At 37.7% G+C, this 125,783-nt stretch overlaps 2 protein-coding genes across 3 annotated transcripts; both read left to right on the top strand.

Moving 5' to 3' along the window:
* Positions 1-8,165: 8,165 nt before the first annotated feature.
* LOC309877876 (uncharacterized protein) lies at positions 8,166-65,789 on the top strand. 2 transcript variants are annotated; one of them, XM_082759702.1, is made up of 20 exons: positions 8,166-8,356; positions 8,468-8,568; positions 8,857-8,926; positions 9,682-9,812; positions 10,930-11,018; positions 13,673-13,772; positions 15,059-15,102; positions 16,272-16,349; positions 25,028-25,224; positions 28,177-28,241; positions 29,884-29,990; positions 32,033-32,144; positions 36,390-36,489; positions 48,047-48,086; positions 48,324-48,375; positions 51,370-51,481; positions 55,988-56,071; positions 57,586-57,709; positions 62,467-62,557; positions 63,698-65,789. In XM_082759702.1, exons 1-20 carry the CDS (start codon positions 8,194-8,196, stop codon positions 63,770-63,772), a joined length of 1,935 nt encoding a protein of 644 aa, XP_082615828.1. In that variant the 5' UTR covers positions 8,166-8,193; the 3' UTR covers positions 63,773-65,789. The 2 variants fall into 2 exon arrangements, with proteins under 2 accessions (XP_082615828.1, XP_082615827.1); XM_082759701.1 differs by having other exon boundaries at positions 36,387-36,489.
* A 3,227-nt stretch (positions 65,790-69,016) lies between these two features.
* On the top strand, positions 69,017-94,524 carry LOC309877360 (putative RNA-binding protein 46; the record flags this gene model as incomplete). Its single annotated transcript, XM_082758632.1, has 6 exons — positions 69,017-69,600; positions 69,715-69,802; positions 87,791-87,952; positions 91,032-91,499; positions 92,133-92,915; positions 94,508-94,524. Exons 1-6 carry the CDS (start codon positions 69,025-69,027, stop codon positions 94,522-94,524), a joined length of 2,094 nt encoding a protein of 697 aa, XP_082614758.1. The 5' UTR covers positions 69,017-69,024.
* Between the last annotated feature and the right edge of the window lie 31,259 nt (positions 94,525-125,783).

Raw genomic sequence — 125,783 nt, 5'->3', positions numbered from 1 at the left:
GAAGCTACTTCTAGTAACACAAGTGTAAGCAGACCCACACGTGGCTGTGGGATGGGGACTGGCAGAAATGTCACTCAGCATAGGGAAAAGCCACAGTAACTACCTGAATTGTGTGCAACACCTATCCATAGCCTAATGTGAGATAATGCTAAGAACATTTTGCGCATATGTAGTACTTTCTCTATGCAGAGTTGAACATGCTTTGCAAAAAGGGCTCAACATCATTCCCCCCACTTGGCAGATGATAAAACTGAGGCACGTATAAAGCCACATTGAGCAGTGCCATAGCTGAAAAACATGCCTGTGACATTCTGTGATTTCTCACAAGCAATGGAAGCATGAATATTCTCTATCCTTCAATTCAGGGAGTCTGTTTGAATGACTGATAAAAGCTGCCTTGCTGGGGTATTAGTGCTATCAGTATCCTGGGATAAGAAATGTTTTCTTTCCTATTGCAACAAGTCTGCAACAAGCGTTTGTGGAAACATGCTGCTTCTAGATAAAAGTGCTATCTATCTCTCCAGGGACAGAGACCAGCTCTGAGATTGTGTTTGTACTCTGCCTCATTCAATACATTTTCAGGACAAGACTCCACCTTTTACACGGCTAGTTCTGTTTCCTAAATAGTGAAAATGGAGTAAATAAAAATGTATACAAGTCAACTGCTCTCATGTTTTCTATTATCTCTTTATTAGTGCTGTTAACATGGGCTCAGGAAACTACAAGTGACTCTCCTTGCTATTACAGCTTGCACATTGCTCAAGCCTGCTTTGCTGCATTTGCTGGTGTGAGAATGACACGGGATTCAGAGGATCCTGGAAGTTCAATTTCAGTGGCTGTGCATAACCAGGACTCCTTTCCTATGTGTGTATAGCACGAGTATGTTCCTGGAATGAACTTCCTCCAATAACTGGGTCAGGTTCAATCACAGATGTACTCTCGAGGGCACATGGGCACATAATGTTTGTGACACAGTACGTGAACTGCATAACTAAATCCAGGTAGCCCTTGTCCTTTAACAGAGTAAAGAACATGCCCTTCCCTTTTGTTACTAATAGTAGTACATATACATTGGAAACTCTTTCAGAAGAATATTTGATAACAGAACATGCAAAAATTTGTCTTGCATTTCTAGGCAAAAGTTTCAGGACTAAGAAAAGATGACAACAGTCAACATCGGCACTGAACTGTATTTGTTCATTCTGAGAAAAAAAAAAAAAAGCTAACATTTTAGAATTAATACATTACAATAGCTGTAATGAAATAATTTCAATTTATAATGCAATAATTTTTGCTAAAGTCACCAATATCTCGGATAACAACAACAACAAAACAGTTTCACTGCTCCAGATAACTGGCTATTTGAATTTAGGAAAAAAAAAAAAAAAAAGGAAAAAAAAAGAAAAAAAGGATTATTGTGACTACAAATGGGCTAGGAATGGGAAAACTGAATTTTCAGTGAATTTCCACCACATTGTGTGTAACATATATGTAAACCTATTTGAAACATTTCTTTAATGATTACCAAATATCTCTATATTGCATTTATAAGAGCTGCCTAGTTGTATTTCTGGTTCTAAACTCTTTTGCTTCTTAGTAGAAGATATAACTATTTAAACCTGACAATGTCTTTGTTTTACTGATTACATGGTCATGGTGTAGCCTTGAATAATTAGTCCTTTCATCTCTTTGCTTCCTTCCCTTTAGTTCTATGGTTTCACACTGCGTTGTTTTGAAGTAACTTATTCCCACTTTTCATTAGGTCAAAACCAGCATGTGTTCTTAGCGAAATGGCAATGTAATAGTTTTCCTCCTTTTCATGTCATTTTCTCTTGGTTGGTCCTGGCTGCAAAATAGCTGACCCTTTTACAAAACAAACGTGTTAGAGACCTTGTTTTACCCAGCGACGTGCCCAACATAAGTTTGCTGTGTTGGCCAGTTTTTTTTCCTTCCAGTAAACTTATTTGCTGATTTGCTAACAAATGAGGAATGATTAATGTTAGCATGGTCAGAAAGAGGACTTCTCAAATTCAGTTTACTTTTTTTTTTTTCCAATTTATTTTTTTAAGCAGATAGTAAAAGTGAATCATTATTTATTTAGAAGAGTCTTGTTCAGTTCAATTAGTTGATTAGTATTTTTGTCAAACAACCACATGGAGAGTATCCAACACCTTCCTGTTATTCACAGTACATTTTCACTCAGAAATACCAGTCAGAATATTCTCGTATTTGTAAATTATTCCTTGAATATCAGATTATTTTTATGACCGTCTTGGAAAAACAACAGTTTTCCAAATTTATGACTCCTACTAATGTACTTTAAGAGTCTAACTTGTAATATCAATCTATACAATTTCAGAAATGCTACAGTGATTTATTTTAGCATTTCATTTTTTTTTGTTGTTGTTTTAATGGAAACTTAAATGTAGAAATAATTTTTAAAAAGCATTGAAAACCCCCAAAAGTAAATATGGAAAAAAAAAGAAAGTTTACTGCCAATACGCACTACCTTGCTTGTACTATTAATAATCTCCAAAGATTAGTGGGCACACTTGCTAGAAGTGATAATTAGGCTGAGAAATTGAGGTGATAAAAAAGCTACCTACTAATGAAGCTATGCTTCTCATATACTATAAAACTAACTGGTTTACAAATAGAAAAGTGAAAATGAAAAAAAGTTGTGTAAGTCATCTTTCACTTTTTCTTTCAATGTTTACATCTTGGGCAAAATGCAAATGGCAACATTTTTGCCAATTCAACAGTCCACTCTGTGCAGCAGAGGTTCTTCCTCGCACTTCCTGAAGTACCTGGAGTCAGTAAATATTAGCTACCAGTTGCTCTGTATAGGAAGGGCTTTTATTTCTTTTCACTTATGAAACCAGCACAGATCCAGGCTGTTTCTGTTCCAACATGTGCTGGAAAGGATTCTGATTCTTTGAAAGCTGCATGAGGTCGAATATGATATCCATGTGTTTCATGTCAGCTGTGGTTGCGTTTAGAGTGTTTTGGAAAGAATTAAGAAGATATTTTGCTGCATGCACACCATGGATACAGAAAAGATAATTTTCCTCACTTTAGAATATATTCTTAAATAATGATGGATTTATTTTTTTTTTATTCTAAGCAGGGAAACTGCTATGATGTTTGCTAAAAGTCATTTGGCATGTGACTTACGCTATTGTGGTCATCTTTTTCCATCACTTTTTATACATAACGTAGCAACATAAAACGTAGTTCAGATTACATGATTTCTTGCTTTATCACTCTTGAGGTTTTTCTGCATCCCAGAACACAACATTATACTTCAACATACTGAAAATCCACCAAACATATTAAAAAAACCCAAACCATCAGTTGAGACAAGTTAAACATTGTTATTTAGCTTTGGGCAGCTTGTGCCTCAAATGGGGGTATTAGGTGCAACATTGCAAATTCTCTCCCTTTACTGATTTACAGAGATCATTTTCAACCATTGCTTTGCTTTGAAAATGTTGGCTTTTAGACTAACTGAAAAAGAGAGATTACAATGTATGCTTTACCTTGAGGGCAAGAGCAGTGAACTCTATTTGTTAAACAAAGACATCCACTAATTTGTGGGAAAAAGATAAGTAATAAATTCAAATATTTGCTGAATATTTTGTAATTAGTTGAGAGGACAGAACTTCAATATATTAAATAGACCCTCCTCTATACACTGAAATATTTATTGGTATCTGCTGATAGTATTGTTTTGGAAAGGAACTTATTTACAATGGTGTTAACAGAAAATAGAAAAAAATGTAATATGTTTCACAATAAGAAATTGGCATGTGAAATACCTTGCTTGTACTTTTTAAGTCATTTTTTAGGACGTCTGTCTGCCAAAAAAAAATCCTAGAAAAAGCTAGTTTGCTTTGGAACAATGTAGTCTGCATTGTCTGCACTGACTTCCAGGATTACGATTACTTCAGGATGATGGTACAACTAATTTCACGTTTCCTTTACACATCCTCTGTGCTCCATGCTGATGCACAAATCTGTTTACAAGGAGGGAAACACAGGCCTGAAATTGAAATATTAATGGAACTAACATAATAGAATTTAATGAAAGCATTTAGGGCCACTGAATGAAACTGTGAATCAGAGACTGACCTACATTTGTCAATACAGTCAAATACATTTCCTGATCAGGAAAATAATGATATTCCTTTATTATTAATATTTTTATTTTTTGTTTTAACTCTGTGATCTTTATCTTTCTCCAGAACAAACAAACAAATAAATAAATAAATACAGCCAGGCTATTTTCCCTCTCTTCCCACAATTTATGAGAGGAATTCAAAACATGTATTATGCTTAAAAGCTGTACATTAAGCAGCAGAGCCAATGGACATGGTTTTTTACCATGCAACAGAGCTATGGCATCTATCAGTGTTAGCCTGCAACACCTATCCAGGCTATAAGTAGAGACATTTAACTAATACCTCCACATATGTATTTTGCATAGGCTCATTACTACTGACTAGCAGCTCCACTACAAACCCCACAGTGCCATCTGATGTCCTCAAAGAGCAATAAACTTTTTCCAAAATCTGTTTAATCACATGAAGGCCAAAATCTCAACATGACAAGATATTGTTTCCCAAGTCTATATGGAAAGGGTCCTCTAAATAACTTTTATCTGTTTTCATCAAATTGATCCTAAACTCATGTTCAAAGCAATGGGCTCTGAACTGATCATTAGTGCTCATGATAGAGACCATTGCGATGTGGTAGGTGACTCCATGGAAACAGTGCTTCAGTGCTTATTAGTATCAAAACCCAAATAAACCACTGGAATTGTGAGAAAAAAAAAAAAAAAAACAAACAGAAATTCTTATTGCACCCCAGTGTGTACCTGGTTCACTGGTGCCTTGAAAACTGTGCTAGTGGTTGTCCCTACAGAAAAATTATATATATATATATATATTGTTACACACATATATTTTAAATATACATATATATATGTATATTTACATATAAATACATATTCATATATATATACTGATGAAGGCTCAATGAAGGGCAGTGAGGATGGCCACAGGTGTTCAGCATGGGGAACAGTGAGTTAGCTCTGATTTAGATGGGCTAAGACTGGGGTCCCCAGAATGATAAGTGGCACAGGGTGATTTTTCAGACTGTTTTATCTTGAGAGAAACAGAGGGTAGTGAAATAAACTAGTAGGAGTCAATTTCAAAATAAAACCAAGAGGTTCTGTTGCAACAAATGGCAGACCAGTAGAACTTAAGCTTGTTCTTCGGGATACAAATTGTTTGCAGGAGCACAATTGAGGATTAATAAACAGATAAACAACAGCCCAGCTGAAACTAGAGAGTGCCAGTTACTCCATAGAATCATCAGCTGCCCACAGTCACCTGCAGTAAACCTCAAGAAAATGCAGTTTTGTTCATCTGTGTTAAATATACAGAAGAAGAGAGTCTCCAGGACTATGCATGCCACCACAGCTGGATACAACTGTGTTCCCAATGTGAGGAACATGCCACCATATAACTGCTTCTGGATGACAAAACTAAGACACCCCATGTGATGGTAACATGGGATGAAGTAGTTTCATACTACCCTACATAACATGCACCCGCATGGACTTTATCTTGATTTTAAGAAAACCATCTGTCTAATCAAATGAAGAGAATCCAGGGAGTGTATAAATTACTCTCATCAAGAAAATGGTTGATTTTGTTGGAGCCTTAAGAACTCTTTTAAACAGCTAGTGAGTCTAAGCTGAGTAAAAAAAAATCTTTAACTGGGGAAAGGAACAGAACAGGGGCCTTTGTTCTTTCATCTCTCCAGTGAGCCATTTCAAATAATGGAAACAATCCTAAATCTTTTCCTCATATTTTTGACAGATCAGTTGACAGGTGGGTTTTAGTATCTTATATATGCTGTATATTAATTCTCTCAAGCACATGTGCAAGTATTCATATGTAAATTTGATGAAATGGTAATCTTCTTGTATTCATTTGCGAGGGCGTTAAAATGTTTTTTGGCAAAGCACAATCCAGCCCATCACTGAGCCAGTTGCTGTCAAAATCCATGACAGAAAAAATATCTGAAACATAATTGAAAGAATAGATACCAAGAGTGTTATACCAATGTATATACGTGTATGTGCGTGTGGATATTTATTTGTTAACACAGGTAAAATGTGCGAACAAAAAAAACAGTGTGAACAGAGGTTTATCTGGGAAGAAATGCTCCCCTTTGCCTCCCAGCACGGGTGATGCTGGCTGGACAGGACAGCTCTCACTGAGGCCTCGGGGCAGGGACCGGCTCTGCTTGCGGGCAGACACGGCCATCTACTGGCCGCAGGGCGCTCGGTGCCTTTCGGTCAGTAGGGTCAGCCTGTCCCTGTCCAGAAATCCGATTCTGTAGCATGAAAGCTTGGCCCAACCGATTTTGGCATGAGTTTTACTGACATTCTTGGGCTATAAATTATTATGTTTGTCAGTGACTGGCATTCCTTTTTGCATATCTTTAAGGACAGAAGTGAATTAGGACTGCAGCACGTTCACTCCTGGTTGATTATGGAGTCTCAACCAAGGTAAATTTCATTTAAATTTCACTGCAGGGTCTGAGCTGTTGCAACCTAGGGTGACCTTACCAAGGTTTTTGCCTCACTCCTTGCTACATTAAAATTGTGTGGGAATTTTACTGAATGTATTCCGTACTGAAATGCACATGGATGACACTTTAAAATTTAGCTACAGGGAGTGCTCGGCTTTATGGCTGTACTGATGACTGTGAATTTTGTGCCAGGGTGGTCTTTCTGGTTCTTGCTGCAAAGCTGGTGTTTTTATTTATTTATTTAGAGCTACAATAAATATACATTGGCATATTGACGTCAACTGTGTGAAAATATTTGTCACCTATATTAAGGATTCTTGAAATATTTAGGAGAAAGCTCTATGGAGTTAGTTATGTATACATAACAAGGGATTACTTTTTTTCCTGTTGTGATTACTTGGATATTTACTAGTTCAAGTTTTCAATGTAATAGTTAAATACTTTAATAATTTAATACTCAAGAACTGGTTCCTCTCTATGTGTAGTTCATCTCTGTGTGTCTCTCTGTGGCCTCTCCTTGTTTCTGTCTGTTTAATAATTGTTCACTTTTTTTTTTTTTTTTTTAGGCACTGAGAAAATTGAAAATTAGAAGGTGGTGCTTCCTAATAACTAAGGTAATGAATTACAAAAATGAAGGAGTCTTTGGAGATCTCCTAGACTAACTCCTCACCCCTGTACTGTACTCCAGTTGGTTTGTTTTTCAACATCTTGTCTTTTTTTAAAATGTATCTGTGTAGATTTGTGCTAGATAGTATGTGGCTTTTCTGCCTTTTTGCAACAGGAAAACACAGCACCTCCCTAAATAAAGAACAAAATCCTAAGATCACAGCATGATTATTTTCTATCTCAATTGTATCATCTCTCATTGCAATTAGAAATTAGCCTAACTGAATGCTTTATGGACAGTTTTCAAAAGTACTTATTTAAATACTTTTAACGTGGCTTTTTCCATCAGCAAAATCTACCTCCTCAGTCATTATATACTTGGAATCGTTAATGTCTCACCGCATGACACATTTTTTGGTGTTCCTCCAAAGACCCCAGATTTTCTTAGTGTTTCATTTGCGGGAGATGACTCACCACCACCCCGAACCAAAGCGTTATGTGTCGGGGCAGGCCTAGCAGTTATTACACCGGATTTGCACGCAAAACTGCTGGATTTGGGCACAGTCCTTGCTGTATCGGAGAAATGACGTGGGCTCTCCCCGAGCAGGGAGCCTCTGAGGGTCCTGTGCCTTGAGATTTACCCACAGCCACTGGCTAGAAACTCAGCCCAAGGAACCTTTCCTATCAGGACTCACACAGAAAGCCTTATTTTTTAACCAACAGATGGGAACTAGGAACTTTGAGGCCGTGACAGCCCTAATGTGTGTGGGGAGAGGGCTCCATAACCCCCCTGCAGGGGCCGCCTGGCGCTCCCACAACCCTGCCCCAGCTCTCCCCAGGGCTGCCCCCCACGGCCGCCCGGTCCCGCCCGGTGCCGGCTTCTCTCAGCCCGGCCCCTCGGGCCGGGGCGGGCCTCGGGGCGGGCCGGGGCCTGGCGGCCGGGCGGTGCCCGGAGCCCTCCCCGGAGCCGCCGCCGCCACCACCATGAGCTGCGCCGCGCTGCTGGCGCTCCGCGGGCCGCGGCTGCTGCGGGCCGCCCGGCCGCCACGATGGAGCAGGCGGCGCAGCGGCGGCTGCGAGCCCCCGGCGGGGGCCGCGGTGCGCATCGGCTGCGCCTCGGGCTTCTGGGGGGACACGGCGGCCGCAGGTAGGCGGCGGGGGGAGCCGGGGGGAACCGGGGGGGAAGGAGCCGGGGCAAAGGAGCCGGGCCGGGGGGCTCCGCGCGGAGCTAACGGCGCCTTCCTCCCTGCCCCGGCAGTGCCGCAGCTGCTGTACGGCGGCAAGCTGGATTTCCTCGTCTTCGATTACCTCTCCGAGATCACCATGTCGCTGCTGACGGCCGCCAGAGCACGGTCCCCGGTGAGTAGCCGCCCTGAGTTGTTTGCCCAGCCTAAAACACCGCAATCTGCGGCTTGAGACAGACCAGGCGCCCGCTTCCCTGCTCCCCGTGCCTGCGAGCTGCTGTTGCTGCCCGGGGGACGCGTGTTGTCAGTGTCCTGCAGCATAAAAGGCTTTTAGGGCTCCCTTCCTGTAGCACTGACTAAATGCTGTGAAAGCTTGTTCTTCCCTGTTTTGTCCCTTGACCAATAAAAGGGGTTCGGGTTTGACTCACTCGTGACAAACAGCTACGGCTTTTAACTCTTTCAGGATTTGGGTTACACTCCGGATTTCGTCTCCACTGCCATAGCTCCGTATATAAAAGATATTCACAGGAAAGGTACGCTGCCCTTCACCTGAGTGTGTGTGTTAATGACCTTCAGCTCTTTGGATAGGTGTTTTTCACCCCGGTGTTTTGCTGTCTTCTGTGTGTAATGTTTGAAATGTTAGCAAAAATCCCAAATTTTAGGTCACGACTTCAATTTAAATGTTTGCCTGTAATTATATACATACATCATCTATATGTCTCTGCATAATTCTTAATGTATCTTTGATTTGTGAATGGAAGATCACTTCACAAATCTTGGTTTAAAAAAAAATAAATCTAAATCTCACTTTTAATGCAATATAAAAATTTGCATTCCTAAACAGCTTTGCAGTCTTGTTTATTTTCCTAAAACTTGCATTGTTTCTGTTTACATGCGTATATGTTCACAAGTTGCTGAGCTTGAGAGGAAGATGGGAATTACTTCTATGAAGCACCCAATACCTTGCTAACAGTCTGGAATTTATAGAGATAAATGAATATTTCTGATAAAATGGAGTTGTTTGGAAAGCACAGGTGCCTGGAGTGATTGGTCTCAAATGGCCTATCTATAGGAACTGTTGTAATGCTGTCAGTTTCTGTTATGTTTATGGTCAATTTCTCTCCCCTTACTTGAAGGGGAGAATATAGATGAGATGTATCCATAACAATTATTTTTCCATAGACAATCCTTCCTTGGCATAGCCTGATCCTCTCATTTCACAGACTTGATAGGGTTCGTAGTTTAATGTAATTCTAGTATTTTGCTTGATTACATCTCTTTTGTTTAGGTGTTCGTATCATCAGTAATGCTGGTGGAGTTAATCCCCTCGCTTGTGCAGCTGCCCTTCAGGAGGTGGCGAAGAAAGCGGATGTTGATATGAAAATAGCTGTTGTTGCTGGAGATGACCTAATGAGTGAGGTATTTTACTTTGTTAATCTATATGGAGTGAAAACTGTCCTATAGGTGCTTACTTCTTGCACATGTATACAGTATCTTTATACTGTTAAAAGCATTTAAAACTATTTCTTCACTTTGTTTATTTTTTAATGCATGAAAACAATTCTTGATACTTTTCAAATGTTTCATATGTGAAGGGGGTGAATTGTATAAGACTGCGGATCTGCTGTTATTTAGCTTCTTTAAGCAAACTAAATATGATTTAAGGTCTGCTCTCCCTTCAGGAAAAGATGGGATGTGCTAAGTTAAGTTATTGCTAAGTTAAATAACCCTGAATGCTAAATCTCTTGCATCCTAATGAAGTGTGGTTACACCTCAAATGTTTATTCCTTTTAGCTTTTTTTAGTAGTTCACAGGCATTTCAAGTTGTTACTCTATTTACAGGTAGTTGTTCTTACCTTCATGGTCTGTAAGGTATCTTTAACTAGGAGGATGGAAGATTGACTTTTTTGTTGGTGAGATCTAGGATGAACTATGTCTTTTCTGGTCTGTCTTTATGCATTACAAGAAAGCTTTTTATTTATTTATTTATTTATTAAAAAAAAAAAAACTCTGTTTCTGAAAAAAAAAATTGTCAAACATGCAAAGATACTGTGAAAACAGTTTATATGTTGGTGATAGTTAAAAGGGGTTAGGTTTGCATTATAATTTAATCTATACCTGCAATGTGAAATTTATTAATTTGTGCAGGCCTTGCATGCTACTGAATGATGAAGGTTGAGTAAATTTATTTGCAAATTATACCCACACGTCCTTGGTAACTTGACATACTGAGTTTAATCACCTTGAGCTGTAGGATTAACCTTGTTTTTTGGCTGTGCCACCATTGCTGTTATGGCAGACGTTTCTGTTGGCAGGGTTTCACTTGCTCAGTCCTACAGGAATTAAAGATGATTTGAAAGCCTGAACTACGAATTCATTGTAGTTAATCATCTGTGAATGGAACAGCATTGAAGACCGACTTAGTTTTCTGTGTGCTGGAAAAGGAAGATTATGAAATAGATCTATTGTCTGATATCAATAAAAGGTTTACAGTAGGTACTCTAAAATGTTTGTTTGTTTGTGTGTTTTCTAACAGAAAGAAAACCTGAAAGGAGCTGGTATCACAGATCTAGAGAGTGGCAAACAATTTCCAGAGAGCATTCATAGCATGAATGCGTATCTTGGGTGAGTTGTTTTTAACAAGTTGTTTTTAGTATGGAACAAGTTTCATGTAGTCAACATGTTAAAATTCTGTTTTGATTTGCAAGTAGTACTTAGGTACTTAAGGTTCACTGTTGTAGGATTCAAGCAATAAGGAAAACAAAAAATGCCTCTGTTGTAACCTGTAAATACATCTTTATTTTAAAAATTTGCCAGTTGTAACTAGCATTACATCACTTGTGAATTCTCAGGTTTTGATTCAAGCCAAAATAGTTTAATTATGACAATTTTTAAAATCCTTTTTTGAAAGTGGAGTCTGTAAATATTTTAATAGTACCAGTGCGTGGAGCTGTTGTTAACAATTGTCATCACTAGAGTAGTGTAGAGAGGTATTAAGGTGTTGTGATGACATGCTTTAAACGCTGTGGGAGGTCTGATTAGGCTGTGTTGAACTACATGTCTGAGTTCATACCACTGAAATTTCAAAAGCTGGCTTTCTGGGACAGATTACCGTTCTGAAAGATCTCCCTTGCTTCTTTTATGAAACTAAGTGCGTCTTAATGAATCTCTAAACACAGTTGTTGTAGCTCCCTATTTGAAAGCAGTTACATTTTCATTGTCACCATCAAATTCCTCAGGGAAACCAAGTATTTACAAAAGCCAAGCATATCTTCCAATTAATGATCCTGTGATCATGGTTTTGCTTGTCCATCTTCTGTGTTGTATATATTATCTGCCTGTATATTTCTGAAATCTGTGTGCACAGCCCTCCTATTTTACATTAAACATCACCAAAACAATGCTGTGTTCTTTCTAGTAGCATTACACTTCCAAAAAATGCATCAGTGCAAAACAGCAGGGTATGGCTGTACTTAACATTTTTTCTCTGTAAAATGATTTTTTTTTTTTAATAGATGTATCATTAAATTTATATTTAGTGTTTTCTGTTGTAGTTGTTTCTAAATTTTCTTTTAAACTCTCTCTTAACCTTTGATTTGCAAGATTTGTAGATCATGAGTAATTAACTGTACGTTAAGACTAAGAAATAATGGTTAAGATTTATAATTACAAGAGGGTGTTTCATGATTTATTCACAATTTTAAGGAAGTGTAACTCGAAGCAGAGGGAATGAAAGCAGACTAATATGAGAAGGGTGCCTTTTAAAAATGTTTTATGTCTAGCTGTGCTTCACTGCTGGAAGCTGGAACAGCAGAGTTTTGAGCTTGCTTTTCTAATAAAAGTGATATTTCTGCATGGGCTCATTAGTCTTGGATGCCTTCAAATGTAAAGCTACTAACCAGCCTCTTAATATGCAAGTTATGAAACTGTTAATTTTCTGTTGATGGCATCTGCAGTGGATGCTTTGTCACAAACCGAGTGAGAAATTTACGGAAATCTGTAAAAGGAGTAAAATCACAAAGTTCTTTAGATAGTTGTTTTTTTTTTTTTCTTTAATTCCATAAATCTAGTGATTTATGGAATTACAGTTTTATCAAATTGCAGTTTGATTCTAGGTTCAGTGCATAATCTGCCTCTGAAAGCTTAACACTGAAGTATAGACCCTGAAGTATTTCTTTTGTCCCTTCTGAATTGAGATGAGTTCTGTGGATTGAATTTATTGTAAGAAGATGCAAACTGCTTAATTTCCTGCTTTTTAAAGGTAGCTACACAGCTCTAACAGCATCCTATGTATTTCTAAGCAGAAACCCCATTTGTGCTTCTTAGGTGTAACTTTTAGTTAACAGTATGCCCACAGGTGTGCATTCTTTCTGCATGCTCTGTATATGATTCTTTCTCTAGCTAGCATCCTTTAATTTATGTAGTATTGAGATATATGTGCTATATATATATGCTGTATATATTAACTGATATGTAATTTCTTTAAATTGTTAAGAACCTCTGTGCACTTTTTTTCTTGGCAAAAGCAGGACTAAGTTTATTGAAACTATAGAAAAATGCTGTTCTTAGTTTTGTTTTTAAAGGCATACAGTTTATGCAGTTTGAGTTTTGAAGCTGTCTAATTCGCAAAAAATAGAGGAATTATTTGACCAGAGTGTGTGGATCCTTTTGCTTGAAGCTAGCCTGGTTAATTTTGTCTGGGCCAACTTCTACCTGGCCAGTCTGGAAAACCTGTTGCCTGAGTTTCTTCAGAAATAATGATTGCACAATGTTTTACTTGAAGTAAACTGATTTTGGCTGATACTGCAAATATAAACACTTAATAGAGGTTGACATGAAAGGTTTAAGTTTGGAGGGCAGAGTCACCAACCTTTGTTTGTGAATAACACATAATCACAGAATGGTTTAGGTTGTAAAGGACCTCGTAGAGCAGGTGGCCCTGCTATTGGTCATTATATACTCATCCACAAATGAAATATGATTATTTATTTCTCTGTAAAACACTTGGTATTTTCAATTTTTGATAATAAGTGACCCTCTATTGCACTACATTCAAGACATTTTCTATGAACATCAAGACAAGTCTTTCAATCATGTAATGAATTTGATTGGGTATTCTGATGCTTGCTTTTCAAAATTCTCATTTATGCAACGACTGAATAGTTAAAGTCGATTTCATTGATTTTTAAAGTGATTTTTATACTGTTTATGGCAGGGAACTGACTTTTAAATGATACATTAAAAAGTTAGAATAGTTATTGTTTTGTTTTTTTTTTTAGAGCAAGACCAATAAGCAGGGCTCTTGACCTTGGAGCTGATATTGTTGTTACTGGCAGATGCGTTGACAGTGGGATTGTGTTAGGACCACTCATTCATTCTGTAAGTACAGGTTAAATATTCACTCGTGTTCATCATATTATAATTAGGTATCACTGTGAGCCTTTTTTTTAGTGTTTCAGAAATTGTCAATACTAAGCTAAAAAAGATGAACTCTTTAATTTTTGTTTCTTTTTTTTGTCTATATGAATGAACTTTGCCACCTTTCACTTCTATTAAATTTGTAGCAGCGATATTTATGACCTTAAGTGTCATTTAAATATAATGAAAATGGAAATAATTTCAGTCAATGAGGTTAAGGGAATTTTGCCATGTTTCATCACTATTTCACTTTTTTTTTCCTTCCCAACTTTAAAATTTGGTGCAAGGTTAAGAAACAAGTACTGTCTTTTCATTGCCACAAGGTGGCGGTAGTAGATCTTGCTTTGTGCTGTGTTGGTGGTTGGGTGGTCTAATGTGCTTGTCTTTTTCAATGGGCAAGCAATTTTATTTTAAGAAGTTGAGTTTCAGTGCAACATGTTTCAAATTCCAGGAGTTTCAACAAATAATATAAGCAGGATATGTGGTTTGAATAGGTTGTACATTTTGTGAATGACCACACACTGTGGAACATGAAAGCTATTTTTGGTGCATATTTCAAAAATACGTGAGAGTATGCATTACTGTCTAGTTAAAAATGTGCTTTCTAAAACTTAACACTCTTCTGACTTCATGTCTATAAAATATTCTGGTGTGTAATTAAACTAAATGAATTAAATGCTGTTATGTTATTTAGCATGTGTTCTTTACACCAGAGATTCCTTGTCAAATCTATTTAAAAGTTTAAGGCAGGTTTCTCTTACAGGCATTGTTTATTTATTTATTTATTGCTATATGTTGAACTTGGTAAAAATAACCTGTAGTTAAACAGAAAACAACACAAGGATGACTGGTAATAGTCCAGGAACTGATAATCCCCCAAAGTTGGAAAATCACAGTGCTTTGTTTACATGATTAAATAATAGCACGACTTTTAAACCTCCAGCATATGGAAGTTTTGAGTAAGACATATATTACACTTTGAAACTTTTTTGAAGGGGGTGTGACTGTGAGAATTTATGTTTGTTTGCGTGTATTTAAAAAGAAGGAAAGTTGAAACATGTCAGAACTATTTTACTTATACACTGTTTAGCAGCTCAAATCCACCTACAGCTTTTGGTGATTAATTAGATTGTTCTTTAGATTTCTGCAGTTAAGTATGACCAATGTATTGTTACTCAAAGCAGTCTTCTGTTCTGTAAAAGTGTAAGACTTTTATATAAGTAATATATTTGTATTTTTTCTTCTAGTTTGGCTGGAATAGGGATGAATTTGATTTGCTAGCAGCAGGAAGGTAAATAATAGAAGAAATGGGTAAATAAATATTTCATCTCGTATGATGACAGGATGATAACTTTTTAATAATTTAGGGATTTGCATATTGTTACTGAACTAATTTATTTGGAAGTTATTTCACTAGAGCTTTTGGGTGCTGTTTTTGATGCTCACTTAATATTCTCTTCTTTGGAACTGAAAGAAAGTTCATTTTGGAATCAACCTAAAACGAGAGGAGACAGTGAATTATTTAACACTTTCTGTCCATTTTGTGTCAAGAAGTGAAATCTTAAGGTACAGACCAGTGATACCCAGCTTTTTTTGTTTGGCCATCAAAATGGATAGTTGAGCAACTCCTGTCTTCAAAGATGTACAGAAGGAGATTGGGTCATATGTCAGCATTCTTGTCTGGTTTTGCAGAAGCTGAGTATGAATAGCCCCATTTGCAAGCCCTAGTTGAAAATCAAAAGGTTGAAAAGTTGTTACTGAAAGCACTAGGTTAAATTTTGGCACCTAATTTAATTTTCTGCATCATATTACTGCACTGAAGTCCATAAAAATGAGTGACTACTTAAGTAAGCCAAGTACACTTAGTAGTAGTGTTTTTGGACCTTGTAATGCTTGAGGGGAAAAAATGTGGAAAGAAACTTGGGCTCCACTGAGCTGCACTAGAAATGTGTAACCAATTTAGAGGGATCAGGATTTTGCCCATAATTCTATTGCACATTTATGGAATATTTCAATAAAAGACTTGAAAATCATAATACCTTCTGTTCAATGATGTCCTTCGCATTGGAAGGAAGACACAACTCTTGATTGAAAACGGGCTTTGCATATTTAGTTAGATACAATGCAGACAGTACTGTATTGAATTTAGATCAAAACTTCTTGAAATGACTAATGAAACTTGATTTTTGATGTTATGTACCAAACTCCTATTTTTTTCATGTAAAAGTCCACTCCTTCAAATTCTTACTCATTTCAGAATCCCTACTTACATTTAATTCAAAGGTTTTTTTTGTTTGTTTGTTTGTTTTTTTTACTCCATAGACATCTGTTTATAAATTAGAAAGTTCTTTTATTTAGCTTTATTTCCATTGTACTATTACTTTTACTGTTTTTAGGCTGGGTTTGTTATACTTGGTTTTACAGAATATTTGGTTGTTTGAATGCCTGCTGTTTTTCCAGCCTTGCAGGTCATCTTATTGAATGTGGTGCTCAATGTACTGGCGGAATATTCACTGACTGGCACACGGTACCAGACTGGTGGGTATCTGTGACATCAGCATGTATGTTTGTAATAGATCAAGTATAAGGTTTCCTACTGTTTTTGCATTTGTAAAATGGGTTTCTACTTTGTTCTTTATGGGGAGGCAATATGTACCCATTGTTGTTCTTCAAGTTTTATTCTCCCTATTTCAGTTTTCCTTTCTGGTCAGCTGGGGACTTCCTGTGTTACTTAAGCAGCTGATGATTTGAAACAATTTTTATCCCTTCGATATTTCTTTTATGTATTTTTTTTTCTGTTTCCTTCTTTATCTTCTGCTTTTGTTTTTTTTTCTTTTGAAAGACTTGTTACTGTTCTAACATACAATTGCGTATAAGACAATACAGATATTTTAGGTCATGTTTTCTCAGATCAGAGTTGACTACTGCTGAGTTAAAAACTTTACACAGCTTGCTTTGGCAGGGATAATTGTATTATATAATACTCTCTTTCTGTATGACCCTGTCTTCATAAACGTGTTGAGCTGTCAGTGTCTGCATATACATTACTGTCCTTTCAAAAAGTGTTGCATATGTCTCATTCAGACATACTGAATTAGACCTTCATGTAGGTGGGTCTTTCTGCCTGCTGAGAATTGCCATGAGAAAGGACTAACGTAGTCTGCTTTGGACCAGATTGTTTTTTAACAGTAGTTTAATAGTAGTCAGTGAGCCTGTTCGGCACATCATGACCGAGTCTGGTACCAATTTATTCTCATTTTCCGTGGGATAAGAGGGAAAAATCTTGACCTGTGCTTTGTCAGAGAAAGGCAATACTTGCTTGATTTGATCCAGAAAAAAGCTGAAGAACGGTAGGAGAGATGGAGGAGTGAAGGGTGTCTTTCATTTGTCCCTGTTCCTGCTCCCAAGTTCTCCGTAAGAAGGAGGCAACGTGTAGTCTAGGTGCATGAAGTAGCCACCACTCTATTGGGTCAGTTCCCTAGGGCTGCCAAGCTTTTTCTCCTCCTTCTATTGTCAGTTTCTGATTCAGATTGTGATACTGGAAGAGGCATTCTTAGTTCCTCAGTGCCAGTGAAATGCAGGGAAGGCACATGCCTGTGGAAGGAAACGGGTTCAGGCACTTCTCAGGCCACTGCCCCTGAACAAATTGCACTCACTCTTCACTAGGGAGTTCAACAGGAAATCAAATGAGAGGGTCTGTAATGATGAGGTGTTGTGTTCAGTTTGGAAAGTAAGTGCTAACTTTATTCTTATTCTGATATATTCATTAATGGTTTTATTATGCAGTATCATTAAACTTCTTAGTCTCCTGCAACTGTGACTCCAACTTGCTGTATAAAAGAATGAAAGAAAAATAACTTTTCTCATATTAAAATACTTGGTAGCTCTGTGTTTTTAAGATTTTTTTCCATGAAAAATGTCACTGGTTAAAAAAAGAGGATGTTTGAGTGTATTAAGCTATAAGCAACTAGAGTGGGAGTAGTTAATTTTACAGGCAAATATGCATATGCTGTATATGGATAGCTAATGTACACCCCCCCATATATATGTGTATATATATGTACACACATATGCCAAAAAAAAAAAAGAAAGCTGCATCTAAATAGTAATCATGTAGCTTAGAGATTTAGAACTGACTAGTGCTAACTTGAATTGCTGCTAGCAAATATAGGAGGGTAGCACCTAATGCTGCACTGTCACCTTATCCCCATCTATGCATACTTGTAAATCATGCATAATTGTGTCTGTGGTAGTATAACAATTTCTTTGCCTTTGGTTTAAGTCTACTGAAGCATTAATTACAGCACCTTAAAACTAGTGACTGTTTTGGTCTGCAGCTTCAAAAGGTCTTAGGAATTTAATCGATGAAATTCTTAAAATACCGGCAGAGATGTAACATGTTTTTTATGATAAAACAGAAACTAGTTAAAATAAAAATAACCTGTAAGCTCTAAAATTATATATTTGGAGAGGCAGAGTAAAAGATTGACTAAAATGGACTTCTAGCATGTCTATTTTGGGAGGAGAGAAGGAAGACTTGTTACACAGCTTTTTCAGTAGTTGTTTGCTATAATTGGGTCCGAATACATGAAGAGGAAATACTATGAAAGCTGGCTTGCAGATGATTGGATTTTCCATTTGATAGTGTAGTTAGTAGTAGTCTGACTCTGTTAAAGAAACTTGATGGTATGGATATTTCTGTTTATTTGGACAATCTGAATGAGTTCTCAGTGTGTGCAAATCCATGTGATCATATGATAATTCATAGTTTCAATAATGATCAAAACCCGTAGTACCTGCTATCTCCAGCATTATTTACATAGCCACTAGGTCAACAGAGATCTGAAAGTTTGCAGAAGTTACTTTACTATGTTATATTAATAACTTCTGCTTAGTTTCAAGAGACTTAAAGATGTAGGTCTTCTAAAAGTAAAAGCTATATAATTTGAATTTCAGTAAATCATAAAATATGTTTGATTAGGTCCATACTAACCCAATGAAGTCATTAAATGAGGGAGGAGAAAGCCAGGTCAAACCTCTGTTGTCATTAATGTGCCTTTCACATACAAATTTCTTACCACCATGAATGCATTTATGCAGCCAAGAACACTTATCACTCAGCTCAGCAAACATTTACTGGACCTTTACACTAACTAGAATTTGAGAATACCCTCCACAGTATTTATACTGTTCTTTGGTGACTGAACACTAGAGGGCATCTCGGTCTTGTTTCCTCGTATTTTATTGCAGAAGGTAGGTTGGGTTATGATGAGACGTAGGTCATTTTTTTGATCTTCTTTGTTTTTGTGTTACGAAGACCAGTAGTCCATGTTGCTGTTCTTTGGCTGCTGAAAAGGACCTAAGTGTACTGCTAAGAAAGACTGATTAGGAGTTTTTCTAATTTTTAAATAAAAAAGGGAGAAATTATCAAATCTTAGGCCTATAAAACTTGTCTATTGTTTATGTATAAGTAAAAAGAAATAACTGTGTAAACAAGAACACTTTAATTTAGACTTCAGTAAAGCCATGTGTGTCAGAGCTTATGTTCCATATATACATTATCATACCTCTGAGGACTGAGGTACTGGGTTGAACCTTCTTCATTTACCCACTGTAGGCTTTTTAAAGGTTTTTAAGTGTTTGGTGCAGACTGTTTCTGGAAACTTAATCCCACTGCAAAAGGATGCTTTAATTAAGTTAAGGAATGTACATGTGGCTATATTGTGGCAATGGAATGATTAGCTATTAAAACTTAAGTTAATCCTACTTTGTTGTCTTGGTAAAGGAGATTTTTAGTGTAAAACAAGCCAAATGCCTATTCTGACTCATGACTCTCCAAGTTACTTTAGTTAGTAGAAACTAGGCTTGATTTTTTTTTTTTGCTGTCCAAGGCAAAATTTCTCTAGTTGTGCTGGGCTCTTTATTTTTTTGACTTAGAGGCAGGAATTGTGAAACTAAAAATTTTATTCCAGTTTTAATGAAAACAGAGCTAGAGGCGATGGATGCTATTCAGTTTTCCAGTGAGAGAGAGGCTGCTTGAGTGGATTCCTTGTGTGGATTCTCTAATTAGCAGACAATTCTTAAAAACAATTAAGAGTGCTCATTAGCCTTCTGTCAACTGTTAAGTTACTGATTTTAGGTAAATGTTATCCAAAAAAGCACTTAATCCTTTTCTGTTTTTTTTTGTGCAGTAATATACATTAGATGGAGAAAAGAAGTGATTAACACATCACCGCTCCTATTTAATATCCAGTGCACGGCCCCAAGTAGGGGATTCATGCAGAGAGTCAAAATGAACTGTGATGCCAGAAGTATGTTGATAATGCACAGCTCTGTATTTCATTTTCATTAACCCCAGACATTGCTGTCTCTTACTATTATTTAGTGCCAGTGGGTGACTAGTACGTTGTTTTGTTTTGTTTTGAAATGCAGGAGAGAATAAACTAATGCTGATCAGTAGAGTAATCATTTTGAGGAGATGGTAAACACTGACATTTTGCCCTAAGCCAAGAGTGTACAATGGTTGAGACTGCATAATCCTCTGGCCTGGGATGACCAAAAGGGTAAGTCAGTAGTTGTAGTCTCTTAAGGGCTGGATCCAGATTGCTGATTGGGACTTGCATGCTGGATTCTGTTCCAAGTCCCCAGTTAGGCAATGTGGAACGCGTTTTTCTCTGTAGTACCATCTATCTATTCCAGGCAGTTGAAAATGCCAGGCAATCTGTCTGGCCTGAAATTCTCTAGGCATTTGGAGTTCACGTAGTACGTATATTGTGGAATACCCTAGGTAGAGGAGATAGCAAAGTGTATTGATCACATCACCTGAAACTGGAATTGCAGCAGAGCTTGCAGAACGTGTTGGTACCAACAGGTAGAGATGCATGTCTTACCTATCCCTAAGTACATGCTGACCTTGCCTGACACATGTTAACAGTTTTGAATGGGTTATAAAAACATTGCTGGAAATGATAGCATTTCCTACCTTTTGCCCAGTAACATTATGCTCAAATAGGTGCCGGGGGAGTTGAGACATGTGGCTTAGAGCTTTCCTCAGCACGGTGTTGGTCAAATCGCATCCCAGGAAACTACATTAACTGTAAAGCTAAAAGTTCATATCACAGCTTGTTTGGCCCCTAGTCTACTTACGTGTCACGTGCGTAATTGTGGGTTCTTTGTTTTCTTTCTTGCGGTATCTTCCTCTGCAAGTAGAAGTTATACAGTACACTGTCCCATCCTTTGTTCCAGTAATCTGTCCAGTCTACCAGTAGTGACATACTTCAGGGGTTTGGTACCTTATAAAAAAACTACGATGAAAGAAATACCCATCTTATCTCAGACAATCCTATTCCCCCTGAGCCACCCAGGACCTAGTACTAGTCTTTTTAATTTTTAATGCAAGCTGTGTAAGATACTGAGCAAAACAAGAGGGAAGGCTGTCTTCACAGCTGTCCAGAGATTGAACAGTGTATTGTCCACGAGTAGACTGAGAAGAGATCTGTGTAGATGGTTCCTGTTAATCACCTGTGACATGCCCATAAGGTGTAACATTTCTGAGAGCCAGAAATTAAAAAAAGCTGTATTTTTCATGGGAGGGGAAAAACGACCCAAGAATACATGTACATTGATGGCAGGGCAGAAAACTGTCAGGAGACTTAGCTTCAGAGCCCTGATTCCTATTCAGGTTGGACAGCAGCTGGAGATGTAGGTAGATGAGAAGGTGGCTTCTACAGCAAAAACAGTTTGTGTTACTCCTGTAGTCAGCGAGGACCTACCTTAACTGTTAACCCCTCACCTAACACCAGTTTGGAAGGGGTTTCTGAGGATTAATGTTAGCTTGGATTTATTCAGTTCTGTGGTTTACTAGTGCATATAACTTAACTGTATACCAAATCCACAACTCAAAACACATATTTTAGATAAAAAAAAAAAATAAAAATGCTGTCATCTCCTTTTACAAACTGATGTTATTTTACTACTTCTGTGTTTTAACCATTTAAAAGACCTGCTCAAAATATCTTAAGAGTAGTACTTTCATATTTATCTCTGTTACTTTATTCTGTTACTTACATGATCATACAACTTAATTAGAATTAATTTTTGGAGTTTCCTGTCAGAATTATATTCCTTGATATTGCCCCATCCTACTCTGGGACTTTATCCCTTCCAGTACATATAAAGGACGCAGTCGAGAAAGCTGGGGAGGGACTCTTTGTCAGGGAGCATAGTGGTAGGATAAGGGGTAATGATTTTAAAATAAAGAGGGCAGATTTGGTTAGGTATTTGGAAGAAATTCTTTACTCTGAGGGTGGTGAGGCACTGGCACAGGTTGCCCAATAAAGCTGTGGATGCCCCATCCCTGGAGGTGTTCAAGGCGGGGTTGGATGGGGCTTTGGGCAACCTGGTCTAGTGGGAGGTGTCCCTCCCAGTGGTGGGGAGTAAAGAACTAAATGATCTATAAGGTCCCTTCTAACTGAAATGGTTTTATGGTGCTATCACTAAACTGATGCAATCCTTTTGTCATCGAAGGGTGCTGTTTGGCCACTGCCACTTTGGATGTGATGACAATTTGGCTGTGGGTTGTATAGGTTTATGTTTGCATGCTACAGAGCAAGTGTTACATGGTCCATAATTATTCAGCGTAGTGGTAAATCGGTCAGAATTGCTTCTTTTAGTGGAAATAGTGATAAAGGTGATGGTGTGGTGGTAGTACGTGCAGCATGTGCTAGAATACCCCGTGCAGAAATTTGCAGCTAGGGAGCTCAAACTCCCTTTTAGATTAGTTTAGATAGCTGTCACTTGACATAGCCTAGTTTGTTTCCAAGCTAAAAACTAATTTTTAAGTAATGTCTTATGGCAATATACAAAAAATTTTTTTTTATTTTAGGAAGGTACACTTTAATGTAAATTGTTACTGGCATCTGTTATGAAGTAATACAGTATGCACATGTTTTTCCCAGTTGTGTTTTGTTTGCTAATGGGTCAGGTCTTTAGAGAGTAAAGGGTAAATCTGAAATTTAGTCAGTAGTTTAGAACCAATGTTAGAAAATCAAGTGTCTGCAGTTTACCTTGTTTTCCTTCAAAACAAAGTTCACTGGGGAGAAGGTACAGGAACGTGTCCCAGGAGTTGTCCATGCTGATGACTTAAAGTGGGTTGTAACAAGGACATTTGTCTTCAGTGCAGTAGGACTGACTGCAGTGGAAAATCACTTCCATCCAGATAGGTTACACTTCTGGGTAAGTGATACAAATAAGCTGCATTCAGCTTACTGGCAAGGCAGCTGATGCTATTGGTTTAAAAAAGACAAATAGGAAGTAGGATAAAAGCATGCAAGCGTAGCACTAAGCATTTTAAAACTCCTTAATTGTAGTCTTGTTCAGTTGCTGATCTTGCTGTGTAGCAATAGGAAAGTCACTTTGCTTCCCGAATTTCTCACTACCTGTAAAATTGGGATCGTTAAAAATGTTAGGTTATTATCAGTCTTGAAAGTTATTGTAGGGTAATTAAGATGGCTTTTTGGTTATAGTTTTTTCTTGTGTCGCTTTTAAATGACAAGTGTTACATACTTCTTGCTGTCAACGTTCATCCCTTTTCTTTCCCTCCAAAGGAACAAGCAAAAAACCCCAACACTAATTGTTCAGAATAAACAATTTATGCATTCAGTTCTTTCTATTCACAGGATTTGGTTGGTTGTGTTGTCTTTTTTTTATCCCCTCTGTTTTGTTTAAATAGTTTCAAGGACCAGACTAATGAAATACAATCCTTACTGATTCATGGTGGGCTTTTCTAGGTGTCCTCCAGCTACCATAAATTCAAAGTTTTGTATACTAGTGGCATTAAAGTTGCTGATCTGTGGTAACAGAGCTTCTCTCTTAACTCCATTATTTAAATAAAGGATTAAGTTTTAAGCTTCCCAATGATAAGGAATCTGTTCAAACTCCCATGAACTTTTGCTAATGTCGTTTAAGAGTTCACTGGTTTCTTTGCTTACTTCCTCTTAAAACTTTGTGCATGTATGTTATGCAAACTATGTTCATCTAACCTTTGTTAATAACCAATTTGGTTGTATGTTCAGCACATGGTTCCCTTTAGCACCCAGGAGTAATTAATTTCAGGGATGAACTGATTTTAAGTGTGTACGAATGACCTGAAGATCATTGACTTTGGGAATGGTGATGTTGAGTACCTTTTTATTAGCCCCTTTTCAGAACAGTTCTGCTTGTACAAGGGGCTGGATCTATCTCCCATCTATGTTTTTTTTTCTTACTCATTTGCTTCATTTCCACAAATTTCCAGCATCTGAGAGAGGAGTGAGCCAGGTAGCCTTTTTACGAGATCGTACTCTGCTTTAATTTTCTGGTGCTTCTTGATTTTCACTTGTTACTTCTGCTTAAAGAAATTATCTGTGGATAAAAACCTTTTAACTTGGAAAGCAGATACCTAGATAGCTTCCACAAAACCCTGAAAATCCTACCCTACTACTGTAACAACCAGCACGAACATCTTACTCTGAGTTATTTGATCATAGAGAGAATATGATTAGGAGGAGTGTTTTAATTTACAAACAGTTCTGTAATTTTCTGTCTTACTGCTGTTGTCTTTGTTATGCTTCATAATTGCCTTTTAATTCCTGCTCTTACTTTCATGTGTTCTTCTGTTTTCTGATTATAACTCTTGTACGTATAACTTATCATAAATAGGAAATTGTCTTAACATACATGATTTGTTTCCTACTTCTTATCTTAGACCTCCAGCACAGTTTGTTCTTCCCACTTTGATGTCCTTTATACAAATCCAAACTGCAGGATGCGTTTGCATGTCTTCGCTTTCAAAGCTGTATGTACTGCTATAGCAAACTAGGCTAGAATTAGCAATTATGTTTTTCTTCAGGATTTACCTTCTTAATCATAGTTCTCTAATTCTTTCAGACTCTGCTCTATTTTTATTAATTCCATTAGTGTCCTTTTCTGCTCCTGTCTGTTTGCTGTTGGTATCTGATGTTGTGCACTCCTTCTCCAGGCAATAAAATGCATCCTCTCATTATTTTGGTTACCTTATTCAGTGTATTTTCTTGTGCATGTTTCTAAGGAAGGAACCAGATATGTTCTAACTCTTGATCAATTTTATTTAATTATTCATTAACATAAAATTGTTACCTCTTTTATTTCTACCTTCCCTTCATATTTACGGTTTGTTTTCAATGTTTTTAATGTTGCAGGCATAACATAGGCTTTCCCATTGTAGAGTGCTCCTCTGAAGGAGACTTTATTATTTCCAAACCACCGGATACAGGGGGGCTAATCTCATTTGGCACTGTGGCTGAACAGTTGGTGTATGAAGTGGGCAATCCTCAGCGCTATCTTTTACCAGATGTCACATGTGACTTTTCTGAAGTTTCCATCACTGAAATTCCAGGTTAGTCTGCTTACATGCTAAGAAATCTGTGTCAATGAAATAGGCTATCAATCTAAAGCTGTTACTTCAATTTCCATGTTTTTTTTCTGCATATTCCTTGTTGAGTTCTCAAAGCATGATGCTGTAATAAACTGATATTTTTTTCCAAGAAATTTTATTAGAAATTGTTTTAAGAATTTTAATTATAATTTGCCTGGACTTATGTAATGCCTTTGACATGGTCCTACATGACATCCTGATTGCCAAGTTGTAGAGAGATGCATATGAAGGGTGGGCCATTTAGTGGTTAAGGAATTGGCTTGAAGACTGCACCCAGAGTTGTGGTTGATGACTGTATGTCAAGGTGGAGGTTGGGGACAAGTGGTGTCCCTCAGGGGTCTGTCTTGGTGCTGGTACTGTTAAAAATCTTTATCAATGACGTAGATGCTGTGATCGAGTACACTCTCAGCAGGTTTGCAGATGACCCCAACCTGAGTGGTGCAGTCAATACAACGGAAGGAAGTGATGCCATCTGAAGGGACCTGGAAAAGCTTGAGCAGTCAGCCCACGTGAACCTGATGAGGTTCAGGTCCTAGTACAAGATGCTGCACCTGGGTCAGGGCAGTCCCAGACATGAGAACAGACTGGGAGAAGGTCTCATTGAGAGCAGTCCTGCAGAGAAGGACTTGGGGGTTCTGGTGGACAATGATTAGGCAGACAATGATAGGAACTGCTTTACACTAAAAGAAGGGAGATTTAGATTAGAGGTTATGAGGAAATTCTTCACTCAGAGGGTGGTAAGGCACTGGAACAGGTTTCTCAGAGAATCTGTGGATGCCCCATCCCTGGAGGTGTTTAAGGCCAGGCTGGATGGGGCCCTGGACAACCTGATCTAGTGGAAAGTGTCCCTGCCCATGGTAGGGGGTTGGAACTGGGTGATCATTAAGGTCCTTTCCAACCCATGATCTTGCTGGTTGACTCATCAAAATCTTTTATCACTGTTCTTTTTGGTTTACTTTTAAGGAATGACTAATACCTACTAAGTTTTTAAACTGTTTTATGAGTAACATTGAGACAGCTCCACTATGACTTCACTATTTTGTGAACTTCAACAGCAGTTTATTTGCTCAAAAAGGTGTATTTTTAATACATTTTATCTCATATGTCATTTGGAATTTAACACTGGATAGCTGTATCTTTCAGAACATCATTTGATAGTGATGGTTTTCATAGACATATTTAATTGCATCATCTTAAGTGGTAGAAGCTTGCTTAGGTACACGATATCCACTAGAGATCCTCGAAACCTCAAACAGTCATATGAACAGCCAACAAACTAAAGATACATATGATGTCTGTTCTGGGTTTGATCTTGAAAGCATAGCATGAAAACAGAACAGCAAAAGCAACTTGAAAATTTCTAAGTTGGGTAAAAGAGCTTTTATCAAGCTGTTAAAATGTTTAGCTACAGTTACTTGACGTTTGCTTTTTACTCCACCTGTATTATAATATATATTCCTCATTCTCATGGAACTTAAGCTGTGGCAGTATGCTGATCCCCTCTGTAAAACTTTTTTTTAAAAAATAAAATAAAATAAAAAAATGTTTACTAAAAGTCCTGTAAAATAGAACAGTGGACCTTCCGCTCATGCAGCGTAACAGAATGGCTTTCTGATAAGGCCAGCTTGCTCCTCTTAGCCGCTCATCTTTTTTTTTAAAGGGGGGTGGGTGGGAAGAGAACCCTAACCTTCCTGTGAACTTTTAGCTTGCAAATGACCCGATATGACATGTTTGAACTTAAAATGAACTTTCACATGAACTTTCAGTTAGTCCTCCTAGAAATATAACAGATGGAAAATAGACAAATTTCTTAAATATTTGTAGTTTGAAGTGCTTTGACACGTACACCAGTAAAAACAGGGCATGCTATCTGTTTTTGCTGTTTACATTGCCGATTTTATTGTCCTGCTGAGTTAGTTGCAGTGTTTGCACTGAGAGGTGCTTCTGTTTTCTTTTGGTCCGTGGATGTCATGCATTTTGTTGTGTGGGTTTTATGTTTGTATTACTCCTTAATCAGGCATATGAAATTCTTCCAGATTTTCCCTCTGTCTGTAGGGATATTGTTCTGTATTGACAGAGTCGAGCTAACCTTATGTCAACCTCGTGGAGAGAGTGATGATGTTATTTATGAGTGATACATAAAATTTATGTCAGTCTGATTCACTTCTCAAATATGTTCTGGAGGAATTGCTGTTTTAATCTCTTCAGAGTACTTGTGTAAAGCTTTAAAATTGTAAATATTTGCGGTCACAGATTAGCTGCAGGTGAACTATAGAGTAATTCTGTTTGGCTCAGTGTTGATCATGTGCTGCTAATTTTCAAGAGATTGCACCTATTGATTTTTCTCCAGTTCAAGCTTGAACCTGATGACAAGGCAGTGTTTTTTCCACTTTATTCTTGGCATTAATATACCTAATACTGAACAAGATAGTCGCCCTGGAGCAGGCATTCAGTCTGTTCTGTTTCTGTTATCAACAAGAAGGCTAATGTTAAATTATCCCACTGCTTTCTAAGGTATCAGTAAAGAAGCTGTCACAGGTTTCTCATCTTTCTAATTTTGTTTCTTTGCCAAGCAAGATACAGTAAATGTGTGCTGTGTGTGTGCAATAGGTGGTTGGTAAGTGGAAAATAACTATTTTCTACTGTAGTTTTAAGGCTATATTCTGTGTCAAGTATTTTTAAGTACACAAATAAACATTTCAAGCGTTTTGTTAAAAGGCTCACTGAAGTCATAAATTTAGTCACCAGTTTGCTTGTGTTTCTAAGTTGAGGACTGTTATGTAAAAGAATCTCTTCTGTGGCAGTACAGCTATCAATTACTATTTTTAAGTGCATTTTATTAAGACGTATCATAAAATAATGTCTTTGAAGTTATATTGAAGAAGCTTAAGTATTGATTTTTAACCGCTATAGGTTTTGAAGGTGGGGCAGTGAAAGTTCATGGAGCAAAAGGATCACCTCCTTCGACGTTTTATAAGGTATTAACTCTTTCTATGGAGTGTAGAGTGTTTTTTTGTTTGTTTGTTTTTTTACTTAGGAGAAAATACTTGATATTTTTGTGCCCAAAATTGTTGCCACTTTTAAAATCTTCATGCTCAGCTGGAGGTGGGGGTGGGGAGTAACAGAGCTGAAGACCAAACAAATGTTATTTGATTCTTAAAATCATGTGTGTTTGTGTAACAGGTACATGCAAAAACAGCCAGAGAGGGCTGAAATGGTTCTCATACAGTAACAATTAATCTGTTCGCCCACTGTCACTTTCATAATACTTAGTGGTATACCAATCTTACTCCATTTCATTATGAAATTTGAAAACTACCTAGCACATAAAAGTTAAATAATGGGGTTTATGTGAAGAGAGCAAATAATTATGAAAGAGGTAATTGGTTGTATAGTTTCCTGAAATATCTGTTGAAAGAAAGCTGCACTCATAAAACTTTGCACTTTTATTAGATTTGCTACTAGATTCTTTTTTTCCTAGTGGTCTCCATTCCCTGAATTGGATTGTAAGATAGTACACTTCTGGCGATGTACTGGTAGGGGGCTGGATCCTTTTCCTGTCTAATCTGACTTTTCCAGGAGCAAGGCAGAGTTCAGCAATTAACTGTTTATTATAGCCATATCAAAAGTGAGTTAACTTAAGTAGTGAATTGTGCAGATCTACTAATACTTAATTGAATAATATGATGTGTGCCTGGGTATAATTTAAAAAGAAAAAAAGCTTAATGCATTTCAAAATACTTGTGACACTTTAAAAATACATTTTATTTAAAAAATGATACCTTATCTTAAAAAATAGAATATTTCAAAGATAATATCACCAAAAAAGGTTTAGTTTTGACAAATTGTAAAGTCAGCATGAAAGAATTCCTTAAAGGTGCTGTAGCTGGAACATATTGACAAAGGATTTTTAGCATTACAGATAATTAAGCAGGTAATACTTTTCTTCCTTGGTTTAAGCATGCAGTTTGAAGCAAGACTGTTTTGCTTCTGCTAAGCAAACTTCAGCAACTGTCTTGTCCAGCAGCCTCATTCACCTGTACTTTTTGGTTTTGACTATATGTTTGTGTACTTTTGCACAAGTAAAGGAAATAATTGAGACACGATACTTTCAGCTAATGAACCATGAAATGGAATAAAATAAATAAGCAGAAAGTTTTTTTATATATCAATAAAATAAGTCTTTATTATTTTATCATCATCTCTTATGTAGGTAATTTTAAATGTATGTGTTCAGGAATCATTTTGAATATATCTTATTACAATGTTCAATGTATTAAACATAAATATGAAAGATAGACTTGCTGTGAAATGTTTCCATTTTTTGAAACTGCTAATTGGCGTTTAGTGACAAGTGTACATAATGCTTTGCACACCTACTTTTGAAGCCTTCTATTTTTTCTAGTTTTTAGTTTTACAGTTCTGCAAACCTGAATCTTCCTCTAATAATACCATTTTGAATTTTAAATAATAGAATAAGTTTCCTGATAATGATTCTTATTATTCCACTTCTGAGAGTACAAGGAAAATAATTGTCAGAGACCATTTTTATCAATGTATCAATATATCAGTATATCAATATTGAATCCCATATTAATTCTGTAATCCCTCTATCGTTAGGTAAGTGCCACTTACCTTGATGGTTTCAGAGCTACTGCTGTCTGTCCTGTGGGAGGTCCAAAGGCAGTACAAAAAGGAAAACTTACTGCAGAAAGTATTCTCAAAAGGTCAGTATTTGAGGCTTGGAAGGGGTTTTGGCTTTTTAACTTCAGAGATAATGGAAATAGAACAGTGATATGATGCTAATCATTAACATCATAAAAAAAAAAAAAAAAAAAAAAAAAAAAACATAGAAAATTATAATTGTCCTGTTGGGAGGACATTTAAAGGTGTGAACAGTCTGACAACAGGTTTCCTAAACAACCTGTGACTATAACTTAACTATGTTTGATGGAGGGAGGAAAAAGTTGTCAAAAACTGTTCAAAAATAGACAGCTGGATAGCAGAGGGAAACCCGAATTAATATAGGAAAAGCTATGATTTAGACTAAAATTTACTAGATGCCAGAGAGAAACCTACATGAAGGTAAGTTTCATAATTTTTTCATAAGTTTAAGGTGTTTTGGATATAGAGGTCAAACTAATTGGTAGACTAAGGTTTTAATCTGCTTTGGCAACTTGTATTACAAGTTTTCACATCTTTTGTGTGCACCTATTCCCCTTTTTAATTTTGAAAGCAGGAGAAATTTGGCAGTGCATTTGTGCTTGTTAAGAAGTCTGTTAGTCTTCATTTTGTTTTTGAGGCTTCTTTATTACAGTAGCAAGACACATTAAAAGGCTAAAAACTACCCACAATATGTTTTGGACTCTGGGATCTCTAAGGTTTTTAGATAAATTATTCTACTTTATTATAAATATCGTTTTTGCAAATTTAGATACCTTAAATCAAGTATTTTTTCCACATTAATTGAAATAAAATGGCCTCATTTGCAGTACACTGATCACCTTCACCTCTTTAAAATGCATTTCTTTAATTGTTGTGTATTTAAGTCCCATATACTGCTTGAATTTTCAGGTGCCATGTTTAATATTTATATTTGTGATGATATTATCAGGATCTTCAAAATGTTCCATTGATGGAAAATATTTTTCTCATCGTAACAGAATTCCAGCATTTCAACTGATTAGATCTTTGAAACAGCTAGAAGGTTTCCAGATAAAGATTACTGGAAAAGTAGTTTGTGCTTCAAAATTTAACTTATTTTTCCAGTGATCCAACATACTAACACTTGCATACTTTTAACAGTTGGAGTATTTTAACGCTTTTTTTCTATTGTTTTCTACTGTGACTATTTTGGTTTTTGGACTTCATATGACTATTTTAAAAGACCATAATGGTCATTCACAGTTTATTTAGTGCTTACAAATTGGGCTGTCTTTTAAAAGTTGTTGATAATGCTCATATTAGAGCTAATATGAGTATAATATTTGTCAAAAAGTGTTAACTGCTATCTCTCTTAAAACAGTACGTATTTTTGTAGTGTATTAAAAAAGGTAATGGTCATCCCCATTACTAATCATGACCGGACAAACTTGGCATTTTTGACACAATATGCTTTTGGTGGAAGTGAACTCACAGAATGAGTTCTGGGGATTTCACAAGATGGCAGGCATGAATAATGAGGAAAAAATTATTTTAAAAACGTTATCTAATTCTTAGCATGTGAGTTGTATGTTCATTAATCCCAACTAATTACCTTTAAGGTTTGAATACAAATTCCTTCTTCAGTTAGATTTCCCTTTGTTGGTGCCTGTGATGTAATGAGGTAGTTTCATATGTTTATTGGTAGGTCGTAATACTTTATAGTAGGAATTAAGATAAGGGCTGAATTACCAGTGTGAAAACCAGGAAGACTGCATGTGCTGTAATGCCATTTTCAGCTGCTCCTGTTTTAAAGATTTAAAAAAAAAAAAAAAAAAAAAAAAACCTGAAATTGATTTGTCTCTGCCTGTCATTTTAAAAATAATTTGAATAGAAAAATGGCTCAAATTGAAACCTAGGGTTAAATTGAGAGGTGTAACTTTGTAATTATCACTTGATTATACGATTGATGCTGCATGACTTGGTACAGTATTCAGATGCATTTTCTTAGTGAAAAGTGTTCATAGTCCAGTCTACATCAGAGCTAACCTCTGTGGACTGTATGGGGCTACTTCCAGATAATTACTTTGAGGCAGTTTACTAATTAAAAAACAATCATTTGTTGCAGGACTCGTCTTATTTTCAGTCAGCTTGGGTATGAAGATTACAGTGCAGTTAACATACAGGTTTTAGGGTCTGAAGATACATATGGACCTCATGCTAGAAGGAGTATAGATGGTGTAAGTATTCAGTGGAGTGTTCTTAAACTTTTACTGACCTCTTTTAATCTTTCCATATTGTTATCTTTTCCATAACTTTAAAGGAAGTCACTGTCATCTTGGGAATTTCACCCTACCATCTTGCAAAGAATTCAGTGTCATACTTAGTGTACAAAATTATACTGACAAAGACTTTACAGTTTTGGATCTTCCAGAAGCACTGATAAGAAATCTTACAAAAATGTTATTGTAGTCTGTTCTAATGCTATTCATCTAAAGAAATGTCTTATAAAAGTTCTTACAAAGTAGACTTAAAGTTGTGTCTAATGCAATTTAAAAGACTACATAATAAAGGTTGCTGAGTCTAGAAATGGCAGAACTTTTTTTGCCTGTGCAACTTTAAAACTGCCGGTGGGTCCTATCTGTGGAACAATCCTCAACTACATAATTCTGTGTCATGTTTTGTGACTTGTTATATTCATCTGTAAGAACATGAATGATGGCTGTAACTACTGCAGCTGTGATACCCAGTTCGTTTTCCTAATCTAGAATGTGAAAGTCATTTTTAAAGGAAGAAGACTGTAAATCTTGTCCCCACTTACATACACTTAAAATATTTAGACAGCTTTGCTTGTTCTAAAAAAGTAGGATTTAATTCTTTTTTATTAACCGCAGTCTTGCAAAACCATTAAGGTACTGGCATAACTCAGCTCTGAGTTGGATCTTAGGAATGCCAACATGTAAAATAGCTGAAAATTTGTATGTATAGAAAATATTGGAAAAGATAGAGACATTCTTATTATAGAAATTGTTTGTGTAAATGGAGCAAGTTACGTATGCAGCTGCTTATTTTAGTGCTTGGACTTCAGTTTCATTCTGCACAGCAGCAGGAGTTGCTTCCTGATGAGCCATCTGTATGATGTGGTCTCTTTCCTTTTAGGACTATAAACCCTGCTATACAGAATCAAAATTGTGGAACATAGGAACAGATTTTCCAGATATTGAACTTTTATGTGTTCTCTTTGTACTAGCTCCTTATGATTATGAATTCTATTACATTCAGTAATGTTACATTATGTAAAGCCTTCTGTATTACTTGTTGCATAGAGCGAATAATGACTTGGAAAAGAACAGTTTCTCTGTCCTTACTGTTCAGTTTGCCTTTCTTACAGTTCACTGAGCATGTCTGCTCCTAAGTCTTATATCTATTATAAAATTAGAGCAGAGCATTATCTACATTGTATGGAAAGCACATACATGCCAGCAATAGGATGTGAGAGTTAAGGCTGAAATACAGGAAAATGCTCTATTGCTGTACCCCCTTCACCATGGTCCTTCAACAATTAGAAGAAACCAAGAGTTAGAAGAAATTAACCAGAAGAGTTTTCATTTGGAAAGAGTGTGAGAAGAATGGGGGAGGAGTGGGCTTTGCTTTGCCATTTCAAATGAAGTTGTAGGCTCCTAAGGAAAACATCTGCCCTTTGGGGTTTGAGAATCATGTGTTCACTTTCTTATCTTGTATTTCCATACAAAATTAAATGCAGTTATTTGGATTGCAAATAACAGTGCTCAGAACCAGAGCCACATTAGGCTAGGCAATGTATTAACAGCCAAGGAAACAGTCCCTGCTTTGAAGATTCTGCCATCTAAACTTAAGAGAGAGAAATATGTCTGTGAATACCAAGACAGGAATTGGGTACCAAACAGTATTTGGAGCTCAGTGTAAATGTCTGGTATGGCTGAATGAATTCCCACACAGGTATTTCAAGCTGGATGCAAAGGTATTCCTCTGTAACTGTGAAGTTCTGTATATCCCAGACCTAGGTAGACCACTATAGCGTAGTCTGAGCTAGTGTGTACAGCATCAACAATTGCTGACAACAGAAAGTAGCCTTGAGAAATTCAGAAATGCTTGCTGCCTTTCCTTTTTCTATTTCTTCCCCCTGTTTACATAGTTGTTCCTTGACAATCTAATAGCTTGCTTTGTCAGCAGGAGCAAGGGACCTGAATCAGCATGGACTAGCCCTGGTGGTGTATAATTTTTAATACCTCCTGCTCTGGTTTTCTGTTCTTGAGGAGGAAGGGGTCTATGACAATGTCACAGTATCAACAAGTTCATGATTTAGAGAATATTGGATGCGTTTTATGTGAAAGAGGCATATTAACAGTACATCAGATTTTAGTTCGTTATATAAAAACTGCTAAATATGAATATAAGTAAATTGTTTTACTCAACAGTACAACAGGAATGTTTCATTAATTAAAATGTTAGTTTTTAATAACCCTTTTACAACACATCTTTAAACTTGAAATATATCCTTGGTTTGCTATTTGTATGTATTTTTTTTTAAACTTATGATACTGTAAGATAAATGACTATAAAATAGTCTGCATCTTCAGTTCTGATACTGGATTCACCACCTGAGAACGGGACTCAACTTACTATTTTCTTAGACTGTAGTATCATTCACTACCTTGCATCTGTGGACATGGAGGTAAACAGAACTTAGACTACTGAAGACATGGTACAGTTTAGAAGTAGGAAGCAGATGTGAATGTATAAGCATGGTTTCTGCAAGAGTATTTCCTATTACTTGTTAATAGTAATTTAATGAATCTCTTGATAGTATGGGAATGTTTTTAAAAAAAAAAAAAGTTGAATTTGTATCATAGCCATATTTTTCTGTGAAGGCCCTTCATTAACTGGGTTTTAGCTGGTCACCAGTTATGATAAACTGGTAAATTTCCCTACATTGGTATGAGCTGGCATCAGTGAGTTTGTTCATTAAGGGATTTTACCATATGTTTGAATTGGAATACAGAATTTAGTAGTCTGTTAATATAACCCCCCTCTTTGGGATAATCTTACGCTATCCAGAATGCTTGGTGTGGAGTACTCCAGCATTTATTATAAACACCGTTTCAGCAGCTGCCAATAGGAAATGCATCCGTGTTCTTACATTGTTGAAGTTACTTAAATTCCTGAAATTGATTTGATTTTCTAATGCTGACAAGTTCTTTAGTATCATTTTTTGTGAAAATGTAACAGTATACACACAGAAAATGATACTAATGTACAAGATATCAGCATTTCAAAAGCTAAAATTAAGTTTGCTATTTAATTTTATATAACATTTTTAAAGAATGTAGCTTTGCAGAAATGTGGGCAATTCAGGTAAACAGCACTAGAGTTAGAAAATGTGTTAAAAGGCAGTTTTGGAGTTCAGATCCAGCTTGGAGTTTCTGTAGTTATTTTGAAGAGGAAAACATACACACACACACACACATACATACATACACGTGTGTGTGTTTTTGAGTTTAAAATGTTTATTAAGTCTTAAAATATGAAAAGAAAAAGGTTTTCTTATGCTACTGTTAAATTTAAGAGGACTCTAATGAATAAATTCATATTTTTTTTTTTTTTTAGGAATAATGGTTTAGCATTTTTCACAATGCCAAGCTGTGTATATTGGCAATTGCTTTAAGTAATTTTGGAATTGTATATGATGGTATGAGCTATGTTTGTTTTAGGGAAAAAGCAGGAGATGCTTAGGGATAGACTTAGAATTTGAAACCTGCTTAGAATACTAGAGTTAGAAGATCACTCTAAGGCTTTTGCCAGTATATGGTTTCCAGTGGTGAATTTTTTCAGTGGCAAAAAGATTTTTACAGAAGAAAAATCATAAGAGAGAGTGCTTATCTACAGAAGGAATTGTATTGGCTGTAGAGTAGGGACAGTAGTGGTTGGGTTTACCTGGAAGGGCATCCAGTGTTTTTGTTGGGAAACTGCTGGTTTAAAAAAGTTCCGTTCTCCTGTTTAACTCCCAAGGATTAGATTTGACTTCTTTTTCCTGAGTAGATCTGTTTGCTTTTTGATGCTAAGAGAAGTAAACTTGGCAGGCTTACTTGACCCCCAAAGTATTCTCAACGTGCTTAAAAATAAGAGGACAGTTGGTTTGCTCATCCCACTGAGTGAAGCAAAGTATTTATTTTCTTATAAATTACTGTTTGTTATAGTGCTTGATTCTTTGGGATGGAGAAATAAATTACTTCGTGTTGTAGCAGTCTGAAGTTTCCAGTAGTTGATTTCATGGTAGCAAAAGAAAAAGATAATAAAACATTAACCAAAAATTCTAGTGATGTTGGATAAGCACTGAATGTTCCCACTAGATGTAATTTGAATGCTGAGCTAGAGTTACTTTTCAATTTGCCAAATATAATAGATGTTCTTCAAAGCAAATCTTACTTCTACTTTCTTTGAAGCAGGGTCCTCGAGAAGCTGTTATTTGGCTTGCTGTACATCATAAACGAAAAGAAGCTTTAGAAATCTTCTCCAAAGAGATTGCACCAGCTGGAACTGGCATGGGTAAATACTCAAATCTTTCTCTAGGAACTTAAAGTTACCTTTTCTTCTTCCTGAGCCTGACAAGCACCTGAAGACTTAATTCCATTCAGTTTCATTGTACTGATAGTAGTATAACCATAGTTCCTTTTCAGTGTATTTGTTTTTTACAGAAATGAGATGTACAGACATGTAACAAAAAATAAAAACAGTAAAATGGATAGTAAAAGATTGTAAAATAGTAAAAGGAAAACTTTTTTTCTATCATTTAGTTTTATTTTCCTACTCATGGTTGCACTGATACGTGACAATGCTTTTATTCTGTCTTATGTTATTAAAACTCAGTAATCCTATTTAGAACTCACCAAAAATAAATGTTAAGAATGGTAATCAGCTGGCAAAAATCTATCACAATGATTTTTTATAACATTGCAGTACATTAGATGCTGTATAGTTTAAGGGTTTTAAAGGTACTCTTCAGCACAGTTATCTGATGTTACTGTAGTGTTTTTTTATAGATACTACTGTACTTCTAAGCTGTTTAATGTGTAGCTGCTTATGTAGAGACGTCAAACTTCCAGATCTAATTAAAAGTGTTTTAATATGATACTGCAGTGAGAATGCTAATGGGATGCATCTAATTCTTTATTCACACTGTGCATATTAGCTCCCCAGCTTAAATTCTGGTTCTGCACAATTATGTCTAACATCAAATTAATGGCTTTAACATTTGACTTTGAATGAACGTGATGTCAGGCAACCATTGCAAGATGTTTTCCATGGGCTTGAGAGAGAAAGGTAAAATACCAGGATTTAATTATAAGCCAGTCTTAGTTTTAAGTATATGTAGTTCAAGTATTTGCATGAAGTTGTGAATGATGAATGCTTCTTTCGTTTATTAGATGTCTGTTCCAAAAATTTTCACGTTTGTTTTTTGTAAATTTCATTGTGTTCTTGTAGCTTTCAAGAGAGGTTTACTATTTGATCACTTTAAGCAAACTCTTTTTTTTTTTTTAATCTCCTCTCTGTTCTCTTTCCAAGTCGCACCTAAGTGTCACTACTATATCCATCTCAGTTTTAAGTAGCACATTCACATGTTGTGATTTGACTGCTGCTTACACTATAGATACTTAGCCCATTTTTTAAAAATCCATTTTAAATTTGGGCAGCTTAGTTTTGAAAATGAGAGCTCAGATATGTTGCAGTTGCTTCTCTGTAACTTATGGAGAAATGCACTGAGGGTTTACATGAATCTTCAAAATTGAATTACTTCAGCTTAACCTGAATGTCAACTTCTATAGCACGTCGAGGATCCTGATTAATGGGGGCTACTTGTTGCCTTGCAATTAAAAAATTAGTCAATGCTTTATTTTTATTGGATTCAAAATTGTATGGAACAAAGCACATTGTGTTGCAGTTTTTAGAGCGGTATCAGGGCTGTAGATGATGTAGTATTCTTTTAAAAGCTATGTTTATGGAGGCAGGGTTGATGTATGGTCACATTCCTTTTTTTTCCTTCTCCCTTCTAAAGGATTGAATACAATTATGTAGAAGTAATCAGGAATATTTGTGGAGTTGATTTTAAAATATTTTGCATTTTTGAAGGTTGGTTAGCAGGTCAGCATTTACCACGGATACACACTGTTTCCACGCTGTTTTCTAATGAATGAAAAGTAGTATTTTCACAGTTAGACCAAGCTACCATTTCTAAAATTAGTTAAGGATTCATAATTGAAGTAGTTTCTCCTCTGTCGTTATTTATGTAGGCTATGTAACATTCCTGGAAGTAAAGATCTATTCTTTGTTTTATATATGCACAGACAATCCCTAGCAGGTATCTTTGTGAACAAAAGAAAGCTGGCTGGATTTTAAAACAAGTGCCTACTTCTAGGATCTGATGTTAATGCATATGTACTTGTCTCTCCAAATTCTTAATGTGTGCCTCCTCGTTTACAAGCAACTACTGTGCAAATAAGCCTTGTTTGATGTCAGAAGGTGCTAGGTTTGTTAAGGTTTCAGTTTTTCTTTTCTCTACTGTTGTCTAAATTGTCTAAAGAATGAAAAAGTCAAAAATCTGTGCTACCCAACTTGGATAGTATAGCATAGTATTGTAATTGAGTTACCATAGTATGTGAACATCTATTTTTAAGGTGGCTGGCAAGCTTTCAGTTCATGTTTTCAGAGCTCTTGGTGGAACAGATGTTTTTTCTGGTACTGTCAGGTTAGACAGCCTGAATGTGCGACTGTGGTGATGCTGGCTTTGTTTTGTAAATGGACAGCTTAAACTTTATGGAATATCTTGCAGCATTTATTAACTTAAAAGTCTCCTTTACTTCATAGGACTGCTGCTAATGAGCAGTAGTGGGAAGGAGCGTATTCCTGGAATTATCTGGTGCATCCGGCGATAAATAGCACTTTTGCTTGCCAGGTACAAGAATCCAACAAAATTTTTGGCCTCCTTGAAGTAAACTACTAGTATCAGAGGGCATCAGAGCTGTTTACTAGAATGCTTCCAAATCCTTGATCACAAACCCATGAATAGTCAGTTTTCTAGTTTATAAAGATTAAGATGGCTTCATACAGTCAATGCTTTCAGTTGCTGTGATGTAGCAGATTTCCATACTGTTTGCACAGATAAAATATATGTGTAGAGAAGAGCCAGGTTTGGGATTTAAAATGTTTAGTGGGCTGCTTGTTGATGTGGAATACTCCTAAAGCAGTGGTTTTGAAGCATCTCCTTTTGTTTGTTTGTTTTTGCTAAATCTCTCGAAAGAGAATAATAAATGCAACACTGCCAGACATTTACTAGTAGTGTGCTAATCAATTAATTATCTTCTGATGCTTAGTTTCTGACAGTGGTGTAGGCTGCCAGAACATGCTGTGAAGAGCAGAACAAGGAATGCTTGCTGCTTAAGTGTCCTAAACCAGGCGAGTCCATTAACAAGACTTAAATTTGATCTTTTGTTGGAAAGATGTACAAGCGATGCTGAGAACAGAAGCCAGAACTCAGATTGATGTTCCCATAGGTGAATTGTCTAATAGCAGGACCTGATGTTCATAGCTTCCTCCCCCCTTTCTCCAAGCTTCTGTCCTCTGTTTCACTCAAGGGCAGGAGTGTCCATGGACAGAGGAGAACCCAGCATTCAAAACTCCTGTACCTTGAGTAAGGGCTCTGTGCACGAGCACCTGAGGCACTGTGTTACACAGTGTTGTTTCACTTTCTCTTACTGGACATTAAATGAAAATAGCTGTGGATGCTGCCTGTTGTGTGTGTGCAGCATGCCTATCAGATGTGGTTTTGCACATCCCACATGGGTCTGTGTATGTATGTAGAATGAGTGACTTAATTCTACTGAAATGGTGACAGTTGAGGAGCTGCACACCAGTTGGGGCTTTAAACATGTATTTTTCTTATAAAGAAGTACATGCTTGCACTTTAAGCAACAAAGCTCTGGGTTTCAATGATTGCCTTCCAGCTTTTTCATGGGCCCCTGAGCTCTTCTGCCTCTTCAAGGAGGACAGGTAGTGATTTTAAGTGTGATTGACTTGGGGGGTGGGCAGGGACAAACACCTTCTTTTGTAGGCGTTTTCAGTGAAAAATAAAGAAACAGGAACAAATTAACCATCATAGCCAGCAATAAGGGGAAAGGGGGAATTGCTGAATCGCAGGGTGATGTCACTTGAACTAAAACAATTCAATTTTTTTGAACATTTTGAGTGACTTAAGGAAACAACATACATTTGGTCTGTACTAGACAAAAAGTATGGGGGGGGGAAATGAGCAACTAGAAAAGTTTGCCTCCTCTACTTGGACTGTATCTAGTGACTGTGCAGTATGGTTTATAACTTCATTCGTCTTTCACCTCAATAGCAGTTTGGTGTTTGTTACTCCGTGATGTGTGGACAGTTGTAGAGATAATTTTAGTATATACCACCTTTCTTCCAGGAATCTTTAGAAGGCTATGTAACATGACCAAAAAAGCTTTGTAGTGCAGTAACACTGCAAGGTGGTCTGTCTGCTGTACAGATGGTTTCCTGAGATAGTGGAAGGAAGCATGACCACAAAAGAACTTCAGTCAGGATCTTTGATTCTGTTTTCCCTGTAAAAAATGCTAGAGAGGACCTCCACTGGTATTTCAGGGGACCAGATTAGCTGAATACTCTTCATCTAGGAACGAAGAGTAGAGAGAGGAGCTTTAATAGGTCAGAATAAGGATTGGGAGTCCTGAGTTCCTTCTCCAGTCCATGAGATGTTTGGTTTTTTGTTTTGTTTTTTTAATATCTTCAGAGGAAGGCAGTGTCAAACCCAGGCTCTTAAATTCAGTGGTGTTTGTCAGCGATATCTTTTGTGATGGAATCCAGGAACGCTGTCAGTCCAGGTTGTTTCAGCCTGCTAGTCATTTCTTATGGTGCCTTGAGCTAGACCTGGTAGGTAGTTTTAGTTTGGTAATAATGCCATAATATGGGAGTTACAAATTGTAGTTAATAAAGGTATTAATTTCATTAGTGGCCAGTAATGAAAACCTAGTTTTGGTGGCTTTCACTTAGACTAAGTTTAAATTACATTGGTCAAAACTTTTTGAATTCTTTTTGCCCAATAAAATTTTCAAGGAATTTTCAGTTAACTTCTCCGTCCTTGCAGGGAACAAGAGCAAGATGAAAATAAATTCTTGCTGTGATTAAAAGGCATATTGCAACAATGTTGTTGAAGAATGATCTTCATAATGCTTCACAGCAGAGAGTTAAAACTGTGTGCTGTATCTTGTGTCTGACATGCTTTTTAGTTGTTGTAATGAATCTTAAGACTTTAATGTCCGTATTTATTTTATTTTGACTCATTTTTGTGACTTTGATTACTTTAAAATGTTTTTAGATATATTTTTATATAGTTGTATATAGAAAGAGTAATAGAACTTAGTCCTCATAAAAGGAGATCTGTATAATTTTTGATCAGTTTGGGATTGCTGTTTATTATTTTTTCCCCTTTATGGTAGATTTCTATTTCAGAAAATCAGTAGAAAGACAACCGTCCCAAAGCAGTGTGCCGTTTTGAAATTCCCTGTTTCTTATGAACTCTCATTCTCAATGAGAATCAGAAAGGAAAAATAAAGGAATGTTTTTTTTTATGTGTTGGAATGCTTGGAATATGGCTGAAGCATGTGTGGTTTTCTGCTCTGCAATATATACAAGGTGTTAGATCTGCAAGAGAGAAGTTTGGTAAGGTGGCATTAAAAAATAACAAGCTTACATAATAAAGAAAACAAGGATTTTTATAGCAATCTTATAACTTTTTTTTTTTTTACTAATGTGTTTTAAATTTCCATTGTTTTTATTGAAACTACTGAGGCACATGAGCGTACTTGCACCGTGCTTACTGTTCTAAAGTACAAATATCTAGTTCATATTATTCAAATTGCAGATGAGATTCTTAAGCCTAGAGAAGAATCTGAAGTAACTGTATATAGACATGCCATACATTAGAGTGATTTGTTGTTTATTTTCTGTTTGGGATGGAACGCTTTCACTGTAAACTTCTCTTGAGCCTGGTATTTAGTTTGCCGGTTTAAACATTTAATCAGTTCTCATTTGGATTATGCACATTGAAAAGGCTTGAAGTGATATTTACTATTAAAAGAAAACGATCTCGTCTTTTTTACAAGTAGCACCTGAAATTGCTAAACTTCCAATTGGTGAAATAATGCTTTCAGTTTACTAGGTTTTATTTCTCAGTACGTTGAAAATTGATGTTTCTTTAACAATAATAGCAATTTTGTTTGATTTTATAGTCTCCTGAAAAATAAGTTTGTCTTTAATGTTGAGCCTTAATAGCAGGGTTTTAGAGCTGTTTTCTTGTTCTATGTTTTATCCTTTGCAGTGAAGAATCTAAGATGCATAGGCACAGATTTTTAAGTCAGTAGTAGCCTCTGGGAGTTCAGCACGGTCCTGCATAGCCCAGTCTATAGAAATGCATCCTCACTTCATAATAGGCAGTTGGCAGAGACCAGGCTTGTACTGTTCAGTGAAAGTACTGGCAAAAATCACATATGGTCCAATCAGCCTTATGGTTAGCATTTAAACAGTTTCTTTTGTTACAATGTATTTTATATTGTATTTTTTTTATTTGTATAGATCATTGTGAATAAAGCCTGGTGTACAAGAGGCTTAAGAAAAGCCTTGATGAGGGAAACTGTCATTTATAGTTTAATAGTTCAGTAGCTAAGAAATGTTTTATTAATAGCTAAAATCATGTGCTGACCCTTATTTCACATTAAAATGACCGGAGTTTGACACTAAGATGACAGCTGGTTAATACAGCTTGAGATTTTAAAGTGCTTGAGTGTATGTAAATATTATGACTGATCTCATAAGTGTGTTGGAAGATACTTCAAGAAATGTCCTGGTCCTAGCGGTTTATTACAGGCCCTGTTTTTTTTTTTTTGTTTGAGAATAACATTGCAGAAGATAGTGTATCTGCTGTATTCAGTGGACATAGAATAATTAGAATGTATAATTGACCACATTGCAGAAGTACGTATTTTGTACTTAACTATATTGTAGGAACAGTTGAGTTACAAATATATGCCACATACATAATTCCTTAGAATATGGAGTAAATGCATTTAATAAGCTTTCGGTTGAACTAATTGAATCACCAGAAAAATGAGGGACAAACAGTTTAAGGTCAAAAAATGTAAGTTGGTGAACACGAGACAAGATTGCTTTCTTTGAAGCTTCACTGAGTTCCAGAAAAAAGTGTCACCTTCTGCATTTAAACTACTTAAAGCTGTTAAACTTCCACTAGTGAGACCATTTTATTGCTTTTTACTCAAAACATTTTACAAAAAATGTCATGCAGTATAGCATCTTTCTTTCATATACTGTGTAATGTTCTTTTCTGTTGAAAAATACACAGAATTGTGCAGAATTGTATTTTTGACAAGAGTAAAGGATAAAAAGAAATAAGAAACAAAAATAGGTGTGGCCTTTAAGGTAGGATTTGAATAGGACAGAGCTACTAAAGAGGGCTAAATAATAAGGCTGTCCTGCCATCAGAAAATCCAGTGGGGAATTATGAGAGCTGTAATTAATGAAGCTTGTTTTGCTGCAGATTTCTCTCTCTAATTGCAAGTTGCAACATAAATTTTTCCTGCCGTGGGTGTCTTACAGGCGTCATATCTCTGGCATGCATTTAGAATATCTTAGAACGTGGCTGTTATACATGTTGAAATAGGTGTTCCTTTGGGCCTGTGTTAAGCATTCATTATTGCCATGGCTGGTTTTCAGTGGATCCACTCCCTCAAATGCTTGCATGAAAACTAGAGGTGGTGTAGGGGAAGAGAGAAGAACATGTGACAAACAATGAGGAAGGTGGCCACAGATGGTTGTAATTCTCGTAAGTCATGGCATTTGTTTTGTGATACCAGTGTTCATGAAATTAGTTGGAAACTTGCTGCCTTCAAACACATGAGCTTTAAAAGTATTGGTATTTGCAAGGCATTCCTTCTGTAAGTTCTGTTGGGTGAGAAAGTAAACACAGTGGCAGATGAGGAGTGAAAACATGTACAGGGGATCAGAAATGGTGGAATTATTGTATTAGGAAGTATATCTTAAGTGGACTTCACCTCGTGTTCCCTACATGCACATCCGTCAGCATACTGCTGCTGAATCACATAGGGGTGGAGAAGGAGCGTCAGTATACTTTGACATACTCGAGGTTCTTCAGATTTGGAAGAAACTGTCCATTGGGCCCAAAATTTAGCTTGCAGGTATGCTGGAGAATCATGAACACAAAAGAAAAATGTTGATAAATATAAAATATATATGGGTACACAGGGAGGATGACTTTTTTCCTACTGTAGTTGGGCTGAAAATTCATAAAATTGAACATGGGCTAAGAAGAAGGTGTCAAAGTGAAAATACATGGTAATACTGTAAAGATTTACACAGATCAACAGAAGAGCAGGATCTGTTGAATAATAATTGATTCTCCAAACCTTTTTAAGCACTGATACCCAAAGGAAGGGTACTAAACTAGTATTTAGTCACCTAGAAAGAAGTAAATTTAGTGGACATAGTGCCAGACACTTCTCCAATCATGCCATATATTTAGGAGTTAATGAAGTCAGTGGAATTAAGTGGCATGATCTCCAATACTGACTCACTGCTTTTAAATGTCCAGTCACCTGAGGAATTGGCAGTGTCAGGTTAGGTGCTCAGCCATGTGAGCGAAAATGCTCCTGGGTGTGGCAAGCTACCTGATCAGACTCTTGAGGCAAAATAAATATCGTATTCAGTATGACAGTTATACTAGGCAAATTCTATACCTACAGATGAACATGAACAGAATATAGATGGATTAAAAAAGTCTCCAACTGTTTTGTGAACTGAAAGGCATTCAGCTCCTTTTTGATGCGAATTTTGTGCTGTTCTGAGGCGCACAGAAGCTGACAGCCAGATTGTGATGGTGAGTTGTTAGTCAGCTTCAAGTGAAAGGTCTTGTTCAAGTGGATGACTGGAGGCAGATAGGATGACACCATGCTTAGTGATACCTTATCTGCCACCAGATATTTGCCTTGAGGGACTAATGAATGGGGTTCCGATAACAGAAGGTGCTCATGTAAAGTTTCTGGGAAAGGAGATCAACAACTTCAATTTAGCTGAAGATCTTATCTACTTGATGGTGCAGCCTGATGGATGTTCTCTACAAGTATGACAAATTAGTCATACCTCATTTTATTTGAGATAGACCTTCCTCCAGAAAGGAAGGAGGGGAGAGCATCTGCACAGATGCTTAAGTAACCAACCAAGCAAGTATGAAGTACAGCACAAGTAGATCTTTTTTTTTTTTTTTTTTTTTTTTCCTTTTCCAACTGGAAAGTGTCTTGTGACAACAGTTGATCTGAGGAATTTGTAAGTAACTCAGGAGAAAAATGTCTGGCCACAGCAGTAAACCTGCTCTTACAGAGTTGTGCTTAAACTTCCATTACCTTCTTTCAGTCTTATTTGAGAAACGTGATAGGGATCAAAGCCCTGAGATGCAGGTGAGGTTTTGAGCTCTAGTGCAATCTGTTTACAGAAATAACAAATCACCAGTCACAGGCCATGATCAATTTAAGATTTGTTTCCTCTTCTTTTGTCTGAAGAGAAGTGGAAGAGGTGTTGCATATATACACATACACCCCTATGTAGGGAAAAAAAATAAAATTATATATGCTCCCAACTTAGTTACACTAACATGAACAATGAATTGAATAATTGTAAGATAGAAATGAATAATGTTGTTGTAGCTTTGCTCTGAAATTGCATTTATGTGCAGAGGTAGCTGTGATGTGTTTATAGAGGAATCTGCTGTAACAGAAGCTTTTGTGCTGCCAAAGTTTGCAAGACTAATAATAGCAAGTAGCAGTACAAGGTTATTGTAGCCTCAAGGTGTGAGTAGTCGATGTTTTTAGGTGGATCACTTCCTTATTAGTTATTAGAGAACTGTTTCGTTGTAGAAGCCGAGTTCCATTGTATTGAGAGCAGGCAAGTGAACAATTTTCTTTGAAAGCTTTCACGAAGCTGAAATATATTTTGGAGCAAAATCTGGTACCCTTAATGAGCAGTTCAGCTGCCTAGCAGGAAGTGAGCCATGTGACTATCCACAGATAATTAACTTTCTGAACCTATGTTCAACATGACCTTACCATATTCAGCCTCCTCCCTCGACAACCTAAATAAACAAATTAGGAGCATAACTCCATCAGTAAATTAACCCAGTTAGTTTTTAATGTTGAATGGCTATTTTCTGCTTGAAAGAGCATAAAGGTAATATGTGTAGGGCTGAATCTTCCCTGTGTCATTTAACATTATGTAACTGTAACGTAAGGGGTTAGTTCCTATTCTGACTACTGCCGTGTTCTTTGCAGCAGAACTTTAGGTAGAGAGGTGTTATTTGTGGCTTTTTTTTGAAAGAGACTGTGCTGAAAAAAATCCTAATTTTTTTTTGAGGGAGAAAGGGGAGTTGATACTGACCCCCAATCCCTTCAGATTGTTCTCATGTATCACCTCCTAAAGCTTGCTGTGTTTTTGTTTGTTTGTTTGTTTGTTTGTTTTTGTGTGTGTGTGTTTTGTTTTGCTTTTATTTCCAGCCTCTAGCTAAAAATAGTTCACAAGATAACCATATTTCACTAACTCTAGTTGTAATGTGCAAGTACTTCAGTAGCACACTGGCCAAGCTTGCAGAGCTACTATGGACTAGCTTCAGGCAAGAGATCTCTTCTGAAACTGTTAAGACTTGCATACTGTAATCAACCATCCCCGAATCAGTCGTTCAGATCGTTCAAGTTGTGCACTGACTTTAATTTTTGTTGTATCAAAATATGTCTCTGATTGTAGAACAGTGAAATCAAGGTAAGAACTATGTGATTGCATGTCTTTCCATAGACTTCAATAAAGGATCTTATTAAACACAATTTCAGGGAAATCACTCATCCGGTGAATGTGGATATGGCTAGATTCTCTATTCTGGACCTATGCTGTGTTGCACCAACCAGGGCTGCCACTGTAATATGTCTGTATTACCACAGCACTGAAACCAAGCTAAGGCAGCTTGCTGAGAGGTGGAGGTTATTGGTGCAAACTTAGTACCCCAACAGTGCAATTATGTGGCATTTCGTCTCTTTGGAGCCCAGGTGGAGAGAATTCACACCTGAAAGAAGCATGAAGCAAAGTGAACCTGTGTTAGCCAGGATTAAGCTGGGTAAATGCACCACGTGGGTGTTAATTCGTAGATTTACCATACTCACTTCCCCTGCAGTTCTGTTTTTCTGCATTTCTGATTTATCATGTATGCATATTGTTCATGCCAGACAGAAGGGCCAGAAGCTATACTAGGGAGAGCAGAACTGTTTCTTTCAGAAATAGTGATGTGTTAGGTGGATTTAATGGCAGTAAAGTCTGGCAACCTGATGTTGAGAATAGATGAGTTTGACCAACATACGATCCTAGATTTGCAGTAAATCAGTAAAAATGTCAGAAGCTCCAAAATTGCCTATGTATTAAAGAGAGAATGGGATTTAGAGTACAGAGTACTGTAAAACCAGCTACATTGGCCAGTGAAAATGCTTGAGAGATGCATCTAAAATAGTAAATCTAATAAAACTGTACTAAGCAAGTATATGGATTGGATCAGAGTTGTTTCTCCACTTTCTTTAAAGTGAACAAAAAACCATCACCACCTCCTCCAACCCCCAGACCGTTGTTCTTCTACCAAATGCAGACTATCTGACTGACATTGGCATTAAAAAAAAAAAAAAAAAGGAAAAATCTTCAGGTGGTTCTTCCAAAATAGTTTGATTTGATCTTTTGAAACATGTATTTTTATTTTAAGTCACAGTAGTTTTTACACATCTTGCCTTTTTCACTGCTGTATAAAATGTTTGGTTGTATTAATTTGATACTATTTGTAACTTGACAGATGTTGTCTAGTATTTATTAAATCTGCATTATAGGAATAATTCAAATTATGTTAAGCTATAAGCTTCGATATTCTGAAAATGTTTCTAACAGTTATTTTTGTGAATTTGTTTTCAATTTCCAGCACCCGGCCTCACTGGAATAGTTGGAGGGCGCCCTAGAGTGTAAGTGATTTTTTTAATTTTAAATCAAAGTCTTGCTTTCTTAATAATGAAATTTAAGGAATTTCTGCATTTCTTGGACTTTTCAAAATAGTTTAGAAAATGATGGCTAATCATGGCTAAATAGCTTCTAAGTTTCCAAGTGTTTGCCAGGTATATGAATAACTGAAAGGTAAATGATCTGATATTTTCATTGATTTCTGATAAGATGCATCTATGATTCTTGTTTTGTGTGTCCAGGTCTCCAGTTTTGAAGCCATTTTTCTTCCATTATCCAAAAAGTGATGTCCAGGTAAGACTTGCTACTTTTTAAAGCCTGCTCTGTTTCTTTTGAAGCCATTTGAAAAAAAAAAAAAAAAAAAAGCCAACTTCGGCATTTTTTTCAGCAACTTTGAGTCCTAAAACTGCAAAATAAAATGGTAACTTTGGAAAATATCTTTCCAGATCTTCTTCCAGAGTGTTATTCACTCTTTTAGAACAGTTGAACTTGCCAACCTTGCATTGTAATTGATGCAATTCTACTCTTTGTATATGCTACTGGAAGTAGCTGTTAAACTCAATGATCTTCCTTTGATTAACACAGATTTTATCAACAGAGTTGGTTGAACCTTTTCCTTCTGACTACCCTGTCTATAAAAACGGAAGTAGACTTCTACTTGTATTGGAGAAAGTGTAAAATTTCTCCAATGACCCTATTCAGTTCATAAGAATATTTTTTTTTCAACCTGAAACACTGGTTTGGATGACAGCAATCCTAGGTGAGAAAGTACAGTGTAAGAGGAAACATTAAGCTAGAGCCCTACTTCTTTTCCATTATGCTTGTACCTATGTGTAGCTTGAAGTCTTCAAGATAAAGCAGAGGCAGAAACTGGCTTTACTGAAAATATAAAATGTTTGGATTTGTAAACGTCAGTCCCTCTTTTTCTGAATTTCATCCAACAATTCATTAAATTAAGTATTTTAATGGGAGACTGCAGGCAAAAATGCGTTATATGCCCTTCCTTTTCTGAGGCTTTTAACTGACTTTCAGTTATTGCGTACATCTTTATGCTAAGGCATCCTAATAATTGATGCAAGAGCTTTCTCACTCTTTCACTTAATTGAAAAACTGACCAAAGGACAGAATGTTGTTCTGTGTTAGACAGCAACAGACCCACAAAGATCATCTAGTCCAACAGCCTGACCACTTCAGGGCTAACCAGACGTTGAAGCATGTTATTGAGGGCATTATCCCAACGCCTCTCAAACAGTGACAGGAACAGGACATCAACCACCTCTCTAGGAAGTCTGTTCCAGTGTTTGGCCACCCTCATGGTAAAGAAGTTTTTCCTAATACCTGGCCCCAACCTTCCTGGTGCAGCTTTGTGAAGTTCAAGCACTTGTCATTTTTATGGCAGTTTATGTTTTGCTTTATATGAATGGCTTGTCTTTGCCAAGTTTAATATGTAATTATCTTCATGGAAGTTTAGCCTGCTGTTTTGTTTATCAAACTAAATGTAAAATTATTAATTAGCACTGTGTTCCAGACTTAGTAAAATGCCTGCTGAGATTAAATAGTAACCTAATTCAGCAGGGGAAGAAAGTGGTGTCTCTTACTCTTATTCCATACAGAAAATCAAATTCCTTGCTCTAAGTAACTAATCTGATGAACACACTGATATGCTAGTAAAAAAAATTTGTGACGTACTGCTGTTGAAGTGCAGCAAAGGTTATGTAAAAGCATGGTGTAAGTAATTCAAGTCCTTGGTTCAAAGTTTTAGCTGGGTATTAACAGCAAAAGTCTAGCTAGAGATTACAGAGCAAATAAGGTATGAATTAACTGCTTTTCTAGATTGGAATTTCTGTTGAAATAACCTAGTATCTGACCTAAAACCAAAAATGCCACGTAAGGAGATTTTCAGATATGTTAATGTTGTCACAGTGGGTTCTTTTGTTTTGTGTTTGATAACACTGTTCTGGATTTCAGGTTGGATTCAATATTACATTTGTTGTGTGTTGTTTTCAGGGCAATTGCATAAGAGCAGTGATTTTACCATAGGTCACTAGTGGTTTTACAGTGAAAGCACTAGTTATTTTCCAAGTGTGCTTTTTTCTTGTTTAAAATGTAACCTAGAACTTTCACCAGGAAGAAGAATCCTAGCAAGCCTACTGAAGGCAAGAACTTTTCTGAAATACTGATTTTTATCTTCTCCTTGGATGAGCACTGGAGGCCTTTGTTGCTATTAGCTGTGTTCTTTCATAAGATTTTTCTCAGACTGCTGAGCAAAATGATCTTGCATTTGCTGAGGACTGAGAACAAATGGTAGAAACTGCTGCAAACAAGTTGGTATGCACTGGGTTGCTGTAGCGGTATAACCTGGCTGTATGTCTGAGTACTTACCACTGGGCATCCTCCAATGCAGATGAAATAGATGCAGTTAATTTTTCTACGTGGTTGTGCTGTATGATGTAACCAAAGGAACCTTTGCTTGCAATGTGTGTGAATTGCCCAATCACCTAACAAAATACACTTCAGGCTGTATTTTTTCAGACTACTTGGTGTTGAGGAAGAAGAGTTCCTCTTGTGTTCTGTTCATGCAAGATGAACAGCACAGTGTCTTTTAGTTCATAGTTTCATCTCAACATAAAAATAAAACACCCAGTATTAATTTGTTTCTGATGCTACCTATTCACCTGTATTTCTGACTGATAGAGGTCATACCTGCTTGATGATGCAGGGTTGAGAAATCTCCCTTGTTAGGAAATGAAGGAGAAAAGTTATTTCTTTAGTGTGGGGGTGTAGGAATAGATTTTGAGGGGGGAAAAATGTTGGAACATGGCAGTCACAGAAATAAAATGTACAAAGCTAAATTACCCAAAACTTTATAAATATTGTATCAGATGGACTTACCAGAGCTAGAGGTGAATGCCATAACTATTCAGCCATTGTATGTGTTCCCTTACAGAATCACTTTAGTTTTTTCCTTACAACAGAGCATACAGAACAGTCACTTTACAAGTTTAAAGTACATTTCTTAATCTTTCTTTGATCTACTACAGCAATATGTTAAATTTATTCTATTATGAAAGCACATGATTTTTACGATTTCTTCCTTGTGCAAAGATATTTTTAAGATTAGAATGGATCATTGTTGTTTTTACTTTTTAAAAAGCAGGAGTAAACCTTAATCTACAAAGCTGTTACTAAAACTGTGCTAGATAATATTTCATTAGAAAAATGCTTTATTTGTGTGTTGCATTGGATTTCTGTGTAATTCGACAATTTGGAAATGGGTATTTTTTCCAGATCAGCTTGTTTTTAAATGGTCAGCATGTTGAGACATTTGAGGAAGATCTCACATTTACATCAGATGAACCTGTTCCTTATAATCCACCCAAGATTGACAGTGAATTGAAAGGTATGTTCATCTTCTCTTTGTCAATGTATCATTTGCAGTCTTTGTCCTATAAAATCAGGTACTAAATTTTGTCCATGAAATATATTTTACCTTATAATATGCATTTTAATTCGTTTTGCAAAACACTTAAGAAAAGTAGTTTAGGAAGGATGAAGATTAGCATCAAGCAATATAAAATGTATTTGAGGCTATAAAAGGGCTAACAACTAATTAACAAGTAAATTGTTAATTAAAAACAAACAAAAAAACCACCAAAGCCGTAGACCCAAGAAAACACGTGAATGCTACTTGAAATTGAAACATTGCTTCAGAGTACACAGCAAGTTAATTTTGTTAATCCAGGACATAGTTGATCTTCTCTTAGATCAATATACTTGTGTTCAGAATGGAGGGCAGACATACAGAACCTTGTAATTTGGGTAAATAAATTCAGCTATATTACATAAGTCAGGTGTTATAAAAATGAACGAGAATGGGACTATCTGGAAATAATAACTTTAAAAGAAAACGTATTAGGATAATGATCCCTTATGATCGGTCCTATTTGTCTTTTCTAATCAATTTCTCTAAAGAAGGAAAGGAAAAAACTTGAAGGGTAAACCGGTGAGCTGAAATGAGCAGGTGAGAATGTCTGCAACAAAAAGGATGTGTTCACTCTGAGTTGTTCATAGAAGCTAGGTATTAGGTGGTTTAAGAATTGCAGACACTTAGACATTTAAGATTTTCCATATCCTTTCTAATGTCAGAGCTAGATACTGTATTTCCTAACATTATAGCAGACTTCTTAATAAAGATTCTGGCTGGACAAAAAGGGAACTGTTACTCCTGCTCATCAGAGAAATTACATAATTAATTTAAAGCTCTGAATAGACAGTTTCAAACCTAAATCAGTTGACTTAAAATAAAGATTTATTTTTCTAAATAGTTAAATATATTAATGTTGAAAGTAATTTAGGTATTTAACTATGTGTATACTCAAAAATATATATTTTCTAAAAGAATTAGATTGTAGCATTTTGGTGCATTCATATAATTTATTCTCTGTTCCAGATGAGTAGTATTTCTCAAAACTGTTATAGGATTGATAACTGTGACTTAGTTGGGGGTGTTCTGTATCATGTAGAGAATTTTTCAAATACATTTGTGGCTATTTATTGCAATTTGAAAGTCACTGATACTGAATGCCTGCCTGCAGCCTGTGAATTCTTTTTCTCCTGATGCATGATCTTTTCACGCATCACTTCATTGAAGTTTTTTGTGTACCCACAAATAATTGTAGATCTTCAGTATGTTTTCAGCTCTTGATTCTTTCTGTTGCAAATCAAAGTTTGTATCGAAATCTCTAAATGGGAGTCCAGTGAGGGCAGAGTAACATCAGCCTGAGTGAGTTAAGGAGTAGGAAGTCACTGCTGTGTTTAACAGAAGGTTAACAAAGTTCCTGATTTTTTTTTTCTTTTTTTTTAATTCTTTATCTCAAGGCGACTGCATTGCTAAATACTGGAGAAACAAAAAGTTCTTAGACTCCTTGTTTTTCTCAAATGCCTTCTTACCATTCAAGTTACCTCTCTGAGGTGCCTGACATCAGCATTTAAGTACTGAATTCTTCAAGCTTTATTCAGGCAAAACTCCTGTTTTGAGGGTCAGCAGAGCTCTGATTCCCCTGAGAAAGACCTCTAAACTTTTGCCCTTAGTTGTAAATAGAAATGTTTTCTGCCTGTGACAAAGTACCTGCTTATGTGGCTTAACGCATGGACAACATGCATGAGAAATAGACAGATGGGTTAGACTGTGAGAGAAGTAACTTCTGCTAAAACATTTTGTCAGCATTTAGTAAGGGGGGAAGTATTTTCCTTGGTTTTGTTGTTATCTCAAGTGTGAGGGACTGTTAGTTGTCTTTGAACAGATAAGAGAAATATGCGAAAATGGATTTCAAAAATGCTGCTAGATGTGGTTCTGGGAGGGCAGAATTTGAAATTACCGTTTGCCCTAGCTTCGAAGAGAATTCTTCTGTAGATTTAAGATGTTTATTAAATGAAAACAGTTTCCTGATAAACAGATCATGGAGGATAAATCAATTAGGATAATAATAAATGAGAACATCAGAACACTATCTTGAACTAGTTTTGTTTAAATGGAGACTGTCAAAGACTGTGTGAAATGTTGATGACTTCTACATCTTACATAGTTTGAACGCCATTCACATTTCAGCCTTTGAAGAAACACTTTTTGTTTGAATTACGGATTGAATACAATTATTTAAAATAGATATCTGTGGTGTACAGAGTATGGTAGGCTTGTTCAAAATAAGGAATGAGCCTTAAGTGGACTCTTTCAGATCCTCTTTTGATGTAGATGTTTAATCATAAATAATATTCCTCAGTTAAATAAATACACCCTTTAGTATTACCTGGCAAGCTTCATTGCACACTTCTGCTTGCTTTTTTCATGGAAGTGAGTATGGAAAATATTGAGCTCTTAACAAACCTCTTACGTTAACTCATTTATTGTATATTGTTACCATTTCAATGATTCTTTGCTGGTAATACATGAAACTTATGCTAGACTAAGCTATAATCACTTTCAGCTCATGTGAGCATTCAGTAATTCTCTGTAGACAGAGTGGAATTGAAGGTGGTGACTGTTTGCCTGAGGCTGGTTTTACATCGTTACCTGCCACAGTTCACAAAGTGCACATTTACCCATGCCTTAATAGTAGGTACACTTTAAATTGAACTTACTGCTGTGTTAAACTTAAGTATAATTCAAACATTCATCGGTATCTTGAGGATGAATTTAAATTAACAGGTGTTGTTACACTGGTGAATATTTCTCAATGTGCCTCTGGCCAGTACTCCATCTGTGGCACACCTACAGCATAACATCTTAGTATTGGGTCTTTTACTCTCTAAAATTAAACAAACAAAAAACAGCAGTTGTTTGCTATTCTCAGCAGAAGCAGTAATGATACAGACAAGGAAGACTGACGGATTTTCAAATTGCATTGACAGACAATTACAGACAACTGAAGGTTATCCAGCATATTTGATTTTCAAGACCATTGTTTCACTTCCTTGAAGTTTGATTTTTTAACGCATTAGACTGAAAATGTGATAACTGTGTGCCCTGGGCTAAATTTTCCTTTCTTAAACAAACAAACAAACAAACAAAAAACAACAGATAAAAGACAGTTTTAGATGTTTGTCAGTTTCTTCTTGTGGCTGCTACCAACAGTTGTTTCACCAGAAACTGTGACAGAAAGCAGGAAGGATGCCACTTCTGTTGCATGAATATTCACTCTAATGGGAATTCTACGTGCAAGAGTGTAGAATGTATTACAGATATTGGCACAGGGGTGTCAGGAGAGCTGATACGTCCAGACGAAGTTGGATCAGAAGCAAAGCAAGTTGGAAATGCCTGGATTCTCTCTGCTTTTATATATCTATAGATCTATAAATCTATAGATTTATATCTATATATCTATATCTATAGATATATATAATATTAAAACCTACGCTTCAAGTTTCAGTGTTTGAGCTGCTATCAGTGAATAACTGAAACTTGGTAGCAAGGTAAGCACTTCACCTCTCTCCTTTTGAGAACAGAGGTGGTGGCAGCCTACTAGTTACTAATCAAGAATTGCAAGGGGTCTGTAAGTGTGTAACTAAACCATCAAACCTTGTTTAAGGTTTCATCAGGATTGAATTTCTGGATTTGGGCATGAGTAGGATTGCTTTTATTTTCATATAAATGGATAAAAATAACACTTTGTGTTCAGTAAAGTACAATGATACTCAATCTTCATGAAGACTTGAAAATGTAATGTTCCAGACAAGTTTAAAAAATAAAAATTCAAGACTGCCTTCCTAGCGTATGCATTTATGACCATGAAATACCTTTTCTTATATAACACTAAGATATTTACAAAATCAGCTATTTGAGAAATAAATTTTCATCTATGCAACTGAATAATCCCCCTTCATAGCAGCACGTATGAAAGTGAGAGAGACACGTCTTGAAATGGTCTTTTAAGTTAGGACAGTTTTCTACACACAACTAATTATCAAGACATCAGTAGCTGCATGTGTTTTCCATCTGTACTGGAAGCAGAGAGATTTGTGTGTTAAAGGGACAACAGTTGTCAGCTAGTCAAGAAATAAGTAGCTGCTAAGCCACCTTCATGGATACCACACTGTTAAAATGGAGAGGAATTTTCATATTCAAGAGTGGTGGAAGGGGGGGATGCATGGCACAATGTTCAGCTGTATAAAGGTAAAACGGATTTAGAAGAAAGGTCAAAAATGATCAATTTTCGTAATTTTCACCCTAGCTTCACAACTTGTCCTATAGGTGTTCCAGTAGGAAGAAAGCTTTTAATTTTTTTTCTCAAGAAAATACTACAAACAATGCAGAATGCCAACACTTTAAAGGCAATTACTTCAAAATGTACCATTATTTGTAGCTATCATTAATATGCCTTTTTTTTTTTTTTTTATATATATTGTATAGATCTGCCAAGTGGTCCCCATACTTATCGCTTAGAAGATCTTGCCTATACTAGAAGTGGAGACAAAGGCAACTCTGCAAACATAGGTATTTTGCTTTATCTTTCTTTCTAAAGTGATGTAAGACTTTCAAATAAGAGTTAGGCATCAAGTGATCTTAATTTTGGGGAAATCTCTTACAGAACTTGATTATTTTATTGCCTCGGTACTCAAAGAAAATGTAATCCATATAAAACAAGGATCTTAATGATGAAATATCTGTAGGTCTATGTTCAGTAACTGTTTGAAATCTGGGGTATTAAATAATATCTTTATCATACTTCAAAGCTTCGTTTAGGGTTGCAAAGATCAAGCATCCCAAAGTTAGGAGATGCCTTTTTTTTTAAGGTTTCCTTTACATGTTAGTTGCTGCTACTTCCTGTATCTGTTATGTAATGTAATCTCTTGGTTGTCTGAACATGTGTAATATCTCTACATGTGAAGTTTATAACATGTATATGGCTAAAACATCAATAGTGTTAGGAAATAGCAAAGTTGTTCTTGCATGTAAGAGAATGTTTAATTAAGTTAATCCAAATGGTGTATTTCAGTATGAAGTCTTTACATTTGATTGTGGTGCTTCTTGCATTATTTAATAATTCCTTCTATTCCTTACTTCTGCATGCAACAATTGGCTCTCTTACTTGTTGGAAGATGAGAGCGTGTGGTGTTCAAAGCTCAGTATGAATTAAAAGGTGCGTTTGGGATTTGATTTGCTATCAGCTGTCACGCTAAAAACTGATAGTTTGTTCATTTATATTTAAGGAATACAGTTCTCTTGTCCTTGTTTTTGAAACCTTTTTTGGTTGAAGAATAAATGATTTTTTTGTTTTTGTTTTTTGTTCAATTTGTAGTTGACCATTATTGCAGTATATCATCTGCAAATCATAAACGATGCATACATTGCTAATAGACTTGCCCAGAAACAAAGAAACTAATCCTTTATTAAAGAACAACAGCAAACTTGACCTATGAGATGAAATTAACTTTGAAGTTCTCAGATAAAAAGATCTGTGACGCAAATCTGCTTTCATGACCATGCTGTGGAACCTTGGCTTCAACATACAGTTATCTGAAGCTTATCAAAGCATACTTACAGCAATAAAAACTTAATTATAATTTCTTGCACTTAATCATTAGTGGGGCAAGAACCAAAGCTTCAGTCACCAAGCTCACAGCTGATCAGATTATGCCTTGTTACGGTTAATTGCAATTACTTTTCGAAATCACACAAGCCATTTAGGGGAAGAGAGCTGCATGTGGGTTGTTCATTGGTATCTTGTTGGTTTTTCTTCAGGTGTTTTCCAGTGGCTGGGACCACTTGCATCCAGAAAAATAATGGTTACTATCATGTAGTCTTGGAGCCTTCTTCCATATCATGCTCCTCACAATCTCTCTGCTGACAGAGGGAAAGCTGTTGTGCTACTTTATTCAGGAGCTCATTAAAGAGGATCCATATATACAGTTTCAATTGAGAGGATGACTTCAAGTCAGTTTTGAAAGGATAATTTCAATTTGGTTTCAATAGCTCATATTCTAACTCATGCTAATCATACCTAACAGGTGTCATAGCACGGCATCCCCTCTACTATCCATACCTAAAGAAAACTTTAACTGCTCAAGCCCTGGAGAACTACTTCCAGCACCTTTTAGAGCGAGAAAAACCCGAAGAAGAACTAGTAACAAGGTGAGTAGCTAGCTGTGCAGTTCAGTTGTAAAATAAATACATGATGGTATCAGAAATTATTTTAAAGGATATTAACTTAAGTTTTGCAAACCTGTGTATATTTAACATTTAAGTGTCTTCCTTTGCATTTTTTTTAAATAACCACCTGAGGGGTAGTCATGGGAAAAGAAAATGAATGTATGAATTCAGTTCCCTCCTAAAGTTGGACAAAGGGAGTAAAACAGTTCATTTCACATTTCGCATCCTAATCTTCTGCCAGTAGACAGCATACGTAACATTTTTGTTTTCATGCTACTGTGGGATGATGCTCAGATCTTTTCTGGGGACTGGCAAGTAAAACATACTTATGTTCTTGTAGAATGAGGTAATAGTGCTTATCCATATATGTCCAGTAAAAGTCAACAGGTTTTAACTTTGGTGTCTCATTAAAAACAAACAAGAACTTTGTTCTAATAAACTCTCCAGTCTTCTAAAACCTGTTTTGATATAGAGTCAATTACTCTGCAACAATAGACATTCTGCCAAAATCATGTATTTCTGTAGGTGCTGGGAAACTATTAAGTGTCTTTTTGCTTGTTCAGAGAGCTTGAGTCAGAAGGGTGCATTTCAAAGTTCAGAGTGTGGTGCTATTTTAATTCTTGATTTTGTTAGTTGTGCTGTTCTTTCTCTTGATAAGCAGATCAATGCACTTGATGCACTTGCCCACTGTTTCATAAGTGCTAAGAAATCTATGGATCTAGTGAATTCTAATATCAAGAAAGAATTGAATTTCCTCTGAAACAGAGTGGAGATAGGAGAAAAAAAGTTAGGCCTCCTAATTATACATACAGAAATTGATACATTATGGTTCCTTAATGCTGTTTATGTTCATACATAGAAGTTGAAATTTGCTGTGTCTGTGTAAAGCCAATTGATTTTGATTAATTAATTAATTAACCTGTTCCTGGTTTTGGCTTCCTTTAATGATGTGATAATGGAGTTCTGTGAGTGAATTGAAAAACTGCTGGGGTGCTGAGGGGGGGAATAGATCCTTATGTGAAAATGTTTAGAACTATGATTATGCTCACGTGCTTCAGACTCTGTAGTTGCTTTTGAGTTATTTATTTTTAGTTTTTACTGTCATAAAAAGGCCTATCCTATTCTTTCATTTTTCTTCATTTCAAGTGTGAGTGTCTTAAAAATATGTATTATTTTTGATATTAAAAACATACCAGCCGCAGTTCTGCCTCAGTACAGACCAGACATTGTCAGCCAGTTACCTTTCATTCTTTTTCCTTAAGGCTATTTAAATAGATATACCAAACCAGAGTAAAAGAGGAGATTATTTTTGATAGAGATCACTGAAAGCTTGGAAGTTTCCAAGTTTTCAGGTAACAAGGTAACAAAACATAATCATTCAGGGATAAAGACAAGTCTATGCAATTGCCTTCCCCCTCACCCCATGGAGAGTAACTGTTGTACCTCTCAGCAGTTAATCAGAGTTTTTCTGGTGCATAGCAGTGACGTGCAAGCTCAGCATGGAAAGTTAGACTAATCTAAGTGAAGCTAAGGAACAGAGTTGAATGCAGACAGAAATTGGCTCTAAATTCAGAAAAGGATGACAGTCTTGAATTCTGCGTATGTACATACAAGTCTTCTGACAGGTACTGCCTTTAAAAATAACATCAATGCTACAGTAAGGTGCAGGGTAGCCACAAGATCATGTGAAAGACATTTTTTTTTTAATGCATGTGAAAGACTTTTTCTTTAGGCATTTTGCCCAATCTCTTTCTAAGACTAGGTTATGTGTGGTGTTGCATATACGAGTCTTCAGAAATGGAGAGGTGGTCATTCTAAAGAAGTACTAGAGAGTGACTATGATTGGAGAAGGGAAAGTTCCTCAATAGATAAAACTTGACTAGCTTATTTTATAGCATTTTCCATACTGATAACTTGCTCATCTCTTATCAGCACTGGAATTATACACAGCTTTCATCATCAATTCTGCAGTTACATATTTCCATTATATAGGGTTGTATCTCTATTAAAACTTCTCACAGATACACTTCTTTTTGAGGATTTTTGAAGAAACGGAATAAGAAACTTTTCATTTCTGGTCTCAGGTCAGTTATTTAAGAAAGATTGTCCATTTATCATGGCAGAACTTGCTGCTTTTGTCTTCTCTCTCTGAAGTATGGTTATCTTCTCTGTCTTTTGAGAACATTCTAGTGCTCAGAAAAACAATATGACAGCTGATTGCTTTCTATGGGATATTTTTACTAGGAGCTGAGAAACAAAATACTTCTCTGTGGATACAGATGCTTTTAAATAGATTTTTGTATATGTATTTATTATGCGGGGAAAAAAACACCTCATGTAGCTCTCTACAGTATATTTCATCTGCAAGCATCTTTTTTAGTCTATGTATTCAGCTTCTGCTTCTTTCATACAGGAGGAATGATGTCTTTTTATCAATACAAATGCAATAAACAATTTTTATAACATTATAATTTCTGTGTATTTTCACAGGAAATTCACGGGGAAACATAACTTCTTTGAATTAGTATGGACAGCACTTTAGGGGAAGTAGTTAAGCAGTCCCCCCTGTTGAGAATAAGTGTAGGAGTTTAGCTACAACGGTGAATTTTCATTATTTTATTGGTTTCTGTCACAGTCTTATTCTTCGAAAAGTTTGTTTTCTGTGCTCTTAAGAAGCAGCTCTTAAACATTATGCAATCGTGCAATTCAATCAAAAGCTTTCCTTTTAGATCTCACTCAGTTTAACTTAAATTGTTTAATGATGTTGGGTAAATGCATGGCAGTATGATTGGTGTATTGTTGCTGCTTAAGACTATTATGATGGTTGTTTCTTTGTAGGTTTTTCAGGGTAAAACTTTTCAGTCTATTGTTTTGGTAGACCTCTAGTTTTCATAGCATATTGTCATTTGTAATTTGCATAGGGTTTTTTAACCAAAAAATTTGCAAGGTTATCTGATCCTTGCTGTGTGATTGATTATGTTATTAAATTTAATCAGTTCCATAGATGACTTATTGTTGAAATTGCTTTATTTTTCATCCGCCTGTTTGGTAGAGCACTGTTGGATTAATAATTAAAAAATAATTTTTAAAAATAAAATAAAATCCTGCTTTCCCAGTGAATATGCCTTTTACGCATGATAATGTTGCCTGGCAACCAGATTTAAAGGAAGGTCAACAGAATGAGAGCAGCAAATTTCTTGCTAATAACAGCTAATAATGTTAATAATAAATAAGAATGAAAGAGTAGAAAGAACAATGACAAATCACTTCCTGGGAGTTGTGTGCAGATATACTGATTGGTGCTTGCAAGAGCATAATGAGAATGAAGTGTTTGCCAGGCTGTTCAACAGAATCATAGGTTGACCACATTTGCTTCCATGAAAGGTTTAGGGCATCTCCCCAGGACACAAGGGCATGCTGAGTAGTGAGTATCAGCAACAGCAATAATTTTCACAGCTCTAAAAAAGGGATTGGAGAAAAACCTCAGAATGACAGAATCTGCTGTACAATAGAGCTTCAAGAAATTACATCTCTTTTGGAGCACAGATTTTGAAGAATCTTTTGCAAACAGATGATTATCAGATAGATGACTAAAGAAATGTGGGCAGCGTTGGAGGAAATATGATTTAAACTGTGGCAGTCAAACGTTCAGAGACACAGTAAGAGTCAGATAAGGTCTTTTTTCAGTCACTCATCTTGCTGATGTTCTGATGAAATCTTTTACTAAGGGAGAAAAAGGGAAAACCATCAAGTCCTTAGATAAATAAAATATTGCAGGAAGGCAAAAACCAAGAAGCACTGGAAGAGTACAAGGAAGTAGACAAAACACTGAAAAACTATGAAGGGACAGGAAAATAGAAATATGATATAGACCTATTTATGGAATTTGAAATAGCTTTGTTAGGAAACCACAAAGCCATTTGACAAACTTCTACAAAAGTTTCTGAATTGGAACTGCACTAGCCAAAAGCAAGGATGGAAAAACGCTTACAGTGGCGGTGGAACAGAAAAATGGGTCAGTTACACTAAAATAAAATAATTTTATCTTAACAAAGCACATGGCTCCAGCAGAGTGTTGAAGTGTAGCTTTACTTGTTGTTTGTTATAAAATTCTCTGTTGTTAGTTGTACAAGTTTGAGTTAGTGACTCATAGTTATTTCTCAGTAATGGAGAGCATGACTTCCAAATCAGCTGGCAGTCATTGTCAGCAAAACTGAGTTCTGGGAACTACGTGATTGTATTTTTCAGCATTGGAAGTAGGAAATATTAAAAATACTTCCTTCTGTCCATTTTTGTTAATTCACACTGACTGGATTTGAACCTCTTGCCTATGGAACTTTCTATATGGAGAAGAAAGAGGGAAGGAGCAGGAAACTACCTTCCTAGAAATCATTGAGTTTTGAAGTTGAATAATAAGAGACTGATTGCTTTATGATCCTCTTTTAAAACTGTCAGATACAGTTGATTTGGGGTAAGGGTGAGGAACAAGAAGTCAGGGAAAGCCATGGTTAACCATCAGTTAACTTTTAGACTTGATTCATCAGTGAGGATGCTACCATGAGCATCCAAACTTTTGCATGTTGTCTTTTTTTTGTTTTTGTTTTTGTTTTTTGTTTTTGGGGGTGTTTTTTTTGTTGGTGGTGGTGGTGGTGGTTTTTTGTTTGTTTGTTTTTCTTGTTTTTTTTCCTCCAAAATCTCCTGGAGAGAAAGAAAAGAAAAAAGTAAACTTTATTTTACAGGTACGAGTTGCCAGGAGTCCATGGATTAAATTTTGTTCTGAAGAATTCCCTTGGTGGTGGTGGCATAGCATCCCTGAGAAGTGACCCACAGGCATGTATTGATTTAATGCAGTTTTATCTTCTGTGACTAGGTATCACACAGTCTCTTCCAGCTTTATGAGCTGGAACTGTAAGCTTTTGTTTTTGACTCTGTAGTTCCTATTCATTTCCTATTAGTGTACATTATCTACATCATTGTTTTAAGGTTTGAAAACAGCATAGTGAAGTAGAGAGTTGATGTAGAATATCTGGTGAAAAAGGTACGTACAAGATAACTGATCTGAAGATTCTCTTAATAGTTTGTCCTTACCTGTGGTTTTAGATGGACCAAGTAAATTAGCTTTTCAAAAGGCTGTTTTGGAGAATACAAATTTACTGCACAATTCTGATGGTGTTTCCTAGTACACAGAAACCATCAGCTATGCACTGACTCCTCTAGCTTAAACCATAATTAATATAGTTAAATTATTATTAATATAAATCTGAAAGAGATACAGATATATAGATACGTATCTGAAATAGATACATAGATCTTTTGTGTTGACCATATTATGCGGATTATTATGCAAATTATTTTTTTGCAGGTGTACATTTTGATTATTAAATATTTGAGACATCTAAACCTGATGATGAGATCTCTTAACATGGCAGTCCTATAGCTACAGTAAAGCATAGTTCTGCCACTACAGGCTGAGAAATGCTCAAGTGTACAAATAGGATAGTCAATAGGTTTGTTCACAAAGTGAGATGATGCTAGGTATGAATTGGACAGCAGAGCTGAATAATAATCAATAAATTGATTTTAGCAGTAGGTAACAAATTGAAAGAACTATTCAGTCTTAAGGATTAAATGCTTGAAGACTCAACTGTGTAGTATTTCTTACTTATTTGCCTCACTTGTGAATTAATGTAATAAAATGAAAAGGTAAACGTAGCATATGGAAAAAAGTGTAATTTGAGTGAATATATAATCCAAGTCTCGATGAAGAACTCACCCAAAATCTGTATAAAGGTATATAGAGGTAAATACACATTAAACATACAAAACATTCTGAGTTCTTACACTGATGAAAGGACTCTTACACTGATAGGAAAAAAAATAAATCCCATATGAAACAGTTTTGATTTACGAAGGTTATATATTTAGATAGAATGGTGATGTGTTGCTTATCTTTTTTTTTTTTTCTTACAGGGCAAAGCACTCGGGCAGATGCTGCTGGATTTCCAGATTAAAAATGTTCCTGATTTAAAATCACTGATAGAATAACAGGTGTTTGATACATATATATTTTTTTTTAACACTGAGCAGTATAAAAATACTATAAGCAAGAACTGGCTTCTTAAGTCAGACTTATAAAAGTCACAGAGGATAAAGTAGTGACAATTCTCTCTGAGGCTTAGCTTAAATGGCACAGATTAGCAACTGTTTTGAGTAATAGCAGACTAATAGCTTTGTCTGTGACTGATAACATTTCCTGTCTAGATAATACATTGGATGAAGAGTTAATTTATTTCCTGTAAAATAGAATTAAACAAATTGCAACATTTAATTATGAGACAAGATAATCTTTGTTCCAAGATGAAAAAAATTGCCTCCTGTTCCGTTCATCTCTTTTCCTTCTCTAAATCTTTATTTAAAAACTAAATGGACTGATATAGTTGAACTCCTGTCAACTGTATTTGACCTGCACATAAAGCGAAGTTAGGTAAGCTGATGTGCGTCGCTAAGAAGTTAGCGCTGGAGAACAGCTTTCCCTATAGAATCACAGAACCACTAAGGTTGGAAAAGACCTCCAAGATCACCTGGTCCAACTGTCCCCCTACCACTGATGTTACCCACTAAACCATGTCCCTAAGCACAAGGGCAGTATAGGGCAGTAAAGAAATGTAATGGTAACAATTACATATTGACTGATAGTAAATACTGACCTTTGCTGGTGATTCACTGAACTGCCAGCACTTTGTCCCATTAATGACAGATTTCTTTACTATTCCCAACATCTCAGTGATGAATCCATCAGTTGAAAAGCACTAACCAGTAACAAATTGTGATCCTTGGTAAGGGAATCAATTGGAAAATGCAGACAGGAGAACGGTGTGAGCTACGCTATCTGCTCGCTCTCTCTTGTGATGAGGTAGTTCTAGCAGGGAGAAGGGGGGACCAGGCAGTGCAGGTGTGCCTTGTTTTCTTTCAGGCCTGCTAAGTCTTTATTTTGTGTACCAGAGCCCTGTCTGGATTAAGTCTATTTGGCTGTCATTTGCATTGCATTTCCCACAGAATGGTCTGCAAGCCTTCTACAGAAAGGTTTGTCTCCTGCTGTGAAGGAGTCCTGTGCTGAATGAAGTGCACTCTTGTTTCTGTTCTGACTGCCGGTTACCACCATTTCCTTTTTTGCATCCAACCTTCTCCATAGCAGCAAAATATTACTACCATGCTCAAACTAGGGTACTCCTAGACCATTTCACTTAAATAAGCAAGCAGAAACTCTGAGATCCTCGTCATGCTGCTTATGGCAATATCTGGATGCAACTTCTCTCCTAATAGCTGTCTGTATTTCCTCCACAAAAGCCATATGAATATTACTCCGTATGTTCAGATGTATTTTATTCAGAAGTTAATCTTTCCCTTTATTTTGGGGAGACTGTATTACTTGTTTAGTGCTGACAAAATGAGGTGTTATTATTAATATCGTGGAAAAAATATGAAGATAAGTATTTTGTAAACTTCACCAAAACGCTTCAGTTTTAGTAAATCTCAGTCTGTGCTATTATTATTCATTTCCTTGCTTTTTGATTTTAATGAGGACTGCACAAGGAATTGTTCCCACCTTTTTCTGTGGTCTTGTTCATTTGACTTGAAGGTATAAGTGAAAGCATTATCCATCTAAACATGTTACTCTGTTAGCCAGTTGAAAGTTCTACCTGTGTAATCATCACGGTTCAGTCTATTTGTCACGAAAAATGAGTCAGTACTTCATTGCAGAAAAATATCCAACTTTATAATTTTAAAGGGAAAAGGGTGTGCTGTTTTTATCATGTTTACATTCATTGTTCATACAGAAAACTTGTTAATAATTTGGAAGCCTGTTAGTTTAGCAAAACATAAAAATGTATTGAGAGGAAACTGAAAAAAAAAAAAAAGTGATAAACCTCAATAGCAAACCTACAAGGATAAAAAAGGCTACAGTAAATATACATGTATGTAGTTTACTGTATATGCTGCTTAAGTGACTCTGTAAATGTGTATGCAACTATTTTAGAATTAAAGTATACATTTATAAGTATTAATTTGTTCAAGTCATTTAAGTTGTTTCTTCTTCTGGAAGACAGTGGTACTTAGTTCAGAGGTTCTTAATGTTCTGTTTGGGGGTTCTTTCACTTATTTGCAGTTTCATGCTTTGCCTTGTTGGTTCCCTTCTTCCTTCAGAGTTTATCTCTTGTGTCCCTGGTCTTTGTTAAATACAAAAACTGAAAAGAGCAATACGATGTTGTAGAGGGTTGGTCATTTACAGCTCTACAATAGAGTCTGTAATTTGTTTAAAAGAACTGTACGGTGTTCAAGTGGATTGGATATGGGAATACAAAGGGGTTTTTTATCTGTGGAATTGCCCTTTTGGATGCTGTGAAACCATCCTTCACAAACATGTTTTCTGTCCATTATTTCTTTCAGTGCACCAGCTTAAATGGAGTGGCATTTCCTTTCAGATACTTTTCTTGCAAAACATATCCTCCAGAAATCCCTATCCAAAGTTTTTATCCCCCTTAGTATGTTCTGAATTCACGATCCTGTACTTGTTCCAGCAATCCCAGCTGACCTGAAAGCTTGTTAAAGCTGCATTTGCTTGTTAATCTACAGTAGAAACTGAGCAATTGAAAACAAAGTTTGATTAAAACAAATTGTACTGGAAGGTGAGCATGCATGCAGCCAGCATTGGCTTAACTTCAATCAGTTAACAAATGCATTTCACTTGCTTGTTAAACCGGGGCTGTTCCTCTTATAGGCAAGTACTCACCTTCCCTTCCAATTGCCTTTCTTTCCTGCTTTTTCCCTGTTGTGTTAGCTGTGAGGGCAGGATGGAAATAATAATGACTAAAATTCTAAAAACAAGGATCCTTCTAATGGCTTTCAGTGTAATGGAAGCTGGCTCACACCTCTTACCTGGGAATTTGTTGTGCTGCGGCTCAAATGCAATACAAAACAAAGGCTGCATTTTCTTTTTCACCTCTGAAAGCTTCATTACTGTATCTTACCTAAATCTCAAGAATAAATCATGGGGTCTATCATGAACTTACTCTATAGCAGCTAGCAGTCCAAACAAGTACTTTGTTTCCTGTGTTATATTTAATACTTCAAATGATTTTGCCAGCTTTCAGGCAATTTAATCTGTCTAATGAAGGTATAAAAGTTACAGCACAAAAGCAATCCAAGAGGATGGGAAAGAAGTCAGCCATTGGAGTCCCAGTTTGAGGCAAAAAAGTATATTTTCAATTTAGCCATCTCCAGTGAAACAACTCTTACATTATTATTATTTTTTTTACCTTTGAACAGAGGAAAAAAATAATGGCAAGTATACATTTAAATTTTGTTTTGCATGGTGGCAGTTTGAGAGGGGTGTTGCAACCCTTGGAATTTGACTACAGAAAATGGCATGTAGGTTTTCCTTTCAATATTCTGAATGGTTTAATTCAGCAATGAGTTCATTATTGTATTAAGCATAATTCAGAAATGAGTTTGTACTAAGTGTTTTGCATAGTCAGACAGTTTCAGGGTAGTGATGAAGCATTATTGGGATGGCGTTTGCTTGCTGCCACTGTGTGTGTTTAGCTGGAGGAGTGAAGCTCTTTCACAGATCTTTCGGCTGTGTAGTGCTCATTGCAGGTGGGGTTCTGAACCTGTAGGTAAGTGGTTTGGGGGGCAGGGAGAGACAAAGCTCATTAGTGCTTTGGGTATGAGGAAACTATCACTGAAGAAATGTCACACGGATCACCTTATTTCTTTGAAACCCTCCCTTGGAGTAAAACTTCAAGTCTCCTCCTCATTGTGATTCCTCTTCTTCGGTTTCATCCTGGCTTCCTCTCCGGATTTACTTGAAATGGGCCCTGGTGATTTTGGGGATTAAAGCTCACTAATGTTAAGAAAGCAAACAAAGGATGCCTCCAAGTAAAAGATCCAGTTAGGAAATAGCGGTTTCTGTCAGGGAGTTAGCTGAATTCCTCTCCCTTCTGTTGTGTAGGTCATGTTTTTAATCTCTTATTTTTCTCCAAAACTTTAAAAATGTACTCAAATGCAAAGAAAAAACTCTGTGTCTGTTTTTATTGACTTGTGGGCATGAGCAAAAGCCTCAGACCTTCCAAATATGTTTTAAAATCCAGACATTTAAAGATCTTAAGTAGTTGCATGGCTGGTGGCTAATCCACAGGGTTCCTACCACCACCGTGAACCACATCTATGAGGTATTTCCTCCTTTGTGAGGGGTGTGAGATGCAGGAGGGGGCTTGAAAGAGACCTAAGCCTCTGTTGCATAAAAATTTGGCTGAGACTCTCCAGAGAAAATCCCAAATGCCTGATCCCATTGATTACAGGCCAGAGCCCCAGCACTTGTTACCAGTTGCTAAACAAGGTTACTGTGGACCTCTCTCTGCAGCTGAACCATGCACAGAATAACCTGGAGTTTCCCAGGAAGCTCCTTTTCTGCTGGGATCAGGAGGAAAGGGGGAGGGTGATACCAGTGCTCGTTTCCTGTTGATGAGCAGCAGAGGAACCCACACCCATGACCCATTTTCTTCACTGGGGAGTGGTGGAAAAATTGCTCTGGGTCAATGATAAGCTTCATCGGTCCTGTCCCCAGGATCCTCCCTGGGCCTGGCCTCAGGTGGTAGGAGGCTCTCACCTGCCGGGTCCTGCCTGTCCCCTCTGCCTTTTATTTGTGCCGGGGATGTCGAAACGTTTATTTATTTATTTATTTATTTATTTTGCTGGAGTGATTGAAAGGAGTGGAGTGATTGAAGGAGTCGTACTGCTGGAGAGCCTTATAAGCAGCGTCTTGGCCTGAAGCCACAGTGCAAGTGGATCACAGAAAGCAAGTGGGGAGCAAAAAAGCACCTTGCTGTGTGAAATGGGTTTGTCTCCGGTGAGGCGGGGTGGTGTTAGACACCAGCGTTGCTCCTGCTTCGCTGATACTCCACGGGGCACTGCAGCAGCCACGGCCAACCTGCTGGAAGGCGGCGGGATGGGGAAAGCCGCACCTTCAGCCACGGCGGGTTGCAGGGACCGGGGGGGGACTGTGGATGCAGAGAGCGGCGGCTCCGAGGGCAGGATTTACCCCTCGGCTCCACCAAGGCGGCTCCCCCGGGGCCGGGCGGGGCGGTCTCTCCCCGCTCGCCTCCCTCGGCTCGCCGCTGGCCCTGTGGGCTGGCCCCGGTGGCCGCCCCGCCCCGCCGCGCCCGGCAGCCTAGAAAAGCGGGGCCGGGGGCCGGGGCCCTTTCGGCGGCGCCGAGGTGTCCCGCGGCCGGCCGGCCATGAAGAAGGCGGTGCCGCAGGCGGCCGCGCTGCTGCTGGAGAAGCTGCTGCTCCTCGCACACCTCCGGCCGCTGCCCGCCGCCGGCACCGGCACCGACACCGACCGGGGGGAGCCGCCGCCGGCAACGGCACCGGCACCGGCACCAGCACCGCCCGCCGCCGGGTGCTTGCAGCGGGGCGACCTGCTGGAGGTGCCGCGCACCCTCTTCGTCCACTTCGGCATCTACCTGGGCGAGAACCGCGTGGCACACCTGATGCCCGACATCCTGCCCGCCCTCACCGACGACCGGCGGCAGATCCAGCGGGTGGTGACCAACAAGCGCCTCATCCTGGGCGTCGTCACCAAGACGGCCAGCATCCGCGTGGACACGGTGGAGGACTTCGCCTACGGCGGCAGCATCCTGGTCAACCACATGGACCGGCTCTTCAAGGACCGCCTGCTGGGCAGCGAGGAGGCCGCCCGCCGTGCCGAGAAGCTGGTGGGAGCCACGGCCTACAGCCTGCTCTGGAACAACTGCGAGCACTTCGTCACCTACTGCCGCTACGGCGCCCCGGTCAGCCTGCAGACCGACAAGGTAGGGGGGCAGCGGGGAGACAGAGGGCGTAGCGGGGAGAAGCCCCTCAGGTGTCGCCTCCTGCCCCTCTAACCCCGCCGCCCTGCGTTTGTCCGCTTGTTTTTTTTTTTGCAGTTCTGCGAGACGGTGAAGATGATCATCCGCGACCAGAGGAGCGTGCTCGCCTCGGTGCTGGTGGGCTTGGCGGCGGTGGTCTGCCTGGGCCTGGCGCCCTCCACCACGCTGCCCACCATCCTCGTCACCTTCTTGCTGTGGATGGCGGGCTGACGGCGTTCCCGAGGGCCTGCGGACGGCGCCTGTATATAGGATGTACACTACTGTATTTATAAAAGCACAAATTACTCACCGGCGTTGTGTAACGTTTCTTAACCTTGTGTGCTGTTTTCCAGGACCGCTGTGTCTGGCATACAGCGCATGAGGCATAGCTTACTGTGTAAGCCGAGTAATAGATTTCCTGAAAATCTCAGTCGGTACATTCTCGCGCACCCTTAAAATCACTAAAAAGTAGGGGTGCGATGCAGTTCTGCTCCTTGCCTTTAGCCATAACTGATTCTGCTGATATCCTTCACGTGCTTTAATTTCTTAGCTGCATACCTGAGTGCCTCAGCTATTGATAAAATGGATGGTGCAGTGCCACAAAGCGGTGGATATGGAGAACAAACTACCTGCCTCTTACTTTGACAGATATGCTTAATATTCAAAAGTTACTGTCTTTTTAAGAATATCCTTTAGGGGAGATAAAAGTAGGTAAACTGCCTCTCTCTGATAGCCAAAAGCAGCCCTCGCCTGGGTGCTCTGTGCTGCAGTAGTGTATCCGGCTGTGGTCTTCTGAGTTCCCTTCTGGGAAGTGCTCACAAATTTCTCATTTGTATTGATTGAATAAAGACTTGCTACGTATCGAACAACTTTCAAGGAAAGCCTGCAATACCTCAGCATTCTCCTTGCTGCTGGTGGTGGTTGGTATGGCTACAGAGGGGTTCTCGTTGGTATGGGAGAAAACCAGTTTGCTTTTTGAAAGCTAGTGACATATAAGTATTGCAGATTTCCAGTCTTTCAGGGCATGTGGCTGGGAGGAGAAGGAAAACAAATATGAATGCCCATCTAGTTCCCACTTTCCCACAGTAACTGGAACTACGTGGGTGCTGTAAAGCATCAGGCGTTGTTGGTGTGGTTCCTGTGGTCACTGTATTGTTTTGGATATTGCCTTAAAACAGGATGCCTCTTCGTGAAAGAAGACATATTTTTATACTCATCCCTTGCAAATAAGTTGTAAGCCAGCAGTCGGTGCTAAAAATCCCCAGTGTTGATGCCTTTCTATCAAGAATGTGTAAAGCTGGATTTGAAATCAAGTTAATCTAACTAATTGTTTCAGTGCTACAAAACATTGTTTTGTTGTCATTTTTCTTTGGCAATGTCTTAATGTATGCAGAGAAATTGTTCAGTTCCTGGAATGGCATGCTATACACGCACTTACACGTTCATGCACTATGCTCACCTTCTTTTCTAGTTAAAGGCAAATACTATGGTGTCTTTTCCAAGGACTCAAGCTCAGATTCACTTCTTTCTCAGCCGTGTTCAGTATCCTGATCAGCTCTGCTACCAGTTTCCATTTTTTCCTGTTTCTACAGTAAGACTCTGATTAACTATATTCTACCCCCGCTACTCCCTCCTCTAGACCTACAGCTGTTTGAAGATTGGGTTCTTGAACTGTGAGCCTCTTTGGCCGCCCTCTAATCTTTCTTCTTCTGGCTCCTCTGTTATAACCGACAAAGAATGTAAAGACCGGGGTGAAATTCCAGTCTCATAGGAAACAACAGCATTATTGCTGCAGTCATCAACTGAGAGGGGATTTCAGCCTAGCTTTCAGTACACGATCAGTCTGCAGCCTAGCGCCTAAGCAGCTGGATATCAATTACTGTTGGGTCCTTGTAAACAGCTTCTGTTCTGCTTTCAAAGATTGTAATGCTCCACGTAACTGTGGCTGGTAACCCTTTTAAAGTTAAGGTGTTTTTTTTTTTTTTTTAAATCAACATGAATTGCTTTTTCATAGTGTATGCATTAGTAATATTTACATTAAATTCCAATGTGTTTTTTTACTTGCTGTGCATAAGGTATGAACTGTAGTCACTACTGTAATTATATAAATAGAATTTATTCATTTGAAAATGTCTAATGGTCTCTTGATATGGTGTATAATGCTGTAGCATTTCTCTTACATATCCCAGAAGGGCAGTGAACAGCCCATTAACATGCAGTTACACGGTGTCTGATTACAGGTGGGCTTTTATTTTCCCCTTTATTTAGCTGGGATTTATAAGAATTCCAATAATTCTTATGATTCACTTATACAATAAACAGCGGGGTCATGACCAGTAACCAGATTGTAAGTGGGATTGTTGGAAGGCAGAGAAAAGTTCCTGCTCTAGGAACAGCTTTGCTGATGGTGTTGAGCAGGAAGCATTCGGATTAATCTGGGGGACTAAACTGGGATTTTCATAGGGGTCTCTACAGAAGAAATGAAGCCAGCTCCTTGTGGACTTCCAGAAGCATTAGAAGAGAATTTTCCTTCAAAGCATAAAGTTTTAAGAAGCTTATGAAATACTATGAAATAGCCTAGGCTGTCCTGCTGTGTCCATTCATCAGAGACAAGTAATAGCATAGGTAAAGGCAGAGAAGTTCTGCTGTGTGGTAAGGAGTTTTTCCTACCAACAGTAATTCTAGAAGAGATCTGGAAATTTTGTGAAAGTCAGGCATGAATTCTCATGTTCAGCTCAGTGGGTGGTGTATGTGCTCTGAAATATTTTGGTAAATGTCAATGTCAACTTTTTTCTGTAATTGCTTGAGTAAAAATAAGCACTTGCCCTAGGTGGAGCATTGCATTTCAGGCTTGAGCTCAAACTATCATGCCATTGAAATGAAGGAGCTACTTATAAAAGAAAACCGCGGAAAACTGTGGAGTAGCTCCACTGCTTAAAATTGTGTGTGTTTAGGAGCAGCGTTGTTCATTGGTGACTGTAAGCAGTGGTGATGGGAAGAGTAAGTATGAAGCTGCAGGTCTTCTAGTGGTGGGGCTGTTTTGAAAAGTTGTGTGGTTAAACCTCGATGTGTAATGGGGGAGTGTAACCATCACCCCAGTGCCACTGGGAAATGCAAGTAGTGAAGACATCGAGTGAAAAGGATAGATATTTCACTTCAGGCTTTCCAAAGAAAACAAAAAAAAAAATGGGCATTCATAAGGCTCGAAATGTTTTTACAAAACGTGTGTTTAAAAGAAAAAAAAAAGTTGCTAAATGGAGAAAGCCATTAGAACACTGAGCTTTCTGTTTGTGTTTATTTTAGCTCGGAGCGTAAATGATTACTCATTTTGTGGGTGAGCACAGCAGTCATCTGCTGCTTGATTTCACCTTTGGGTCCTCCTGTGCTGAAGGAGAGTGCTACATAGAAATACCATTGAGGCTTTTAATGAAAAAAAAATCAGCAATACTTGCTGTAGTCGGGGGGGGGGGGGGAGGGGGAGGGATTAAACCTGTGTGACTTGACATCATCCAGACAGGTTTTAGAAAGCAAGCTGCATCTACAAGAAACATTACAGCTGCGATCTCTATGTATTATTTACTGCATGTTCTCACACTAAATAAAGTGTCTCACACCACTGAATGATCCAGAACTGTGTTAGACGGTCTAGATAGCTAGCATCTCCTTTTACCATTGAAATTGAAAAGCTCTCAGGTGACACTCAAAGCGAGTTGTGATGTGGGCTTTGTAATTGCTCAGGACTGATCTCACTAAGCACTTAATTGCCAAGAACAGGCTTCCTGCTCTGAAGGGAAGATGCTACCTACGGCTGGCTCTTTGCTGGAGTGCATTGCACTTTCTGGTAAGCCTTACAAAAATCTTTCAGGATACTGCACTGATAAAGTAAACTATCTCCTCTACTTTGTGAATATATCACAAAGTATTTGAGGGCTGTTTTTTGGCATGTTTTCTTAAAACTCAATTCTTGTCTGTATATCATGCCACAGCTTCACTTCTGAAGTCAAGGGAAAGCTTAGGGTACAGTCCTGAGTGCAGAGGGTGAAGGGGAGGAAATGGGGCAATCTTTAGGATACCTAAATCACAGTTACACTGACTGCAGCACAGCAGCTCTGTCTGGGACAGAACTGGAGATTTTACACTTAAAACAGCTTCTGTCTCACAGGTTAGAAATCTTTTTGTGAGGTGCTTTGTTGATTTTTTTGTTTGTTTGTTTGTTTCCCCATTTATTAGAGTACTTTATCAAGCCCTGTGCCCACGTTTTACTTGCTACCTCTTCTTTATAGCATATCTATGAACTGGAAAAGAATCACTGTCTGCTCTGTGATAGCGTGATTTTGAGCAACTCAGCTGCCCAGTCCCCTACAATGAATCACATTCAGACTAGGCACCCAGCTTTAGGTGTTAAGGCAGTGAAAGTGTGGGGGGGTAGGTAATGTAGGTTTTTTTTACTTGCAAAATCAGGGCATATTAAGCATGCTGTAGGACCAGTCAGTGAGGGCTGTGTGCGTGTGAAGACTGAGACACTGCTTGGTTTGGCATGCTGGGCACAATGTGTCTGCTCTCTTGTTCCCAGCTGGAGTTTAGGGGGGCTGAAATGAGGTTGTGTTAGGGCTGAGACTAAGGGAAGGCAAATTAAGCTGTTTAAATCGAGAATTACACCATAAATGCCACAGGCTGTAATCTAAACTGCTCAATAAAATGGGCTAGAGTCCATCTTTTGACACAGTGGTGGTTCGCTGTGACTCATGCCTATATAGCAACACCCTCACCAGCACAGCGTGGCTGCGCCTCTCACAGCTCTTGGAAGCACTCCCCAGCCTGTGCTGTCCCAAGGCGAGCTCCAAGAGAGCACTACTTAATGTGGGCTGCGCCTGGGATCATGCAAACAGCCAAGTAATATGGACGAGCACCACACGAATAGACAAACCTATTCTATGACCTCCTTTCATAGATTCACCTGGCCAGAATTTTAAAGTAGACCTGGCCTAGCCCATTTGTTACTGAAAACCTTGAATTCCTTCATGGAGCAGCACTTGAGTGGAAATGGCAATCCTGTGTTCTTAGGTGTGCACTAATGTGATGTCTACAGCATTTCTGGGGACATGGGAGGTCTGGTCCTAGGGCCTTCTCAGTCTGCCTTCAGGAGAATCACCAAACTTTTGATAAAACTATGAGGTGGCTGCCTTTCACCTTTCCTAATTTTCTCTCATGATTAGGTCAGTTGATGACTGAAGTACTTTTATCAGGTTGGGCAGCACCTGTGGCTCCAAGTTTGAAGGACAAAATGGCTCCCTGTTCCCTCAGGGTTGGAGCAGGTTCTCTTGGGGCTCAGTGTGTTTGGCACCCCGAAGAGGGCTGTTGGTCCTCATGGTCCGTGGGCCTCAGTGTGGTTCTGAGTGGGAACCAGGTACCTAGGCTTAGTCAGGAACTAGAAATGCTAAGTTTGGGATGTTTTCCTACTTTGACACAACACAAACTTTCAGGCAGATATAAGGAAGAGGCTATCAGGTTGGATCAAAGATTTGCTGCTTTGGTGTAGTGGGATTTTTTGGTGAAGTGTTCAGATACCTGCTGTAACTAACCATTGCCTTTAGTTTTTCTTTCTTTTTTTTTTTTTTTTTTTTAATTCTTTCATATGTCTCCCATGTCTGTAACTGAGACAACAATAATCTTCCTGTCTTCTTTCCAGATGCCAGACTTGGTTAATATTTGCATAAGGTTGTGAGTTTCTTGCATTGAACATACCAAACAAATGAAAACATGGGTCCTTACCAGAAGGCAACTTCATTGCCTGTGAAACCCGAGTTTTCTGTGAGGCTAAGGAAATATACTACTTTATATAATTAAGAATACCAGCAAATTTAAAGGTTATGCTCTGCTAAACTTGTCAAGCTACAATGTTCTGTACAAAGCTAATGTTCTGCATAGTCTTAGGCCAGACTCAGACTTGCACCTGTTTTCTTGCAGTTTTGTTGACAACACCTGCACACTTCCATGTAGCACTACACAGAAGCACAGGGAAGAGTGGGTCCGTTACTGCCACATAGTAGAAAAGAAATTAGTAAGTAATTCTACTCAAAAATGGGGATATGTGGGTGTAAAGATAACGAGAGGTATCCTGCACCCTTGGCTGAAAGATTTAGGTAGTTAGGGTTAGGTGTTAAACACAGTAACTTTTGCCATTTCCATTTGTGAACAAGATTATACTTAACTCCAAGGAAATGCTCAGGAGCAGGGAGGCTCCTGGTTTCAACCACATTCATTCAGAGTTGTTCTAAGCAATGTGCACAGTATAAGTAGCCCGGAGCCAATGATTGCCTGGTGGCCTCCAGAACCTGAAGTGTTATAGCTGTGGAAAACACGTAACTGCATCTAGCCCTAGGGGAAGAAAGCTATTTGGTTTGACACCATGCTATCACATCTCTGTTGCTTGTGAAACCCGAACAGATACCCCCTCGTGATCCTGTCCTGTTTTGTAGTCATACCAACTTGCCTGAAGTATGAGCTTAGGCTCTGATTCATGCAAATATGCCCCAGACTCTCAGTTCCATGCCAAACCTCATGTTATTCATGAGTTACTTTCCATAGGCTGTAGCTCAGCCAGTTTCCGAGGAGTCCTTCCCGAGGTATCTAACTCTTCCAAGTTTTGGAAGAGAAGACTGAATGCATTACTCAGGGCTGAGAATCGCTCCAGACTGGAAGGTGTCTAAGGCCTAAAGTATACTTGAAGATGTAGCTCATGACATTTACAGTCATGTTGCTGTATCCCATTCCTTGGTCTTCCACAAAGTTTGGGAAGCTCCTCTGGAAATCAAGGTGTGTAATAGATTAGGACATGACCTGGACAAACAGAGGTAAACATAACCTCTCCTCATTCAGTGCATCAGCCATTGAGCACTGACAATTGCATGGAAAAGGTGACACTTTATTTTTTTATTTTATTTTATTTTTTAGGCATTACGCCCAACTTATGTTGGCTAGCAGACTGCTTTGGTCACACCATAAGAACAACTCAATTGTCATTCTAAATAGTTATTTGTACAATTTGATCATTTGCAGACCAGGGTTAGACTAGAAATGCCTTTCAAAAACTTGAAAAGCAGTAATACTGGAGAAAGCAGTATTTCTGCTTGGCCAGCAAACTGAAATTCCAGTGAGGAATGGAGCATTTCTATTTCTGATATCTTTGAGCAATTCCAGTAACTCCTAAACTGTTAAAGTATTGAAAATTATACAGGCAGTAGACCCGATACATAGTCATGAAATACATTTCAAAATTATAATGAGGTTTTTATGACTTGTAAAGCGTTTTTTTACAAGCAAGCTGAAAATATCCACCCAAACCAGTTATAGAAATTACTTTCCCTCAATAACTTTCTAGTTTGCATTTTCAGTTTAGGGAATGTATGTGTTAAAATCTCTCTCACAGACAGTACTCAATCCTGCAATTAAATATAAATCTGTGTTGGCAACAACCATTTTTTTCTTATGGAAAAGACACTGAATTTGTGACGTTAGTTGTGAGCTCGCTATATCTGAGCAGGAAAGGAACGTGGGACAGGAGTGAGACATCTGCTTATACAAAAAAAACACATTTGATCCTAACAAAAAAATAGGTTACCTAAAAGTTTAGATTTTTTTTTTTTTTAAATCACTTTACTTGCAATGCATATTTAAAAATACCCCAGCAGGACACATTCTCAGCAATTCACCAGACCCACCACCAAGTACATAGTACTCCAAGCTTTTTTATTATAACAACACCATTCCGTTACATTTCTTCCAGCTAAAATCAACAGTGACTTTGTTACTGGCTTCACATGGAACAAGACTAAATATGATGTACTCCCTTCCATTCCCTGATCTCCCCAATATCTTGTGCCTGCGGCAACGTAATGATGGTGTTCAGAAATAAACATCCTGATCACTAAGGAACTTGCACTGAATTATGATTTGAAGAATCTTACAGGCCATAAACTGTGCAGCTTTATTTTTCATAGCTTTTCAAATCTATTCAGACAACTGCCTACAGCCAGTTCCTTCTGTGCTGCCACTTGCATTTCTACCTAGCTTTTTGCTAGTTTAGGTAATGCACCTTTCATCTGGCTTCCCAAGGTCTCTTCCTGTGAATACAACTACTCCCATTATTTTTTAGGAAACTTGGACTCTTGATTCAGAGCTGAGACAAGCATATCCTTTACAACCAGACACTGTTAGCAGCTTAATTACCTTTGAGGGCCCTGAGCTTATAGTGGAGGGCCAATTTTTTTTCAGCAATATGGGAACAAAGGAATGAACTTGGCAATATCCAAAGGTCGGTTTAGCCCAATATCATTCTCTGCCAATGAGCAACAGTGAGTGCTTAGGGGCAGGGTATGGGTACAGGCAGAGTCTTGATGTAGTTTCAAAAATTTCCATAAGCAACAATTCATGATGTTCCTGTTTTGAAGCCTGCATTCATTACATCAAGTGTAATGCTCACCAGTGAATTTACCCTACCTGAACTTTTCTTATTCCTATTTTAACTTCTCTGTCTGGCCTCTAAATGGTTCAATGGCAACATTAGTTACGACTTATACAGAAAGGCACTTTATTTTAAAATGACTGTCTGATGATTAAATTAGCTGTTCTTCCCTTCTTTTACTACAGGGAACAATGAATATTCATTTTGCATGCCTTTTCTCCACTTAGCCTTAGAATTCTCAGATGTTCCTGGTACGGAACTCAGATTTAGTGCTTTCCACACATTCATGCTGGGATTCTTCTGAAAATGGTTCATTTGGCACCATTCTTCCGGTACAATGGCTGCTTTCAAAAATTTATTACACATTACACCTCTCAGTCCCACAGTATCATGCTGGAGTTTCTTTAGCCTTGAATATGTCCAGCCTTGCCAGTTTGTTACTTTAAGTTTACTAATTCCTCATAAAGCGGCTTCTTTTGATCCCTCAGTTTAGGACTAATGTGAGGATATATTTCCTGTAAAAAATAATTGTGAAAATTAATGGCTTTACTGTGGAAATCTCTTTTTTTTTTTTTTTTTTTTTAATATTGCTGATACACACACACATACACATATATATATAAAGCTATGGCTAATCACGGAACCATAGAATGGTTTGGGTTGAAAGAGACCTTAAAGATTTCCCAGTTCCAACCCTGCCATGGGCACGGACACCTCCCACTCGATCAGGTTAGTCAGGGCCTAGTTCAACCTGTCCTTGAACACCTCCAAGAATGGGGCATTGACAGCTTCTCTGGGCAGCCTGTTCTAGTGCCTCACCACTCTCTGAGTGGACCTCTAATCTAAATCTCCCCTCTTTTAAACTATTCCCCCTTGTCCTATCACTGTCTGTCTGTCGCTCTCCATCTTTTTTATAAGCCCTCTTTAAGTATTGAAAGGCTGCAATAAAGTCACCCCAGAGCCTTCTCTTCAGGCTGAATATCCCCAGCTCTCTCAGCCTTTCTTCGTAAGAGAGGTATCTTTCCCCAAAGGCCCTTTCTTTATTATGTGTCAATTCTCTGACTCTGGCAAATGCCTGACTTATGGTTTATTTTTAATGAGGCTTTTCGTTATTAGCTTTTATGTTAGCAAGGTGGTCTGAAACTTTTTTACCCTTGTTCCCTGGGGTTTTTGATGTAACGAGCTTACTGCGCTCCCTGTTTGGGAGGGTTGCCCTGTCTGAAGGGCAGCCCTCACAGCAGGCCTTCGCCTCCTGTGGCATGGGAAGGAGGGTGGCTTCTCCCTGGTGCCCTGTGTGGGCAGGAGCATTGAAAATCCCCCATTCGTCAAGACCTCGACGTGGTGTGGACGATGTTGCACCATCTGCAACTGATGGGAGAAGGGAGTTGCAGGCCTTGCTCAAAATAAGAACAGCCGTGGCTGACAGTCCTTCTGTTAAGATCAGCTAATCCCACCTAGTGGCTTTCCAGGGAAGGTCTTGCAGTCGTTCTTTACCCATGTTCTCCCACAGGCCTGTCAGCAGAATGCTGTGCCAGACTTTTCAGCAAACTGGGATCACTTAACACTGGCATTGGCCCGTCACGCACCGCTACATCCATGCTTTTGGAGCTGGCAGAGCTGAGTAAGTATTGAAGCTTACTGAGGAGGCACAAAAGTGTTTGTGCTAAATTCCCGTTTCATTGGTGTAACACCTAACCAGAAATGGGGGAGGGACAGCTAAGCTGCAGAGTACTTTGATTTCTTCATAGGTGTCCACAGTGTGGTGGTTCCTGATTTAGTTTTTCATTGTAGTTTTGATTATGTCTCTTGGCCTCATAAGGAAAGCACAAGTTAGGTACAAAAAAGGCATTTAAAAATAATGTTGTTAGCCTTACTCAGTGAATACTACCACACACACACACACACACAAAGATAAATGATGACTTTCTATGTGTGTCTAATATATGAAAGCGTATGAAAGAATCAACAAAAGAACCACAAAAAAGCAGGTTGCATTGTTTCAGACTTCCTTAATTATGTCTCTAAACATAGCACTATCTCCTTAAAGTCTCAGGAAAAATACAGAGAAAATTATAAGGAAGTATCATAAGTTGTTTAATTGTAATTGGCATTGACAGTCCTGAGTTTCCTGAGCTTCCTGACTTAAAAGCTAGTTAGCAGTTCACAGCAGCTGGATAATAAATTAAAAGGATGTGAGCTTGATAAATCAATGCCTTTCAGGATTGTGAGAATAAACTGGAATTCAAAGTCAAGTATGAATAGCCTAAGGAAACAGCGAACACTCCACTTTTTAAGCTACCATGAACATACTTTAAATATTTCATTCTAGGAAAAATAAAAACTGAACCTTGTTCTCCCCTGCTGCACTCAATATAATTTATTTCCAGAATGATTAAATATTCAATAGGTAAATCTTTAGTCTACCTTGTAAACCTTCAGTTAATATCTAGGTCAGATCAGATATGACCAAAGACTTTACAGTTTGATGCCTGTTTGGTTCCAATGCTGAAACCATGCTATAAAACTTCCACAGAAACTACCATAAATTAAAATATTTTCTGACAGGATTTGCAAAGAAACCAAAAACTGAGCAGTGACTGAGATGGAACCACCTCTGACCTTTCCAAGTCCTCCGGTGAGGACTGGGACACCAGTGGTATGACTAAAGGAAGCCTGCTCTGCAGCTCCTTGTGCTTCACATCGGTGTGGAAAGAAAATTCTGGTCTCGAGTTTTGTTACAAAAGTATTTCAAAAGTGCCAGAAAAGCCAAATTTCTTTAATTGCTGCTGTTGCAGACATGCAGGGGATATGCTGTCATTTCAGGTTATTGTCTGCCTAAAAAAACAGATGGAAAAGCATTGTGTAACTGTGTAGAATCAAAATACTGCAGTACTAAAGGAAAGGATTCTCCATCTTCTGCAGCTCTTCCCTCCTTCCCGTACTATCTTCCCTTCTATTTTCTGACATTTAGCTCTTCTTTCACCAACCCTCTGCAGTGTTACTTTTTTCAGCAATTCCAAGCTGCTCCTTCCCTTCTCTGGGTCAGCTGCATTCCCAGAGAACAGCCATTTCATTGATTAAAGGTAGGGTTTGTCGCACAGGGTTTTGAGAGCAAGATATAAAGGTGGAAGAAAGCAATAGCTCTGGAGGTCATGATGGAAAAAAATGAAGAGATTTTATACACCTCATTATAAACATTTTACTTCACTGTACTCAGCGATATTGGTTTAAAGTTGGTTTAGTTCAATTTACTTCAATAAAACTGTTGATATTCACGTTCATCTAGGTGAGCACAGAACATGCTTCAGAATTGATATTCTTTTCATATTCATTGCACATCTGCATGTTAAAAATCATATGTGTGTCTTGAAGTGGTTTACAAAGGAAAGAAAACAATTCTGTATGATGATTTCTCTACATTGTTGCCCCTTATGCTTCTTCCAGCAATGTCAGATTTTATATTTAAAAAGGATTGCAACTCTTCAGAGGCAAAAAGCTGAACAAGAGCAAATGGTACTTTTCAAGAAAACAGACCCTTCGGGCACTGGGATGCCTTGTTAGGAGGATCCTACAAAACAGGCATTACAGCTACTTGATGAACTGGAACCTGAAAGAAAGTGGACCGACTGACTGAAATTAAGTCTTTCTGGACAGCTTGGTATAATTAGATTTACAATCATATTATGTCTAGGTTTTCTACAAAGACCTTTGTTTAAACTTCAAAGGATGTCTGCTTCCTTTTAAAGTATTTCCACTACCTACATATCAAACCTGTCAGAGTGCAGAAATACTACATACCCTCTTTTCCTGCTCCAGGCCATAGTAAAATTTACTCTGACCAAAAGAATTAAAAAAAAAAAAAAGAAGAAAAAAAGGAAAAAAAAATCTTATGCTTCTATTAAAACATATTACAACTGCAGTGGCAGTCCACTCCAGGAATATATGCTGGGGCTTGCTAGCATTCCAATGAAACAGAAGTTAAAAAACATCAAGGACTTCTGTGTTACAGCTACCTAAAATAACTTAAAGGAAAAGAAAAGCAACCGTCTGATGCAGTGCTATAAAATAAAATGTGTAAGAAAAGGCCTCTTTCACGTTTTCAAATTTAGCCAAAGGAATAAATGTCATAATCTTGGCATCTCTGCCCTCATTCCTCATCCATCAGATTTGTGACAGTTTCAAAAAGACATTCATGAAGAAACTAACTCAGTGTCTCCTTTATATTAAGAGGAATTGAATAAAGCTTTAGGGCAAATAGCACATTATTTGCAATTTTAGGTAATTTTCTAACCAGAATTTATGCCAAATACTTATGACTCTTGTAAAATAACCCCCCAAAAGGCTTCTATTTATCAGGCTTAAATGTTTAACAGGTATGTGCTATGGTACCGATTAAATAAGGCGGTAAAAACTAAGTTCTCTGATAAATAACAAACGTTCTTCTGAGCCTGGTCCTCTTTCCCATCTTTTAGTAAATCTTCATTAAAAATAAGTGCATTAAAATATGTCATGTCTTTGGATAAGTGGTATTTATATATGGGGGTGGGGAGAAGAGAGAGTAATAACTGAAACTGTCTCTTTGCTGTGAAGAGTTATCACTCCTAGAAATGAGAATTAAAATGTTCATTGACCTTCTCCTTCCTTTACGAATCACCTTTACAAATGATGGCTACTGATAAATGAGCTGTGTCTTTTGAATGCACAATGCAATCCAGTACTATGTGAGACAAAGGGGAAGACACGAAAGCAAGGCAGAATTCACTGGTGGCAGTGCCTATCTGGAGGAGGAACAGAGAAGGCTTGTCCCCTGCAACTGTTCCAAGTTACTTGACACAATTACACGTTGTATAAAAGCATAAAATTAACTACATCAACTTTTTAAAATAAAAGATTGGCTGAGAAGGTTGCTTGTTGAGGACTCTTCTAGCTTTAATACAAGAAAAGCTATGTTTTTGAGAGCGTTATCTGGGTTCAATAAGTAGATTTGTTCTAGCCATGACATGTTTTCAGCTATGCCAAGTCTTTTTTTGAATACCTGAAGTTATCCGATAAGCTGTTTGATATAAATATAGTATTGTATTCCCTTGTAAATACTTCCTTACTGTTAGAAAAGACTCAAAAATATTAAGCTCAGACTTTATCACATTTGACAAGTCACAGCAGAATCCAAGACAAATACAGGTTAGAAACAGCTGTTCATAGTAAAACTTAATTATACTGAGCAATTTGGATTGTCAGAAAGAAACAGCTAACACCTGTGGGCAAGGCAGTAGTGAGAGCTCTAATACCCAATTAGCACACATGGAGCAAAAGAAGAAAAGGATCTTAATTTCTGTTATATAGGGAGGGGTCAGCAAGAAAACCAACTGAGTCTTTAGTTCCTACAGCTGACTTTGATGTTTAATAAGAAATAAAAACTAAGACTTTTTTTGCTATTTTGATTTTCTTTTCTTCATGTGATGCCATAAAGAGGAAGATCTGACAGCAAAGTTGTGTGTTTCCTTAAGATCTGCTGCTGTTGAATTACTGCAATGGGTTAAAATTCCTTGCTGAGCAGCTGCTCATCAGCAAACTGTAAGTTGTACCTCAGAAATGGTTGTGCACGGTCACCTGCCCAGTGAGATGTCAAATTTGTGAAATTCAAAGAAAATGCTGAAGAGGTTTTTCACTTAGAAGTCGTTGCTCATGTTCTTTCAATTCTTTCCACTAGCAATAACAAATGAAACACATGGGGTTTTCTGCCACAAAATGAGGAGTCTCCAAGGTAACAAGGGCACTGAGTTACAGATAAAACACACAAAACTTTGTTTATTGTAATATACCTCTAATTCATTCCTATTAGAGGTTTCACAGCTGAGTTAGATACAGTCAAAAAACCAGCAGGCACCTGAACAAAAAAGGTGGTGGCATTTAATCTTGAAGGCAGTAGCATTTTTGGCCATTCAGGACTTTTAAATGGTGTCATATCACTTGTAAAACACACAGTGAGTGTATCGTGCCATTATTGATAAAAAGATAAGCTTTTTCTTTTTAAAAAAGAAACTCAAATAGATAAATATTTAATATGCTCTATTAAAATACAATTTTATGATACTATATATTAAAAAGTAGACTGCTAGAAACTCTAGGACATATTTGTAATAAAGATGAATTTGCATGTCCTTAAGCTAAATTTCTTGGGATTCTCTGGTATATTCAAAACCAGTTTAGGCAAGGTGTGTAAGGAAGGAAGTTTCTGCTCCATGCTTCTTGTCAGTGAGAGTCTTTGGTTTGCTAGATACGGAAAATTGGCTACAACACTTGGATAGCAACAAATTGAAGAACTTCCATGCCAATTCCATACTTTTTATTGACAGCTGTGCACTTGATGCGTGCCCATCAAAGCTCTGTGCCTCCAGCGCCTCTGAGGAGCTTTAATACGGGCTCTGAAGCAGTGCTAAAACCACAAGGCCTTCAGAGCCCAACTGCTTTGGGAAGGGCCTGTTTTTGTTATGGCACTAACAATTATGTTATTAGGCCTGGGTAAAAACTGAACTACAACAGCAGGAATTGAGAACAGATTTATTTCACTGAAGCATTACATTGGCCAACAGGAACCAGCACAACAGTAAGCACATGCTTACACCACAGCCTATCCTAAATGCCCAGACAGGCCTTCCAAGAACAGTTATGAGCCAAAAAAGACACAAAAAAGCTGCCTCTGAGCCCAACAAGGGCGCCTCCTGCCTAAAGGAGGGACGGAGGCCAGTCCGAGGGGCGGCAGCATCCCGTGCGCGACCCTCAGGAAGGGCCCTGGGGGGGCCGCCGCTCCTCCCTCATGGCGGCCCCACCTCGTGCTCTAACGCTCCCGTCAGCCCTAACGGCCCGCAACGGCCGCCATTTTAAAAGAGCTCGCGTGCCCCGCCCCGCTGCCCTCTGCCTCACTCTGACTGGCCAGCGCCTGCTGTCAATCACTCTCGCGCCCACCTCAGCCGGCTGCTGATTGGCTGAGCCGGGGCAGGGAGAGGGAAAGCCGTGGCGGCGGTGTCGGCTCTGCCTGGCAGCGGTGCTGTGAGGGGCGGACGGGCGGCGGTGCCGGCCTGAGGGAGTCCCGCTCGGGTAAATGGCGCCCTGAGGAGACGGGCGGGGTGTTTGTGGGCTGCTGGCCGCGTCCAAAGCTCAAGGTTTTGAAGTCAAGTTTTAGGGGATTTTAAGTTTTTTTTTTTTTTTTTTTTTTTTTTTTTTTTAAATTACTGTTTTGTGTTGGGCGTCGCGCGAACGTTATCTTTCCAGAATGGTTGCTTACATAGGTTCCTGTCCCAGAATGAATACCTGGTTGATAGAAAAGAAAAATGCATATATATGTATATATATATATATTTATATATAAATAGATCGATATTACTACCACAGATTTACATAAACTAGACCGTATGTAATTATGTACACAACTCACATTATTACTCAATACTGCTATAAATCTATAAGCTAAATTCTGTATAATTATATACACAAAACCTTTCTTTTTCTGGGATGGAAAAAAAGGAGTTGTGTTTATTCTATCAGTGTTCTAATTAAGGGACATGTATAGGCTCTTAAAGCGTCAGCTGTTGTGGAAAGACTGCACCAAAGAACAGGGCCATGACTCAAAAACAGGGCCGTGATTCAAAGCTTGGTTAAAGGGGCTAAGCTGTTAGGCAAAATAATGCAAACACAGAACAGTAATATCACAGTATAACATGCATTAAATGTAGCGGTGGAAGGGGCTTAATCATAAAACCAGTCTAGCCACAAGTATGGCATAAATCTTCTGAAAAACCTTTATAAATGTACACAGACTTGCTTTAGATTGAGGAACTGTTGTGGTTTTAATGGAATATCTAAGTGAAGAACAGTAAGACTTCTAACAACCATGGGGCTGGTTAATGTCTTTAGTATGGAGGCAAGAACTTGATCAGTGTGACAAACAATCATCTGAATACCCTTCTATGTGAAAGGGTGGGTGGGATAAGTTTTGTTACGTTACCTATTATGTATGGCTTTATTTTTAGTAATTCTTGTTTTTTGTAGCAGTAGGAAGTTACCTGGATGGCTGTTGTGTGAAAAATAAGCTGTGTAGATAATGGTGCTCATTTGGGTAATGAAGCTAGAAGTAAAAGTTCACTGAAGTTTAGTTTGTACAAAAAAAACAAGAGTAACAAGATGAAGAGGACAAGGTGACTTCTGCTTCAGACTGTAGAAAATGAATGCAATTATAGCTGCTTCGGGATCCTTCTTCCTTTTCAGCAGCATTGATCAATTTAATGCAGCAATGGAATTAATTCAAGTTTGGTGCAGCACTTGAGCTAATTTGTTTCTTGGGACCTTGAGTGATGGGAAGTCCAACGAAGAGACAGGCACATAAACGCTTACTCTTTGTGGTTTAGTTCCCTTTATTCTCTGCTTTCCATATACTTTCCTAGTGAAGATCTTAACTAGGTCCAATGAAGGAAACTTCATTGTTCAGCAGATAATTGTGGTTTGACAAGACGTTTTTTGTGAAATCAAGCCTGGTATTAGCTGTTTTTTATGGTGGGGGTGGAGTGGAGAATTCTTCAGGATGTTACTTAGTGAAGCTTCAATTTATTGAAGACAAAGCAAGATAAAAATATAAAGGGCATTAAAGAACAAACAGTTGTAGTTGATGTTTCTCATGGTGATTTTTTTTTTTTTTGGCTGCATGTCTTTTGGAGAATGAGGGACATACCACGTGGACGGACCACGGACCAGGGATTGAAGTGTTGAAGAAGATTGGCTAAGTATAGTGGACCTTACGGCATAAAATCTTGGGAAAAGAAGAAAAAACAGGGCAAGGAGAGAAAGTCAGTGGAAAAAATCTGACTTCGAAGTCAGACTTTTGTGAGTAGTGTGACTAGTAAAGTTCTTAATTACTGTGTGGTTTTCTGGGTGTGATTAGTTTCCTGTGACCTAGATAACAGAAACTTAAAGCTGTTGTAGGATATCTTGGCACGCTGGGAAATAGCGGTCATGGCAGCAACAAGTCTTTTGATAAAAGCTTGATATTGATAAACCTTTTTCAGTTTTGATGTGAAAATGGATAAAGGCATGAAAATAAGGACCCTGGGGTGGAATTATTTCAGCTTCTTAGTTTTGACAGACAGTTCTGCCAAGTTTTATTATATATTGGTTTTAATTAAATTATTTCTGTTCCTGAATTCTTTGAATTCTCTACATTAATTAGGCATGGACTTAGTGCATTTCTGAAGTCTTTTTTTTGGACTCAAATCCAGTTCTAAAATCATTGGTACTTCCATAAAATAGAGTAATAAGAGAGAGGAATTTGTCCCTTTGAGTAGCGTTTAGGTCTCTATACAACTGTGATAACAAGCTTTATGAAAGAATTCATTATTGTAACTTGAAGGACAGCATACCTAGAAAATAGTCGTGATACCATTTGTATAAAAAAAACAAAAAACAGAATGTATAATTGCTGCTTCAAGTTGAAGATTATTACAGCTACGGAACAGTGTTTTGAAAACAAGTATGTAGATGATAGTAATTGCATGTAGGATTGCAGTCTTACGCTAAGTAAAGTCACATTAAATAGCCAAATGTAGCATGAGTTGTGTTTTTCCGTGCTTTGGTAGTTTCTGTATACAGGCAACAGCTTAGACTTACCTGACCTGAAGTATCTGTGATATTCTGTTGAAGCTGTTGCAGATATGCATGAGGAAAATACAGCTGCAACGAATGGATGTGGCAAAACCAGAAGTAGTACTCAGAATGAGGCGGCCTTACTGGCCCTGATGGAGAAGACTGGATACAGCATGGTTCAAGAAAACGGGCAAAGAAAATTTGGTGGTCCTCCACCAGGTAAGCATTTCGTTTGAGATCACAAAGTTGAGGTTTTTGTTTAAGAATAGCAATACCCTTAGTTTTGAGTAGAACTCATGAAGAGTGTTTTTGTTTAAAGACCTTGCAAGGGCATGCAACTGGCATGATTATGGGGATGCGTGAAACTAATGTTTTGTGCTGGAAATGCTGAAAGCTTATGAAATAAATGGATAAAACTCGAATGATTTTTGTTGTTTTCATTTTGATTGAAGAAACTTAAATACAGAAGGAGGAATAGTTCATTAGGTGTCTTTCTTAATTACATTTTTTTCATTGTTCTTGTATTCAAGAGTTAGAACACATGGTTTTGTTTTCTTTTACCAAAACATCATTGTGTTTTTTATTCTCTTTTATTTGTTCTTGAGAATGTTTTAAGAAAAGAGGTGGTTTCTAAATCATGTAGTTTCAACTTCTTGGGTATTTACTTTCTCCTTCGTTGCTGCTGTGTTGAGCCTGATGACTTTTTTTTTTTTTTTTTTTCCCAAAAATGCATTTTCAGAAAAGTATCTGGCTTTGATTTTGAGAGCCATGGAAGATGGGTTTGTCTACTCTACCCTTAGTTTGTTAAAATGGTTAGCATCTTTCATGCTGAATTCAGGCTTTTTTTCTAGTCTGAAATAGTTTTTCTGAGTTTTCCTGATAAGATATTTAGTACCTGCCATTCTCTCTAACAATACTGTCAGTTACCTATATATAATAATTTTGCCATAAGTTGTGGCTGTAACTCTTCTTTTTGAGACAGATTATGCATTTACACAAGCAGAAAGATGGTAGATTCTTCGTGCTGCTGTTTTGGATCATTCTCCCTAGTGAGCTGTGATCCCATGGCTTTAAGTCATGTTTGTAAGCCTGAGCTCTACTGCTCATTCCTACATGGAGTTTAACAGACAGCTGTATCAAAATGATTGCTCTTTAGAAGCTTTTCCTGACTAAAATTACCTGCCCACTTTTATCAGCATTGGTAAAATAGAAGAAGAGAGCCAAATGAAATTCTTTTGAAAATGGCCCTGAATACAGAACTGCAGGGCTTTGCTGGCTGCTTTCTGAGAATTCAGCCTGTTTCTATGCTAATATATAAATATATTTTTTTTCTCATAATGAAAACATTGTGTAATGTAAAATTACAATTTTAATTAGAATGTTACAGAATATTAGGTGTATTCCTTTGGTAAAAAGTATGTTTATTAATGGACTTTGTTAATCTTTCCTGAAATGAGATCTGTTGGACAAGATATTTTCCATAGATCTGTTCACTGACATTAATTATTTGTCTACTTCAGGTCTTCATGTATTTTCTTATTTGCTTAGGCTGGAAGTTGCCCTAAATAACTGTGAACGTTTTTCTAGGACAAGTGAGACTTGGATGTTTGAGATGGTTTCTGAGAAACTACAATTACTATTTGCAATTTTTTTGTGAATCTTGATTGTTTATGACATAGTTCATATAAGCTTATGTTGCTGTTGAAGGAGACATAGCTTCGTTTTTCTGTTACCATGCTGTTTGTTTGGCTGTCATATTATCCAGAGCAAGCAGTTGATCTGGCTCTAAATTAACCATAAAACCTGATTTATTAATTATTTTTAATTTTTCGTCACCTTCACTGTCAGTAGCAAGGTTCTTGTCACTTGAGGAAAGTATATCAGAAAAGTGTTTTTGAAAAAACAAAACAATTTTAATTACTTTGTTTGTTCCTCTGCTTAGATTGCTGCAAACATAATATTCTTATATGTGTAATTAGTGTACAGTTTATAAACTTAATCTGCAAGAAAGCAAAAATTTCCTAGTGGTTCTATTTAAAAAAAATAAAAATTAAATTCAGGAGTAAATTACTTGCCCTTTGGTGATACGTATGTGAGGGAAAAAATGTAAGTTAATTACAGAATAAATCATATTTAGGTGATCGTGAAATTCAAGCCAAAGTGAAACATTTAATTATTTTTCTTGTTGTAACTTGATAACTGTCATATTTTCCTTTGCTTCCTTATGCTTTGTCATTTCATACTCATACTTAGTTACCAATTTTTTTTTTCTAACAGTTTTGTACCCCTTGCTTTCTCTTCTGTAGAGAACCTTTCTTGTCAAAGCCTTCAAAAATATACTAGTTATGATTGAATGATTTGTCTGAGTTGAAACTCTTTTCTAATTTATTTGCCTAACTTAAAAAAATAAAAATGAGCCATTTTTTTTTTTAATACAGATTTTGGGAAAATAAATGACGTCATTACGGACCATTACTCCGTATTTTTAAAAGCGTATACTCATTTTTTAGATTATCTGTTGAACATGTATGAACGTGGCATGTATGGCAGAGATACAGTCTTTATTATACATCAGTGTGCTTGGCATAAGGACAAGATGCATGGATCTGTTCTGTGGATTTTACTTTTTTTCGCCCCTTAGCATCCAATTCCAGCATGTGAAAACTGATCCATTTTAGGAGGAAGAATATTCAGTGTTCTTGGGAACTGAAAAAAAGGATGGTTTCATATCCTACCATCCTTAGGGATTTCTTGTTTTAGTGGATGAATGGAGATGGTGAAACCAAGATGTTGGACCTTTTGAGTGGTATTGAGGGGGGACAAAAAGCTCTGGGGACTTCCGAAAACTTCTTAAAATGTGGGCAAGAAGTGTGATGAAATGTTTAAAATTGTAAAATGTTAAATGTAGAAAGTAAAACAAGTTCTTCCTCTAGCAATTGAGTTACCTCATATCAGTTGTACTAATAAGTAACACATAGTTTTAAGGGGCAAAAAATGATTGAAATGTAGACTCTGACAACAAGCTTGTCAGTGTTTTAAATGTTAGTTTCAGTGGCTTGTCATCCAACTTCAAGTGAAAGAAATTGAAAAAGAATTTAGAAAAACAGCAAAAAAAGGAAAGAAAGGACTATTGCCCTATGTGTACAGTTTGTATTTAAACATAAATACATAAGATGAGAATATACCAGTTTTAAACAGAGACTGATAGTAAGTAAATAACTCCCAACCCCAGATTGTGTGTGGAGGTGTGCCTGTCTGGCATTTGTACTAAGGTTTCTGTTGGACAATTTATTTTAAGGTTGGGAAGGTCCTCCACCACCTCGTGGATGTGAAGTTTTTGTGGGTAAGATTCCTCGTGATATGTATGAAGATGAATTGGTTCCTATTTTCGAGAGAGCTGGGAAGATCTACGAGTTTAGGCTGATGATGGAATTCAGTGGTGAGAATCGAGGCTATGCTTTTGTAATGTACACTGCTAAAGAGGAAGCCCAGCTAGCCATCAAGATTCTTAACAACTACGAAATTCGTCCAGGGAAGTTTATTGGTGTCTGCGTCAGCTTGGACAACTGCAGACTATTTATTGGAGCTATTCCAAAAGAAAAGAAGAAACAAGAAATACTGAATGAAATGAAAAAAGTTACAGAAGGAGTGGTGGATGTCATCGTTTATCCAAATGCCACTGACAAAACTAAAAATCGTGGCTTTGCTTTCGTAGAATATGAGTCTCACAGAGCAGCTGCAATGGCTAGAAGGAGGCTAATCCCAGGTAAACCTCTTTTTAATTAAATCAAATTCTGGGGTAGCAGAATACGTAACTCTTTTTTTTTTTGGGGGGGGGGAGGTGAATAGTAATCTCTTTTCTCTTTGATTTATTGTACTTTGAGAGTTACAAAACTGTAGTAGTGCTTTTCAGCTAAAACAGTTTTTGTTTATGAATCATTTTTTAAAATAAGTGAAGTTTTAAGCAGTTCTGAGAACAAAAAAAAAGCGTTTTATTAACACAAGTTACTGCAATTTACAAGATAGATATTGGCTTGGGCAAGCATCCAGTCTTCATTTGCATGTACTAGTCTCTGCACAGGTGTTCTTTCAAAGCTGAGCTCAAATTGTGTCCCTTGTTTTCATTGAGAGGTATGAATGACGTTACTGATATTTCATATTTTAAAGATGGTTGGAAGCAGGTCTTTAATATTTTCGTAGAGAATCATTTGTTGTGATTATTTTCTTTAATTATTTCAGGTAGTAACATTTTACAAATTTTGCTTAAGTGGCAGACAACAGAACCGTCTGTTTCTGGTGGTGTGCATCATATTTATTTGCTTCTTAGAGAGGTAATCTATAAGAATGGCTTTGTTTTCCTTTGCGTCTTTCTTATTGATGTAATGCTTCTTTGCTGTAGGAACGTTCCAGCTCTGGGGTCATACTATTCAAGTAGATTGGGCAGACCCAGAGAAAGAAGTTGATGAAGAAACAATGCAGAGAGTCAAAGTGTTGTATGTAAGAAATTTAATGCTCTCTACTACGGAAGACACGATTAAAGCTGAATTCAACAAGTTCAAGCCAGGAGTGGTTGAACGTGTGAAGAAGCTGAGAGACTATGCTTTTGTTCATTTTTTCAACCGAGAGGATGCAGTTGCTGCCATGTCTGTAATGAATGGGAGGTGCATTGATGGAGCTAGTATTGAGGTAACACTGGCAAAGCCAATTAACAAAGAAAGTACTTGGAAGCAACATTTTAATGATCAGATAAGTCCCTGTTCTGAAAGTCTCTTAGGGTTTCCCAGCAAAGAGGATGGTCATCAAAAATCTGCATGGAAACAAGCAAACCTTTCAGTTCGTCTTAATGGGCAGCACAGTCCAAGCCCCCCTGAAGTTGAAAGGTGTACGTACCCATTTCTTCCAGGAACAAAGCTTACTCCAATTAGCATGTATTCCTTAAAATCTAGTCACTTCAGTTCTGCAGTAATGCACCTGGATTATTTTTGCTATAAAAATAACTGGGTACCACCAGAATACTACCTGTATTCAACCACGAGTCAGGATGGAAAAATACTTTTGGTGTACAAGGTACTTGTTCCTAGTATTGCATATGGTTCCCAGAGTTACTTCATGCCAGACAAACTCTGTACAACATTAGAAGATGCGAAGGAATTGGCAGCACAGTTGACACTTCTGCATCTAGGTAAGCATAAATGCTTTTAAATAGTTCTTAAGAAACAAAGCTAAAAAAGTTAACTTCAACATTGTTCTTTGTGTATAGTTTTGGAAAGCTCTTTTTGCATTGCTCTCTATAGACATTTTCAGCACTATAATGGTATCATTGGAGGGTTCTTGAAGTGAAACGTGCTTTTTAATTATTTTTTCTAAACCAAAAAAGGGAGAAAACTGAGATACAGTTATTCTTAATTCTTTCGAAGTTTAGCATCTTCATTTGTATTTATTTCTTAAAATTAGAATGTGGCTGCTAGAAAGTAGAAGTTCTAATATTATAAAAACCTATGATATCTGTTCTTCTTGTAACTGAGAAAGCAAATTATTGCATTTCTGACAGTCCATTATCCCTCCTTCTGTTTGAAGTCAAAATACGAAAATAATATAAAATGTAATGTTTGACATCTGGTTCCTGTCCAGTATTTTTCAATTCTGTAATACTGTGCTGTAGCATCCAAAACACAGAACTGATTTCTAGTGCCATGTCATTTCATTAGTAGTTGTAGCAGCCCTCAGCTGATAAAACATTCAAAATGAAATCAGAATTTCGGCCCTTTGGTAAATGGATTTGAAGGCTGTTACACAGACATACCATATGCTTTAAAAATATGTATTTCCAGATGAAACTTTGTGTAATTTATTCCATCTGCTCTTATCAGCAAATGTACTTTCTCTTCCCTTCCTTTTTCATCCTGGTGTATTTCAAGATGAGATAGGACTGACCTTTATAGGTTTGCAGGTATTATGAACCGTCACTTGACTTCTCTGATCTGCTCAGTAATATTCTTGTGTATCAGTACCATGCTTTCTTTCAGCATGCCTAGATCTGTAGGTGCTGTATTGTGAAATGAATTCTTGCTAGACTTTTGTGCAGCAACAGGAATATTTTTCTGTCATTAAAAAATATTTCTAGTTATTTCTAGAGCCAGAGGCTTCCTTTCTTTCCGTGAAGAATTATATTGGAGATGATAGGCTGTTCAGCTAACACAAACTAGTTCATTGTCCTATTCTATGTAAAAGACTTTTAGGTAGCTTTTATTACCATTTAAAAGAGGGGCAAAGCAAGAGTTGTTTGGGCCAAGGCATAGTTCGGGTTTTGGAGTGGCCATAGGCATGTTACCTACAAGCCTTATCTAATATCTAGGAATTTCATGCAGTTTGTACTTCTGTTACTTTTATTTCAGTATATTAAAGAGACCACAGTGGTTTTTACACTTTCTAGTTTTAGGAAAAACGTGTTAGAATGTCAGCCTCCTGAGGCATGAGCTTGCAGGTTGAAAGGCACAAAATTCCTTACAGGCAGTGTCTGAGGCATCGGGCTTGGTGATGCTGGATTGTGCAGCTCTAGATAGCGGCATGGTAAGATTGCACAATGCAGCTAATAGTCATTTCTGATTAGCTGTGCATGCATCCAGCGCTCAGAAATGCATCCACATTGAATAATTGTTGTTTTTTTTTTTTTTTTTTTTTTAAAAAAAGTAAAATTATGTATGGCTTACTGCTTTCTCTTCTCAAAGTATCTTCTGCTGTTGGTTATAATTTTTTGGTTTGATTCTTTTTTAGATACGAAGGGAGGATAAATGAGATTAGATAAAGAAGCGTTTATTATAATGGCTTCACTTAATAATTTTGGTCCAGTAACCCTAAATTTTTAGGGGAAAAAATGATAACCACAAGGTTAATTGTGCTCCTGTGTTAGTGACACTTCATTTCCTAAGAAATGCTTCAAGACAGCATTCTCCATTCTGTGCTTTGTTTCCCTGCATATCTGGCCGTGCATATCTGCCCATTTTGTGGCTTAAAGCTACCATTATAAAAAGGTGTGCTTGAAATTGTTTTGGTGATTCTTTCTCAGAGGAGTATAAGAGAGAATTCTATAAGAGAGAATTTTAAACTGAGAATGCCTATCCACAGCTGATATCAAATCCAGAATGCAACAAGTTTAAAAAAATAAATAAATAAATAAAAATGAAGTGTGTGTCGAGCTTTTTATCTTCAATTATAGTTGTAAGCTCTATAAGGGAAAATGTTTTAAAGTGAATTTAAACTATCAGTATTTTAAAGCTTTGTAACATTTCAGGGTTCTATGTGCACTGCAAGTGATACGAGTTTTTACCAGAATTCCCAAATCCCAGGTTTGGATTTTTAAAAGCCACCTAATGGCCTGGTACTGGTAATGCTGTGTTGTTATCTTTGAACTCTGAATGTTCTTTATTCTTCTGTTGTCTCTGTGCATCCTCTTTTCTGAGGATTTGGTTCAGCACAAAGCATTCACAGCCTTCTTTCAGAGCAAGTGTGGCTGAATTCTGAAAGACACACCTTTTTCATGTTGATTTAAAAACCTCTGTTTGGTGTTTCACATTGTTGTAATACCAAAACATAGCTTTAAGGACTGCAGAAATAGTGTTTTGTTTTTCTGTATTTCCCCCCATCTAATCTACAGAAGTTTTTATTCTAAGTTAATATACTCTGTTGAAACAAATACCTGTTGCTGGATGGGACAGAAGATCCCTCTTACTCAGTGAAGTGTCTGTCATATGGTCTGACATGTTGAATGATGCTGCATGGGTATGTGTGCTTGTACGTAGCAATGATTTTGAGAAAAGTCTCTGTGTACTTCATCTCGGAAGCAACTTGCTATAAATATAAGTATGCAAAGATGACCCAGAATAATTCCAGCTGGTAAGTAATTTTCTTACAGGAACATAAAGGTGTTGCCTGCTTAATTTTCTGTAATGTTTATAGTTTGTTTCTTTTAAAAGTCATGTAAGTAGATTAAGGTGAATGAGAAAGGGCTGCTCTGAGAGAATTTGAAAATAGAATACATGGAGAAAAGCTGTTGGAAACCAGAATGAAAAAGTCTTCTTAGTAATCTGTGCCATGCTGAAGTCCAGAGACTATCCAAACAGTGGGGCAAGAGTATGAGTTTTCCAGAAGGTATAAGAGGTAGCAGCAGAACATAATTTTTGCCTTATTTTAGGAAGAAAAAAGGAATTGTGACTGTAAAAGTTAAGAGAATATCTGTACTTATTTTGTTTGCTGTTTCAGTAGTTGTCTTTTTTTGTGTGTTTGAAAGGCAGAGTCAAGGTTTTGTCGTTTTTTTTTTTTTTTTTTTTTTTGCCCCATAATGACTTTCATTAAGGTTTGAAGGGTGCATTAAGTTGAAGACTGTCTTTCTGACCTTTATGCAAAAGGATTGAATTTCAGGTTCCTTGTGCTATCATTTGTGCTGAGCAGTCACAAACTTTGCAGCTATATATTTCGTTTGGTGTTGATAGGCAAACTGTTGGTAAAGGCAGGCTTCCCCTAATCATTTTTTCCTGACGCCTTGTTTTGGTTTACTTGGTACACTTCAAGATGTATTAAGTTTTGTTTTGTAACTCCTCATACATCGCTTCTTAAAGCAAAAATACGTGACTTGACAAAGTTTCTTAATTCTTAAAGCCGAAGAAGACAGTCTTAGCTAGTCCTGTTTCTTGCAAAGGTAGACAAAATTTCAACAAGATGCATCTTGTTATTTCTTTTGTTGATAAGGAGATGAATTGGACTTACTTTGGATATATTTATTTTTTGTGCGTAGACTGGCACTGAGCTTTTTAAAGAAAGCTGTAGATGTTCTGCAGAGTAGATAGTGTTTTAATAGCTTACTGCAACTCTTTCCTTTTGAGGTGTGCAGCCCCACTCCCCAGGTGACATCTCTGAGGTTACATGGTGTCAGAAATAATGTCAACATCTTAACTCTGTACAGTAGCAGTAAGTACAAAAGCAAAACAGCAGCTTGTGGTTGGTCAACACCTCAAAGCTGGTATGGGGTAGGTATGCCATCCCTGGAAACCTGCTAGAATACAGGAGGAAAAAAAAAAAAAAAAGGCATATACTACTGGTGTTGCTACGTAATGCAGAGTATTGAGGGGCAACCAAAGTAAATCTGCACTTCTCAGTTTTCAGAAAACACTTTTCATGATGCTGCAGTGCTGCACATAGAGTACAGGTAATCTCCGTGAGAAAAGAGGATTTATTGATATTTCTCTCTTACCATGTGTAAGTCTTGGGGTATGTAGAAGGACCTTGTAGATTCAGAAAGGTCTCTGTTCCTCTGAATTGGTGTATTATTGTTTGAGATCATCTGGTGATCTAAGATCACATTTTTACACAAACAGTTCTTTTTATGTAAACATTCACATTTTGATCAACTTAAGTTGAATGTCAAAACTATATATATATATATATATATATATATATATATATATACACACATACATATATTTTTATCAACCATGTTATGCACCCGGTAGAGTTTGGAGAATACTCAGTCTGTTTTTCATGAACATTTTGGGTGTACCTTGTATATAGTCAAGAGAAGAAAAAGGAGAACCGAAACCGCAGGAATAAGGGTTTTTAGAGAAAAAAATATTGTAAAAATCATAAAATACTGATTATGTAACTTCAGTATTTTTCTGTTGGTCATTGCAAATAGTGTATTTTTATCTAAATGTTATACTACAAGTAGAAAGTTATTTTTTAATGTTAGAGCGGGTTTTTTTTTTATCAACACAATAAGCAAGATATATAAAATCAGGATATTCACATAGTAAGGACATCTTTACTAATCTCCTGTATCTAGTATAAAGCGCTCTATTATTAAAAACAGGTATTTCTGTATCAACAGTACTTGCTTGTTGCCATATACAGTAGTTCTGAATAGATAGCAGTACAACAACTTACCACTTGGTGTCACCTGAATATTTTGAAAATGGTTCTCAGATAAGACAGACACGATTTCAGTGAAAGACAAATAAGCTATATTTTAATGTTACTAGATAAGCCTGGAGTTTTTTAATTCCTTGTTCTGTTCGTGATTTATTTAAATATATGGAAACTATATATCTAGGTGTTCATTTTTGGGATATGGAGCCAGACTGCATGTTGAAGGTCCAGAAGAAGGTGACAGTTTACAGTTTGGGTTGGGAGGGGTAAGAGGGAAGGAACAGAACAGAAAGAAAACTCTACGCCCTGTAGAAGAAATGATTACTTTCTCTGTTATTTTGAACATTGTTTCAGTGTGGGTTTGTCTCTAGAAGTTGTATGACACCTTGGTGTTCGCAAGTTACGCTTTCCTGTCAAGTGTGGTGCCCATGTAGAAAAACATGGTTGGTAACGCTTCCAACTCCTGCCTTTTTGGACTCTGTCCTTCAGGCTAACTAGACATGAGGCAGCTCCAATTTTGAGACTATATAGCTGCATTAATTAATGCAGAAGCTGCTCCAAGACCAGCAGTGAAATAGTGCAGAGCCAAATTGAAACTAAAAAAGTCTGTTGAGAGGCATTATTTATCTGTCAGGTACCTTGCATCATTAATACAGCTTTGTAGGTTCTGGAATCAATTTGGCTCATCCAGATGACTTTGAAGTACAGGTAAAGGAGAACCTGAAGTTGTGTAGATTTGAGTTGCAGGAGAATTTCTACCTCCCTTTCTTCAGTGAAGGTAATCATCTGAGGCCTGAAAAAGCAGAACATTCTTCTAAGAATGATTTCTGGCTTTACTTACTGCTGGTGGAACTCCACTGGTATAAGGAAATTTTGACTTGTTTGTTAGGTTACACATTAAACTGACTTTATTTTAATTGTGTTAATTTTTTTGTATAAGAAATGTATTTGGATATAATTGCTTGTTAAATTATACCCAAATAAATTCTTCTATACTACATTTTCTTGTGAAATACTAGCTTCTGTTTGGTGAATGTAATTGCATAGATAAGCATTTATTTTAGAATGGACGTATCAAAATGGAGTCAACTGTAATAGTGCGTGCAGGCATAAATACAGCGTTAGGTAGCTGTGACCCCTATACTTAGTAAACATACAGGTGCTTTAATATCTAAGAGTTCTGAAAAGCTTTTCTGATGTAACTGTAGCACTGAGGTCCATTGTGTTTACTAGTGACTTCTCTGCTTGGTTAGTGACTGACTATCAATTTTCTATTTATTTATTAAAAAACAACAACAACCCAACACATCCAGTGTTTGGTTTCCTGCGTGTGCTGTAGTCATGTTCCTGTCTGGAAGTGATGGAGATTCAGGAAGGTCCCTGCAGTTGTAGATCTTCCTCTCCCATCTTACTCATTTGCGTGATCTATTTTGGAGGTTGAGGATAGTCCCTTCAGTTTCTTTCTGTTATGAGTAAAAAGAGTAAAGCTTTCATAGTCTTGTACCAAATCCATGTTATAGCAGGACTCTGTTTTATATAGTCCCAAAATAGTGTTTTTTGGTGGAAATTACATCACTGTGCACTAGTAAGTACTCTGTTAAAATCTTGTTAGTCTTAGAATGTTGTGATAGCCTCCTTAAAAATTAGTGGTGTTTTTACTGCTGTATTTTGGAGAGAGAGAACCTGAATTGTAATTCAGATGTTTGGCAAATTCTTGTTTACAAAAATGCACGTCTATATTGTTATTTAGCTAAAGTTTTTTTAATTAAGATCAGCTCTCTCCTCTCCTTCTCCCCCAGCTGAAACTAAATTTAGATGGAAAAATACATGAACTATATATACTTGGTCCAAGTGAAGACCTTCTTCATTTATTTAAGCAAGTTAAAAAAATATAGTATTGCCTTTCTTGATAACAAAACATCAGATGTCTTGTAAAACACGAAGATAGACAAAACATCTAGAAACTAAAGTTTTACTTGTACTGTTTATCTGCAAAATAAATTACTATTTCTGTTATGTTTTTCTTATAAATAGTTAACATTTAAAATGGAAAACTTCATATGTTCTACAAAAAATGAGAACTTAGCATAGTCAGTTGGAAGGAACCTACAAAGGTCGAGTCCAACTGCCTGACCACTTAGTGTAAGAAATAAAGTACTCGATTCAAAACTCTCTCTGTTAGGATTCTAAAGCATTTAGGAAAGAAACGGTATTTTTTGCTAATGTTCAATATTTTCTAGGTAGCCCATCTGATTTCAGTGGAACATTGTGCAGAATAAATTATTATTAGATTACCGGGGTAAGAAAACATGGTTCTTGACTGTAGTTAATATAGTCCCTCAACTTGAAACAACTCCTTTATATTTACCAGAGAACTCCTTTATTTTTTTAAGTTTTGATTTCCTTAAAGAGGTTTAAAAATAATAATAAAAAAATTCTCTTAATTTCCGGCAGAGCTCTGTACTGATGTGATGATTCATTCCTTCCCATGGCAGGGGGGTTGGAACTATATTATCTCTAAGGTCCCTTCCGACCTGAGCTGGTCTGTGATTCATTCTGTGATATTCCCTATATAGTAATGGGAAACAAAAAATGAGACTTAAGCAAACTGCTCTATTAAAAATGTACTGGACATCATGTTATTTCTCTCGTTAGAAGAGACAGAACTACAGTTTTGATGTCTTTATGGAACAAGACACAAATGTTTTGTGTCTTGTTTCCTTTTAGACTTTGTCCAAGCTGCTTCTCCTTAATCCTGTGTTGCAGGGTTTATGAAGGGCTGTTGCATGGCTACACAGCAGTTAGTTACTTTTTTTTCTTGATTAGACATTCCTAAAAATCAAATTTCTTCACAAATCTGGTGAGAGAACTATAAATCCTATACTGTCCTATAACAATTAAGTAAGCTTTGCTACTATCCATCTGGTTATTAACAATTTGGTTCATATAGTGTCAAGGTTTCTGTGTTACAAGATGTCTGTGCAGTGTATGATTCTTCCAGTGCTGATGCAAATGGTCTCCTGAATTTACAATTTAAAATTTCATTCAGGGAAACTCCATCAGCACATGGAGACCTATGTAGCACATTGGAAGATGGTAGAATCTCTTTCTAGTCCTTAAGATAATACTCTCTGCAGCAAGAGGCTGGGTCCTGGGAGGTTTCTCCCTGCTGAATCTGACTTGGGAGTTATGGGGAAGAAGTTTCATTAAAATTTCCTCAGTTTTAGGGATCTGCCAGGTTTTATAAGTGTATTCAACAATAAAATATCCTTTGTTCCCCTGCACCTGCTATTCCACGTGACATCGCACTGTGACACACTTTAAGAAGTTAATTTTCAGGTAGAAGAAAGCATTTAGAAGCACTAGAAAAGATACTACTACATCTGTGAATCAAGGAAAAGCATTTTAGTGGCTTATTAGAGCATATAAGTAGCAGTTTAATTCCAGTTCACCATGTGGTATTGTTTACTGCATGCATTCTGAAGTGAGTGGATTGAGTTTCATATCTTACTGCAGATTCACTTGTTTAAGCTTTTTAACTATCGCATGCAGTAGCAATTCACAAATCAAGGATAAAACTTATGTAAACTAGTTCAAGAGTATACTCAGCATCTGGCTTTTTGAACAGTTGTATTGGTAGACTTCTGTCATGGATTTGGGACATTTAACTTAAACGTGTCACAGTTGATTTTTTTCTTCTACTATTTCATTATAAGCATTTTCTTTACTTCGACATTGCCTTGGTTTGTGTTATAAAAATTACCTTTATTGCTGTTCGAACAATTAACAGCTGAGTACAAAAGGTAAGATGCTTAAAAAATACATACATGTAACTTACTGGCTTTATCAAATACAATCATAAGTGGTGGTTGGTATTTTTTGTTTGTGATTTTTATAATGTAGTATAGGATGTTCCTTTTACAGTATGAATTTAAATCTTAAATATTTATCAGATGGCTTACACAATTGTTTTTGTCACAATCCTGAAGCAACCATATGCTTTTTCTGTCCCTAAAAGCACCAGTGAGATAGTAGGAATGAGCAAACATCCCAAGATTACTTGCTGCAGTTTTCTTTCCATCAAAAACATTCTCAGCACTACTGTTTGGGCTGTTAGAGCAGTTGGGGGTGTGCATATAGCAAAATAACCTTGAGACCAGCAAGGCTCTTAGAAATACCTAGTCCGGTGTCTGTTTTCAAAAGAGACTGTAGCACTCCTGTTACAGACCTGCTGATAGATCAGCCAGTCTGATGTTCACTTGGATAGTACAGCACAGAAGTTAGGGTTTTAATTCCTACAATGACTTTAAACTGATCTCTGAATCACTTGCATTTCCAGATAAGGTTTAGATTTGTGTTAAGAACCAGAGTTGTTACTATACTGATGATAGGGGCTATTTCTCTGGGGAGCCAGTTCCATGTAAAAAAAAGTCTGTGTTCCTCCTCTCTTTTGAAGAAAATAAAAATAGCATTATTTTAAACTTTCTGCATGATACGCCACGATGGTAAATGTTCTCTTTTTTTGGTGTGTGTCTCTGTGGATGAATTTAATGTGTCAATGGCTGTCATTGCTGAGGCTTCGCCCATTTTAAGATGGGGATTACCATTTTCTCTGAGTGTTGTGAGATAGCTTTTTAAAAGCTTATAAGGGAGTTTGAAAATAAAGTTAAATCCATGCTTCATGTTAGCTTCATTGCTGGGAGCTTCTAATCTGAGTCATCCAGGATTTGTCCTAAAGATTGTTATTTTTCTGTCCCTGCTGCTCACAGACAGGGACCATAAGCTTGTAAATCTAGGCCTGTGTAGGAGAACTTGGAGAAAAACAAGTCAGAAAGATAGAACAAGGTTGGTCTATGTTTATGCATGAAATAATTTGACTGACATCAGTAGAGTCAGTAACTTCAAAATAAGAGTAAATTTAATGGGCTTTTCTAGTCAGTTGCTGATTATGCTGAAGACAGAGGTTTGTTTATGAAGTAGGGCTGGCAGAACATGGTACTCCATCGTTAATGCTCACTTTGACCTAAAGCATTAATATGAAAGACTGCTGCTATGATAGCGTTATATGTAAGAAATTGAGACAATTTATGCCTATTAGATCATTGTCCTATTTAAGTTTTCTTCACTAAAAATTTGTTCTCAGTGGAGGTAAAGTAGTATGGTTAAATATAATTTCCTTAAGTATTTGAGTTAATATTAGGGGTGCAGAATAAAGGGAAGAATGCAGCATTGGGATAAGACACTGAATGCTTTCATTACACCATTATCCTAAATTCCTTATTTCATCTTTGAATAGGTAATGCAGTATGCTTGCTGAAATGAAAAGTTGTCTTCTCTCCCCCAACTTTTTTCCCTTTTTTTATTCCTTTTTCCTGCAGCGAACTGTGCACCATACTCTGCTTGAATTGCCATGAAGAACAAGTTGAGCAGTTGAAAAGTTTGAAATTTGTTACACTGGATCTTGCCATCGAAGGAAAAAGAACACCACACTAATGCACAATTACTGGAAATTCAGATTACACGTTTCTTGATGAATTATTTTTCAAAGTACATTTTTTTTAACTTTTGATTTTTGAAGATTATTGCAATTGAATGTTAAATCGTTTTAGTTAAATTTGTTTTGAAGAGAGAACTTGTTTAAAAGATTTTTATTACCTGTAATAGTTTCTACAACAGTAGCTTATCTTTAGTGTTGAAATAATTCGGTGCAATTCCAGCGCTTGTATTGTGAGTTACATACAGAATATTTTTTTAGTTTCAGTTGTAAGTAATAAATCTGAAGTAAACACTTAAAAAAAAAAACAAAAAAAAAAAAACAACAAAACAACCTGGCAACCCTGCCTTTTAATACATAAACATAATTCCCAGTATTCCAGTTGGAGCTCAAATATGAAATGCAAATGAGATACTCAAAAGACTTGTTTCTGTAACTTAATGCCAAATTTTATAGGAAGAACACATCCAAAAAAATTTTTGCTTCTGGAATAGCATTATGTCAGTGATGGAGTGGTATTTTGAAGGGCCTTACATCAACATGCTGTCAGGCTACGTAAGGTATATTGCTGTAGTCATAACACAGGTTCAACACTTCAGATAATTCTTAAGACAAAAATTGGCGAAAGAAAAAAGTGTGACACAAAAATTGCAGCTTAGTGAACTGTACATAAGATACATGTCCTAGGAGAGAGACCGTAACAAGTACACATAGTTCTTCTGAGTTCATGGAAGCCTTACTTGTACCTAGGTTATTCCTTGTAACCAGCAGTTCTATTTGCCTGTGGTTGTCACGTTGAACAGCAGCTTGCTCACTCTAATCAGGCCATATGCTGCTTCAAAAAATCTCTGTTAGCATTAAATGGAAAATAGTTCTTAAGTTTTTAAATCGGGTATATGTAACTCATTTTGAGTGAGCTATCTTTACTCCTGTAGCGTTAACTATTCAGCATTTCTCAGTAAAGTGCCTTATTTATTGAATGACAATTTTTTTTCCTTTTATTCCTGAAACAAATACAGTGGATCAACCTCCTTTTTAAACTTGGTATGTAGTTTCAGTTCCTGGTCAAGGAATGGGCCAAATAGCTTATGTTAAGAGTCTAACGGCCTGACTTATACAAGTATTGGTTGTAAGCTGTTTTGTTTGAAGAGCTTGTCAAAAAAATAATATTATGTAGACAGAAAACAATGCAATGGAGAGATTTAAAGTTGAATATTTTTTCTTAATTCAGTCAAATATTGACGTTACATATTTTAGTTGACCATGTTTCATCAATACATTGAATTTTTTTGTGTTAATTTAGGTACTGATAGAGTAGTTAAATTTTATTTGTATTTCATATTAGCTACGTAGGTGTTTTAAGTGTTGTAATTTTTAACGTTGAAATCATTTTTGACTTCTGTACTTGAATTTGAACATTGATATTAAATTTATGCTGTTAATATTCCGTGTGTTTACTTAAATATTAGAAATGTACATACAGTACCTTTGTAAACATATTTTGTAAGGTTTGCTTTGCTCTCTCCAGTAGCAAACTTTGGCCAGAGGCTCCAGTTCAGATGCTTTGTTGAACACACAAGTCTAAGTGAAAAAAGAAAATGAAAACACCCTTTTAAAAAGTGTGTTTGCTTAGGAGCTTCTGTAACACTCAAAAGCTGTTAAACTGCTAAAATTTCCTAAGAAATTCTGTTGAGAGGAAAGAAGAGGGGGCTTGCTTAACTTTGTGTTTAAAGTGAGTGGTCCCTGAGGCCAAGACAGAAGTCAGTATCTGAGGTAGAATAATACCATATCATTCTGATAAAGTAGGGCGGAACTAAGATCATAGTGATGCCTGGCAGCTTGAGAATTGCCCTCTACAAGCTGCTGAAACAAGCTTTGTTTTTGTCATGAATCTTGCTTAAGATTCACGTTCTTAGGGCAAGGTTTTCTAATTGACACCTTAAAAATACAATAGACTTTTCACATGTGCAAGAAAGACTTGATAAAACAATGTTCTGTGGTCCTTCTAATGGAAACCTGATACAATGAGCATGGTTAACTACTTACAGGAGTCAGGTGATGAAGTACACAGAGGTTGCATAATACCAAAACATTTATAGACCTGCAATACTACCCATCCTTCCTATCTGGGTTTGTAACCTTGCACCCATATTTGAAGGTCTCGTACAAAAAGCAGTTTTGCTACAAACCAGCAACTTCCATCATTATTAACACAAGCATGTACCTTTTGCAATTATTTTAAGTATTCCCAGTAAGCTTGAGTGTACAAAAGCACGATCAAACATTTGAGTGTAACGAGTACTGGGCAGCTATAAGCGAAGTGCAGCCTTCAGCCACAGTTTGGTCTTTGTTTTGCAGATAAGAACAAAGGTGTAAGGAATAAGCAGCAGTAGCACTAGGTTGCTGTAATTCAATGTTTTTGAAGTTTATTTAGAACACATCATTAAAACTCTCTATAATCAGTGTTCAAAAATGCAAGCATATTTTTCATATTTATAAAAGTCTCACTGGAGCTTATTAACCTTTTGGAAAAAACTGTATTCTAAAAACATTGCAAAACCATATTCTCTCTTTGCCATGTATTTTACAGTACTACTGTATAACACTGATAGAGGTGGATCTATATAGAGTCCTGTTCTAAAATTAGTGTAGAAAGTAGAAGTCCTTCTGAAAGTGGATGTCACTGACTGCATTGAAACTAAGTTTTGCTCAAGTTCCCTTGCACTAAACCCACTGCATTGAAAAAAATGCCCTGTATAAGAAAGGGTGGTCCTTAATCTTAGTTTCCTTCTTATCTATTCCTTTTTTTAAGCCTTGGCACATGGTTATGCCAATGTTGTGAAGCAAATGTATTGTGGGCAACAGCCTGCATCTTCCACCCCGTGTTTTTCTGGGGGAAGCTAAGGCCATTTGTCACCAGCAGCTAGTGTCTTTTTGAGTAACACAAAGGGAAGTTGCTAAATTAATAGGAATTTCTTTTTAATAGAAAACTATTAAAGAACAAGTCAGCTGGTAGTTACTAAATTAACACAACCTTAAGGTGAAAGCAACCCCCAAGAAGTCAGTTTTACAAATCTGTTCCTTTGAATTCCTTAATAGAGTTGTTGCTGATCAGCTTAGCCTCTCCAGATAGTTTAGCAGCTATTTGGTGTTCAACTTAATAGGAAGAGGAAGGAAAATAGATGATGATTTAGCACTATTAGATACAAGTGTCCTGCACTTAAAACAGTCAAGATGAAGGACAGTTTAGAACAATCACTTAGTTCTTCTACCCCTCTCAGTTTTTCACCATGCTAACAAGGCTGTTAGGAGATGCTACAACCTGAAATAGTTGTTAGTTATCTGTGGGTGTACTATTAAGCTTAACAGTCAGAAAAAGTAAAAAGCTGTGCCCTCCTTCCTACATCACCAGCGACACTCAGTACTGCAGTAACTAAACACCCATAACATCCTCAGGAGGCAAAGCCCACGTTGCCCCATGAAAGCACTGCTCAAACCACCTGATGGCACCAGGGCATCAGCAATGGTGCCAGACATACAGGACCATGGCGAAGGCAGGCCACTTCCAAAGCAGGGCCATAAAAGCAAAGGCGACTGCAAAACTACCACATAGAGGCATTCATCAGCAAACAAAATAAAAATATCCAAGTGTATCTCAGTAATAGCTTATTTTTTGTTTAAATGGTCTTCTGTCATCCAACTGATACAATTTTGGCCTTACACACAGAAGGGCTTAATTTTTATAATCTTTGTCCTTTTCTTGAAAACAGGCTTTTCTGTCTCAAACTATAAACAACGGCCATAGAAATAATATAAAAAAAAACATAATACATAAAAACAAAAACACACACAGTTAAGCTAGGTCGAATTTTTAGGACTCTAAAATGCAAATATGTGTACAGAATTAGGAAGAAAGTTACACATACTGCTCAGAGGTGGGTGGAATTTAAAGAAGTGTGAGGACACCTAAACATCTTCAAAAAGAAGGCAACAAAAATAAGGTAGTTTGGTCTCAATTCCAGTCTTACATTTGGAGAATGCAGTGATGCTGAGCTAGCAGGTAAAGTTCTAGACTCGAAAGAGTTGAAAATACAAGGTAATAGCCACTGAGAACAGTACTGGCTTGTAGATCAAACAGCAGCGATCATACTCCACACTTACAAGCTTGTGGTGCTCCAGAAAGAACGTGTAGTACTGCCATTTTTTACATGGGGGGGGGAGGTCATTCAGGCACAGGAGCTTGTCAACTATTTGTTGACAGTGATAATCAGAAATTGAAGTTAATCAGTATGAGAATCAAGTGTTTACAAAGGCAAACTGCAGCTCACTGAGGCTGGTCTGTATGTTACAGCTCAGTTTAGGTAGGAAGTCAAATTCCCTTAAAAAGCCACGGCAGAATGTGTCTGACATGAACATCTTTTCTCTCTCTCTCTCTCCTGTTCTCATCCCACCACGCAAAGAGGTTAGTATTTCTAAGCACCTTTGCCCAAAGTTATAATATTCAGTGTGGATATTGGCAGAGTACTTGCTGTCAAGAGCCAGTGAAAATCTGTGAGACTCAGTGGAAATACCTTGATGGAAAACTTAGGTAAAACACAGCCATACCACCAGGGCAGCTGGCCAAGAAACACGTACCCATTTCTTTAACTACAAGAATTACCACTTCAGGTATTGAATGTTTTTTTCTGCACTACCACAGGCTACAGCTGCTATTGACTTACAGTTTCCTGCAGAGGGAAGTATTCACTAATGTATAAAAACAAATACTGAGTCAAACGATCTTTGTCAAAGTTGGAAATGTCGCAGTGTGTGAGTGAAGAGCGCAGAACTAGTATGTCAGGAATGGTATTCACTCAATTAGTTTGTACAGAGAAGTCAAAACATTTCAAGGGATAAAACAGTCAGCTTTCCAAGCAAATGAAAACTTACTAAATCAATGGGAAATTAAAAATTTGTGTCTTAAATCTCACCCCTTTATGATTTAGGAGCCTAACTCTGTGCTTTGATACTGACATTATTAACCTAATGAAGAAGAAAAATAAGACATTGCTACTTGTGCTGAGTGCTTCAGGTGGTCCCTGCACCAACAGGGCCCTTCTGTCCGAAATCTTCATGTCTCCCTTGCTCTGTTCCACAGATTCAACAGCAAGGACAAAGACAAATGTTAGAATGTTTCTCTCCTTTCCCCAGGACCTCTTCCTAGCCAGAACTTACTCTTTGCAATGCACTCCTAGAGAAGTCAGATTAGCAGGTTGGATTCAAACTGATGAGGGAAGAGTACTTTCATCCCTCCCTTTCTTTTTGAATAAAAGAGCTATGAGGGTCATTTTGTTGTTCAGAGGTACATACTTTAACACATGAACCTGCATCGTAGGTAAATTGGGCTCTAAAAGAATAGAGTAACATCTATCAGGAAAGTCTGTTCACGCTTTCAGAAATGAACTGGTTCTGACTGGAGAGGAGCTAAATGGCAAAGAAAGGCTTGGGTGCATGCAAAACAATCATCTCACAATTTCCACAGAATGACAAAGATTTTGAGGAGCACACAATGTTTTGGACTAGGTAACTTTAAAAGAAAAAAGATTAAAAAAAAAAAAAAAAGCCACCTCCATTGTCTAAGGCAATGTTCATAAGAGAAAGCTACCTGGACTCCTTTGAACACTAAAGGCGTATATTTTGATGAAATTTTTATTACATGTTTTTCCTTTAAAAAAGCATTCGGTTTTCAGCTACCATGAAATCATATTTATTTTATTCATTCATCCCCTCCAAGGATTTAGGCTATGGAAGCGCTAGATGAAGACCAGAGGAAACTCCTATCACCCTGTTCAGCCAGCAACACAAACATACACACTGCTGAATTTCATTACATGCCCTGGAGCGAGCCCAATAACATACCTAATGAAAGCACATCTTCCAGAAAGGCATCAGAGCCCACAAAGTGCCAAATCTTGCAACATAAATTGGATCAGGGCTTCTTAACTTTGAACAGAGGCAGTACTTTATTTGCAAAAACTCAATTTCTCCCACATACAGGCGGCATTTGCTAAGCTCCTGAGAACTGCCCTTGGTTCAGGAAACTTTCAAAACTACCTACCACTTTTACATGCTGGTAACAGCTTGTCTCCATGAATACATCAGCTACATTTTCCTGCTTCTCTTTCACAGCCTCATGTGAAGTTTGTCTAATATTTCAGTAGCTACTTAATGCTGCTGTGAATAAAACAGTGGGAGTATTCCACGAGCACGTGGAGATCAGCTGTATTTAGCTCTGGTTGAACCTGCACCACAGAAATGAGTTTAGTGAGAGGTAAAGCTTTTCCAAAAGCTAACTAATACATAAATGCTGTGGGCTTTTGGGAGCTCAGCTTCATGTCTATGTACCCCCCACACCGCATATTCAAACCCCACTGAAAGAAAGCAGCCACAGCTGCTTCTTGGGCTAGGGAAAGGTTGGCACAGGAATCCTGTTTGAGTAGTGGCTCTCAGAGTTTTTGTGCTCCTGCTCCAGAATTACATGCCAGAAAAGCCATTTGTTCCATGTCATACTGGATTTGTGCTTGTTAAACCCACTTCAATTGCATGATATTCCAGTATTTCAAAATGGAAGGAAGGTGTACTTCTGTATAGGTAAGATTTGACTTCTTGGCTATTCTTCCTTAGATTTACATTAATCCACTGGGGGTAAAGAGAATGATTTTTCAGTTTTCTGCTCCTAATAGAGCATTTTGCATATTTTGAGGGTTCTTATGTTGGTACTAAGCTTTCCACGTTCCTTCTTCCCTCCTCCCTGTATACTAGTTCTGCAGCTTTTCAGCTTCAGGAATAATTAAATACATGGTGGGATCCCAAGATGTTAGAAAACTATGGATAAAGATGCAAAGGACAAACTGTTCAGACACTTCCCCAGGTTTTTAACAGCCTCGCTATTACAAGCTAGCCAGAAATAATTTTAAAGCCTCATCTCCTTTGGCTAGGAAAACAACAACAGAAAATATATTTTATGTGCTTACATTCAAATAATTGTACATTACTTGCTAAACAGGAGTGGCGTCTAACCAAGTAAGAATATACCAGCAACCTGAAAAGGAGGATCAGCATAACTAAAGGAAGCTTCACTTGAGTATTTTGTTTAAAAGTTTATGAAAGAGTTTGATTTTTTTTTTTATGCAACATTAAAAAAAAAATTAATGGAATTTTACTCATATTCTTGGTGGTTTAATAGTTCATTAAAAAAAATAAAAGCAATTTAATTACATGGGAAAGAGTTGCAGAGAAGATGAGAAAAGTAGGGATAAAAATCTAAGTACCAGTGAACAATTTTTAATTGCATTTACACGGATAGCTGCTTCTTAGCTTCTTTTAGATTTGTTGGATTTTTATGATTCATAATTCCAGGGTAAGCATATGTTTGTTTGGGTAGGATATTCTCATTTATAGTCAATCTTAGTGTAGATAAGACACAGATATATTACAACCCTGGAAAGCAAGCTGTGATTAACTTTTTCAGTATATTTTACCTTAAGTATTTCAGAAATAATTGAACATATTTCAGTAAGTACATGCAGTAGCTGTTTAATGAACAACTTGATGTTAACAGTTACTCAATTTTTGTAACTGCTGAAGGAAACGAGCTATCTTATTTTTGAAAAAGTTGTTCTGATTAAAAAATAAAATAAAAAATAAAATAAAATAAAATATCACATGCCTCAGCACACCTTTGTCTCCCCCTGGACAGATAAGAGCACCTCACAAGTCAAAGGAAGTAAATCAGCCTAAGCCAATGAGCCTGAGTGTGGAATGAAATCCCTGAATGAAGTAACCTGGTAGCAAGCACGTAAGAACGCAGTGGTGGTTCAGCCAGCTCTGTGTATGGGAGAGCTGTAAAACATTTGCTACATCATCTCATCTTCACTTTCCTCCTTCTCAAGGAATTCAACATGACAATGCTTCAGAAGTTGCTTCATGGTCTTTTATTCCTCTAATGGGAATCCTTCCATTTAGTTTAAGTGTTTTCCAATTCAGGCCCTCCAGGTTGCACTGGAGAAAGGCCCAGGAACTGAGCTTTCTTAATGCTTTAGGCATCCCAAATCAAATGGCTATGCTTGAGAGTGGGCCTGCAACACAGCCTCACTTAACAGTACCAGGAAGTCCTATTCCTAAGCTCCTGCCTCCAGACCAGCAAGGCAGAGAGGTCTCCTTGTATAAATGAGGGCCAACAAGGTGGCCACCAATTTCCAGAAGTGTCAGACAAAGTGCAGTTTTAACATTCAGTCTGTATCAAGAGAAGAATGAGATGGGCTGAGGGGAACCCCACTGCAGAGGAGGGATGTCAGGAAGCTCATATGATACTCCAACTCCACTGTCGTGTGCCTACTTGTGTAAAAGAGGGTGTTACGCACAGGTTACTAGTGAGCCACACCAAAATAAATAAATAAAAGTTCTGAGAAAGAAAACATTTGCTGTTTTTGGCCTAATTTCCAAGTCAGCTCAAACAAGCTGTACCTCAAGCTGCATTACCTTTCTTGTCAGCTCTCTTTAGATTCTTCTGGTTTCATTTCTATCGTATCATTTTGTAGACCTTCACGTGGCATTTTTCCTGCCTTTTGAGGACATTTTTCTATGTCATCGACTTTTCTTCCACAATAGACTTCAGGCTACTACTGTATTTAAGTGAAAATTATTTGCTGTTTCTTTCTTGTCAGCTCACTCTTTTTTCTTTAAAAAGAAATCCCAAACCCAGAACACCCCTTGTTTGTCTGATTCTTTTACTTAAAAGCTTGCTGACTGCTTGCAGTTGCACTGTTTGCGATCAACCTATTCTCCTCGTATGGGTTTCCACACTATTTCCATATAGACTATATCCACCTTTAGGGTTGCTTTTGAGATAAGATAGTAGAATATTACTTTCAGCATTACCAGTGTACAGACTTCTGCCTGCTCAGATGTGTCTGTCACTGGTTATATTTTCTCTTATCCTTAACAGAGCTGTGCTGTAGGAAGCCTACATTACAGACTTCTGCTAAGTATCAAATATAATCTCAGCTCTGTTCGTTATGAATAATATTTTAGAGATGTTCTTTTATTTATTTATTTATTTATTTTACAGAGGAAGGGTTTGATACAACTATCACATGCATACTCTAATGATCCTCTTTGCCAACAAGATACCCAACCCAATGGAAAAATGGTCCCATGTGACTGAGATATATGTTATATTAATATAACTAATAAACAGGTACTGTGGTAGAACCAAAAGAAAGGATAAAAATAAGTTTACTGGCTGAGGATTATGACACAGATCATCATCACATCACATCATCACATCATCACATGCTTAAAAGAACTTTATTTCCAGTTACTTCACATGTAGGCACTATCTGCACCATCTCAGTTATCAGTGCAGTATATGGGGTAAAAATCCCCAAAGCTAAGCACAGCTTTCTGAAATGAGAGTTTGAACTAGGGAAGCAAAAAGGCAGCAGCTGCAGAAGGCACTGACTGCACAAACCCAGTACATCACTAATGCTCCTGGGCTGGATTCCCTGACTGCGAACTCGCCCAAGTCTCCAGTATATACAAGTCAGCTGCTGTGGTGGGTTGGGTTTTTATTTTTGATCTACAATTTAACAAGTTGTTATGCACTGAGACATGCATTTTTGCCTCTACCTCATTTTCATTCATTTTTAGCTTCCAATCTTTTAGGACTTGCCTGGTGCTTCCCAACACCCAGAGGCATTAGGCTGGACTGCTAGGACCTGGTTAGACACAGTCCCCGATGCACAAAGCTCAAAGAATGGAAGAGAGAGGTTTCAAGCATCTGACCGCAGGAAAGTCAGTCACATGCTGAGGTGCTGGGATAATCCAAGGTACCCTGCTGAGAGAGATAACGGAAGCCCTGCAAGGCTCTAACCAGCCCTCAAGGTAGATCAGCCTCCGTAATTGTTCTGCTAAGTAAGTTAGGGGTGGAGAACCAAAAGGGCTGTAAACAAATCATGTTTAAAGCAAACGCCGGCCCAAAGCAGGAAGAAATACATGGTGCATGTGTGTTATTTGCTGACGCACACGTGTTAAGTCCTGACCTACATGAGAAAATACATGCATTATTGGAGGTACAGAGCATCTGCAGCCTGGAAACGTTCCAGTTATCGATGAGAACAACGTACAGATCCAGGACAGAAAGTAACATGTTTTTTCTGGCTGGAAAATATGGAAACTATTACCTCTGGGGAAAAATAATCCAAAACAAAGACATTCACAGGCAACTCAGAGAAAAGCATCAAAGTGACTGTGGATTTGGAGGGACAAATATATGAGGAAAGATTATGAAAGCTGAATATGAATATTTGGCTAAGCACCAATTTAATAAGGGATCAAGAGATAAGTCTACAACTATTTAATTCACAGAATGTTAATGTCATTGGTGAAGCAGACTTTTTTTTTTTTTTTAAATGCACCGAGAAGTTTATTTTCTAGTGGATATACATCCGAATTTTAGAAAGCAGTAGGAAGAGAGTGATTTGATTAATGTCCCATACAAATGTTAAAGTCAGTTCTTAATCAAATCTTAGCTGAATCAGACTTTAAAGTCTTGAGCGACTGAACTACAACATGGGGAAAAAATGTAGAGGCTAGTTTGTGATTTCTTAGCTTGGTTCTTTTACAAATTTCTACTCCTGGAATCAAAGTTTTTTTTTTTTTGCTACTAGGAGTTTCACACCATATGCTGGCTTTAACTGGAAAGGCACTTTATTCCTAGGCCAAGAAGAACATGAACACAAGCCTGACAAGCAAAACAACAATAACCAAAAAAACACAAACTGACAGCAACAAACTAAAACATCACCCACTTTTCAACCAACACATGTTTTAAACTGCAGTTTCAGATGCAACTGCATTATCCCTATTAGACTGAATCCTGATGGAAATCAGGGGAGTAAAGTCAGTAGCTCCAGCTAGGCTTTGAAGACAGCACAGCTCAGTAACAGCAAGTGAAAGATGAAACATGGTATTCACAGTGAGTCCTTGTACTTGCAAGGTACCAGACTGAGAACACGATGTAACATCACTCATTATTAATATCAGACTACAATGAAAAGACAACCAATGGTAATTTAAATTAGTAAGGCAATGAAGGCTCTGATTATTAAATGAATTTACAGCTTTATGAAATGGGAGATAGTCTAATTTTCTAAAGGTGGGTCACTTCTATATCCATCATTGTAATACTTGATAGCAACTGAAGAATTTGAGGTTTTCGAGAAACATTCTCACGTGAATGAACTTATTAAATATTTCTTTTTTTTCTCCCCTCCCCCCAAAGCTCTTGTTCATGCTATCATACTCAAAGACACTCACTGCAATAACTTTACAGAATAAGTTCTCACTGAACAAAGCCTCTATACTGCAACTAATTCATGATTTTTTGAGAGAAGAGAATGAGTTTCACAAAAGGACAACAAGATCAGTCTTGAGCATGCATTGGCTTTATTCAGCTGTGGTGGACCACAGCCAAAACTCAGCACTAAATTTGCCAGCATCAAATGTCTAAAATGGCATCTGATTTTGAAAGGTATATGAGGGAGCTGGGCTTGTTCAGCCTGGAGAAGAGGAGGCTCAGGGATGACCTTATCGCTCTTTACAGGTACCTTAAAGGAGGCTGTAGTGAGGTGGGGGTTGGCCTGTTCTCCCACGTGCCTGGTGACAGGACGAGGGGGAATGGGCTTAAGTTGAGCCAGGGGAGTTTTAGGTTGGATGTTAGGAAGAACTTCTTTACCGAAAGGGTTGTTAGACATTGGAATGGGCTGCCCAGGGAAGTGGTGGAGTCACCATCCCTGGAGGTCTTTTAAAAAGACGTTTAGATGTAGAGCTTAGTGATATAGTTTAGTGGAGGACTTGTTAGTGTTAGGTCAGAGGTTGGACTCGATGATCTTGAGGTCTCTTCCAACCTAGAAGTTCTGTGATTCTGTGATCTTTTATTTGTGCATACAGCCTTTTTTTTTTTTTTTTATTCACTGAGAAAAAAAAAAAAAAAAAAAAGTCAAACAACAAAACTAAACACAACAGAAACAAATACCTTGCAAAAGTGTTTTCTTCAAGATTTTTTTTTTTCCAGACCTTTTTTCTTCTCAGGATCAAATCATCTCCTCCCCTGAAATATCCAGGCAGGGTAGAAGAGAGGCAAAGGAGATGGAATCAAGACTTGTGATGAAGCCTATCTTTGCTACTATTGAAGACAAGCTTAAAAAAGAACGTTGAGGGACTGGACAGTGACATCCCAAACCATGCAGAGACGACTGTGGATGCTGCCATCACCGGGTCCCCCTGGCAGCAAAGGGCATCTCCCTGGGAACACCTGCATTAGTGGGAGCCCACTTTTGGGGCAGCAAAGGGCTGTTGCTACACAAAAACTCCCAGCCATACTATAAATTTCAGCACTCTCAAAAGGTAGGGATTTGACTAACTCCCAGTTTTAAAGAAATTAAAAATGTCTTCCAAGTCTCTAAGGCTGCCAGATCCTATCGGTTCTCAGTGTGCTTCGAATAACGACGCTGGCTTTTGTCCAGTGGGAGCAGCTTGGCTTTTTCTGCCACACTGCTGTTATTTTGAGCTGGTGCCTCAACACACAGGCACAGAAAATGACGTTTTAGAAGATTAATAATAATAATAATAATAGTAGAGTCCGAATTCTAACACTATTGCTAAGAGATTAATCTGATGGAGGGAAAAAAGCCATCTTAATTACCTGACTTAATTGGCCCAGATGGATGAGCTATAATTCTGCAGTAGCCTGACATGTGAAGAACAAGGCATGTGCAGGTGCTGTGGGGCACCCCTGGGCTCCAAGTGCTAGGGCAAAGAGAAGGAAACATCCAAAGGGGCAGCCCCTGCAGCTGCAGCACACTCTCCCACTTGTCCTGCCCCTCAGATTTCAGTGGGAATACTTAAACAAGCCAAAAAACTTTAGCCAACAGGTTTTAGCACAGGTACTGGAAGCACAGCCATTTGATGTGGGTAATCTTGGAGTCCTAGCTCTGTGTCCCCTCCTGTATCTTTAGTCTTCCTTGAACGGATTACTGGAGACCCTCCCAATCCGTTGCACCTTGAGGTAGAAATCCCATCCCTGCTTCTTCTCTTTCCCCCACCTCTCCATCCACTCTCCTCAGGCTTGAAGTACCTCCAGCTGTGGAAGGGGACAGCCACTGCAGTAGCCTGGAAGAATTCAGATGCAAGTGGCAAGGAAATGGGGGTAACACTGTTTGCTTTCTGTGGAGCAACCCACCACTAACTTGTTACAGAAATTACCTGGAGGCAAGACAAACGGAAGCTTACTCTGACACAGGGAAGAATTTCACTGAATTATATCAAGCTGAATTCCCCACAGGCAATGTACTTGCATTCCTGACTGATCCCAACCTTCCTCATTCAGCAGAAAAAGGGTGCAAAGGAAGCTCAGCAACAGCAGGATTATTGGCAAAAAAAATCCCATTGACTTCAGTCAGCTGGTATTTCAATGCTGAAATTTTGTTATGCAATACTTTTTTTTTTTTTTTAAGTAGTGGATTAGAAATATGCTATTTTGTGTTTCTTTCCCCTAAAAGGGAAAGGGACAACTATTTTACGCTTACCGCTAGCCTTTACTTCATAAAAAAAAATATATATATATATATGTATTAAAAAAATCAAAATAAGTGTTAAGAGAGACTTGCTGGAGAGTATTTAAAAATACTTGATGATTGTACAGTATCATTTTTATCATTTAGGCACCATGAGCTCTGAACTAAATAGTAAAGCAACCTATAAATAGCACTCAGCTTCAGCAACAACTTGTCAAATTTTGCTACGTTAAGAAAAGGATTAAGTCGCAGCTTTTTGATCTACTGAGGGAATGTTATCAAACCAGGGTATACACGAATACTATGTCGAATGCATATTATTTACACATAGCATGCCAGCGATAGGATGGAGGAGCTCAGTTATCCCAAATCACCCAGCATCACTCTAGAGCACTTCTCTACTGTCAAATGTTGTCCTCAGCAAGAGGTGGGCACTAATCTCATCTACACAGCGCTGCAGACTGTGAGCGATGGAAGTGTGGTCCGTACAAAATGGGATTCAGCATGTGGGGAAAAGGATTACGTGGTAAACTAGAAGACAAACTCAGTCATGCTGGGTAGCTGCAGCAAGCTGGCTGTGCATTTGGCAGCACAGGCTAGGGACAGACTTGGAGAACAGCTCTGCAGCAGAGAGGGGGTGGGGTGTTCAGCACATCAAGTCCCTTGCAATGCATGCCAGGTAAGCCCTCCTGTCACTGGCCTGCAGGAAGAGAAGCCTTCAAAGATTTCATCTTGTAGTGTCTCAGCTGCACAAAGTTTCCTTTCTTTTCTGTCCTGAATCTTCAATAACCTCTGCAAGTTTGAATTCCATAAATAAAATATTTTTGTTTACTTTAACCTCAGCCTGGCTTGTATTAAAGTGAGTCTCACAAACTTTAAAACCAAGGCATTATTTAATCACATCTGTGTACTCCTAGTCTATCCAAAAAGTTATAAACTGCATCCCCCTGTAACTGCTTTGTGGGAGCGAGGAGCTGGTATGTAACACAGTGTCGATATCTGTGTGGAAGAGACCAGTTGCCAGCAAAGGATATAGCGCAGAGAAGTGCAAGGGTGTCCTAACAAGACGCTGACATGACAGCAAGCAGGGCATATCAGCCCTGAAGATCTGAGGACCTTTTACCATTTTTCATAATAAATTGCAATAGTTCATTGAGAACTGGGTGTTAGGGAGAAATAAGCTCTTATTTTTCCTTTTAATAGATCATGCAGACACATCAGCTTTTCAGAGCAGTACATTTGTGAGAGCAAGCATCTTGTTAGAGGTGGCATCAGATGGGAAAGGTCACTTTTATTCACATCAAAATATTAATTGCATTTTACTACACTATACTTTGAAGCAAATGATCGTACGAGCCTTCATTTAGATGGTTCAAATCCTGTTTCTCCTCTCACAAGTTATATCAAAGAAAGTTTGAGATGACCAGAGTATTTGAAAGAAACAAAAAAAAAAAAGGCTGTGAAGTGCTTAATGTTTTAGACACATAACAACAACAGAGCCACAAGCTAGAATTAAACAAGTTCAAATTACTTTTCTTTGTTCCTTTTACATCTCCCAAAATCATGCCTGGCCAGCATTGCAGCATAATCTGAGAGACTCTAATGAAAGGCACAATCTAACGCATGCAAATAGGGCTTTTACTCGATACACAGTTAAGTACTTTATAGATCATTATTGGTTTACATCTCAAAGAAAGTTTCACAGTCTCTTACTGTGGAATAAAAATGAGAGAGTTTAAGTTAAAACATTTTGATCTCCTTGTAGAAGCACTTGCTGTTAACAAAAAGCATCACTGGGGGGTTGCCACAGAGGAGGTTTCTCTTTTTAGGAAGACCAGGATCCCTACTAAGACGCTCATGGAGAAAGCAGGGTGCCAGACTCAGTTCCTTTCATGAATCCAGTAACCTTCCTCTCAGAGGACAACTACTGGTCCCATGACTATTGCAGGGGCTTGTCCAGAGCTTTGCTCTTCTGAGTTAGGACTTCCTCACATTTTGCATCCAAGGTTTACTCGCAGCCAAGTTTTCTCCTGTTTTTCTTGACAATAGTTTCTGGTTACATAGCTGTTTACTCACTGAGGTTCACAGGCAGTAATCTTCTCCCCCTTACATTACTAAAAGAAACAACTAACTTTGTATTTTCTAATGCATTAATTCAAATTCAGTACCTTCAGCTTTCACAAATTTGCTGAAACTTTTTGTCATAGGGTCCCCCAGCTGCTGGAGGGAAAAAAAAAAAAAAAAAGTCTAGCCAATTAAATGATGTTTTCTTACTGACTCTGGTTTCAAAGAAAAACTTGTAAGTATGACTCAAGGGAACTCTGGAATCTCAAAAATCAGAAGGTAAATTTTTAACAAGACCTAACAAGAACTGTGCTGTATATTATTTTAGTGCTATGGCCATGAAGTTTGAGGGATCTGTCTGTCTGTCTCAGGAGTTTGGTAGTGTTACAGTAAGTGCATGATTTTGAGAGTTACTAAGTCTGAATGTTTTCTTTCAGGTGGTTGTTAAAAGTTAAAAATCACATAGTGTAACGAACACAGGAATTGTTGGGTACTTTTCATACACATAGTTTTCCCCCCAGCTCCTCAAGGTCATCTCTGTCTCTACAGACTGTTTGAGGAAAGCTGTCTATCAAATGCAGCAGCAAGAGCTTTTCTCCCTCACAGAAGTGGCTTTCATTATGGTGACCTGATGTTACTGGACTATTGCTGCAGAAGATGTCAGAAACATACCAGTTTTTCTTCAATGGCCTCCTCCCACCCAAAATAGAAGTACTTCAGGCAATTTTTCCATTGTTCAGTGGTGTTTAAGACCCCAAGTTGTCACTCTTAGTGGACTGTCTAGCAATACATTAGTTCATATCTCCTTTCACAGCAGGAAAACCTCTGCCCAAAATGGAAGCCAAGCAGGGCTATGTTTGAGGCCACCCTAAAGGAGCTCCTCTCAAACTTCCCTACTCCACGACTGGATGCACCCCCATCTTAGTACAGTAGGAAGCCCCCAGGGTCTGGAGCATGCTACTGCTACCAAAGAAGTCACGTCAGGAGCAGGCTGTGAGCCAGACAGGCCCCAGGAGAACTGGCACACTGTCCTGGATAATTGCTGAGGCACCTTTGTTCTAGGAGATTCGCTATCAATCTCCTTTATTGGCACAGTGCTGCACTATAAAACCCTGAAAAGCAGTGTAAAGGAAACTGCTTGGATGGAGTTTCTTGAAATATGCTGTTCAGCTTGTTTCTGTTCTCCTGTTGTCTGCACGAATGTTTTGCAGAAGGAGCAGCAGCAGTTTTATGCCTTCACTCTTCCCTTTGCACTAGGTGCCCCCAGTATATTTTAGCCCCTTCTTCTCTTTCCCCACCTGTACCCATTCCAAGTCTCCCTCCTCTTAGTGGCATTATTACAAATAATCTACAAAATCTCTAATGGTACCAAAGTCAAAAGCAGAATTCATACCAATTTCATCAACATTATTATATATTATTAAATGTGGGGAGACTCAAGTGGATAAATTTTAACTATAGTTACCTTGCACATATCACTCAATACTGGTGTTAAAATACCACATTGTACTGTCGTACACATGAACCTTCCCTCTCGCTCTTACCCATAACTGCTGGCATAAACAACAGCCAGACACGGACATCTGCAATTTTTGATCTTACTGTGTGTAATACAACGCTTCCTGAGCCATGAAATTACTTGCACACATGCAAAGCCCAGTGGAATACATGACATAGACATTTAAGTACAGGCTTGCCTCTGAAGGCTTGATGCCCCATGAGATCTGCTGCAGCTACACCACCCTTTTCAAGCAGAGAAATCTAAAGGACTGCAATACACAAGCAGACTGCTTGGAAGACACACCAACTGTATATAGCCAGAGCCAGGACAAGAGAGGACAAAAAGGCTCTGCTTAAAGCAGACTGCTGAGAAAGCAGGACCAAAGGAGGAGAACATCAATGGTGGTCCCTGTGAGCCCAGACTGTCAGCATCTCTCAGGATCAGACCCATGGGGAGTGTGACATAATTAGGAAGAGTATTTATAGTTTGTTAATAAAACAGATGAAATGGAATGAGGATTAGAAAGGATCTTCTAATCCTCTTCGCAAATAATTTTTTTTAAGATGTAAAACTAGTATGTGATTTATAACATTCAAAATGAAAGACAGACATTTCTGATTAAGTTTTATTACTACACTAAAAATGAACTTAGTCACGATGAATTTTTCTGGTACTAAAATGATATAAAATGCAAATCCAAAAGGATTCTTCATCTGCTTGGTATTAATGTCCATCTATGAAATCAAATTTGTCAAAACTAAGTTAAGGGCCACTCTTTTAGGAAAAAGAATCACCATTTTGGGAAGTTGCGTCTATTTTTCAGTAGCACAGAAAGTGTTATAACTCTTGGCTGGTGCAGCTGTCATTTCAGATGAAAAATTATCATTTCAGCAGCCATTGTCAAAGAAAGAAAAAAGGCTGCACATGAAAACAACTACATTAAAGATCTTAAAATATATATATACAATTTACTGAAGTTTTTTTAAAAAAGTTAAATGTGATTATGACCTTTCTGGCAAAAAGACAAAGCTTAAATGGTAAGTTTGATATCAACTCCCATTTTTACACTGGTGTGCATCTGCTATAAAACAAGAAGGTATCTCATGAGAGTGCAATCCACAGTACTAACTTCTGGACTGTTTGTGTGTTCTCACACGCTGCTCAGCATCAGTCAGGCTAAAGCAAGATGAGGAGAGAGACAAAACACCATAGCTTGTTCATCTTCTGATGCTCAGAAATACCAGTAAGGAGTGTAAGGAGTGTTTTTTTTTTTGTTGTTGTTGTTTTTTGTTTTGTTTTGTTTTTCTTTTTTTTTTCCCACAAGTTTGTCATTGAGAAAACAAAACTAGCACTACCCCCTTGGTCTTTTAGTGTGTGTGCGCGCGTGCGCGTGTTTACTGAGCAACAAGTTACAAATTAAGCTTGGCTAATTTTAGCAGAGGTGAATCATACAGATCCCCAAGAACCAGCCAACTTCTACATTCAGCAGTGTTCTTTGCTTCTCATAGATTTTGGAAGGAAAAATTTGTTCCACATGTGTACAAAACAATTTGAAAACAAAACAAAACATATGGCTCTGCTAAGGACTCCACCTTTTTCCTTTCCTCTGCCTGTTCCATACCATCACTTTGAACAGCCAAACAAGCTCAAACAAGCTACCTGTATTTGTGGCCAGACACCACCAGCATTCTCCTGTACCAATACTGGACCAGCAGTAACACACCACTAAGCCAATCTCCAAGACTCCCAGTGAAAACTTTCTGTAGAAATCAAGTGTCTCTTAACAAAATAAATGCTTCACACACACACACGTTTTTTTTTTTTTTTTTTTTTTTTTTTTTTTTTAATTGAGGAGCAGGGAAATCTTATGCTCCACACTCAGGTTTGAGGCAGGGGTGAGTGTGCTGAGGCAGGTTTGAGTGGTGTTGCTAATAACTTTCACTCTGACTAGTTTTGTGCCATAGCACTTGGAGGCTTCAGGTGCTCAAAGAATCATACAAATCCTGGATGCAAAGCATTCACTATTACCCCTTTGAGAAGAACTTCATTAAACTGTTCAAAACCACTGACTTTCTTCCTTGCTTGGGGGGAAACACTACATCAACAACTTAACTTCACGTTTCTGAAGACTTGTATAGCTAGATAAATTTCACTTATAACTGAAGAAGATGCCCAAACAGTGCCACCTCTAATCACAAGATCTGCTATGCAGCAGCCAATGAAGAAAACCAGACATTTGCCTGCTATAAATGGGTCCCACTGGCCCAAAATATAATTCCAAACCTAACAGAGTTTAGCCACATTTTTACAGACCATTTCCAAATAAAGCAGGAGAGACACATGAACATATCTTTCTATGTTTCCCTCCCTTCCGCATTTCTCAGAAACTGTAATTCAAACACAGACCAGATCTAGCAGACCAGATTCAGAGAAAATATAATTTGCATTTAAATCAGTGAGTGCTACTGGTGACTAGAAGGCAGCATTAAACCACGTGTACTTATTAAAGTCCTAACAGAAACATGTATTTTAAAACAGATGGTAGAAGTTGAAAGAAAATTGAATCACAAAATAGAATCATTAACATAAATGCTTCCTCTTGTAATTAGCTACCACTGTGTTGGTATCAGCTAGGGTGTTGGTGGGTATCATTCATTTCCTCATCTCAGAATCTAAATGTGTGTATTGTTTCACTCCCAATTTCTTTTTTCCTTCTGCACAGGTGCTTTGTTTTCCTCACAGTGTTTCCCTGGTTAGTCTCCTTAGTCACTGAAGGCTTCTGCGCAGACCAATTTATCCTCTCTTCTCCATCCCACCAGTAGAGTTCTCCACACTTACTGAAAGAACTAGTAGGTGTTGACAGGGGGGGATATTCTGGGACTACATTTCAGACATATTTCTCCATATAGCTACCTCACACATCACAGCACAACCTTCCACTTGCAAGCATGATAGCCTGGAAAGACAGCTTGGGAAGTACAAGACTAACGTAAAACAGCAGAGCATGGTCAGGAAGCTCTATTTTTTCCCCTTTTCCTTCTCCCTCCTCAACAAGATTTCTGCAGCAAGAATTAACCACCAGTTTGGCTGATTCATGACCCAGGACATTGTTTAAATTGCTCTTCACTGCTGGTAGCAGTGATAACTGTCTTGCTGGTGAACAACACCAATGGGATTTAGAGCACCAGTAAAACCCGGTCCACACAAGAAACAAGAACACGTAAGTAAACTAGCACCAGCATAACTCAGAGCATCAAAAAGACTCAAAAAACATCAAAGTTCAAAAAGAAGCCATATAAAGATGGAATTCCCTTACCTGATGGAGCTCTCAGCAGCATACATCCAGCATGTATTCCCCTGCAAAGAGAAGCATGCTCTTGTGTCTTCTCATTGAGGAGCAAAGAAGCTGAGTGCAGGCCCCAGCTCATCTGCAAGCTGTTGAGCTGCCTGGCTCCCACCTGAGCCCCAGAGGAGCCCCAGCTGCCAGTGATGGGTACTTTGCCCTGCAGTGCCCTCAGGCAGGCAACACCACTTCTCTTGAAAACAGACCTGCAGGTCACCATGAATTTCCCCCATATGGTTCTGTGCAAGGGACTGCTGGCCTCAGGCTGTAGGTCTAGGTACACAATTGTCATTTTAAGCACCTTCAGCCAGATGGAAAGAAAAAAACAAATCAAAACTAAAACTGAGACTGTTACAGGTCATCGCTTTGGACTCCTGGGAAGGCAATAGCTGTTTTTGCACATTTCCAGTCTAAATCAGAGCAGTTACATAGGGTTTTTGATCCACAGGAACTTAAAGAAGTTGAAACACGCCATGGAATTTAACCCCAAGACCTTGTATTTTCTTTCTAACGTTAGAATGCTGCAAATATTGTGGTAGCCTAGAAAGGAGATCTCAAATGAAAATTGAATGACTGTAGTTATTTCTCTGCTCTTTGACTCAGTGTCTGCAGGAAAACAAAAACAAAAACAAAAAAACTGCAAGTTTGAAGGAGTCAGGCTCACACAAACAAAATTACACATATGGAGTTGTAGGTAAAGGCCTGAGCTGCAAAATCATTAGCTGCTTCCTCTACACCAATTTATCAACAGTGATTTACACATAGAGAAGAAATCACTACAATTTTATTTAAAATATCCATGGTTTTGTTCTCCTGTATGGAAAGGAGCAAAACTTCCACCTATTATTTTCTCAGCTGGAAGTTAATCCATGCTAATTTTTTCTGCAGTGTTGAAGATTTCTGAAAAGCTTCACAGATAATTGAATTGCAGCTTCGATACGTGGGATCCCTCAGTAGCCAAAAGAGCATCATCCCCTGTTTGTCATAAACATTTTTAAAACTGTAAGAGGAGTGGTGAGAAAAGAAGGACAGATGAGCCTGCTCAGTGATTCTGGTTGCATTACTTCTCCCAGCAGTTTTTACTAACTACACTATAATTTCACATGGTTATTTCAAGGTTTTAGAAGTTAGGGGACTGACTGAATTCAAGCCAGTGGTTCTATAAATGCTGGCTAAAGCCAAGTATCCCAGTTCTCCATGAACAAAGCCAGCTTGTTCCTCTCTCAGTGGAGCTATCATCTCTTGACTTTTCTACTCAGCTGTTTCCAGTGATGGCTCATTTTCAAGGTGGGCTCCCACTGGGAGCTCCTCTGTGTCCTGCACAAATTGCAGGTTCTCACCTGGCTCAGTGTGGGCACCAACTGAGTCTGGAACAGAATCAGGTTTCTTCTGGTGCTTGTTAGCACAGTTTTGAGGCACTTTTGTCTGTGTAGATGACACTGAATTGTTGGTTCAACAGAACATAATGACATATTTGCAGCATAAGATCTGCTATTCAATTACAAGATCTATTATTCACTCCTCTGCTCTGTCAAAGTTCACTTGAAATTCTGACCTTTTTTTTTTTAGTGATAGTAGCTGTTTCATGGCACAGCGATTTGGGAAATGATTACAAAAGTTAACATTTCACTCATCTTTCAGCTCCCTCGGATAATTACAATTCTGAATATTGTAAAGCCAAAGCAGCTCATTTACAGATGGCAAAAACTGTTGGTGTTGCAGGAAAAGAATGGTGAGCATATAAGCATATAATCCTAGCAGATGTTCTGAATCTCGTGTATGTACAGGGGCAGCAAAACACTTTAAAAACTTCTCCTTGCACAAGGAGAACTAGTTGCAAGCTCTTCACCATAGAAAGTTCAGCAAACCTCCTTAAAACTGCTTTGCTGAAGGATCTAAGGTTAAAACAACCCAGCTTCTCCCTATGAATGAGCCCCTCTTTTGGGGCTGCAATTTGAAGTTTTCTCTTTGCAATTCTGAGTAAGACAATTGCAGCATGATATGTTCCTGTAGCAGAGCCACCACCTCCCCAAGACAGAGGCTGCAGTTCACTGCTTAGGACTTTCACTACACTTTATCAGCACACGTAGACCTCGAAGACATCTGTCTCTGGA

Source organism: Aythya marila (genome assembly GCF_965140915.1).
Source record: "Aythya marila genome assembly, chromosome: 4".
In the NCBI taxonomy this organism is placed as follows: Eukaryota; Metazoa; Chordata; class Aves; order Anseriformes; family Anatidae; genus Aythya; species Aythya marila.
Note: the sequence above shows the minus strand (reverse complement) of the source record. Positions and strands in the feature narration are given on the sequence as shown.

Excerpts from the sequence above, each read along its gene's own strand:
- LOC309877876 (XM_082759701.1), top strand. The coding sequence starts at position 8,194 with ATGAGCTGCGCCGCGCTGCTGGCGCTCCGCGGGCCGCGGCTGCTGCGG. Across the intron at positions 51,482-55,987 it reads GATTGACAGTGAATTGAAAG|ATCTGCCAAGTGGTCCCCAT; the intron begins GTATGTTCATCT and ends TATATTGTATAG. Across the intron at positions 57,710-62,466 it reads GAAGAAGAACTAGTAACAAG|GTACGAGTTGCCAGGAGTCC; the intron begins GTGAGTAGCTAG and ends TTTATTTTACAG.